The following is a 144179-nucleotide window of genomic DNA, read 5'->3' on the forward strand; positions in this document are numbered from 1 at the left end:
ACAAAATAAATTACAAATGGGTTAAAGTACATGGACAAAACGATACAAACACAATTTGAAAAGAGCAACAGAAGAAACCATAGGGTAAATATTGGTAAACTGGAATATATAAAAGTGAAAATTACTTGAGGTTCAAAAATATTATAAGGAAAAGGAAAATATAAAAGATAAGCTAAAAATTGCAATGCATTCAATAGCTGAAGAATTAATATCCTTAATATACTTAAAAGTTTAACAAATCTATAAGAAGAAAATGAGTACATATATCAAGAGAAAATATATACATCAAGTAATATAAGTAAAAGCAAGTTCCGTTTTTCAGTTAAGAAAAGTGCAAAAAAATCATAATGAAATTTATAATACTCAGTGTTAGCATGCAAGGAAACTGATGCTATTGATGGAAATGTGTATTTGTTTAAATTTTTTGGCAGGCAACTTGAAAATATATACCAAAGTCTTAAAAAGTCCATGAAATGGACCTTAAAAATGTCTCTCTGATCATTCAACATCTAAAAATTTATAAGATATCAGAAATAATTCAACATAGCATTATTTTTAAAAAAGTGTTAAACTGACAACAACCCAGATTCCCAACAAAGAGGGTAATGTTTAAAATATCTAGTTTTTTTATGGGTTATCATCAAAGAATGTTTAATGACCATAAATCTCAGACCCAAAGCTAAGGGGACAAAATGAGAACACAAAGACATTTGTGACAAAACCCCAAATTTGGAAAAAATACGTGTGTAGGTTTATATTAAAAAGTGTGGAAGAAAAGTAAAGTCCATAAGGAAAAAAAATTATGACGTTAATAGTAATGACGGCGGGGGCGGGGATTATGACGTTAATAATAATTATCTCGGGATGGGAATTTGCGTTTTTTTGATTCCCAGTACTTTTCTGTATTTTACAAGTTTCCTGTAATTTGTTCAGGAGGAAAAAACGTTATATTGGAGAGATTAATTGATCGATTGAATGATTAGTTATGGGCAGTGTCGGATGTTCCCGCCACTCTTCAGGTTTGACTCTCCTTTCCGCCGCAGACCTTTCGGTCCTTCTCAGGTCTTCCACCCAGGCGCCAATAGAATGAGGGGTAATATATAATACTAGATTACCTGGGGTCTTCGTACTGCAAAAACACCCATGTGCTAAGGTTTCCCGATTCACTGGGGACCAGGAGCTCTCAAGGGACAGGGCTGCAGACTCCGATCACTTTGCGGACCCCCTCTAACGCGCGCAGCCGCACTGCAGCGTTCGCGTCTCCGGGACAGGTTACAGCCAGAGCTCACCAGATCCTGGTAAACTGGGACTGTGCCGCTTTTTACGTCACCGTAGGGGTTCTGCTCCACGGGAAAAAGGGCCAGAACTGCTGCCTTAAATGCGCTTTTGTGTCATCCGCTAGCTAACCTCGGGCCACAGCACGCCCCCCTACTGCAAACTACCACCATTCTAGGTGTGTTTTCCCACATGTAACCCATTTACAGAGTCTCCTCGTGTGCATCATTAACTAGGACGCTTTGCAGTTTACAAACCACCTCACACAACTCCGGCTTCCAAACACAGCTTAAAAGATGACATTTCGGGCACAGTAGCGTTAAAATTCAAGATATTTAACCTTCACACCAGAGTCCTAAGGACGTCCTGTAACATCAAACCCAGTTGTGGCTAAAAAGTACGCCTCGAGCCAGCCAGGAGTCGAACCTAGAATCTTCTGATCCGTAGTCAGACGCGTTATCCATTGCGCCACTGGCCCCGCACTAACAAAAACACCACTGTAGCATAGATCACGCCTTACGCATCTACGACAGGCTCCCCGACACTAGCGCTGCGCTTCGCCCCTGCGCCGGGCGTCACGGCGCTAGTCCACAGCTCCCAAGGCTCCGCCTTTCCCCCACCATGCGCTCCGCCAATCCGCAGCGGTGACGTCACGGCGCTCTTCGGCGCACTCCCATCCACCGCATCGGACTGCGCCTTTAGCGTTCTATAGCGCGCGCGCTAAGTTTGTCCACGGCCGCCTCCCGTTCGGGAGCAGCCCGGCCGGGCAGGGAGAGGAGGTGGGACGAGGCGGGGCGTTGCGGCCGCCGTGCCAGGGTGACCGGTTTCGCTGTATTCGAGGTGGCGGGGCGGGCGGAAAGAGCAGGGAGGAGGCCGTGGTGCAGGATGGCGGCAACAACCTACGAGCGGCTGAAGCTGTGAGTTCCGCGGGCCGGAAGCCGTTGCCCGAAAGGGTCTGCGGGGCGGCGGGTGGGGCGGCAGGTGTGGGCCGCCGGCAGCGGGGAGGCTTCCTGAGTTCCGGGGCGGCGGGCCGGGTGTGGGAACCCCGCGCGCTCCCCGCCTTACTCGCCGGGCGCGGCCGCTCGCGGCGCCGCGCCCGAGTCGCCACAGGCCCGGGAGCGGCTGTCCCGCCAGCTTTTCTCCACTCAACTCGGCCTCAGAGGCCACGGCGGGGGACCGAAGCTGTGCACCGTCTTCCGGCGAGCCCGGCTCGCCGTTTGGATGCAGCCCTTCGGGGCACGCTCCTCCCCACTTTATTTTATTTTTTATTGTTTGGAGAGGTAGCGGCTAAATTTATCCTTATCGCTTAGGAGAGAAAACGAGAAGTTTTTTTCTTATTTCATGGACCCATAGCAGCACGGATAGCAGCATGTTAGAGGCCACACACAAATGGATAAACCTTTATCTGGGCATTGAAGCCTTCGTGACCGGTCTTGAGGATGCATGAAAAATTTAAAGTACAGTCAATACTCTTAAGGTCCTAAAAGGTGTACTTGGCTTTAAATATTATACCGCCCAAGCATAAAGCAGATTGTTAGGTCCACGTGGACAGCCAGGGGCTACTGTAGAGAATTTTGGCCCTGTAAATTGACTTTTCGGTAAAGCCAAGCTCTTGAGGCTCTGAGAGATAGGCTCTGGTTGTTAGAGTTGTAAATTAGGTATTTGTAGGGTTTGGGGTTCGTCCTGGGTTTAAAACAAAAGCAAAAACATGATTTCCCTTAGCATTACTATCAGCCCCTATGCTTTTCTTGTCTGTGAATAACTTTGTTCTACTCACTTTGTGTTTAATGCTTTACCTCTAGACTGAAAATCCAGTGACCACATCTCAGAAAGTCTTTGGCAACAGAAGCAGATGTGATTATTGAGAAGCTTATCTATTCCTAAATAAGTTAAAACATCTTGGGACTTAGGCACAGGTATCGCATTTCCTATACAAGGATATGAGGACATCAAGATGTGGTTTGGGCACTTCCTATGCTCCCCAGAACCTCAAGCTCACTTAACTTTCTGGAAGGTTCAGTTAAAAGTTAGGGCTGCAGAATTGGAAGTGAGGCCATCTCGACATCAGATGTTTTGCATAAAAGAAGATTACTTTTTCCTCAGTCCACCCCCCCCCCCCTTACCACTTATCTTCACTGTAATTCCCTTGAAAACCCCCAGCTGCACCCTTCCCTCCACATTTTCCTTGTTAGGTTTCCTTATTCTCTCCCGGTTCCCCATCACAAGGTGATCACCTTGTTGGTGAATGAGTCTAGGAAAGTGTCTTTGACTGAGGTACTGGCGGGGCCAGTGTCACGTGTGCTGTGTTGGCTAATTAGGTTATTGTTGTCTACCTGATAGTCACTAAAGGGTTTTAATGTGATCCTACACCAGGTCTCAGTTGTGTTTAAGAAATATGGAGCCTTGGCTTGATTGCCGCTCAGCGTTAGGTTACGAAATGCAATCGAATTTTCCTGTGGCAAAGATTGAATGGGATGGAGAACTTGAGAGTTATGATGATAACTGCCAAGGAGACAATAAATGCACCAGTCCAGACCTTAAAAAAAAAAAAGCTCTGTATCCATAAAAGAGAAAGGAAATTTGGCACTGAAGTGGTGACGCTGATGCTTTTGTATTGATTTTTGTGAGAAGTGGAAACTATAAATTCGTTTGGGGGAAAAAGTAAATCTGGGGTTATATGAAAGTCATTCTCTAATTTTTCAGTGCTTAACTTTTTTCCCTGAAAAAAAATAGTTCTAAATGCTTCTGTAAATGAAGATACAACTTTTTTACAACTTTGTTTTTCTTTGCCAAGGAGTTTGTGAGTTGGAGTCTCTGCTCATTTCTTTTGTTTGGCCCTTGCTGCTCTGAGACGTGGTTTTAAAATGTGGCCTCCGACCTAAGGTGTATTCTTTTTTAGATGCATTGGAGGTGGAAGTGGTTTCTGATCCATATAAGAATTATAGGACATAATGGCCATTTTTAAAAGTGCCTAGAGATATGTTTTAAGGAAGATCCGTACAAGAGATAGTTTGATTATTGTATTATGAAAGTATTGTTATTGGGTTCATTTAAATATCGAAGTGCTTGGGATTTTAAAAATTTGTTCTGTGTTATGCCATACATTTTTTCCCGTCCATCTCTGTCCTGTGGTGTTCACCTTCCTAATGCCCTAAGTTTCATCCTCTACTCACCCGCTTACAATCTCCAGTTCCATTTTATTGACTTACAGGAATAAGCCCACATTTCTTAGCCACCTGTATTCTAGCCTCTTCACAGTCTATCCCCTAACCTTATTTCCCATAACTGCCCAGTGCTTTTTTTTCTTCCTTTTTTTCCCTTTCACCAGACTTGGACACCCTCTTTTTGCTTCAAGCTTGGGCTTATTTTGATCTTTCTATCCAGAATGTTTTCTTCCTCTCTTCCCCTCTTTACATGCTGATCACATCTATGGTAGAGCCGAGACAACTCTGGTTTTTTAAGTCAGAACAGACTTAGGTTTATTTAGACTTAGGTTCACCTGCTATTTGCTTTGTGTCCTGACCATGTTACTTAATCTCTCTGAATGGGGTTTTCATCTGTAAAATGGGAACGTTTCTACTTCACAGTATTATAAGGACTGAAAGAGCGTAGATGAAACCAGCATACTTAACAGATACTCCTCGTCTCTGCGAAGCCTTTTTTCCAATGTCTTTTCCTTCACTGAGCTCCCATAACAGTCTACTGTCACAGGAACTAGACACCAAACGTCTATATGAGTTTTCACATTGTCTCTTACGATTCATTAGCAGTGTACTTACTGTCTGATGGACACGAGGACTGAAAGAATGATCGAGCCATAGCACTGTTTGAACCACTCACTTTGCTGCCTAGAAATGATGAAGTCATTAATAAATACTTTGTTTCTCCAACTAGGTTACAAGTATGTAGAACATATTAGAAACACCTTAACATTGATTTCTTCTCTAGTCCTCAGTTCCTAACGTAAAGCCTGGTGCATTGCAGGTCCTCAGTGGATCACCTAAGTAAATGAAAAGAACTTTCCTCGGACATGGTATAGAAATGAGTTACTTAACAACTGAAAATAATTGACATGTTCATTATGGATTTTTGATGTAGAAAACAATATTGATTTGTTCAGAATTTAAAATTTATACTATTTAAACATCCAGGCAGTTCTTAATATTCCTATTTTGCAACTCCTTTTTTCATTTAAAATCATTTGTGTAAGCCTTTGTAATGTCAAACAGTGATAAGTTTGAAATTGCAAGACAATTAACAGAAATCCATGATTGGAAACCTTTAAAGCTTTTTTTTTCCTTTTAAAGGTCAGGTGAAAAAAGTGTAAGGCAGAAAGTGAATCAGGTTGCAGCTTCTACCTGAAGAAACATTGTTTCCTCAGTTAAGAAGTGGACTTTCTTTTTAAAACATTGTCATAGCTGTGAGGTCAGCCAAGGGAGAGGTGATAGAATCCTGAGGACAGATGTAAACTAAGCAATTCTGTGATGAAGATATATGTAGTTTATACAGTCCAGTGAACATTCAGATTACTCACACATCTCTCTTCTTGACTGCCTTCATCCAATTCCACCTCTCCCGTCCACCCCGCCTCCCGCCCATCTCTGATAACCACAAATCTTATCTCTTTTCTTTGAGTTTGTTTTTGAAGTGTAATTGACCTACAATGCTATGTTAATTCTTGGTACACAAGATAGTGATTTGGTATTTTTGTACATTTAAAAATGGTCACCATGATAAGTCTTGTTATGATATGTCATCATACGAAGATATTACATAGTTATTGACTGTATCTCCACAGTGTACATTTCATACCCTTGACTCATTTACTATGTTTTATAACTGGAAGTTTGTACCTTTTAATCTCCCTCACCTATTCCTTTCCTTTCCCTACCTACCTCCACTCTGGCGACCCTCTGTTCTCTGTAACTCTAACTCTGCTTCTGTTTTGTTTGTTCGCTTGTTTTTTAGATTCCATGTATAGGTAAAATCATACAGTGTTTGTCTTTCTCTTTCTGACTTATTTTACTTAGCATAATACCCTGTCGGTCCATTGGTTGTTGCAAATGGCAAGATTTCATTGTTTTGTTATGGCTGAGTAATATTCTGTTGTGTGTGTGTATATATATATATATATATATATTTCATACATGTTTTTTATCCATTCATCTATTGATGGGCACTTGGGTTGCTTCCATATCTTGGCTTTTGTAAACAGTGTTGCATTGAACATAAGGGTACGTATATCTTTTCTAATTAGTGTTTTGTTTTCTATAGATAATTACTCAGGAATGGAATTGCTGGATCATATGGTAGTTCCATTTTTAATTTTTTGAGGAAGTGCCATACTCTTTTCCATAGTGGCTACCCTAATTTACCAACAGTGCAGTGTTCCCTTTTCTTGACATTGTCGCCAACACTTATTGTATTTGTTGTCTTTTTGATAATAGCCATTCTGACAGGTGAGAGGTGGTTTTGATTTGCATTTCCTTCATGATTAGTGGTGTTGAGCATCTTTTCATGTGCCTATTGGCCATCTGAATATCTTCTTTGGAAAAATGTCTGTTCAGATCCTCTGCCCATGTTTTACCCAGGTTGTTCATTTTTTTTAAAACTTTATTTATTTATTTTTTAATTTATTTTTGGCTGCTTTGGGTCCTCACTGCTGCGCACGGGCTTTCTCTAGTTGCTGCACGTGTACTTCTCATTGCAGTGGCTTCTTTTTGTTGCGGAGCACAGGCTCTAGGCACGCGGGCTTCAGTGGTTGTGGCACGAGAGCTCAGTAGTTGTGGCTCGCAGGCTCTAGAGCTCAGGCTCAATAGTTGTGGTGCACGGGCTTAGTTGCTCTGCAGCATGTGGGACCAGGGCTCGAACCCATGTCCCCTGAATTGGCAGGCGGATTCTTAACCACTGCACCACCAGGGAAGTCCCTGTTCATTTTTTTTTGGATCTTGAGTTGTTTGAGTTCTTTCAATATTTTGGATATTAACCCCTTATCAGATGTATCATTTGAAAATATCTTCTCCCAGTCAGTAGGCTGCCTTTTTGTTTTATTGATAGTTTCCTTCACTGTGCAAAAGCTTTTTAGTTTGATGTAGTTACTTTTGTTTATTTTTGCTTTTGTTTCCCTTGCCTGAGGAGACATATCCAAAAAAAATATTACTAAGACTGATGTCAGAAAGCATCCTGCCTCTGTTTTCTTCTAGAGGTTTTATGGTTTCAGGTCTTATGTTTAAGTCTTTAATCCATTTTGAATTTACTTTTGTGCATAGTGTGAGAGAGTAGTCCATTTTGATTATTTTGCGTGTAGCAATCTCGTTTTCCAAGCACGCTGTCCTGGAGAATGTTCCATGTGCACTTGAAAGAAGTTCTTTCTTTTTGTTTATGTGTGTATCTGTTATAGATTTTTGGTTTGTGGTTACAGTGAGGTTTATATATAGCAGTCTGTCTGTCTGTGATTATTTTAAGCTGCTGATCTCTTACGTCAGACACATTTTAACAACCCTGCATTTTTGCTCCTCTCCTCCTCCTTGCCCCGCATGTTTACTCTTTTGATATCATCTTTTATATCTTTTTGTTTCGTGTATCCCTTAACTACTTATTGTGGATGTAGGTGATTTTACTGGCTATATCCACTGGCTGCAGAGCTCATGGTGTCCCAGAGCTCGTGTTGGCCTGCTGGTGGGCAGAGCCCGGGCCCAGGGGGCTGGGCTCGGTCCTGATATGGCAGGCTGTGGGGCTGCGGTGGTCCTGGGGCTGTTGTCTGTCCACTGGTGTGTGGGGCGGGGACCTTGGGCATCCCAGGGGTGGTGCCTACACATTAGTGGGTGAGGCTGGTCCTAGGGCTAGTGCCAGACCACTGGTGGGCTGAGCTGGGTCCCAGGGTCTCTGGTGGCAGGGTCCTGGGGATCCTGGGGCTAGTACTGGGACCCTGGTGTCTAGGGGTGGTCCTGTGCCCTTTGGTGGACAGGGCTGGGTCTTGGGGCATAAGAGAGCATGTCTGCTGGTGGGTAGGTAGGGCTGTGTCTCTGCCTGGCTAGTTGATTGGCCTGAGGTGTCCCTGGTACTGATGCTGATGGAGCCAGTGTAGGCAGTGGGTGGGGCCAGGTCCTTGTGCTAGTAAGCTAGAAGGAGGACTCCAAAATGGCACGTGCCACCCCCAGTGTCCTTGTGGTAGAGTGAGCTTCTAAAGATGGCTGCCACCATCTTTGTCCCCAGGGGTGAGCCGGTTGTCTCCTGCCTCTCCAGGATCAGCAGGTGAATCTGACCCAGGCTCCTTTCATATTTTTGCTTCTGTCCTGGGTCCTGGAGCATGTGAGATTTTGTGTGTGTCCTTTAAGAGTGGAGTCTCTTATTTCCCACAGCCCTTTGGCTCTTCTGAAAGTAAGTTCCACTGGCCTTCAAAGCCAAACGTTCTAGGGGCTCATCTTTCTGATGTAGGAACCCCGAGCTGGAGAGCCCGATGTGAGGCTGGACCCCTCGCCCCTTGAGGAGAGCCTCTGCAGTTGTAATTATCCTCCCATTTGTGGGTCGCCCCCACTGTGGTATAGGTCTTGGTTACACTGGCTCTCCTCCCCTCCTACCCGTTTTGTTGTTCCTTTCTTATATCTTTAGTTGTAGAAGATCTCTTCTGCTAGTCTTCCAGTTTTTCTCATCAGTAGTTGCTCTGTAAAGAGCTGTAATTTGGTGTGCCTGTGGGAAGAGGTGAGGTCAAGGTCTTCCTGCTCTGCCATCTTGGCCACACATCTCCATGGGCCTTTATTTTCAAAGCTTAATAGGCTTTGAAGTCCATGGTCTCTGGGATCAAGAAGAGAGAGTGCAAGCTCATGCCTATTTTGATATATCTTCCAAAATATGTGTCATCTTAACAGAAACTAGGACTCTGGGTTGGTATCAAATCCCCTGTCTTGAAAGAAACTAGGTAGTATTCCTCTTCTGTTAGTTAATAGTTGATACCTATTGGATTCTGATAACCTCACCAGTTTATTTTAGTATACAGTATTACTTTGAACTTTAGAGATTTGATATCAACAGCATAGTTAATGACCAGATAATCTTCTTGGAGGGAATTTCTTTAACTTCTAAGATCTATTTCATAAATAAGTAATGTGAGAGAGTTTTACTGAAATGAGAAACATCACACCAGTTGAGGGCCATTCTTTTTGCAACAGGGAGAAGATTTTGCCTAGATATTTGTTCATCACTGAGTCTTCTGTCTTGGTTTCCATGTACTTATTACATTGAGAACTTAGCAGAGCCTGTTGACTGGTTAATTTTGGAAAAACTCCAGGCAGAACTTGGTGTTAGTGATACTTTATAGACTTTCTATTTAGAGAACACCCTGCTTCCTCTTTCTCTTCTTATAAGTTACAGTATAACTTCAAATCCAGTTAAAATTTGACCTCTCATGATCTTTCCTTAGCTAAGAGAAACAATTTTTAAAATTCCGTTTATTCTGTCACTGAGCCAAAGAAAACATTAGTTAAGGGCCATATAGAAATAACAACTTAATGTATGTGTTTTCTGACTAATTATGTTCTGTTCTCTAAGAAAATTGAGCTTTTACTATCTTGTGTGAGAATACCAATGGGAATGGATAAGCTTAGAGTCCTTGTCTGCAGAGGCTTGGTAGCCTGTTTGGTGAAGATTTTTTTTTTAATAAATAAATAAATAAATTTATTTATTTATGGCTGCATTGGGTCTTTGTTGTTGGGTCTTCATTGCTGTGTGCAGGCTTTCTCTAGTTAAGGCGAGTGGGGTCTACTCTTTGTTGTGGTGCGCGGGCTTCTCATTGTGGTGGCTTGTTGCAGAGCTCGGGCTGTAGGTGCACAGGCTTCAGTAGTTGTGTCACGCAGGGTCAGTAGTTGTGGTGCATGGGCTTAGTTGCTCTGCGGCATGTGGGATCTTCCCAGACCAGGGTTCGAACCCATGTCCCCTGCATTGGCAGGCGGATTCTTAACCACTGCGCCACCAGGGAAGTCCCTGGTGAAGATTTGAAAACAAAAATAACAATAAAACCATAACCCCAGCAAAAATTATACCCTGAATGTTTACTCAGGTGTTTCTGACTGTAAGTGCTAGAGAGTTAAAGTTAATTTCATGAGCTTTTGAAATGAAACCTGGGAGCATAAAGCTTACAGAATAAAATTTATTACATAAAACACACTTCAGATCAGTATTAAGGCCAATTAAACAGTGGTGGGAAATGGAAGGAGGGAAAGGAGAAGAGGAAGGCAGCAAAGGCATATGTAGATAGCTGAGTTGGGATGACACTTGCTGTTATTAGTTGGATGAATTAGAGCGATTACTTGTAATTAGTCTTCTTAGAAATGTTGATTAGCTGGCAGTCACTGTTCATATCTCCAATTCTTGCTCCAATTCTTAAGCCATTTTCAATAACATTTATCAGAGCAGCCTGGTGGCAGCACCAGCAACTTAGATTCTAGCAACATCTCTCTGAGAGGTAAGATCCAGCAAAGGTCCCAGAGCCCTTAGGCTAGATAGAACTCTTTACCTTGATCCACAATTACTCTTATTTTTGTTCTTTTAACACCTTTTTAAGCTTAATTTTTATTATCTAATACGAGTATATGGTTTAAAGCTAAGTAACACAAAGCTTATATATTAAAAGAGCACTTTTCAGCACTCCCAACTCCCACTGTCCCAGAGGCATCTATCAATACTTTCATTTTTTTACAATGTTTATTTATTTAGGTTGTGCTGGGTCTTAGTTGCGGCATGCAAACTCGTAGTTGTGGCATGTGAACTCTTCGTTGCAGCATGCGGGATATAGTTCCCTGACAAGTGATTGAACCTGGGCCCCCTGCATTGGGAGCGTGGAGTCTTACCCACTGGATCATCAGGGAAGTCCCAGTATTTTCATGTTTTTAAGCAGTTTCTTCTGGTATTTTGCTTTACACTTCTAAACAACATGCTTATACTGCTATTTCCTGATTTGTTTTTCAGTTTCAGTCATATGATGACTTTTTACTTCAGAAGATGAGAATTTAGCTTTTATACCTCTCTTCCTTTCCTCTCCTCTCAGTGTGGTTATATTAAGATATTCAGTGTTCACATTATTATGGTTGTGTAGGTATGACTCAAAGGAAGTCAGTAATGTATTATAGTTACATTTCCTTATAAAAATGCTTTGTTTTTCCTTGAATTAAAAAGTTTGCTTGACTTTTCTTTAATGTACCTGTTGCTAATTAATCTTCAGTCTCTGGGACAGCAGTAAAACTCCTCTGCTGATGGTAACTGTCAATTCATCTTCTTCTGTGAGGCTTACCTCCAGGAGCCCTATCCCCTCTGCTTTAATCTGGACTGGCTGTTCTTTAGGCCTGTTGCATTGTCCTGGAACTTCCCTTTACCATCATCATGAGAATTTCTTTTACCTCTCTCCTGTTTTGGATTCCAAGTCTAACTCTTGATTTACTCCATGTCGATGAAACAGCTTTTCCTTCTTTCCAAGAAAGAGTGAAAGAGAAGTATCTTTTGAGATATTGCACATCTGAAAATGCTTTCATTCTGTCCTCACGTTTATTTGTTAGTGTGACTAAGTAGAGAATTCTCAGAAATTATTATCCTTCAGAATTTTAAAGACCTTGCTGTTGAATAGTCCAATGTGTTGCTGTTGAATAATCCAATAGTGTGGCTGTTGAATATTTCAGCACTTCTTTCTCTTAGTTTTTTTTTTTTCTGGAAACTTTAGGATTGTATCTCTATGGTATTTTGAGTTTTATACTTAATGTGCCTCTGTGTGTGTGTGTGTGTGTGTTTCATATATTTGGTGGGCCTTTTACATCTGGAAATTTGTCCTTTGGCTTGAGGTTTCTTCTTTGTTTTTGCACTATTTGATAAATTGTTTTCTTGTGTACTCTCCTGGAATTCCTGCTAAGTGGATGTTGAACATCCTGGATTGTGCCCCTCTCTTTCTTCCTGTCTTCTCTCCCCCTCCTGTCTCTTTCCATCTCCCCTTTCTTCCTTCCTATGCTTTTCTGTTTTACAGCTCTTATCTTTTTATTCTGTTCTCAAGGAGAGTTCTTCAGTTTTATTTTCCAGTCCTTCTACTGAATATTCAAATTATTATTTCTGCCGTCAGTCCAAAAACATATTCTTGCTTGCTGAATCTCCTTCTCCACCCCCCCCTTCTTTTTGGTATTTTTGTTTCATGAATGCAATGTTTTCTCTCTCAGGCTACCAGTTATAAATGTGTTTTGAAGTTTTATTCTGTTCTCAGCATAGTTTGTTTACCCAAAGTTATTTTTCTCTTTGTTTTGTTCTGTGTCTTCTGTGATGGAAGCTTAGCTCAAATATCTGGTGATCCTTGGTTGTCATTTCATGTTTAAGAATGAGGCACTAAAAAATGGATTGGAAGGGTCTGTTTGTGTGTCAGGATTTGTCAATTGGTGGCCTTCACTAGAGTGATTGTGCAGGAACTCAACTGTTTCTTTGGGGGAGGTGCCCTAAATATCAGCATTTGCAGGTCTTTTCTTTTGGGCCAGTAAGTTTCTTCAGAGACAGTATTCATAGCTCTTTCGGGAGTTGGGGGAGTGGGATGCTTGGCTTTTAGCCTTCTGGGAACCTGCCAGAGGAAGAGGGCGGATGATTTTCCCAATCTGTAAGCAGACCTTCTCTGTGTCTCCAGACTTTACTTGACTCACTGTGGTCCTCAGCTGTGCCTGGTTTCTGGAGTTCAGGTCTTCTCTTGTTGAACTGCTCTAAGCATTAAATCATATGGTTAGGGAGGTACCTGGACTCTAGGTTTGGGTAGGGATCTGATTGTTCCTTACACAGACTTTGAACCACCTTACTCTTACCCCCAACCCTGCAGTTAATCTCACTGCCCCACCTCATCCCCTACCCAAGTTCTTAGTTCTTGAGGCTTTTCAGCACTCTACAGCTGGAGTCTGCTTACTTTGTTGGCTCTCACCCCATAGGCAGTTAGATTCTGTAGTAACTTAATTAGCCCATTTCCAAGCACTTTTCTTCTTCCAGACCTGCATTTGAATGACTAGTATCTGCCCTACAGCCTGCACCCACCTCTTCGTACTACCCAGATTCCATCTTCTGAAAGAATATCAAGGCTTTTTCTCTGGAGGGTTTTCACTCTTGGAAATTCATTTCATTCTACTTCGATTGAGAAGCTAATTTGTTGATCTTCTCATTTCACATGTACCTAGCCAGACTGGAAGTGTTATATATAGTATATTTCACCTTCATATAAAAGAAATTTTCATTTCTGACTTTGTAATTTTAAGGATTTTGAACACATAGTGAGGTTATTAACTTTGACTGCGATTATTAGGAATGTAACAATTAGTAAAGGCCTATTTCTGTGGCTGTATATTTTTTGTATATGATTTAAAGTCTTAATTCAAGATGTATATATATATTAAAAAAAATAAGTTGATTTGCAGCTGCATTGGGTCTTCATTGCAGTGTGTGGGCTTTCTCTAGTTGTGGCGGGCAGGGGCTACTCTTCGTTGTGGTGCATTGGCTTCTCATTGCGGTGGCTTCTTGTCGTGGAGCACGAGCTCTAGGTGTGCGGACTCAGTCATTATGGCTCATGGGCTTAGTTGCTCCGCGGCATGTGGGATCTTCCCAGACCAGGGCTCGAACCTGTGTCCCCTGCATTGGCAGGTGTATGCTTAACCACTGCGCAGCCAGGGAAGTCCCCAAGATGTATGTATTTTTTCAGTGTTCCACACCCTTCCAGATCAGTTTTAAGTTTAAATGTCAAGTTGGGAAAAATTTTTTAATTGCTTATATTAGGGATACTTTTTGTTCCATGTATATTTTGAAATATATTTATTTGTGTATTTATATATATTTTTTACATAATTATACATATTAAAATTTTAATAGGAGATTTTTCTGCTCCTATAAATATTTGATTTTATAATAAATTTCACTGACTAAAAGGTATCTGTTAGGTAACACACCAAAACTTGTATATGGAAACAAGTATGATTTTTTTTTAATTCATTGACTTCATTCAAATAATTTATTTTTATGGTAGAAGTTTTGCAGGTGAGAAGCTTACATACATTGGTTTTAGGGCCCTGTCAGTTACCAAAATTCAAGGATGCTCAAGTTCCGTATATAAGTGGCGTAGTGTTTACATATAACCTATGTACATCCTCCTGTATATTTGAAATCATCTCTATATTATAATACCTAATACAATGTAAATGTTATGTAAATAGTTGCAAATACAATGTAAATACAATGTAAATGTTATGCAAATAGTTGCTGGTGTTCAGCAAATTCTAGTTTTGCTTTTTTGGAACTTTCTGGAATTTTTTTTTCTTGAGTATTTTCAATCCACTGTTGGTTGAATCCACCCTTGTGGAACCCATGGATAAGGAGGGCCTACTGTATATAGATAAAAGAAGTCAAAGTATAAGAGGGTGGAGCTATTGAGGGAACACAGTATGCATTTCTCTACTGGCTGTTCATTTAGATGCAAGCTTTGTGTTTTTGTCCACTGTATTGAAAAAGTGGAAGAATTTGATTTCTGAGATTGTATGTTGATAATCATCTCTTATATTAAGAATAACGTTAGTTATTAAAGAAGTAACACCATTTGTGTGAAGTAAACTGTGGTAGCTTCCCCCCCGCCCCAAATACAGCTGTGAATTTAGAAGAGCTTAGGGCCCTGAGCAATATGAAGAAGATGGATATAATAAAACCCAGGGACTTCACTCGTGGTCAGAACTGTGTAGCATTCATCAGCCTTTGTCTCAAATGTAAAACTAAAGCGGCTGAGTAGGAGCAGTGGTGATGGCTTTGTCAAGAGACTGAGACAGCAGAAGAGAAAACTAAAGCTCAGTGGTCTGAGGTCATTTAGTAAAAAAAAAAAAAAATGATGCCACCATTTCGTGGAGTCTCTTCTTAGTGCCAGGCGTGTCACACATATTCTCTCATTTACCCTCACCGATCACTTACCACTTTTTAATAGAGAGAAAGCTGAGCTGGGAAGTTCAGTGATTTGTTCAGGGACTCATGACAAGTAAGCATGGAGTTGGAATTCAAACCAGGTTTATAAGAGCTTAAAACCTGTAACTTTTTCGCCATACTGTGTTACTAGAATTTGAAGGCATCATCTTTTGGTAGGATGGCCCAGAAATTGATGTGTTCAAGATCCTAGTCAGTCAGGAAAACATTGACTTATACTTAGGTTAAGACATAAGGAAAAAACCTTGGTTTAATAAAATATAAATTAAAGACACTCCATTAAAAATGGTTTTTAAAATGTTTTATCACTTAGAAACTCACACACCAGGTATCAAACTCAATTGAAGGAAACATCTCTTTGTTTTGTTCCAGGAAGATAAAGTGTTTTTGTGTTTTGGCCAGGGGTTAATGTGGAGATTATTTCATTCCAGGAGGGATTTGATCACTATAGTAGTTTTCTATTGCTGCTGTACCAAATTACCATAAGCTTAGAAACTTTAAACAATACAAATGTATTATCTCTTAGTTACTGTCGTTCAGAAGTCCAATATGAATCTCACTGGGCTAAAATCACGTTTCATAGTGGAGGCTCTGAGGAAGCATCCAGCTCATTCAGGGTGTTGACCAAATCCATTTTCTTGTGGTTGTTGGACTAAGGTCCCTGTTTTCTTGCTGGCTGTTAGCCTGAGGCCACTCTCCTGTCCCTGCACGTGACCTCAACATCTCAGGAACTACCAACAACTTGTCACATCCTTCTCATGATTGAAATCTTCATTGTAGGAAAGCATTTCCCATTGTAGGAAAGTATTTCACATGACTCTTTCAGATCCTGAGCCTTTTTAAGACCTGGAAATGCAGTGGGACATCTGATGCACAGGCATTTAAACAGCATTTAAAAGATTGGGGGTTGTTAGGGTGTGGAGGGATTCTAAAGAGTGAGGCTTATAAAATGCCCTCTGATTTAGAGACAGAATTTTTTCCAAAGGCTTTTATAAAGAAGTCTTGTTTATCAGGTCTACTTTTTGTTTAAAATTTTTGTTTCTATTTGGTACTTGTTTTTTTATTTATCACCTACCTCCTTGTCCCTAGTACTTGTGTAATGCTTAGCACATGGTAGCTTTTCAATAAATTTATTGACTTACTCCTGGAGTGCAACTTACCCTTGCACAAAACATCTTCTGCAGGTATGGACTGATGTGTTGGATTTTTTTTTTTTTAATGATTCGAGACTGGAGGTAACTATCCTATGACTAGATTGTCTGGAAGTTTTTTTATACTTCCTTTAGTTTGTTTCAGGACCTCTCACTTTGCTTTCTTTTTATAGGTTTATTGAAGCATAGTTGACATATAATAAACTGCACATATTTAAAGCATGCGCTTTGATACATTTTGATATATTTTACACCTGTGAAACCATCACCAGTATCAAATGAATACAGTCATTACCCTTAAAAGTTTCCTTGTCTGTAATCACTCCCGTTTTCCCTTCTTTGTGCAAGTTATACATACAACTACAATATGGCCCAGCCATTCCACTTCTAAGTAGTCATCCAAGAGAAATGATGCATATGTCTGCCTTAAGACTTGTACTAGAATGTTCATAGCAGCTTTATTCATAATATCCTAAACTGGAAATGGCACAAATGTCCATCAGCAAGTGAATGAATAAACAAATTGTGATATATCCATACAGTGGACTACTATTCAGGAATAAAAAGGAACATATATTTAGTTTGAATTGAAGACTGCCATATTTGAAGCAGATTTGTTTCCTTTGTTGCATTTCTTATTTTGTATTAAAATTGACTTTCATTTCCTTGGCATACCCCATTCCCACCCCATGGAGGAAATATTAAGAAGTTAGTTATAGATGAACCATAAAAGGATGTAAGTTATATTTGGATAATTAAGGGTTGATTATTCCTCAAAAACTTACAAGTCAAAAATGGTCAGTATAGTTTGTTCTGCTACAGGACTTGTTTCTGTAACACCAAATAGCTTATACATGGTCAGTAAGTAAGAAATGATGGGGCTTCCCTGGTGGCGCAGTGGTTGAGAGTCCGCCTGCCGATGCAGGGGATACGGGTTCGTGCCCCGGTCCGGGAAGATCCCACATGCCGCGGAGCGGCTGGGCCCGTGAGCCTTGGCCGCTGAGCCTGCGCATCCGGAGCATGTGCTCCGCAACGGGAGAGGCCACAACAGTGAGAGGCCCACATATCGGGGGAAAAAAAAAAAAAAGAAGTGATGTCAGTGATGGTGTGTGGGTTTATTATGTAAGATTTTTCATTGGCAAGAAGAGTAGAATAGAGGGAGTAGAATTTAAAAGGAAAGGAAAAAGCCCTCAGATTGGCTGCTGCACAGACAGATGTTCTTTCAAGTGTGGTTTAAGAACAGCAGAGATTAGTCCCTGGAAAAACGAACAAGCTAGTTCTCGCCCCAACTCTGGTCAGCTCCTGGAGGCCCTCCATACCTGCCGGTTCCGTACCTGCAGGTTCCAACTTGGTTGAATCCACGGTTGCAGAGGGCTGACTGTACTGCACCATTTAATATGAGGGACTTGAGCATCCACAGATTTTGGTATCTGGAACCAATCCCCGGCAGATACCTGTACTTACTCCTGTGCCCACCTTAACAACAGCCTCAGTCTCCATTTTTTTAGTGCCTGCAAATCTTTATTTTAACTTTATTTAGTTTTTGTTGATTGTCATTTCCTGAGGCAGTCCCCAGCCATGCTGAATTGCTTGCCTGGAGTTATCCGTTGTACCTCCTGAGGAGCCAACTGTTAATTTTTGTTGGACTCAGGTTACAAAGTTGCATAAATTCTGAGTACTCTGCTAATTGTACCCCCTTTATTTTTTACTTTGCAGGATGAGGTTTTTTTTTCAAGAACACATCAGTGGCATTCAAACAAAATACAAAAATGTTAAAGTAGTTTATTTTAAACAATTTCCTGGAAATGTGTTTCTTAGTGTTTTTAGCTAATACTTAAATCTTGGTTACTATGTGTCAAGTGTTCTAAGTGCTTATCAAAGAGTATCTCATTTTATCCTCACAACAATGCAATTTAATGAGTCTGGTATTATCCTTATTTTATGGATAAGGGAACTGAGGAACACAGGGGAGGAGTAACGTGCCCAAGTTCACACAGCACAGTCTGGTTACATAGAATGTGCTCCTGACTACTGAGCTACATTGCCTTCTGCACCATGTTGAGTATAAATTAGATTTTAGTATGATTTTCTTACGTAAGTCAGAGTGGTAGTTTTACAGCGAATTAAAACCTTATCAGCATTAAATTAGGTGAAAAGAGTTGCAGTGAACACATAAGGACAGCATAATAGCTTTATCTATTCACTGTTGTGACCTCTCCCGTTGCGGAGCACAGGCTCCGGACGCGCAGGCTCAGCGGCCATGGCTCACGGGCCCAGCCGCTCCGCGGCATGTAGGGTTCTCCTGGACTGGGGCACGAATCCGTGTCCCCTGCATCGTCAGGCGGACTCTCAACCAGTGCGCCACCAGGGAAGCCCAATGATGTCAAATTTAAACACTGTTCAATTGTTATAACAGGTTTTTTTGGAAGTCTTCATTTCACTTCGTTATTTATGGTTTTAAATTTCTTCTTAGGCATATCACACCTGAAAAATTTTATGTGGAAGCTTGTGATGATGGAACAGATGATGTACTTATCATCGACCGTGTGTCCACAGAAGTTACACTCTCAGGTATTTCATGGCCAGATTTAGAAGTGTCTAGAAAGATTTTACACTTAAGTTGCAATAGTTAAATTAATGAGATCCATGTGAGTGTGTGGATATCTGAGTGTCTTCTTAGAAAATTTTAATTCTTGCTACCTCATTTGATTTTTATGCATTAATTTTATACTTTTTCCTTTTCATGAAAAGGAGAAATGATCTTGAAAATTTTAGGTAGCATTTTACTATTCATAAGGATTTAAAAACTTTCTTTATTTGTTCCCTTATCAGTACCGTAACAGGATTGGTTTTGTTGGTATGTTAGGTTCCTTTCTAGCTGTAAGATTTGAATTATTTGAGTGTGAGAAAGTTGTTTTAGCATTAAGTGTGTGGAATGTTAACAGCTGATTTGGTTTCGAAAATATTCATGACTATGAGGATAATTTAATAAATGAAAAATAATATATACATCACTGGGTAAAACTTGTGTTTTAGGCAGAATGATTTTCCTGAGCTTTATCTATCTATCTTATCTATCAATCCAGTTATAATTTAGCTTTGCTTCTCTGGGGTGTGAAAAGCAACTTGTTTTTCAATTGTGTGGAACACTGATTTCTGACTAGATTAATGTGAAGTAATTTTGGTAACGAATTAATGTATCATGCGATACCACATTTAGAATTTCATGTTTAAAAATTTACCTCTAGATAGTGTTCTGTATTAATTTTTTTCTGAAGGGCAGTATTTGAGTAACCATAGAGTAGGCATTCGGTAAATGGTAAATATCCTTTGAACGGATTAAGTGAAACATGAAAATATTTTGCATAGGATACTAAAGTGTAAGAAAGGTAGGACTATAAATCTCCATTTCCTTGGTTGTCTGCTTTTTCTGGTAAGCTTTTCCTTTGACCAAATAAAGTAAGAGCTGTTTTAGCTTGATAATTTGGCATTTCCTGTGACTGTTGCTTGGTGACTGCGCTCTCAGAATAGCTGACTGATGTTAACCACCCTTAGTGTACTTCTGAAGTTTAGTCCCACTACTTCTTTATAACATATTGATTCAACCCAGTGTCTTTTTTATTTTTTTGGAGGGGAGGCGGGCTGGGGGTGGTGGGCCTTGCCACGAGGATCTTAGTTCCCCGACCAGGGATCCATCCCGTGCCTCCGGCAGTGGAAGCTCGGAGTCCTAACCACTGGACCACCAGAGAATTCCCTACCACCTAGTGTCTCATAAAAGCTTTAGTATGGATGTATTTTCAATTATTTTTTGTCTTTTCAGTGACATTTTATTTGTAAGTAGAGAATGCAGACCCATTTGAGTGGACAAAGCTAAAGGTTTTGAATAGTTTGGATGTAAAAATGATAACCGAACAGTCATTGGTAGACACATGAAGAGATACTTTGACCTGAAGCTAGTGATGATGAGGGGCTGTCGATCACAGTTTCTCTGGTAGTTTCCTTTTACCATTGGGAATACAAACCATTGCCACCGAAAGAGGAATTTTTTTTCTTCCCTGAAAAACCAACATAGTCTTAGGAATTATCATAGTGTTATTGCTATTACGCTCCAGTTAATGTAACTTACAGCTGTATCAGTAGTACATTTATGTTTATCAATGATCTCAGTATATTCAGAATCTTCTCTGAGCTTTAAACTGCACTGGTATTTCCATTTTTCATGGTAATTAATTATGGCATAGTATTGCTAAGTAAATTGAATTATTGAGAGAAACAAGTGAATTTTAGACCTTATTCAGAATTAGTTTATTTAGAAAAACAGGGCTGCCTTTAAGAAACAGGACTGGAGTTTACAGCAGTGTTTCAAAATGGGTCCCAGGCTGATAATTAAACTGTGACTGAAAGAAAAATTTTATAGCCACATAGGTTTGGAAAACTTTGAATTAAACAGTGGAACAGCTTTCGTTTACTGTAGGCCTTCTCAGAGCCTTTAATTTCCTACTGTGCATTGTGACTCTGGGAGAAGGAGTAGAGTTAGTATGGATATAGCAAAATAAGTTTCTTTGACTGGGAGACCCTACCTCCCCCCTTTTTGGGCATTATTCCCTAAACTAGAGTTGTACAAAATATGTTTTGTGAAACACATTGGCTTAAAGTTTAACAACTGTGAAATGAACCTTGTAATGTAAGGTAGTCTTTATTAATAACGGCATTATTGATAAAATCGCAGCTAATGATATTGCCTCCCTGGATACCTGTATCAGTTTCTTTTAGACGTGAACAGGAGGCTTTTCCTTCCTCCTCCCCTCTTGAATCTTGGCCTCCATGTCTCACATTCTTATTAGGGAATTAGGCGAGTCTTTTTTTTGCATTCCATTTGTTGCATGTTGAGATTAAAATCTTGTTTCAACTTCCATTTACTTTCTAATTCTCTTAAAGGGGTAAAGATTTGGTTTCTGACAAGAGATTGAATAAATTTGGTTGAAAATTGGCATTGGAAATAACCCTTAATTTACGTAGTGAGGTTGCTGAAGCATGTTACTTTCGGCACCATATTCTAGACAGGCAGACACCTTTATATGTAACATGGACATCTTTGTTTTATATTCTGCCAAAGTGGAGGTCTGACACTAATGAAGGAATATTGTTTTCTTAGAACAAAGCGTGCATATTGAAGTAACCATTGAAATGAAACTACATTTCTCTTTCAGTTGGTGAGCTTTTTCTAAGTGATTTTTCTTTACTTTCTTCTTTAAAGTCAAGAAAGATATTCCTCCTTCAGCTGTCACAAGACCAATATTTGGTATACTGGGCACAATTCATCTGGTGGCAGGTAAGAAAAATGAGCTAAGATGGACAAGAAGGTAATTAAATCGATGCTATTAGAGTATAAGATGAAGGCACACTTTATATCTTGCTTTAGGCAATAAATCTGTAGGTGTTTGTCATTAATTTATACCCCAAATAGCAAGTGGTTAAATTTGTAAGCCTGAGGTTCTATTTTTTTAATTAATTAATTAATTTATTTATTTTTGGCTGTGTTGGGTCTTGGTTGCTATGCGCGTGCTTTCTCTAGTTGGCGACGAGCGGGGGCTACTCTTCATTGTGGTGCACAGGCTTCTCATTGCGGTGGCTTCTCTTGTTGCAGAGCACGGGCTCTAGGCACACGGGCTTCAGTAGTTGGGGCTCGTGGGCTCCAGAGCACAGATTCAGTAGATGTGGCACACGGGCTTAGTTGCTCCACGGCATGTGGGATCTTCCCGGATCAGGGCTCGAACCCATATCCTCTGCATTGGCAGGCGGATTCTTCACCACTGTGCCACCAGGGAAGTCCTGGACCAGAGTATTCTAAACCTTCAACTCCGTGGCTCTGTGTTATTAGGAAAGTGATGGTTTTTAATCTAAATTTTATTTCATTGAACTTTTGAAAAGTTCCTATCGTATCAGGCACAGTGCTGGATGTTATTTATGAAAGATGCAAGTCCCTTTTGTCCTGTAGCTTACAGTTGAGTGAGAGAGGCATTTAAATAGTAAATTACTGCAGAACAATGTAACAAGTTCTAGGAGAGAGGTGTACATAGGAAAACTTTCAGGGAGGGCACTTGTGGTTAGAGCCTTGAACAGATGTGAATAATTAATCTAGTGGTAAAGGCTTACCCTGGTTTATTTGTGGGAGGAGGAGGTGGCCAGGATCAGGGTTGGTGTATTAATGCATGGTGCTGGGATCGCTTCTTGATTCCTGACCACTCATCTTCGGAATGTTGCAGTAGCCAGTTAGTTATACTGCCCCAGCACATTTCTCTACCATTTAGAATGACATGAAGGACATGGGAGGTGTAGATATCTGCAGTGGCCAGATATTATGACCTATGATGCTTTAAGCTACACATCGGGAAATGCATTAGCAAAGGCCCGTATGCTTTGGGGATGACAGGAGAGTGAGAGAGAAGCGTTTTCTGTCTGTACTTTCCATCTGCTAGGATCACTGTTCTGGTTACCAAAAGCTTTTACTTTTATCTTTCTGAGAAAAAATTTGATCTTTCAGTAAAAATTTGTCTAAATAATATGCTGGTCTTTGTATTCATAAATTATAAGATTGCTTTTCAAAAAGTATGGGTCCTTTATCTATTTAGCACAGCTCTCGCCTTTATTTATTTTGGCTGCGCCTCAAGGCTTGCAGGACCTTAGTTCCCTGACCCAAGATCAAACTTGCACCCTCGGCAGTGAAAGCGCGGAGTCCTAACCACTGGACTGCCAGGGAATTCCCGTAACTCTTGCCTTAAAGAATAAGGACTGCTATTTCTGGCTTTACAGTTGCCTTATTTCTATTTATGTGTACTTGGCTCTGCTTTTTTGCAGGTAATTATCTAATTGTCATTACCAAAAAGAAAAAAATAGGTGAATTTTTCAATCATGTAATCTGGAAAGCAATAGATTTTGATGTCCTTTCTTATAAGAAGACAATGTTGCACTTAACTGATATTCAGGTAAGAACTGGAAGCACTTACTAATTGCAAAATCCAAAGAAGTCCCGTGGGGTGGATGGGGAAGGGAGGTGGAACACAAAGAATGTTTGATGGATTTCTTTTAAACCTAATTATTTAAACAATGCATAGAGCATGGTCACTCTACATACCTAGCCCTAAAGTGTATTTTTTTAAAAAACTGTTCATATATTTTATTGCACTTGGGTTTTTTTTAACTGACTCAATTCTTAGATATGAAATTTCATACGAGAGAAAAGGACGGACTGAAAATGCACATGTAGTCAACACGTAGATTTAACTTCATATCATTTTTGTGAAGAAATAAAATATTAAATATCTTTCCACCATTGAAAGCAGTTATACTCCAATAAAGATGTTGAAAGAGATAAAAATAAAAGGGATGCTCCTATATATTACTAAAAAAAAAAATTATCTTTGAAGTTCCACTCATCCCGTTTCATTCCCTCTTTCCCTAGGGAGAAAGCTTTCTTCAGTTTTGCCACATGGGAATATAAGTGTGTGTGCATGTGTACACGTTCAAACAGTCCTCTTTTTGCACAGTTCCTATATGCATGGATTTCAGTTACCACAGTTTAGTTAACACCAGTTCCCGACAACACAGTTTAAATTTCAGTTACCATGATATATTGACTAAAGAATTAGCTCACCAAAGATGAAAGTGCAATGAAACAAAAAATGACGACTCTAGAAGTGAAATTCAAACTGAACATGAATAGAGTATAGAAGAAATAGCTGATGGTGGGAATCAGAGACTCTGGATATGCAGCCAGAGGTCTCAGTGAAGGTGATGTTATCGACATGAATGGTCAAGTGGTTGTGATGAAAAGGTTGAACATGTCCCAGAGCAAGTGATGCCGGTAACAAACTTCACGTTAAAGGAACTCACAGAAGTGTTTCATGATGTTAATAGTACGAAGGATTAAGTGTTAGAAGCTAGTTCAGGCTTAGATGTACGACAGTTCATCAGGGTGTAGAAAAGATGGTATCATAAGTTACATGATGAGAAGAATGCAAGCACTGTTCAGGCTACTCTTGATAAATTTTGACCAGAAGTAACATATTTTTAATTATCAGTGTTTCAAATGACAGTATACTAAACAACGTTTTACTATTTTTTCATTTCCCTATACATTTATAACTTACAGTAGGAGAGTTTTTAATGTGTTGATTAAAAAAATTTTAAGTCACGAAATGATCCTAACTTTCCTATTGATTATTAAGATAGTTTAAGATTATTAAGATAACATCGTCATTTTTATAGTCCCACCCTATCATGCAAAGTGAAGATTGCCTGTATTCATATTCAAACAATATCTGTTTTTGCTTGCAGTATATTTTAAAACTTACATGAATGGCATTAACCCTGTTCTAGTTTTTGAAAATTACTTTTTTTAAGTCAACATTATGTTTAGAGATTTACATCTGTTGAGTACTTGTTTTCTAAATGTACTTTATTTATAGTATTTGCTTTTTAAAAATTTTAAGCTGTATTTTTATTCCCAGGATTACAGAAAGTTTGTTTTTAAAAGAAAGCTAATTATTCTAAAATATGTATCTTACCTATGATAAACATTAAAAAAAAAATCAGTCCTAGCACTATTGTCTTATTGACTAAGTAAAGCTGTAGAGTATGGTTTTTATACTTTAAACTTAAAATTTCTTTCTTACTGTATATATATCTATCAATATATTAATAAATTAATTCTCTATGAGACATGATAATTTAAGGCAATAAAAATGGTTGTTTTCATTTAATAGCCTAGTAATATTTACTTGAACAGTTTCTTCTTTATTGCTATAGTTTGTTTTCAGGCTATGTAACTAATTTTAGCATTCCTTGCTGTATATGCTTTGCTTACTTATACCTTTTGTTTTTTTACAAAAATGGTGAGGCCAAATTAAAAATTTTGTATGTAGATTCGTAACATGAATTAACATGTTAATCATCTGCTAAACATTAAACAGTAACAAACATTAAAAATTATTTTTTGAAACAAGGATAAAAACAAATGTCAATCTTGGTATTCATTGGGAAAGCCAGCTAAAATGATTATCAGAAAATAAATAGATATACTGCTTTTACTGGATCTTCCTTTATTGCTTATTGAAGTATAATTGACTTACAATATTATATTAGTTTCAGGTGTACAACATGGTAATTCAGTATTTTTATGCATTTTAAAATGATCACCATGAGAAGTCAAGTTACCATCTGTCACCATACAAAGTTACTAAAATATTATTGACTGTATTCTGTATGTTGCATATTATATCCCCATGACTTACTTATTTTATAAATGGAAGTTAGTATCTCTTAATCTCCCTTACCTATTTCATTCATCCTTCCTACCCCTCCCTCCCCACTGGCAACCACCAGTTTGTTCTCTGTCTATGGGTCTGTTTGTATCATTTTTTTCCTCTTTTTAAATTTTTTTTATTGGAGTAAAATTGCTTTACAATGTTGTATTAGTTTCTGCTGTACAATGAAGTGAGTCAGCTATACCTATATCCCCTCCCTCTTGGACCTCACTCCCACCACCCGCCCCTATCCCACCCATCTAGGTCATCACAGAGCACTGAGCTGAGCTCCCTGTGCTATACAGCAGGTTCCCACTAGCTAGCTATTTTACACATGGTAGTGTATTTATGTCATACCTAATCTCCCAGTTCGTCCCACCCTCCTCTCCCCCCTGCTGCCCGTGTCCACATGTCTGTTCTCTATGTTTACATCTCTAATCCTGCCCTACAAATAGGTTTATCTGTACCATTTTTCTGGATTCCACATACATGCGTTAATATACGGTACTTGTTTTTCTCTTTGTGGCTTACTTCACTCTGTATGACAGTCTCTAGGTCCATCCACGTCTCTACAAATGACCCAATTTCATTCCTTTTTATGGCTGACTAATATTCCATTGTATATATGTGCCACATCTTCTTTATCCATTCGTCTACCGTTGGACGTTTAGGTTGTTTCCATGTCCTGGCTATTGTAAATAGTGCTGCAATGAACATTGGGGTGCGTGTATCCTTTTGAATTATGGTTTTCTTGTCAGTGTCTTACAGTTTTCTAATGAGAGGTCTTTTACCGCCTTGGTTAGATTTATTCCTAGGTATTTTATTCTTTTTCATGCAGTTGTAAATGGGATTGTCTTCTCAATTTCTCTTCCTGTTCATTGTTACTGCATAGAAATGCAACAGACTTCTGTATTTTTAAAATTTATTTATTTTATTTTTGGCTGCATTGGGTCTTCGTTGCTGCATGTGGGCTTTCTCTAGTTGCGGCAAGTGTGGGCTACTCTCTGTTGTGGTGCGCAGGCTTCTCATTGGAGTGGCTTCTCTCGTGCGGAACGTGGGCTTTAGACATGCGAGCTTTAGTAGTTGTGGCACGTGGGCTCAGTAGTTGTGGCTTGCAGGCTCTAGAGCGCAGGCTCAGTAGTTGTGGCGTGTGGGCTTAGTTGCTCCACAGCACGTGGGATCTTCCCGGACCAGGGCTTGAACCTGTGTCCCCAGCATTGGCAGGCAGATTCCTAACCACTGCGCCAGCAGGGAAGTCCTATTCTACTAGTTTTTTGGTGGCATCTTTACTTTGGGGTTTTCTATAGTATCATGTCATCTGCAAACAGTGACAATTTTACTTCTTTTCAATTTGGGTTCCTTTGATTTCTTTTTCTTGTCTAATTGCTGTAGCTAGGACATCTAATAATACGTTGAGTAAAAGTAGTGAGAATGGGCATCCTTGTTTTATTCCTGATCTTAGAGGAAATGCTTTCAGCTTTTCACTGTTGAGCTTGATGTTGGCTGTAGGTTTGTCATATATGGTCTTTTTTTTTTTGGCCCCGTCACGTGGTTTGTGGGACTTTAGTTCTCCAACCAGGGATTGAACCTGGGCCCTCAGCAGGGAGAGCACGGAGTCCTAACCACTTGACCGCCAGGGAATTCCCTGGTCTTTATTAATAATGTTAAGGTATGTTCCTTGTATACCCACTTTGTTGAGAGGTTTTATCATAAATGGATATTGGATTTTGTAAAAAGCTTTTTCTGCATCTATTGAGATGATCATATGATTTTTATTCTTCAGTTTGTTAGTGTGGTGTATCATATTGATTGATTGGTGGATATTAAACTGTCCTTCCGTTCTTGGGATCAGTACCACTTGATCATGGTGTGTGATCTTTTAAATGTACTGTTGAATTTGGTTTGCTAATGTTTTGCTGAGGATTTTTGCATTTGTGTTCATCAGTAATGTTGACCTATAATTGTCTTTATCTGCTTTTGGTATCAGTGTAATGCTAGCCTCATGGAATGAGTTTGGAAGCATTCCTTCCTCCTCAATTATTTGGAATAGTTTGAGAAGGATAGGCGTTAACTCTTCTGTCAACGTTTGGTAGATTCACCTGAGAAACCATCTGATCCTGGACTTCGTTGGTAGTTTTTTGATTACTGATTCAATTTCGTTACTGGTAATAAATCTGTTCATATTTTCTGTTTCTCCCCGATTCAGTCTTGGGAGATTGTACGTTTCTAGACATTTATCCATTTCTTTTCGGTTGTCCATTTTATTGGTGTACAATTATTTGTAATAATCTCTTATGATCCTTTGTATTTCTGTGGTGTTGGTTGTAATTTGTCCTCCTTCATTTCTGATTTTAGTTAGGCCCTACGTCCTTTTTTCTTAATGAGTCTGGCTAAAGGTTTATCAATTTCTATTTATCTTTTCAGAAAAACAGGTCTTAGTTTCATTGTTCTTTTCTGTTGTTTGCCCTGGGGTGTCCCGGCACTGGTGCCGGCCTGCCGGTGGGCAGGTAAGCCCCTGCACTAGTAGGCCAGAAGGAGGACTCCAAAAGGGCACTTGCTAGCACCAGTGTCCTCGTGGTAGAACAAACTCCCTGAGACAGCTGCTGCCAACATCTGCATCCCCAGTAGCAGTCCCAGTTGCCTCCTGCCTCTCCAGGAGGCTCGCAAAGATCACTAAGTGGGTCTGACTTAGACTCCTTTTAAATGCCTCCATGCTATAGGACTTGGAGCATGTGAGATTTTGTATGGGCCCTTTAAGAGTGGAGTCTCTGTTTCCTACAGTTGTTCTGCTCTCCTGCACACAAACCCTTCTGGCCTTCAAAGCCAGACATTCTGGGGGCTTGTCTTCTTGGTGCAAGATCGTTGGCCTCAGTAGCTGATGTGGAGCTCAGACCCCGTGCTCACTGGGGAGAACCTCAGCAATTGTGATTATTCTCCCCATTTGTGGGTCACCTACCTGAGAGTGTGGGTCTTGACTATACCAGGTCTCCACCCCTCCTACCCATATCATGGTTTCTTCTTTATATCTTTAGCTGTGAAAAATCTGTTCCACTAGTCTTCAGGTTTCTCTCATAGATAGTTGTTCTGTGAATAGTTGTAGTTTTGGTGCACCTGTGGGAGGAGGTGAGCTCAGGGTCTTCCTACGCTACCATCTTGGCCACTTCTCTCTCTCCTGGACTTTTCTTTTCAGTCTTTGCTTTTTTTTTTTTTGGTAAAGAATTCCATTTTACTTCCCAACTAGCCCAAACCAGTAAAGTTTCTTAGGAATGAGGATGGTATTGTTCTCTCATTATTGACTCTCTGTTACTGGGCCCCTCATGAATTTATGTTTTTCTTCTGTCAAATGAGGATAATTAATGCTAAACTAGCAAGGGGTTGCTGTGAAGATAAAGGAGAATCTCTGTAAAGTGTCTGGGACGCAGTAGGTCATAACCTAAGGTGGTGATGTTGTGTTAAAGTAACTCTTCTGCCCTTTAAAGTAAAAATTGTGAAGGATACCAATGGGAAAGGAGGTCTCCCTAATCAGTTAATATAATACCCTATGGTGTGGAGCATTGTCCATATATCAGGAACTGTCCCAGGTCCTGGGGAAATGGTGAGCATCCTGCCCAGTCTTTGAGCCAGTGGCATTTAACAGGGCTGAACTTTCAGGTTTTTATTTTCACTCTTTTGTCATGTTGATAGATTCCTTTTCAAGTACAAGATAGACTGATTATTTGCTCTCCTTTGTTTACAGTTACAAGATAACAAAACTTTCCTAGCAATGATAAACCATGTCTTGAGTGTGGATGGATTTTATTTTTCAACGACATATGATTTGACCCATACTTTGCAGCGGCTGTCTAACACTAGTCCAGAATTCCAGGAAATGAGTCTCTTGGAAAGGGTAAGCTTAATCTTCAGTTATTATTACTTTTTTTTAATTTTAAGGAGCTTTTCTCTATTTCATCCATAAAATACATATTGATTTTTCTCAGTCCTGGCTCTATCAGGATCATGTATGGGGCTTTGAAAGTATACCATGTTTCAAATAGACATCTCATTTCCAAATTCAGGACCCCAGAATCTGTGTATGTTACACAGACAGGATTGAGAACCACAGGGGTCCATTTTTAGAAATCTAGCTTAAACATGAATGTTGGTAATTTCCTAGCTCTCTGTGTTCTGTGTTGTAACGGTTATTAGCATTAGCAACATAATTGTACTTGTAAAATTAATGTTCTAATGGATGATGTTCTTTCTGCAGTGGTGCTTTTTATGGTTTTTACAAGTAGAAAAGTAAAAACTTAAGAACTTGAAAAATATGCTTTTGTTTAGGGTGGGGTTTTTGGTTATTTTATTGACTTAAGTGTTTCTTTAAAACTGGACCTCAGGTGATTTCAACATAAAATTTCTGCTGTTCAGGAACCTAGATAATTGCTGCCTTGATTTTTTGTTAGCAAAAGTAGATACGTTTAGGGGACAGACAGCATTTAAAAGGCTGCTGTCAAAAAGAAAAAGTCAGTTATCTGTTAGTTTGGACCATACGAAATTGCGACTAATTGACCATATTTGACCAATAAAAATGATCATTTTATATAGCTCAACCTATATCTTTTTTTTTTTTTTGGCTGCATTGGGTCTTTGTTGCTGCGTGTGGGCTTTCTCTAGTTGCGGCGAGCAGGGGCTACTCTTCGTTGCAGTGCACAGGCTTCTTATTGCGGTGGCTTCTCTTGTTGCGGAGCACGGGCTCTAGGCGCGCGGGCTTCAGTAGTTGTGGTTCGTGGGGTCTAGAGCACAGGCTCAGTAATCGCAGCGCACGGGCTTAGTTGCTCCGCGACATGTGGCATCTTCCCGGACCAGGGATCAAACCCGTGTCCCCTGCATTGGCAGGTGGATTCTTAACCACTGTGCCACCTGGGAAGTCCTAAATCGATATTTTAGTTGACTGGCTTTTTAAAGACTTTATAGTCTATAATTTTGTAAGATTATATGTAGGCTTCAATGTAAGTTTAGACGTAAGCTAAGCAATGAAGAAATTTGGCTTTTAACTGCAAAGAGACTCTTGCTTTTTTGCTACAGTCTCCATTCGGTATGAAATGTCTCTCAGATGCCTGCCATGTACCAGGCACTATACTAGCCACCGGCCACACAGGATGAAAAGACATGCCCCTGCCTCTCGGGAGCCTGCAGTCTACTGGGGAAGTGGAAGTCCAGGCAATCACAGAACAAGGGACAATTGCTGTCACAGAGATAGGTACCCAAGTGTGGTAGGATCCTGAAGGAAGGCGGGACTCACTCTGTCTGGGGGAGTCAGGGACGACTGTACAGAGGAAGGTGATTTTTGAGCCGAGACTTAATGATGAATAGGCCTTATTGATGAGGCGGCAGTGGGAGAAGGAGGGTTCCAGTCAGAGGCAGTGGCAATATTAGGCTAAACTGAAGAAGAAGCCATCTCATCTGTTGGGATGGGAGGGAATTTTTTGTCAGCTAATCAGAAGAGTCAAAGTTACCATAACTTGGGGAATCACAAAAGTGATAAGTGAATCATATATACTATAAACATTTTATCTCAACTTAAAACATAAAATTTTACATTGGTCAATTTTTTGATGTAGGATCATAAGCTTTTCTTTGTTTTTGGTTCCTTGATTCCTAATTGTCTTTCCTGTATAAATTATATCCATAATGCTTTCCAGTTTGAGTCTCTTTAAAGATTTTGACACTTACAGAGCAGTCTGTTTGCAGAATACCATATATTTTTACTATGTTTCTCCAGTCTTTTATAGTTGCCATTTTTACTCCTAATTCAACAGAAGTTTTGTTTTTAGCAACTTGCCTTTTATCAAGTTCTGTTGTAAATCATTCAACTTTATAGAAAGATCAGTTTATTTTTAAGTCATATTTCATTGATTTATAAAATAGTTAAATTATGTTATGAATAATAAGAAAAACTGGCACAAACTGATTGGGAACACACAGTCTGAATCTCAGGAAGTGTACCGTTCAACTGGTTATGCCTGAGTGCAAGAGCCACTCCTCGTGACTTTCTGCTGGGGACGGGGGACAGGGGAGTGTCCGTTGCTGTGTTTTATAAAGAGAATGAAGAGAATTGGTTAGTCTACTGAGTTGTTGAGGGAGTTTCTTCTGTATAGTTTGAAAGTCAGAGTGGCCAAAGATGAGAGCAGAGAGTTAAGTAGGGGTTGCCAGATTCCAGGACTGGTTAGGCCATGTGAAGATTTGGTTCTTTAGATGACTGTGAACCAGTGAAGAATTTCCAGCAGACAGGAGACGTGTCATGTTAGACAGCTGTTGGCAGCATGTGGAGGAAGGGTGTGAAGGGCCAGGCTAAGGCTTGAGGCTAGGGAGGCTGTTTTAGTAGTTGGGATGCAATCAGGTGTTAGCCAGGGGTGGTGAGAATAGATATGTAGAAGAGGATCTGGATCTGGATCTGTAGAAGAGGATCTGAAATGGATCTGGAAGGGGATTTAGGACTCGGTGGTTGATTAAATATAAGAGAAAGAGCCTGTGGGGACTGTCAGGTTTCTGTATGGGCCAGCAGCACTGGCTTGAGGCAACGAGACAGGGATACCCGAAGTGTTCTTTTTGCAGCATGTCAAAGAGACCTGCTCCTAGCCACCAGGTGGAGACATTGATTGTTATACTTTTCTTTCTGTAGAAACTCAAATGGCAGGAGATACTGAATACTAATTTTAAAACTTCTCTCTTAGGCAGACCAGCGGTTTGTATGGAATGGTCATCTTCTAAGAGAACTTTCTGCTCAGCCAGAGGTAATGTACACTAAATAAAACCAGCTTATTTGTTACAGTTCAAGTTTTAATTGAATACATGTTATAAAATGGCTACCTAATCGCCAAGGATTTTGGTAAAGAATTCTAATTTAACTCTGTTTATAACTTACGGACTTTGATCCGATCTACCCTCCCACATCATTGTAGGTTGAAGAAGCCTAATTATTTTACTCAGATCTTCTATAGAAGCCTTAAATAAAGAAAAAAATACCTCAGTATAAATACATTGCTTTCTATAAGTGAGAGAGAGAGAATGGGTCTTGGTAGATGAATAATGTTAGAAATCGGGCCAGAGCTAATTCCCCAGGCAGTGGAGAGCTTTGCATTTGTCTTCCTATGGGAACCTGACTCCCTTCAGTCACCCAGGATAGACATGCATAGGTGTCACCTTCCTCTGTTCTTGGTTTATACAAATGAGATGTAAACAAGGAGGCCACCTAGGAAGCATAATGTATTGAATCTAGGTAAACAGATTTGCCTAATGGCATTATCCCTTGGCATTTGCTTTCCTTTTTTGGGAAAAGTAGTTTAAACTGCAAACCATGAATGTGGAGATATCTTTTCCCTGGAGCAGTGAACTTGTTGCGGGCAAAGACTGAAAAGGAGGGAGATAAACATTCTGCAACTTCATGTAGTTTTATTAGTGTTCCAAAATCTGGAAATGTTCAAGCCCAAATGATTGTAGCACATACTTAATTTTTTTTAATTAAAAAGACAATGTTACACTAGAGAAATGTCTTTAAAATTAAAAGTTACCCATAAGCTTACTACTTTGTTTTATTTGTATATTACCTCCCCATCTGTAAATATATTTTATATAGTGCTTCTTTTTGTTTATTATTTTTGAAGTATATTTATTCCTAAACATAACATACATCTTCATTTCAGGTCCATCGGTTTGCTCTTCCGGTATTATATGGCTGTATCCTTACATATTACTCTTTAGTTTTCTAGCAGCCTTTATTTAAATATTATTAGAATTTAGATTTAAAGACAGTCTCAAATATTACATGAGGAGAGTATTTTAGAATTAGTAGAAATCTCTTTTGATAATAATATCAAACCATTAACATAAAATCTTAGAATACTGGTTGTAAATGACCTTTTTTTTTTTAATAGAATAAACTCTTTAGACTGACTAATGCTCTCTGGGGCTGGTGTTTTAAAAGAAGAAATATGTCCACTGTGTTTTGGCTTTATTAGACTTTGTATCAATAAACAAGAATAGTTTTAGCCTATTGAAAATTTTCCTTAGCAATTAAAAAAGTTAGACTTAGGAACTAGGGTAACCAGCAAGTTGGAGAGGAGAATTACAATTAAAAATTATATTTTTCATTTGAAATAGCCACAGAAAAATGAAAATACATGGTGTACAAAGAATGATGCTTGGGGTGAGGTGTAGTACAAATACAAAATGAGTAATGGTTATCTAATTGTAAGTTCATTTTTAAAACTAATCTTTATCATAGACATCATAATAAAAATAGGGAAGCAAAGTGAGCTGGCTGTTAAAGGGTAAGCACAATGTGCTGATGAGTGCCTATAGTCAGGACTCTGCCCTGCAGAAACTGAGGGGATCTTTCTATCACATACCCACAAAGAAGCTTATTAACTAACACACAGTCTGTGATTTATTTGTTCATTATGTTAGTATGATTTCCTTAAATTATTATGCTTGTTATACTTAAAAACAGAAAAGTAATGCAGGAAACATTTTCCACAGTTGCGGGGGAATAAAAAGCAGAAAATGTCAGGATAAAAGCTCCTGTTTATTCTGGTTTTTGTTTTTGTTTTTCCCTGGAGCTCTCTAAGTTCTCCTAAGGATAAAATAATAACAAGTGTACTATTTAGGTAGTGCTTTAAGGGTTTGGGCCAATTGTGTGTATGTGTTTTTTTAATTCCAAAATGAGATTGTGAATGGGCAAATAATAACAAATGAGATTATAGAACACTTTTTCTAGGTGATTTTAGAAAGTTTATCTATTTAGCTTTAAATCTGAAGTTTTACATTGGCTTTTGTTTAGTGTAGCTTTTTGACTAGACCTGTCCTCAGATGTTTCCTGTACTTAGAGATCGGCAAGAAAAAAGGGCCCAAGGCGGGAGTGTGACTGGAGCAGAGAATGGACAGGGAGTAGGAGCTGTGTTCAGAGAGGCTGCTGGACCCACATTATGCAGGGCCTTAGAGGCTTTGTCTTTTACTTTAACTGTTAAGGGAAACTATTGGGATTTGAGTAGAGGCTTGTCATGGTAAGACAGGATCACTCGGACAGTGATGTAGAGAATATGCCAAAGGTGAGCAGGGGAGGATGCAAGGAATAGCTAGGAGCAGTTGTAGTAATCAGGATGGAGGTGATGTTGCCTGGGACCAGGGCGGTAGCTGATGGTGATGAAAAATGGTCAGGTTCTAGATATGTTTTGAAAGTGCAGCTAAAAGGATTTTCTGACAAGTTATACATGGGGAATGAAGGAGGGTTGAGTATGAGTCTTAAGATTTTTGGCCAGAGTAAGTGGAAGGAAGCCATGCATTGTGGTGGGGAAGAGCCGAGGTGGAAGGCAGGCCAGAGTATCTGGACTTCTATTTGGACATGTTGAGCTTGAGATTTCTGTAAATATCCAAGTAGAGATTGTCAAGAAGACATAGATTAATGGAACTGGAGTTTAGGAGAGAAGTCCATGTTGGAGACGTAAATTTTTTTTGGAGACATAAATTTGAAAGTCCTCAGGGTATAGATGGCATTTAAAGCCATGAAGTGGGATGAGATCATCAAAGGAAGAAATGTATATGGAGAAGAAAAAGGTGTAGAGAAAGAAGACAGCCTGAAGGGGGTTCTAGATAGTGAATAAATGCTAGAGCCACGGACTACAGGCCTCAGGACAAAGGACTTCTGAAGTGGGGGAACCAAAGTAAGTGAACTGAAAGGACGAGTCATATAGAGTTACTCTAAGATTTGAAGTTGGAAAAATGAACCAGCAAAGGCAAGTGAGGAAGAGAAGAACCAACCAATTGAGAGTAGTGTCCCAGAAGCAAATGAAAATAAGGTTTCCAAGCAGAGAGTCTCATCAGCTGATATGCTGCTGGTTGTTTAAAAATGACCATTAGATTGAGAGTCCGCCTACCGATGCAGGGGACACGGGTTCGTGCCCCGGTCTGGGAAGATCCCACATGCCGTGGAGCGGCTGGGCCCGTGAGCCATGGCCGCTGGGCCTGCGCGTCCGGAGCCTGTGCTCTGCAACGGGAGGGGCTGCAACAGTGAGAGGCCTGCATACTGCAAAAAAAAAAAAAAGACCATTAGGGAGGTTATGTTCCTGTTTCCCCCACTTCTCCCCAAATGGGGGCTGTTACCAGATGCTGGGAAGAAAGATTTTGGAGAAGGTGGGAGCACAGCCACATGCTGGAGCAATGTCCTTGAGTGTGTGAGGGGGTGGGGTCTAGTACACAGGTCGAAGGCCTGACATAGACAGCTTATCCACCATCCAGCTCATCCGCCCTAGTAGAAAGGAAGCAGCTATGGTGGACGTGGAGGCTAGTAGGTAGATAGATGTGGTGGGAGCATGTGGATGGCTTTTATTTTCACAGTGAAATTGGAAGCAGTGCCATTAGCTGTGAGTAGTAGCTGGAGGTTGAAGAGAAAGTGTGAAATGGGCATCCCCAAGTGGGAGTGCATGGCCCTGAGAGTCACTAATTGATAAAAGATTAGAAGTAAATACATCGACATTTTAAAAGTTGTGTCATGGTGGTGGGATTCTGCATGATTTTTCTTTTTCTTTCGTTCCTTACATGCTTTTGGATGGATATTCATCTTGTAATCAGAAGAAAATGATTCATAAAACAGACATATTCCATGCTATACTCAGTTCTCTTAGAGGCAGATCCATGTCTGATTCATCTTTGTGCCCTGCTCCAAATGAATGAATGAGTAAATAACGGCTTTGGAGTCTTCTCTAGTACTGTGGTTTTAAAGGTTTGTGAATTGGGAGCTCAAGATGACTCATTATTAAGTCTGATGATACCAGGTGATAGAGAGGGATGAATCACAAGAAATTCATATTGCTAGTATCATTTGGTACCACTATTTTGAAAATTATTTGGCATTTCCTTATGGATTTACCAGGCCTTCCCCTCTACATACACAATACATTTATACAGGAGGTTTTTCAAAAATGTTTACGGCACCACTGTTAGAGCAAACTCTGAGCACCACGAGTTCCATCAGCAGAAGAATTAGGGCTGTTGTGACATGGTTCTTATAGATTGCACACAACAATGAAGAGGACCAAACTACTGCTTCATGCAGTGCAAGGATGACTCTTAGGTACTTACTGGGGGCATAAACAAGGACTTGAAGTTTTTTAAGAGTGTTGTGCCATTTTTATAAAACTCAAAAGCAAGCTGTGTGTTTTCACGTCATGGTTGCATATAATGAAACTAAGAAGGCAGGGGGATCGTCTCCACAGGGCTTCTGGGGAAGAAGGCAGTTGGATGGGATGAAGAAGGAACAGATACTAGATTCAGGGCTTTGATACTTTTCGCAAGTCGGAGGTAGGTTTATAGATATTTATTTTATTATGCTCTTAATGCTTTATAATGGATGAATCAAATTACATTAAGCAAAATGTTATGTATAGGAAATAACCATAGGGCAAACCCAAACCTATGAGGAAGAGAGAGATACATTCTGTTTCTGAATAATCTTTAATTTACAGTTTGATCTGTAAATCTTTATATACTTAGCAACTGTTATTGGTAATTATAATTATGCATATAATATAAACTTCAGTAGCTTAGTCTTTTTCCCCCTTTTTTTCCATTTCTTATTGGAAGGTTAATCTATTTTAAATGTATAAGTCTTTCATTCAAAGATTTTTTTGTGATGTGGTTAATATTCTTTACTTTCAGAAAGTGGTTGAGACTATCTGGGAAAGGAAATCATATTATTTAAATAGAAACACTGTAATGAGCCACTTAAACACACTGACTGTATGTCATTATAGGGTTACTGACTTGACAAAACTTCACAATCAGTACTAAAGGGTTGTGAATATTCATGAGGAACCAAAAATTTGCATATTCTCCTTTTTATTTTCTAAAGGCAGAGACATTCTTACTAGGGTAGATTCAAATTTCATTTGAAAATAATACATATGATTTTGCAATATGTTATATTTTTCTTAATGTAGTTAAGTTATTACTATGCACTCATGTTCTATTAATGGAAAATACTTTGATTGGATTCTCATCTCGAGGAGGAGTTGTTTCAGAGCTGGTGTCCGCTATTATGTAAGAGGTGAGATTAATTTTGTCAGCACGATTTGGTACTGGGTTATATCTATCTCTAATTAATGTTTGGCTCATGGTAACATGAATGTAACCTTTTGTATTTTATTTGTTTCATTATCATTTGATAGCCTTGCTAAATATTTATCTCCTGCTTCATTATGATAATTAGGTAGGTCTTCTGTACTTTACTCCAGCTACTGTAGTTACATTGCAGATGTTAATGAGACACTGTAGGCTGCTTCTTACTGCTTTAAGAGGAATTGATCATGTTATTTGCTGGATGTCTGAGAGCATAGCTGAACCCACTATAGTTTTCAATAACCTAAACTCATATGAGAAAGTATTTTCTTATATTGCTGTTGGTTTCTTTGCATGTATAAAGCTAGACATTTGACCTTATGCCTTCAACTTTGAAGATTTACATTTGAGCATTTATTCTTTAGGCTTTGTGCTAGCAACACGCTAATTTGCTTAAACGAAGCTTTTAAAATCTGTATTAGAGGTTACTGTCATTATGAAAATGAGTTTCCCGAACTCTGTTTTTTTTTTTTAAGCCAGAGTATATCAGAATAGAATCCTATGGACCCTTAGGTAAATCATAGAAGTTTTGGGCCAGGAAGTTGTAAAAGTCATTTGGTTAATCTCCTTTAGTATAGGTGATATAGCAGAGGAAGAAAGACATTTAGTTAGTGACCTGGCCAAGATCACACAACCAGGATTAGAGTTAGCAATGCCCTTGTATCTGGATTTTCTTGGATGGAGTCATATTTTTTAATTAAAAGTTTTGAATTGGTAATGCAGTCACATAGATCAGGCATCAAAGGTATAAAAAGATATGCAGTTAAAAAATATTTCTCATTTCTGACTTCATCTGCTGCATCTTAACCTCCCGACCAGCTGATCTGTTGTTAGTTTACTTATCCTTCAGATAATTTTTATGCTATTCCAAGTATGTTCTCCTTCTTTTGCAGACAGTGGTTGTATACTGTGTACATTTTCTTGCACCTTGGGTTTTTTTTAACTTAATATATATTGGAAATCGCTTCATAAAGATGTCTCGTACACTCACTCGCTCTCACACACACACAATCTCACTCTTATTCTCAATCTCACTTTTTAAAATAACTACTTTAAAATAACTAAAATATTTTATTTATTTAAAATAATAAAATATTATTCCTTAATGGGAATTCTGGACAGAACCAAGTATAGCCCATGCTTCTGACAAGTAATTTTAGAACGTACTGAGAAGGCATTTTATTGCTGATTTGACTATAATTTTTTTCCCTTCTGTTAATATGTTAACAGAAACACTGATGTTATATGTTACACCTCAAAATGTTATATGTTTTAGAAGTACGTCAGATAGAAAGAATGTTAAGAAATATTTGAGATCATTAAAAATCTGTTGGGTTTTTTTTTTTTTGTCCTAATTGAGTCAGGGACTCGCTTGAAAGTTGCCTTTGCTTAGCAAGCTTTTCTTATGTAAACAAGATAGTAAGGTAATGCTTCAAACATTTGAAAGAACTAACCAAATCAAGGCTAAATATTTAAGAGCAGTGCTTTTCAAATTAGTTCTTTTGGGTATATTCATGGAGTTGTAGAAATTGTAGGATCATATAGAGTTTTTGTGCTTTCATTTTGGTAATTAAAATTATACGCATCTGCTGGACCATTTGCATCGTTATAACAAAATACTGTTAACGTAATGGCCCACATTTGCATTTAATATTGTGTTTAATGGTTTTAACTTCCAAAATTGGGATCTATGGGTATACTGTCAGAGGTTTTTGAGAACTTCTTTTGAGAAACACTGTTTTAGAGGGATTGTGTATATAAACAATTGATATATTAAACAGCAGCCAACATTACTTGTTTGTTACTAGGTCGTTAATACTACCTTTAAGCCTGTTTAAGTGAGTGAGCTTTGTGAGCTTTCTGATGGTGGACTATGCATTTGTTTGAAATTTAGTTTTATAAGTACTTTTCCACTAATTTGAACTGACTTAATTCTCTTCAAGTTAGAGTGAATTAGTGAGTTTCTGATGTTTTTCTTATGTAATAAATATAGTTAATTTTTTTCCAATTCAGGAATTGATTCTGAAGGCCATGCAGCTAACTTTGTAGAAACAGAACAAATTGTGCACTACAATGGGAGCAGAGCTTCATTTGTACAGGCAAGTTAACGTGTCTGTTAGGCAGCCAGCCAGTTGGTCTCTTCTACTTGGATTGTAATTTCCTGACATATTGTTGAAATTTCTCTCCTTTTTAAAGTAATATCATTGTCTACAATATGGAAAGAGTTCACCCCAAACAAGGATATTCCATTAATACCTGGCACTCAGTTGCCGACGTTTTCTGCCCTTGAATTAAATCCCTAAAGGAGAGGGTAGGGTAGGAGGTGCAAGGGTTATGGAAATGGAGCCACTGGTCTGCTTAACCCCTTAGACTTCTTCAGGGCAGTGATGACAGGACAAGCAGCTGGCTTATGACTGACTTTACCTGCCTTGCATTCATTGTGACATAATATCTGGGTTGTGGATCACTTACTGCTCCGGAGTATTAATGGCTAAAAATATTTTTAAGTTCATAAACATATTCTTTTGAGAATGAATAAAGCAATTTCTAGTTTTATTATAATGCCAAATTATATACCAGATGTAACTTGGTAATTTTTACTTGTAGATAAAAATTGATTTATTTTAGAATTTAGGAGAAACACAACTGTCTACTACACAAGTGCATGTATATAAAATCAGAAAAAGTCCTTTCCAAATGCATGCCCCAAAATACGAATTTTAGGAGCCAGTATGCATGGATTTCTTTCATAGTTAGTAGACTGCATTTTTATTTTTTCTTTTGCGGTCATTGATATTGTATATACCGCTGACAATAAGGTGAGAAAAACAAGTTTGTGCGTATGTTTCTTTTTACATATCTTTTCTTTTCTTTTAGACTCGAGGATCAATACCACTTTACTGGTCTCAAAGACCAAATCTCAAGTACAAACCACTGCCACTGATCAACAAAGTAGCAAATCATGTGTGTATCTTCCATGCTTTTTTCATTGGCTATAAATAGAAGCTTAGTGGCATTATAGTTTGCGTATAGAGCATGTATTTATTTCTTATAAGTCAGACTTCAACATCTTTGAGGCCTTTCTCCTTGGTTCTGGCACTTAGCGAGCTTATAAACCAAAGGGCTGTGTATGTGGCATGTTAGAAATGTGGAAAAACAAACTGACACGGTAAATTTAGATTTTAGAGATCTCAGTAAGATTTTCAGTCTTACACTGTTTAGAATATTTAGTGTATTCTGTTTGACATGCTCAGAAATAAAATAGTAATATTGTAGCTCAGAGTAGAATGGCTTATAGTTACTACTCACTACATGGTATTTAGAATATCTAGAAGACATAGTCCATCTTAATGTCATTCTTTTGAATATAGAGATAGGACATTTAAGGAGACACTTTTTAACATCTTATAAGTATTCTTATAATGTAATCTGGTAAAGTATATAACTCTTTTTTTCCCCCTCTCTAGATGGATGGTTTCCAAAGGCATTTTGATTCACAAATAATTATTTATGGAAAACAAGTCATAATCAATCTGGTATGTTTCTTACATTTTGGGGGGAATAAAACCTTAGCATCCTTTTTTTTTAACAAAATTTATCATTTTAACATTTTTAAGTGTGCAACTCAGTGGCATTAAATATTTTACAGTGTTGTGCAACCGTCACCACTGACCATTTCCAGAACTTTTCGTCATACCAGACAGAAACTCAGTATCCATTAAACAGTAACTTCCTATTATCCCTCTTACCTCAGCCCCTGGTAACTCCATTCTACTTTCTGTCTCTATAAATTTGTCTATTCTGGGTATCCCATATAAATTGTATTGTGTAATATTTGTTCCTTTGCATCTTATTTCCCTTAGCAGAATGTTTTTGTTTATGTGGCTCCAAGTTACTTTGTAGTGTTCTTTCATTTTAACTTGAAGAACTCTCTGTAGCATTTCTGGTAGGGCAGGTCTAGGGATAATGAACTCCCTTAACTTTTGTTTATCCAAGAATGTCTTAATTTCTGTCTCATTTTTGAAGGACAGTTTTGCCAGATATAGAATTACTGGTTGACAGTTCTTTTCTTTCAGTACTTTAAATATATCATCCCATTGCCTTCTAGCCTCCAAGGTTTCTGAAGAGAAATTGGCATATAATTCTATTCAGAATCCCTTGTATGTGATGAGTCCTTTCTCTCTTGCTGCTTTCAAGATCCTCTCTTTGTCATTAAGTAGTTTGATTATAATGTGTTTGGTGTGTTTCCTTGGGTTCGTCATATCTGGGGATTGGGCACTTCTTGGATTTGAAGATCTATATTGTTCATCAAATTTGGGAAGGTTTTTTGACATTTTCTCTTTAAATAATCTCTCTGCCCCTTTCTCTCTCTTGTCTTTCTGGGACTCCCATAATGAATATGTTGTCTGTTAGATGGTATCCCAGAAGTTCCCCAGGCTCCATTCAATTTTCCGATTCTTTTTTCTTTCTGCTGCTTCAACTTGATTATTTCTTTTGTCCTATACAAGTTTGCTGATTCTTCTTTCTTCCTGCTCAAATGTGCTGTTGAACTCCTCTAGTGAATTTTTAATTTCCATTTTGTACTTCTCAGCTCCAGACTTACTGTGTGGTTCCTTTGAATACTTTGTTTCTTTGTTCATATTCTTATTTTTTTCATATATGGTTTTCCTGATTTCCTTTAGTTCTTCGTCCATGCTTTCTTTTAGCTCTGAGCGTATTTAAGACAGTTATTGTGAAAGCTTTTTGTTATTTATTTATTTATTTAAAAATTTTAAAAACATTTATTTATCTATTTATTTTTGGCTGCATTGGGACTTTGTTGCTGGGTGCCGGCTTTCTTTAGTTGCAGCGAGCGGGAGCTGCTCTTCATTGTGGTGCATGGGCTTCTCACTGTAGTGGCTTTTCTTGTTGTAGAGCGTGGGCTCTAGGCACGCAGGCTCAGTAGTTGTGACTCGAGGGCTCTAGAGCACAGGCTCAGTAGTTGTGGCGCATGGGCTTAGTTGCTCCAAGGCATGTGGGATCTTCCTGGACCAGGGCTCGAACCCGTGTCCCCTGCATTGGCAGGCGGATTCTTAACCACTGTGTCACCAGGGAAGTCCTATTTATTATTTTTTTTTAATTTAGCCACGCCATACGGCCTTCAGGATCTTAGTTCCCCAACGAGGGATGGAACCCAGGCTGCGCCAAGTCCTAACCACTGGACCACCAGGGAATTCCCTGAAAGCTTTTTATAAATAAGGCTTCTGCAGGGATGGTTTCTATCAATTTATCCTTTTCCATTGAATAAGCTAAGCCTTGTTTTCCTGTGTTTTTTTGTATGCTTTATGATTTTGTTGTTGTTCTTGAAAACTGGGTATTGGATGTTTATAATGTAGTAACTCTGGAAGTTAGATTCTTCTTTCTCAGGGTTTGCTATTGTTTTATTTTGTTTTTGTTTTGATTATTGAATGCTGTAGTAATCTATTTGTTTTGAGACTTTTCCAAACTATTTTTGCAAAGACTGTTCCTTGTTATGTATGCTCACTGAAGTCTCCGTTCTTTTAGCTTGTTTTCAGCTAATGTTTTGACAGAAATTTCCTTGAATACAAGGAACTGAAATAGACAAAGGAAAAAACAAAAAAGAGAGAACAACCCCATTCTCCTAATCTCTGCAGACTGCTTCTGTGTTGGAGCAGTCCTTCGCTTATTTAGTTAGGCTTGCTCTGAACGTAGGGATTAGCCTGAGGTGAAGGCTTAAGGTCTTTTCAGGACTTTTCTGAGCATGCATCTTGCTTGGGTATGCATACGGCTGTCTAAAACTCTCCGTATACATGGCTGCTTTTGAGTATCCTAATTTCTCAAAGAGTGTCACCCCAGCTGCTTCTGCAGGCTTTAGATGGTCTATTTTATGTCTCCACCTGAAATATCTTGCCCTAGGCGTCTTGGTTTATAGTCCTCTTGTAGCTTATATGAGCAGTGTGCAAATAAGGTCTGGTCTGCTCCGATTTGTGGAGGGGGGCTGAGAACTGTGTTGCTGCTGCTTAAGCTAAGATCGTCATTGCACTGGGGAAAGGATGAGATAAGGGCAAGAAAAGTGCTACAGAATTGTCCTACTATTTTGAGGATGGCTTTATCTTGATTGGACATTTGTCTGGTTGCTATAAACCTTTGACTTTTCTAGAGCTCCTACGAAGTTGGCTTAGACAGCTTCTCTTTTTTCTGATGTTTTTGTGAGGGTATAAGAGCTTAAAGCTTCCTAGTCTGCCATTTTGCTGATGTCACTCTGTCCTTCTAATTAAACTTAAAAGAAAGCTATGGTGGGACTTCCCTGGTGGCACAGTGGTTAAGAATCTGCCTGCCAATGCAGGGGACATGGGTTTGAGCCCTGGTCCGGGAAGATCCCATATGCCGCGGAGCAACTAAGCCCGTGTGCCACAACTACTGAGCCTGTGCTCTAGAGCCCGCGAGCCACAACTACTGAGCCCACGTGCCACAGCTACTGAAGCCCAGGTGCCTAGAGCCCGTGCTCCACAACAAGAGAAGCCACCTCAACGAGAAGCCCGCGCATTGTAATGAAGACTAGCCCCTGCTCGCTGCAGCTAGAGAAAGCCCGCGTGCAGCAATGAAGACCCAACACAGCCATAAATAAATAAATAAATAAACAAACAAATATTTTTTTAAAAAGCAGGCTGTGGTGTTTTTAATTTTTTACAGGTTAATCAGAAGGGCTCAGAGAAGCCACTTGAACAGGCGTTTGCAACAATGGTGTCTTCCTTGGCAAATGGAATGATCAGGTACCTCACTAGAAATCTGTTGTAGGTATTTTCACAGTAGATGTGCCGTGCATATATACGTAAGTACATAGATCTCTCTAGATGTATTTCAGTTTGTTGTTTTCAAAGCATGATTTTGTTAGCTTGAAATTTTCTCTGGCATAATTCATGTTGCAGAATAACTTCTTAACAGTTGAATTTTAATTTGAATTTTGTAAAAGTTTAGCCCTTGATTAAAATCCTCTCCTTGAGGCTTTGTGTCGCTCTGCCCATTGGGTCTTGAATTTCAGTTACTCATGCTTGTTTGGTGTGGTCTGCCTGGTCCTGACCTCCACACGAGCTGGAGCAATTTACTGTTGCATGGCGGCCTTGTCTGGAGCAGCAGCTTGCCCTCCTGTAAGGCAGCAGGCAATAGTTACAAATTCTGTGTGCCCTTGTCAAAAGAGGGGGGATCCTAAAACATAAACAGTTGCCCTGTGGAAATGTGCAGGGTAATGAGTCAGCCCATTTGGAGCTTCTGCATTAGGAAACCGGGGTAGGAGGTGGGGGTATACTGTGGTAGGAAGTGGTCACAGGCATTGGGGGAAGACTTTAAAAGAAATGGTACTCGGTTATTTGGGGAGAATTTTTTTAACCTCTGGAAATTTTTAGACATACAGAAAAATAGAATGATATAATGAACCTTTGAGGAAGAATTTAAGCCTATTGTCCAACTCAAAAACTCTAGCAAATTTATCAGACCCTTACTCCATGCCCATTTCTGCCTTCTCATAGTGGAACCTGCCCAAACACACTTGGATGAGTCAGAGAAGTGATTCCTATCCAGGATGTGCCTCAAAATCCTCAGAGGAATTACTCAGAATATACCTAAGACCTGAAAAATCAGCATCACTGGGTTTAGAGTCCAACATGTCTATTCTGGAAAAAGTCTATCTGCTGCCTCCTTTGTACACCCCTGGTTAAGCCCCTGTCTGTGCTTCAGAGGGTTTCTGTAGGTATACTCATCTCCAGAGTTGCCTCTAGTGCTTGTAGCAGCAGCTAACTTTGAGAACTTGAGGCATAAGTCAGAGTCTAAAGTTATGCCCTTGGTGTTCCAGGGCACTTGGAGGTTACATACTGCTAAGGAATAAACACCCTAAAGCTATTGTTACCAAAATATAGTGATGTAAGACATTCTTAGAAGATACAAATGTAATTTTAGAAGGATACAAGCTTAAGAATCCAAGTGCATTTATGTGCTAGTGAGCCACTTAAATTTTTCAGGCAAGTCTAGAGCTATGGTCAGAGCACTCCAAAAATAACTATCACACCACCACTTCTAATGGAGCTGCCTTTGAAAATGCTTCCCCCCACTCGCAGTCTTCCCAAAGTCTGGCGTCACAGTTGGCTAACTTCTGTTTTTATACTAATTTCTAAGTACCCCATTCTCCCCTGAGATAACCATTGAGGTGATAGAAGCCCCTCTCTTGACCTGCTGGAAGTCCTCCCTACATTGATGTCCCTTCGGCCATTGGAGCCAAGGCTCCATGAGAGCAGACACCTAATCTGAATTTAACTCTGTAGATGAGAGTGTAATGTTCTTCTAGTCCTCCTCCTTTATGACTTGACTTGATCCCTGAATAGGAAGTTGGGTAGAAGTGGAATGTGTGAGAATCTTCATGTACCCTGGTGCCCAGGTTCTCTTCATTCTTTCTTCCTCTCTTGACTTTCGGGAGTTGGTTAATGATGTTTCCCCCTCTCAAGGGGCAGGGGCAACATTTTCCAGCTCATAGTAGGGCACCTTCACTGTTAGATATGTTCTAACTTTGAGATTTATACCTCTTAAATATTAGATAACTGAAAACAGCCCATTACAGATTGATGGACAAGAAAATTCTCTCTACCACATGTATGTGTGATGTATGGATAGTGATAATGAATATTTTGGTAGGATGAACAGTAACTAACCAGAATGGGGACCATCCTGCTTCTATTCTTCTCACAGCCCCTAATACACAACAGGCAGTCCAGTCCTCCTTGGACTGAATCGCATTTGACCATTTTGAACATCTTAATTGATTTGAAAATCAAAAAAAGACCCTATTCTTTGCACATGGGGGTAGAGAATAAATATACAGTAGATATTCAGTTGGACAAGGCTACTTTATATTAACATGCCTGATTGCTGTTCCTGAGCTCGCTTCTGTAGCATTTCGCTGGGCTTCTTTACTCCTATCTCAGGGCCTCTAGAAAAACATGTGAAGATAGAAGAGAGTGTGTGTGTATTTTTTTCCTTCAGTAGATATGAGCATGAGAAGGTGGGTGTGTCTGTGCATGCCTGCATGCATGTGTATATGTATAGTGGTAAACCCAGAGTGAAGGAGGCTCTACTGTTCCCAGGCGATGTGTATGTAGAGAGGAGGATCAGCTTATGAAGGTATTATTAACAGAAAGAAAATGAATAATCTTTAGTCACTTTCTGAATATCTTTTCTTTTGGTAGATATATTGCCTTTGACTTCCATAAGGAATGTAAAAATATGAGATGGGATCGACTAAGTATTTTATTGGATCAAGTAGCAGAAATGCAAGATGAATTAAGGTAAGCTATGTTATTTCCCTACAGAGGTTGAGGGATGAGGTAGGTGCATATGTTAATCATGTATATTATGCATTATCTAACAGACTTACAGATATAGTTCACTAGGTTGATAGCACTTGTCTATACCCTCATTTGTAGTTTTTTTTTTTCCCCTGAAAGATGAGACTTGGTAATTTTTAAATATTTAAAAATTCTTAAAAATGACCCAAGTCCAGGTATTTTCATATTTTTATGTATTATCTTCTACGCATTTACAAATTTTTATATAATTGAAGTTAGATTGCTACTGTTTTATGTTCAGTTATTTTCACTAAACATTTTATCACATTTTGTCATTAGCCTACCAGGTCTTTGTAATGATAGCATTTAATGGCTTTTCTGTGTTCCATTTTGTCATAGTACAGTTTCAGTTAAATGCTTTTCTTTGCATCGCGCATCTGGTTTGTTTCCTTTTCTCTACCATGAAAGATTGTGCTGCAGTGAATCACTCTGGGTATAAATATATTTTTACTTCTGTTAAACTGTTTCCTGAAATAAATTCTTGAGGGTAGGATAATGGATCAAAGGGTCTGAATATCTTCATGGTACTTCTCATATGTGTTTACAGTGTTACTTACTGTGTGGGTTCATATATTCGCTGTACTCTATGCACATGTCAGTCTTTACCTATTTTTAAAGCCAGAAGTAGGAATCTGGAAACCAGTCTCATTTTGTTCTGCCTGTGTAGTTCTAATGCACTGTGTAATTTCAGTTACACAGTAACATAGTAAAACTTCTGTAGACATTTGCTCAGCTTTTTTTTTTTTTTTTTTTTTGCGGTATGCGGGCCTCTCACTGTTGTGGCCTCTCCCGTTGCGGAGCACAGGCTGCGGACGCGCAGGCTCAGCGGCCATGGCTCACGGGCCCAGCCACTCCGTGGCATGTGGGATCTTCCTGGATCGGGGCACGAACCCGTGTCCCCTGCATCAGCAGGCGGACTGTCAACCACTGCGCCACCAGGGAAGCCCTTCAGCTTTTAAAAAAATATTTTTATACATATTGTCATCAGCTATAGTTAATTAAATCTGCTTTTTTTTTTTTCTCTTCTATGAGGTTTTGTTTTGAGCATAGCTAGTGAAGGGGGGTTGACCTATATGATTATTGGGGTAGAGAAACCTTGTCAGAGGGGTTACTTCCTTGGGTTTATCTGTTAATTATTGCCCCACAGAGTGTAAGAAAGAAGGGAGCATTGACACCAGAATCTTTGTCCCTTGCTCTCACTATGTTCCACAGGGACAGTAGACGTTTCACCTGTGACTTTCAGATGACCTCTCTGCACATTTGTTTCCAGGGATTTGGGGGGAAGTGGAAAGAATCTGGGCTTTGGGGTCCTACACAATAAGTTTGAAATCTCAGTTTGCCTCGTATTAGCCATGTGACCAAGGAGCAAGTTAGTTATCTTCAAATCTTGATTTCTCCATCTGTAAAGTGGAGATAATAATACTTATCTCTTAGACTTGTATAGTTTAAGAAATAATATTTATAAAACATGTAGTATTTAGTTTATAAGTACTAATGGGGTGCCAACACTCACATGCATTCTATATATACATACTCTAATCGAACTTCACCAGTTTGGCATGAACCTCATGTAGAGTTTTAGTCTAAACACATTCTTATAAGCCTTCTTTTTTTTTCTCTGCCACACCTCACAGCATGTGGGAACTTAGTTCCCTGACCAGGGATCGAACCCATGCCCCCTGTATTAGAAGCATGGAGTCTTAACCACTGGACTGCCAGGGAAGTCCCTTAAGCCCTTAATTTTAAGGTCATGATTTTTAGCCCTTGGTGAATCTGTTGTGTTTCTCCCTCACTTTTTGATTTTGGGGAGTAATTGCAATAAAATTAATATTATCTAGTATTCATTGTATTCTCTGTCCCATACACTCTGGCTAAGCACTTTATATGCATTTTACATTATCTCATTTAAACCTAAGAGCGGCCTAATGGTGATGCTGTCATCTCCATTTCGTGGGTGAAAAAAATTTAGGCTCTGAGAGATGAGGTTAATTACTTAAAGTTACACAGCTAGTAACTTGCCTGAGGAGCTAAGGGTAGCAAACCAGTTGTTTGCTGCCGAAGTCCATGCTCTTTACTGCCACACTGTGTCAACATTGTCAAATTTTTGAGTTCATAGAATAATCTGAACAGATTGTTAAAAATGACAGAAACACAGGAACTGGTAACCATGGTTGGCTCCAGTGCAGATATCTGGGTGGTTCAGGGGAGAAAGGAAAATGGATTTTTCAAATAATACCCTATTATACCTTATAAATTTAGTACTATTTGCATATATTACCCTTCTTTTTTAAATTAATTCATTTATCTATTTATTTTATTTTTGACTGCGTTGAGTCTTCATTGCTGTACATGGGCTTTTCCAGTTGCAGCAAGCGGGGGCTACTCTTCATTGCAGTGCATGGTCTCATCACGGTGGCTTCTCTTGTGGAGCGCGAGCTGTAGGCACGCGGGCTTCAGTAGTTGTGGCTCGTGGGCTCTAGAGCGCAGGCTCAGTAGTTGTGGCTCCCGGGCTTAGTTGCTCCGCGGCATGTGGGATCTTCCCGGACCAAGGCACGAACCTGTGTCCCCTACATTGGCATTCTTAACCACTGCACCACCAGGGAAGCCCTATTACCCATTTTAAGAAGGGATTTTTAAATATTTTTAATGCACAATATCCAGCCCTTGCTTCAGAGAGTCTTACTCAGTTTATTTCAAGGCCAAGCATCCTCATTTTTAACAAACACATCAGGGAATTCTGATACAGATAGCACAGGGGACTGTGCTTCAAGAAATCCCGATGTAGGGGGCATAGGTGCAATAATTATGTCAAAGGAAGACCTCTTCTGGCCTTAGGGAAACACGGTGATGACCATAGCCGTCTTTACAGTACTCCCAACTGTCCCTTTTCACATCTCTTGGGTGAAGTGACCTTGATGCTACAGTTGTTTTGAGATAGGGGCTGTCTTGCCTCTTCTGTTCAAACTTCCTTTTGGTCTTTGGTAATCAAATATACCTGAGCTGTACATTTCCCATGTGACCTTTTAATTTAGGTTTAATTCAGTTTTAATAACGTCTCTGACATGGACCTGTGTTATAAGAGGTCTGTCCTTAGTAGGCTTGGCTGACTTTGGTATGAGAGTGTTTATATAAATATGTTTTAGTTATTTTCTAGTGGACTCTGACGGCAAGGTGGTGACTAACCAGGAAGGCGTGTTCCGCAGCAATTGCATGGATTGTCTGGACAGAACTAATGTGATCCAGAGTCTGTTAGCTCGTCGTTCGCTTCAGGCCCAGCTTCAGGTACAAATGCTTTTTTTCTTTTATCAGATAAACAATATAGCAAAAAGAAACTTCATCTCTAAAAACCAATAACAAGAAACATTCACATGCCCCCATCCTAACCCAATTCTTTTTGGTTTTGTGTCTTGCCATCCATGGATGTACACTTTGTCCATAACCATGGTCAGTGTGTGTACAGTTTTAAATTTTGCCTTTTTGCTCTAGCATTATATGTGATCATAGTTTTTTTTTTTTTTTTGCGGTACGCGGGCCTGTCACTGCTGTGGCCTCTCCCGCCGCGGAGCACAGGCTCCGGACGCGCAGGCCCAGCGGCCACGGCTCACGGGCCCAGCCGCTCCGCGGCACGTGGGTTCCTCCCGGACCGGGCCACGAACCCGTGTCCCCTGCATCGGCAGGCGGACCCTCAACCACTGCGCCACCAGGGAAGCCCATGATCATAGTTTTTAAGAGGTGCATTGTTGTGCTATAATTTACTAAGCCATTTAGGTTTCTATATTTTTGGCTTATAAATAAGGCTATAGAGAATATACCTATGTATATTATTATTAGCTTGAATTATTTCCTTTGGGTTAACTCCTGGGTTAAAGAGAATATATACTTTCCAAGAGGGTTATACCAGTTACCCCTAAGACTAGCCAGCAGTGAAAAGTGAATCTTGCCAGCATTAAATATTTTTATTTAGAAAGGTTTTATTTCTTCTTTAGTAGTACAGAATAGTACCTCAAAAGTTGTTTTCGTTTGCACCTCTTTTATTGTTTGGCAAGGGATATTAACTCCCAGGTATAAAGTTTCTGACACAGCTTTGCTTTACCAGTAAGACTGTGTTGTTGAGAAAGAATAGGTATAAATATTTTCTTCTCTTTATATTTGGAATTAAAAATATGTATATCCCAGATTTCCAGATCACATTGGCATTTGATGTAGGGAGCAAACAAAATGCATCCCAAGTGGTTTCCTGCCTAAATAATTCGTAAACATTCAACTTCGTTTATGACAATTTTATGGGACTCAGGGCAGAATTATGGAGGGAAAATACCTCCCCAAATCCTCAAGTAGGACACACCAAAGGAGTGGTTGCCCTCTTTGAGCATTCTCTAGCTTGTATGGTACTGTGTCCTTGTCAGTCTGTTGGATTTATTGTACTTCAGAATATATTTTTCAATAGAAACAATATTAGGAATGGTTGTTTCCGAGGCTGATTAACAGAACTCTATTTAACTAGGTTTTGTAATCTGTATTTAACTAATTTACATGCTGAAAATAGTATTATAAAACCTAACCAACCTTCAGAGAGTCTTTGGGCAGGAACCTCTCTAGCCTCAATGCCAGCTAATGTGGGGACTCCAGTTGTGCCTTTCCCCTTCCAGTGAGGGCAGGTCATTGAGCATGGGTAGGCCCCATTCTGAGGGAGAGAGAGCGAGATGTCATTTGAGCTGAGCAGTGAAGATGGTGGTTCTAAGAGGGTAGCGGGTCTGAGACAAAGACCAAGGCAGGAGTTCCTAATCTGTGGTCAGTGAACTCCAGTGGGGAGTCCATAGAGAGCTTCAGGATGCCCAGGAGTCCTCTGAGATGATATGCAAAGGGCTGTTTGTGGGGAGGTAGGTAGGTAGTATTCATCCCAGTTCTCAAAGGGTCCCAGGGTTAGGGGATAAGTTTGGAGGTCAGAAGTCTGGAGATGGTGAATTGTGAGGAGGTAGAGGGGTAAAGTCAGTGGAAGGTTGGGGGTGGCAGGAAAGGAGGTAGTAATGGCTGGAATCCTGCAGCAGCCTTCCCTCTCCCCCGTCCTTTCCCTTCTGCCCCTGTCTCTGAGTTTACAGTCTTGCCACTGTTCCTGCGATGCTGGGGCTCAAGGGAGAGTGGGGGCTATGTGCAGAAGGAAGCCCAAAGAGAGGCTTTTGCAGCCTGGCCTGAGCGGGAGAGTGCTGTGGTCCCCATGTACAGGGAAAGCATCTCCCACCTACAGCCAGGTGACAGATGATCTGGGGACTCTGCTTTTTCTTCCTAAGTCATATGTGCTGAAATCTGTTATACATAAACATAGGTATGATTCTTATTCCAGAGACTAGGAGTTTTGCATGTGGGACAAAAGCTTGAAGAACAAGATGAATTTGAGAAGATTTACAAAAACGGTAGGTAATTTCTTTAACAGAGGCAAGGTTACTCAAAGTTTGAAATAAATAATTTGGATTTAGAGCATTGGTTGTTATTTTAATCATTATCAGCTGATTTTTACTTTTTCTCGCAGCCTGGGCTGACAATGCAAATGCTTGTGCCAAACAGTATGCGGGAACTGGTGCCTTGAAGACTGACTTTACCAGGCAAGCCATGCTTTAAAATCCCATTCCAGACCAGTGGTTCACAGTTCTGGTGCATAGTAGATCACTCGGGCAACTTTTAGACAATAGCAACAGCAAACCACCAGTGCCTGGGCCTCATTTCAGACCGGTCAAGTCAGGACTGCAGGGAGATGGGGCCCAGGCACTGGTGTCTTCTTAGCATCTCTGGGTGATTCTGATGCACAGTGGGGGTTGAGAACCATGGCTCCTTAGCTTTTCTCAAAGCTTACTGTGCACCTGACTCACCCCAGTCCCACTTAGCAGGTCTGGGGCAGGGCCTGAGATTCTGTACCCAGGTGGTGCTGGTGCTGTTTTCAAGGACCACACTGGGTAGTGAGAGGTTAGAATGTTTTGAATTTGTTACACATGTGGTTGGGTCTTTTTCTGCTATATGGATTCCCTGGGAGCAAGATAAGCTTTCCAGTCTCTTTGCTGTTTCATGCCACTTAACCTGGGCTGTGTGTTTCTCTTCTTATTTCTTGTCTTTGCAAGTGGAACTGAGCATTTTTCCTCTGTGTGCCTACTTCGGTAATATTTTAGAAATAGGATACACATTTCTTGGACCCGATATTGGTTTCTTTTGTGAGGTGTCTCCTTCATATATTCAGGGATGTTTTTAAAAAAAATCTTTATAATTCACCTATCTCCATACCACATACTTATTGGCTGTAAAACAGTGTGAGAATTTTATATTTTTGCATACTAATGCATAATTGCATTAATGCATAATTGCATATTAATGCAAATCTGTAACTCAAAACTTAACCTCATATTTAACCAGAACTGGGAAGAGAACTCAGTTGGGACTTATAATGGATGGCTGGAACTCACTGATACGGTATTACAAGAACAACTTTTCTGATGGATTTAGACAAGTAAGTTTGTTATTTGATGCTAATTTTTGGTCATTAGGTGGCTGTATCTTTGTACTGTTCTTCTGTAATATAATCATATCTAATTTGGGAGTTACTAATTTCCTTTTTTTCTCTTCTAGGATTCCATAGACTTATTTCTTGGGAACTATTCAGTGGATGAATTAGAATCTCATAGTCCTTTAAGTGTTCCAAGGGATTTGAAATTCCTGGCTGTAAGAAACGTTTATGTTTTTCAAGTTGTTAAAAGCATTGTGTCTGAAGTTAGAGATGGTGCCAACTCCCCTTGATATAAAACATTGTATGTTGTTCTAAATGGAACATAAATATTTAAGTGTCCCCAAGGAGCAGATCAGGGAGAGGAGTAAAATAACTTTGGAATGTTTGTCTTCTTTCAAACGTGACTGTCTTTGGCAGATCCTTTTTAAGTGAGAACACAGACGCATGGGGAGTGTGAGGGCTTCTCATTTCTGGAGACTACTCCCCTGAGGTTCAGGGATTGCCAGAGGCAAACTTGTGACCTTGAAGTTGACTCCTCTGTTCACAAGACTTTTCAAGAGCCTCTCTGGGGTCTCATTCCAGTGGGCAGGGTGTCCTGGCGTGGAGGGGCCTGGTGTCTGGGTTCTCATCTGGGCGACCTCCCTCTGCTTAGCACTCCCTGGTTTGGAGCAAAGCCATGTTTTTTCAGATCTTTTAACCTGTTCGAAGATTTGGGCAGTTATGATCGAAACTCTAAATAATGGTGTTTTGCTGAAAGAAAGATACTTTGTATATTAGATTGCAGAAGGGTTTTATTCTCTTTAAAGCAAAGCATGCATAACTGATTGTACAACCATTGATTAGCATCTTATGTGATGGTTTCTCTTTACGTTTTCTTTTCCAGTTGCCTATTATCATGGTTGTCGCCTTTTCCATGTGCATTATCTGTTTGCTTATGGCTGGTAAGTCTGCCCTTGTTTCACATTCTTACAGTCATTTCTTAGAATGTTGAACTTTCCTGTACAGCGTCTTAAGTTTGCGCCTATTCAGTACTTGATGTTTCCCTATTGAATTGAATGAGTTAAGTGGGCAGGTGGGAGGATTAGTCCTTAGATGTGACAGAAGGAAAAATGTATACTCAGTAGCTTGATACTTTTTTTTTCCACTTAAGCTTTTTTTTTTTTTTCCACTTAAGCTTTTTAAAATATTTTTTTCTTGCTATCAAAGTAATACATAGTAATTACAGAAAATACAGTTGGGCAAAAAAGAAGATAATGTTATTTATCCTCTTGCCTTTCAGAGATAAGCTAATTACTCTTAACATTTTGATGTTTTAATCTCTATAAGTGTGTATTCTTTTTTTCAAAAGTGAGATACAAATTTTTTTGTAATCTGTTTTTTCACTGAGCAATATAAATATTTCCCCGCGTTCTTTATTTTTAATGGCTGCACAGTATTCCATTAATGGATGTATAATTTATTTAACCAACCACCTATGTTGGACGAATAAATGTTATTATAGATGAATACATTACTTCTTAAATTTTAATAGCGAAATTGCCTAAGAACCTGAGCTAACAAAGTCTTTATTGGTTTTCTTTTCTCTCTCAATGTTTTTCTGTGTTACTAAGTTAATGGAGACATTTTCATCTTAAATGCATGTTAAGCAGTGTTCAGTGCTCTGGGAGTTTGAGTCTGTAACACGTTGCATTGTGCCTCGAGGTGCAGCCTTAGGCACCTCCAGTCACATCCTCTATCCTGAATTCGCTGGGCTGACATTTCTCTGCCTGGCTGACTTCTGCCATCCTCAGGCTCTCCTCTCATGAAGTGTCTCTCTGTTCTCCCACACAGACCTCATCTCCCCCTTTCTGATTTCCACAGCATTTTGTGTACCTCTCTTATAGCACTTTCTTCTTTTAACCTTGTAAGCACCTAGGGATTTCTTCTTCAGAGGCGCTGTACTCTTTGGGGTCCTGAATGCACCCAAGGTGTATTTCTGTTTGTGTGGTAGTGATTTGCATACTCATTCGTCTTTCTCACTGAATCAGCAACTTTTTGAAGGCAGAGATGGTGTCTTACTCATTGTTTTACCTCCCGTGTCTGGGATACAGTTTTGCCCTCCGTAAAACTTTGCTGAATTAAGGACTCCTCGCCCCCCACACCCCACACTAATTCTGCCAGCTTCTTGGAGGAGGCTCAGAACCTGTTCATCTCTGTAATCCCCTCAGTGTTCAGCAGTGTAGGTAGTCATGACACAGGGAGGAGCTGTCTTCTTGTTACTCTAGGGCAGGGGTTAGCAGACGTTTTCTGAAGAGTCAGATAATAAATATTTTAGATTTTGTAAACTATATACGGTCTCTGTTTGCACAGTTTGTTTTTACAGTTCTTTAAAAATGTAAAAACCATCACAGTGCAAAAACAAGCCGAGGACTCTCGAGTACAGCATCACTGTGCGGCATGACTAGGGGGTCTGTGTCACATTTGGGGCAGGAAGGAAGAGGACAGGACCAGCTGGCATGTGCTGCTCACGGTTCAGTTCACACCCTAGATCCTTTGACTTCTCTCTTTAAAACATTGCCCATTGGATGCCATTTTCTGGGAACCACTGCACTGCTGAATTAGTTTTGTTATTTTGGTCTTTTTATATACTTACGTTTCCCTGTGGAACCTCTGGAAAGGCAGGGAGATCAAGACCAAGACTCAGCCTGAACAAATGGACCATTCCTTTGGGGAGTGTCCCAGAGTGGGCTTGTGAGGAACTGCTTTTTTCTTTATCCAAAAAGAGTTTTAAAACCCAGAGCTGTCAAAATTAGCAATTGTGGAAATTTGAATGTTTTCAAGTGAAAAGATACTGGATGCTGTGGTTAGTAACATCTCATGTCAGTTAATTGTTGTAAAGTAATGATCTTTGTGGTGTTTAGATATGACAGTGTCTGATTTCTAGCCCCTACTTTGGTATTTAAGAGAATAGCAAATAAATGCAAGCATGTTCTCTGACAGCTTATTAGGAAAGTGTCTACACCCTGATTTCCTTTCTGGCGTGCCCTCTTAACTGGCTGTTGACCTCTGCATGTGTCCCTGTCAGCAGGTGAGGCCAGTACTATTGCAGGAGAGAAGCAACACTGGGTTCACCTGTTCAAGGAGTTGAACAAAATAGACCTTTTCCCATTGGCCTGCTGCTTCCTTCATGTACTCTAGACTTTGAAAAAAAAGTGCATCTCAGGAGAGTTGTGTTAAATATGTTGTATTTATTGAGTTTTGTTTTATACACTTTATTTTTTTTTTGTTTTTTTGTGCGGTACGCTGGCCTCTCACTGTTGTGGCCTCTCCCGTTGCGGAGCACAGGCTCCGGACGCGCAGGCTCAGCGGCCATGGCTCACGGGCCCAGCCGCTCTGCGGCATGTGGGATCTTCCCGGACTGGGGCACGAACCTGTGTCCCCTGCATCGGCAGGCGGACTCTGAACCACTGCACCACGAGGGAAGCCCCTATACACTTTAATACATTACTTTTCTGAAGCATGTATATTTGTAAAGTTATTTTCCATAACAGAAAAACCCGAATGAACTTTTTGGCCAACCCAGTATTTTTTGTGTTAGCATTTTGGTAGTAGCTGATACCTGTCATAGATAGGACTATGAACTAAACTATTAGTAATAATTTCTTATAATATTAAAGTATATAATCTAAAACTAATAATTACTATTTGCTTGATACAACCTGAAATTAGTTTAGTCAAGCGGTTCTCAAAATGTGGTCTCTCGACCCATAGCATCAGCATAATCTGGAAACTGGTTAGAAATGCAGATTCTTGGATGCCACCCTAGGCCTGCTAAATGAGACAGACACTGGGGTTCAGCCCAGCAGCTGATTCTTTATCAAGCCCTGAAGCGGATTCTGTTGCCAGCCAGAGTTTGAGAACCACTGTTTTAAACCTTAATTGAGAGGTTCTTATATTTTTCCTTTGGATGTGTTTGTAAACTTTAATGTTGTCAAGATGTGCTAAACGGCTGAAAGCTGGATCTAGTATCAATAAAATGACTTGTTATTTATCAGCTCTTTGTTTTTAAAATCAACAGGTGACACCTGGACAGAAACACTGGCATATGTGCTCTTCTGGGGAGTTGCAAGCATTGGAACATTTTTTATTATTCTTTACAATGGCAAAGATTTTGTTGATGCTCCCAGATTGGTCCAGAAAGAAAAGATAGACTGAATTTGTGTCTGTGGAAAGCGGCTTGGCTTGGAAGATTCCATTATGCAGAACTGGAGTCTTTACTGACCCGCTTTCCACGTCAGCCCAAGGTCTTTTTAAATCCTTTATCCAAAAGCACATCTTGCGCTTTGTGTGGGGGTGATGACTTAGAATTGATCTGATGTTACTGCCTTGATGATCTCTTTACTATTGGGATGGTTATCATTTGAAGCTATTCTATAATTAAAATGTAACCTCAATTCAGCTCACGGAGTGGAAGGAATCTATTCATTGTCAGTTTAATCAGCTGTTGCAGAATAAGTAATATATTTTAAAAAAATCTAGCTTCTTTCCTTATTTAAAACAGTGAAATTATTTTTCTAGCTCAGTTTATTGTCACTGTAGAAGCAGTTTCTGTTAGCAAGCATACTTTTCCATACATCTTTGGACTTTTCTTTAGTTTCATAATAAGCTAAGTCTACTCTGTTTATAAAATGTCTTTTACATACATCAAGTAGTTGGACGAAATAGTCTGTGACTACATGGTAGGAAAGAGGAGACCAGGGTCTGGTGTTCCTTTGGAGCTTCAGTTGGGCTGCCTTATGAGTTCAGTCAGCTTGAGCTGTGCAGTTTAAGTGTGATGAAAAAGGTTCAGGTGTATTTTATCTTTTTTAAAAGGTGTAAATGAAATCAAAGAATGTGAAGTCTCTCTCTTATGCTAGAGGTCCAAAGCCTCCTCTGTTTTCAGGATTGCCCCAGTGTGGAAAATGCCCTTGGTTGGTCAGCTCCTTCATTCTGGACCTTTTGGTTTCTTGGGGGTCTTTCATGGAGACATGCAGGCCTCTGAGCGGGTCTTGTGCTGAATCCGATGTTGCACTTGGAGGCAGCAGCTGCTTTTCCACGCACGGTAGTGTCGATGCTTTTCCCTATTTAAGGGTTTTTGTTAGCTGTCAGTAAGTCTAAAATTTAGTGCTTCCAGGTAGTTACAGCTCTCCAAATCAAGGACCAACTTAAACTTTAATTTATGTGAAGAAATAAATCTGAAAAAATACACTCTAGAAGCTGTGCATAGTTCTAATTATAAGTCAGACTGTATATTCAAATTGTAATTATGAGGTTTAAAAATTAGAAAAGTATGTAAGGAAGTATAATTGCCACTATTTTAAAATAGTTCAATTAAATACTGCTACAATATTTGTGTTGTGCTTGAAAATATGTACAGTTTTTTCAATGGTAATACCTTTTCCTGTCCTTAAATATCTCTAAAGAGCGCCTTGATTTTAACATTACCTTTTTTCCAACATTATCTTTTATAAACATTAATAAGAGTTGTTGCTTTTAGAAACTTTAAAGGAAATAATAGCTGGAAAACCCTCTGTAGCTTAAAGTCAGTCATTAAAACTCACAATAGGGTAAGTAATTAGAACTACCTACTCTTAACTTGTAAATAAGCATAATTCGTTCCAAAGAGGAAATATCGAAACTTAGTTCATGTCTACTGTAATGTATTACTCAGATGCTACTGGGCATTTCACATTAAGAACTTACTTCAGCGACCACAACAAAGACCAAATCTGAACTGCTGATGTGGCTGTTTTGCAGTGAATGGGCTAATGTTGGTGTGTTAGATCTTAAGGTATCAATATTTCAGAACCCTGCAATGATTATATTTCTAAATTCATGTACTGTCCATCCGTAAGTGAAAATAAAATGTCATACTCTTTTCTAACTAATGTTGGTGTCATTCCTATACCTTGTTTTACAAAGGGATGTTCTTTTTTATAAAAAACATGCAAAGCAATGTGTGGTCATTATAGAAGAATTAGACAATGTAAGTAAGCAAGAAAATGAGTAGCTTCTGAAATTCTACTTTCCAATTATGGCCACTTCAAAAATTGTGTTTATCCTTATAATTATTTTTCAGTTACAGGTATTCCAGGGGAATATTTAGTATATTGTTCATTAAAAGATGTCCCCTGTATTCCCACCTCCAAATTGTAATTTCTTTTTCAAAATGATAGAGGCTCTCAACCAAGAAGTGGGACAATATGCTTATTAGAAAACGTCCTCTCAGGCCACAGGAAGATGTCAGGGAGCCCGAGGGAAATGCTGATGTAGACACCTCGGTGCCTAGGAGACCCTTGCACGTGTGTGTGTGGTGTGTGAAGGGTGTTTTGGGGGGAAGTGGCTTAAACAAGCATTTGGGGGTTTTTCCTCCTGCTTGCCTATGAGTCCTGATGTTAGAAGTTTTCCTACTACAGATAAATTACAGTTAAGTCTTTAAAATATTATGTTCTTTGGCACGTGGACCTCTCCACCTTGGCAGCTTGGTTCACCAAAGCCAGCAAGATGGAAGTCACAGTCTTTTTTAACCTAATCTCAGAAGTGTCATCCCATCACTTGTGCCATATTCTATGCATTAGAAACAAGCCACTAGATCAGCTCACTCGGGGAGGGGATTACACAGGGCATGAATACCGGGAGGTGGGGCTCTCTGGAAGTCTGTTCCCATAGCCTGTAAGGAGAGAAAAATCCAAAGTTATGATTCAGAGCTGGTGCTGGAGGGAATCGGGTGTTCCTGTGCTGTGCCTTTGAGGTCTTTTGCCTGTTTCTGTTAGATTGCTTGTCCTTAAAGATTTCTGAAATTCTTTATATATTCTGGAGAGTAATTCTTTGTTGCTTATATGTACTACATATATCTTCTTCTAGTTTGTGGCTTGTCTTTTCATTTTCTTGTGGTTACTTTTGGTGAAAGAAGTGTATAATTTCAATGGTGTTGAATTTACCAGAAATTTCCTACCATCCCTTGTGCTTGGGTAAGACAACATTGCTCAACCCCAAGGGACTTCTTTTCACATAATTTTGCTTTTTCACGTCAGGTCTTTTCTCCATTCTATAAAGTAAGGAGATGGTCTGTGTCAATCCAGGTAGATCAGATTATGCTGCGGTAACAAATGATCCCCAAATCTCAGTGGCTTTAAAAAAATGAAGACTTATTTCTCACTCATTCTGTGTATCCTTGAAGGGTCTGCTGCAGCTCTGCCACATGACATCTGCATCCTGGGACCCAGAGTGATGGAACAGCTTCACACAGGAACATTACCAGTTATCCTGGCAGAAAGAAAAGGGAGAAGTTTCTGCTTGAAGGTCAAGGTGACAATCTCTTCTGTTCACATTTCATTGGTCAAAGCAAGTCGCATGGCCATACTTGAAGTGATGGAGGGAGGAGAGTGTAGCCCCTGGGGAGGGACTGTGTGCTGGCATCCGACACAGGCTCCAGGTTTCTTTTCCCACTGGGTTAACGGGAAGAGTCAGCAGAGAGCCTTCCCGACTCCCTCCGTCCTGCTGTGCGGTGCTGCCACCGTCACACATCAGGCTCCCCTCCACTTGCGGGGTTTCGGCTTTCTGTTCTGTCCCGTTGGCCTGGGTGTTTTCACTGCTGAGAACTCTTCCTCACGCAGCCGTGTCTTGCAGGATGGCCTGGCTCTTCCCTGAGCTCTGGGTCCCCAGCTTCTCAGTCTGTTCGGCAAAGCATTGTCTTGAGTGTTTGGAATAACACGAGTCCTGTGTGCTCAGAGCTGTTTTTTGACAGTAGGGATCTGTGGTGAGAACCATTTGGAAACATTGGGTTAAACATAGTCAAAGACTTGTCTCAATTCTCAGACTTGTCAGAGGTTTGACTCCCCTAGAGGGTGTGTGCAACGCAGCAGCACCCAGACTTTTTGGTCTGTGGAATTTTTTATTTACAGAGCATCTCAATAGGACGATTCTGTGAAACTGATTTTGAATAAGGCTCGCATGAGGGCGAGCACTCTGGCCGTGGAGTTAAAGAAAACATGGGCTCTAATTTATATTTGGGCCTCACTTGTGTGTTGAACTTGGTCTCTTAACTATAAATTCTTGGATTCTCATCCATATGGCAGTTCCCTAGGATAACACATGCACACGGACACACCCCTGCTGAGAAACCCAGGTAAATCTACAGGCGGGAGCTCTTCCTTGATGTCCAGCTCTCATCCTCTGTGTTGGACATCACGCAGAGGCTCCATAAATGGGATTTCACTGCGGGGGTGGAGGGGGAGAGACAATTAAAAGGAGTTGTGACATGTTTAATTATTACCACGAATGCCCTGGTCCTGCGTGAACTGGTCAGATGGCCTGTTTGTTCTTAGCACTTCCCTTTACAGATTATTCTGAGCATAACTTTGTCTTTGCTTTTTGTTTGTTTTAGCCAAAGGCCCAGATATTCGTCTTTCTTCACCATTTTCAGTGATGCGTGCCTGTTGCCTGTTTATTTTTCTAGCTGTAGGAAGCTAAAGTTTCATCTATTAAAATATCATGTTACATTTTATGTCCTAAATTGAGCTCCTATTAGATTTCGGTTTAAACATAGACTCTGAGGTTAGGAGAAGTAGAAAGTACAGGTTGTAAGTCATGTTTGGAGAATTTAAGATGTCCTTCTCCTGACCTTTTGGGAGCACACATTCTCCTGGGTTCTGTCCAGCTTTACTCACAACTCCATTGCCTACTGATGTCTCCTCTCTGCTTTATCCCTGTTCTAGTTATCTATTTCTGGAAAGTAATCTCACAGTGTTGCGAGTTAGGAATGGAGCCTGGCACAGCTGGGTGATCTCTTCTGTTCCAGATGGCACTGACAGAGGTCACTCAGTGATACTCAGCTGACAGAGGGGCTGGTCTCTGGTCTGCGCTGGTTTGGTGCTGCACAAGGGTGGGTGGAAGGTGGACCAGCTGGTCCTGTGAGCTGGAGCACCTCCATGTGGCTTTGCAGCATGGCAGCCTCAAGGTCGTAGGACTTCATACCTGGTTGGTTCACGGCGGCCGGAGTGAAAACCAGGTGGAAGCTTGCATGGTATGATCTAGCCTCTAATGTCCAATGGTGTCCCTTCCGCCATAGTCTATTGGTTGGAGCACTCACAAACCCACTCAGATTCAGGGGGAGGGACACAGACCCCCTCTCTCAATGAGAAAGATGGAAAAGAACCTGTGGCCCTGTCTGGACACATGTTGGATTTTTTTGTAGGCTTTGGTCCTAAGCCCTCCTCTCCATGTACCCACTTACCCCAGGTGATGTCATTTAGACCCATGGTTTTAAAATAGCATCTTGATGCTGTGACTCCCAAATATATATACATCTAGATCGGACCTTTCCAAAAGGTTCAGATTCTAATGTTCTGCTGCCTACCTGATATTCCCACCTGATTCACAGGCATCTCAAACTCAGTATGGTCAAGCAGAGCTCTTTTTTTTTCCCCCCAGAGCTCTTGATTTATACTCTGCAGACTGGTTCCATGCCGAGTTTTCTCCATCTCAGGAAATGCCACCAGCATCCACCCAGTAAGTCAAACATTTCATCCCTCTCCTCTCAACTATGCATCCAGTCCATAAGCAAGTCTTGGCAACTCTCCCCTGCCAAAATATAACTCAGACCCACCTATTCCTCTCCATATTCATTTCCAAGTCTCTGCCACCATCATCTTTCCCATGGACTTCCTAAAGTAGCTCCTGGAATAATTTTCCAAGGTCCCCATCTACAACCCTCTCCAGTCTGTTCTCCACAGCTACAAGTGATCTTTCAAGTGTAAACTAGATGACGCAGGGCCCCACGTTAAACCCTCAGGTGAGATTCTTGCTCTTTGAAGGAAACCGGAGCTCTGTTGTGGCCTATAAGGCCTTATATGACCTGGTTTCTGCCCACTTCTCCAAGCTCATCTCCCATCGCTCCCATCCCCAGTCCAACCACAGGCCTCCTTTCTGCTCTTTCTCTCCTGAGGGCCTTTGCACTGTCATTGCCTCTGCCTGGACAGACCTTCCAGCAATTCCAATAACTAGTTCATTCTTCTTCAAAATTCAGTCCACGTATCTCCTCCTCGACCACCTGATTGAAGCACTGTCCCTCTCACACCATCACTTGGCCCATTTATTTCCTTCTTAGAAAAGATCACAGTCTGTAATTAGTATCATTTGTTATCTATCATTGTCTTTTTCCCTTCCAGAATCTAAAAGCCATGAAGTCCAGGGACCAGAACTTTCCCCAGAGCCTACACAGACACTGGATTGTAATATACTCCATAAAGGCTGATCCTATGCAGGTGGGCAATACGAAAGGACACATGATTCACATGTAAGAGACTGGTCAGAAAATTCTGGTTGAGAATTTCGTATTTGTAGACGTACTTTTTGCCTTGCAAAGGATTGTTTAAATCGCTCGTTTTTTTTCTTCCTGACTGGATGCTGAGTAGAAAATGGTTGGGTGAATTAATTCTCTTCCCCAGCTTTTCTATCTATAAAGTGGAACAGCCATAAATTAATTTTTCTATGTAAAATAACTTTTACAGAAATCTAACACAATAGTTTACACGCTCTTTCCGCCCCAGGACAGTTCTGAGGTCACACCCAAACCTATTGTGTGGCTTCTCATGGCCTCAGCCAACAAGGGATTCTGAGGTGGGCAGACTGCCCAGGGCACCTCTCAAAAGGGTTGGAAAGATTCTGCAGCAATTCGGAAGAGCTCACATTCTGTTTAAATCCACCAAATTAGAATTTTTTCTCCTAATTTCTCTTTTGGATGCTACCCTTCCTGTTATCATGTGATCCTCTTTCACGTGATGGCCTTCATGCACTGCATTGGTGCGGTTTCACTGCATGTGAGGAAGCAAACAGAGAAGGCAGTAGAAAAGAGACCAGATGGATTCTCCTTTATTTTCCTTTTTTTTTTTCAAAATTAGCTAGTATGTTTACATAAGGAGGGAAAATCTTGTGTTGAGAGGTCTCAAAACAAAACTACATCTCATAAGTGACCAAAAAGACCTAGAGATATATTTGTTTAGGGTTTTATTTATGACAGTTGCTAAAAAACCCCCCAATATTTCCCTACCTGATTCTTTAGAACTAAGAGTAGGTGTGTTTTTAGTATAATCAGAAAGCTTTCTGGAGTCCGTGTCTGGCTCTAATGTCATTGTACTGCTAAGGGCACAGGGATGAAACGTGCCTTTTTCTCTCCAGCTTATTGGAAGAGGGTGGACAAATGTTAAGATGACTGCTTTTGTGCAGTCCCTAGAAAATAGTCAAAGAATTCAAAGAATTTTTTGAAACAGAACTGAGGATTACTATGAAATGTTCTGCTCTTCATGCAGTTCTCAGAAAGCAGAATAAAACTGAACCCAAGCTGGAGACATTTTCATCTGGAGCACATTAGTCTATAATAATGGGACTTCATCTGTTTGACTTCTGTGAGCAAATATTATTCTGGAGAAGTAACTTTTCCATACAATTAGAAATGCTCAAAAGTGCTTTCAAACTTTTAAAGGTCACTTTCGATGTAAGTGTGCCTAAATGTATGACACATTTTCCTTCTCTCTCAAGCAGGGCCCTGGTTCTCAGATTTGGCAGGTTCCAGGGCGTGGCCTGGACACCAGGAGTTTTAAATGCTCCCGGGTGGTTTGAATGGACACTGAGGTGGAGGACCACTGAAGTACAGCAACTGTGAATGAAGAGCTGCTCTAGAACAACATTTGTGTCTACACTCCTGAGGATACCTAGCATTCAGGGCTGAAATACCCAGGTGATAACCAACCCCCGAGGGGCGGCCCCTGTTGTAAGACAGTGACCTGGGCTGGGGGCTCGTAGACTGTGACCCGTAAGGATTCAGGAACAGACTCTGTGCTGTGTATTTGTTGTTGAGTGTGCTCACTCTCCAAGCCTTGATAGCCGAGGTTTTGTGACACCGAAGAACCCTCTGATGAGAAATCAGAGGACTGACTAGTTGTGGTAAGTAAATGCTGGTTCATGCATTTTAAAGCCAAGTGATTTTTTTTTCTTTTCCATTATGGTTTATCACAGAATACTGGATATAGTTCCCCGTGCTAGAGTAGGACCTTGTTGTTTACCCATTCTATATATAATAGTTGGCATCTGCCGATCCCAGCCTCCCAATCCATCCTTCCCCCACGCCCCCTCCTCCTTGGCAAACCACACGTCTGTTCTGTGTGAGTCTGTTTCATAGATAAGTTCATTTGTATCATATTTTAGATTCCACATATAAGTGATATCATATGGTATTTGTCTTTCTGACGTACTTAGTATGATCATCTCTAGGTCCATCCATGTTGCCGCAAATGGCATGATTTCGTTCTTTTTTATGGCTCAGTAATATTCCATTGTATATATGTACCACATCTTTATCCATTCATCTGTTGATGGACATTTAGGTTGTTTCCATGTCTTGGCTATTGTAAATAGTGCTGCTGTAAACACAGGGGTGCCTGTATCTTTCTGAATTATAGTTTTGTCTGGATATATGCCAAGGATTGGGATTGCTGGATCATATGGCAACTCTATTTTTAGTTTTTTGAGGAACCTCCATACTGTTTTCCATAGTAGCTGCACCAGTTTACATTCCCACCAACAGTGTAGGATGGTTCTGCTTTCTCCACACCTTCTCCAGCATTTGTTATTTGTAGACTTATTTTTTTTAATTTTTATTTGTTTATTTGGCAGGGGCTACTCTTTGTTGCGGTGTGCGGACTTCTCATTGCAGTGGCTTCTCTCGTTGCGGAGCACAGGCTCTAGGCACGCGGGCTTCAGTAGTTGTGGCTCACGGGCTCTAGAGCGCAGGCTCAGTAGTTGTGACACACAGGCTTAGTTGCTCCGCAGCATGTGGGATCTTCCCGGACCAGGGCTCGAACCCATGTCCCCTGCATTGGCAGGTGGATTCTTAACCACTGCGCCACCGGGGAAGCCCTATTTGTAGACTTTTTAATGATGGTCATTCTGACTGGTGTGTGACATTTTGATTTGTAGTTTTGATTTGCATTTCTCTATTAGTGATGTTGAGCATCTTTTCATGTGCATGTTGGCCATCTGTATGTTGTCTTTGCAGAAATGTCTATTTAGGCCTTCTGCCCATTTTTGGATTGGGTTATTTTTTGTTGTTGACCTGTTTGTATATTTTGGAAATTAAGCCCTTGTTGGTAACATCATTTGCAAGTATTTTCTTACAGTCCATAGGTTGTCTTTTTGTTGTGTTTATGGGGTTTTTTTGCTGTGTAACAGCTTAAGTTTGTTTAGGTCCCATTTGTTTGTTTTTATCTCTGTTCTCTCGGGAGAGTGAGCTAAGAAAACATTGGCACGATTTATGTATGTCAGAGAATGCTTTACCTATGTTCTCTTCTAGGAGTCTTACGGTGTCGTGTCTTATATTTAAGTCTTTAAGCCATTTTGAGTTTATTTTTGTATATGGGGTGGGGGTGTGTTCTAACTTCATTGACTTACATGCGGCTCTCCAGCTTGCCTACCACCACCAAGTGGTCTTTTTATGGGCATCAGGTGAAGCTGGAAGTTCAAGACTGCCTAAGACCTTTCTAATGCCTATTTCTTGTTATAGGGAAGTTTATGGCATGAAAAAGAAAAGCCATCTCTAGAACATCTGATGTTCCAGGTGAATGTGTAAGTGTCTTTAAAGATGTCTGTACAAATCTACTCAAAGAAACTGTGTGCTTCACTGAGAGCATGGAATTGAGGAGTGTTAGAGCAGTAAGGGACCTCACTTCCGGGATAACCCTGACCTACTTATTGCAGTTAAACGACAGGAGACGTTCACAAGGTGGACTAATGCTGTATCATAAATATGGTGTCTTCACTTACTGGGTGTTCTGTTTGTTTGAGAGCCGTCTTTCTATACATTTTAGAAAACTTATGTACAGATAATTTAAAACTAGGTTATGGTCTTTCCTATAAAGAGTTGGTCATCATGTCCAAATATAACCTTAGGTCTATGGGAAAGTTAGCTTCACTTTCATCCTCATAGAGGCTCTGGCAGCTTTTCAGTGTCGTGAGACACCAGGGCCGAAGGTGGTTTGGGGTTGTTCGTAGAGAGGACTGGTCTTGGACCCACTGAGAGGCCTCAGATTAGGCAAAAGTGACTCCTTTTGTGAGCTCCAAACAAAGGCCTTCTTTCTTTATGGCCAGTCAATCCTATTAGCGAAGGAGAACACAGTGATTACAGGTTCACCGTGACTGAAAAAAGAACTAATTAATTTTGCATTGATGACATTCAGATTAGTCATCTTAGTTAAAAAACTCCTTTTCAAAATTCTCTAAAAATGAATGCCCGCTAGTATGTTGGGATCTCACCAGAAAACATTCCTTAAATTTTATCCCATAAAAACAGTAGTCAAATTTCAGCTCCCGGTGTGCCCTACTTCTAGGACTTTGCTAGAGTCGAGCAGTTGTCTTCAAGACTGGCTGTGAGAATTCTGCCTCCGTGGTGACAGGGAGGAAGCACCGTGTGTGACTCTGGGGATGGCGGGTGGGGTGTGTGTCCTGCTGAGGGAGTAGTCTTTCTTTTCACCTTCCTAATCCTTTCTAGACTCGAGAAGACGATGGGCTGAGTGCTTCCGGAGTCAATATTTCCAAAAGCAGCCGAGGCGGCTCCATCTGTACGTAAGTGGCTGTAAGATAGCGGCTGACGGCAGTCTCGGGGAAGCCCAGCTCTCAGGCCACGGAGGCTGTGTCTCTCCGCTTGAGGTGGCGCACGATGAAAGTCCCCAGGGCCCCCAGGGGGATGCACATGGTAGAGGAGGCCACGAGCAGCCCAATGATGGCCAGTGCATACGAGGGGTAGTCCTTCGTCACAAGCTGGCCCTGAAGAAGGAACCTGAGTGTCAGAAGAAAGAACCTCCCATGCGGAGCCTTCCGAGGGCACCACCCCTCCGGGCCTCAGGCCCTCCAGCGGGAGGAAGAGAGCATCTGCGGCCGGGCATCCTTACACCCGGGGCCGCCCCAGCTCTCCGTGCAGGTCACTAGTGGCTCTGCTGGGCAGACTAACTCCCCCTGTGCATACTGTTTGGAGCTATCTGGATAATCCAAGGCTTACGTTCAAGGCAGCAGCAGGGCACCTAAATGTAGGGGCTACCTGTCCAGTACAGCAGCCACCAGGCATAGGTGGCCATTGAGCACTGGGAATGTGGCCGGGGATGCGCAAGAAGTGAATTTTAAATATTGTTTAAATTTCAGTAGCCACATGTGGTTATTAGCTTCTGTGTCCAGCAGCAAAGCTCTCATCTCAGGAGAAGTGTTGATGGACCTCAGGACTTACTTGGAAGAATGATGGATGGTTCCGTAAATGCAAAACCGATGAGAAACCAGTTGAGGCCCAAAAGCCACTAAATGCTACACTACCTTTCCACAAAGGAACCAGAGGACAGCTAAATCCAGGGAGCAGGTACTTGCTGTCAACCAAAGCACGTATGGTTTGTAAACCAAAATGCCAGCCGGAGTGTGGCCGCGGGAACCACCCACAGACTTCTGTTGCTCGTCTGTTACTCATTGTGTTCTGTGTGACGAGTACAGGAATTGGGAGGAAACATAAATGATTTTAGCAGTTTGACAGCCTATAATCCTGTGTCTGCTGAATCTGATACATATTTGGTGCTTGTATTTGCTCTACCTTTTTTTTTAAGGAATTCACTGTTAATTGCATTTTCCAAAAGTATCAGGCTGCAGGGACTGGAGGAAACACCCTGCTCCTCCACTGCAGGGTGGGAAGCCCTGCTCGGCACCACCGCCAGAACCAGACGCAGTGGCGCCTTCCCAGCCATGGTGCAGCGTGGAGTGTGTGGACTGGAGCACGGGGTGCACACTGCACACACACCATATGCTAAGGGGCAGCATCTTCTACCCACAGGGAAAGAAATCCAAATTGGTCAGTTGTATTACTTTCCTTAAAAAGTAAATCTTTTTTATGAGAGTGTGTCTGTGCAAGGACAGCCAAGGCTGACCCTCAGGCCCGGTGCCGTGATACGGCTGTCCAGGTTGTTAAAACACTGATGTGCTGCCCTCTGCTGGGTGAGCAGATGCAGCCCAGCCTCCTGAGTGCCCCTCTCAGTCCCCGGTTCTGTCCTAGCAACTCCAGTGTAAACGCCAGTCCCTGCCCCACCCAGCTCCTCAGGGGCCATGCCCTCCAGCCTTGCTTGGCCTTGCCTGAGTGGCCTCAGTGGACAGAGGCCACCAGGAAGTTCTGGACGGAATCTCACTCTCTTCACTGCAGCCCATGTTGAAAAACTCAGCCCAGCTGCTGGGCTGAGTATTTTTACATACCTGGGAGGCGTCCCAGGCTTGGTACTGCAGGGTCCCTGTGATGATGTAGTCACTCAGGTAGAAGACAAAGAGGCTGATGATGAGCAGCGGGCTCACACCGCCCCACATGGCCTTCCAGTACCAGTTCAGAGCGTGTCCAGTCATAGCCTTAAGGTCGCTTTCGAATCTGTTTGGAGGTGGGGAGAGAAAGCTTGGATTATCCATGCTGTTGGCGCCAGGCAGTCCAGGCCACACCTCCTCGTCTGCTCAGGAAGATTCTGTGCTGGGCACCACTGATGTCTGAACACGACCACTGGGCGGTCTCTGATTCCTTGTGGGGGTCTTGGGGGCAGGGAGGGAAGAAGGGCTGAGGCCGCCACAGAGGGGGCAAAGCAACCACCCATAGGCGAGTGGACATCAGAGGCCATCCTCCTGGTGCCGGCCTTCAGCTGGAGGCTGCTGCTGTACACCAGAGGGCCTGGCGGGATGCCTGTGAAGCCAGTCCTCAACACCAGGGGACCGCGAGGGCAGCCCTGCTCCACCTCTCCCACCCTGCTGTCTGTCAGCAACTCTCCTTCCCCCTAGAAACGCCCCCACAGGGGAATCGCTTTTGTCCCCTGAAACCAGAGCAGGTTTTCTGGGGCAGAGGGAAAACCTGAACGAAGCAGAAGCACCTTGGCCCTGACCCGTTGGAGCTGGCATGGAGTGGTGCTTCCCAAGTGTAGCTGCCTGCAGCCCACCATTGTGATTCCCATCGTCTGTGGGCTTTTTATAATTGACTCATTTACCTGAATTTAGCAATAGCATGACAATATATCCGTTTTACCATGGATTGGATAGGCTAATCATATTTTTCTGCCCCCCCCCCACACAAATGAGGATGGAAAGTATCTCAGCACTTTGAGAAATGCTGACCCAGCCACCTCCCCGTTTCCCAGGGGAGGGGACCGAGGTCCAGGGCTGTGATGTGACTTGCCTGAGGGCACCCAGGTAGTGGCCGATCCAGGCCCAGCATCCGGATTGGTGTCTTACCTCCAGTCCAGGGCCTTTGAAACTGCTCCCCACGGCAGAAAAGGCAGCCATGGGGGATGGGAGGGGGCCGGGTGAGACTGTCACAGGGGGAACCACAGCCCCTGCCTCTCCTGGACCCTGCAGCGTGTCCATCACCACCTGCCCCCCCCCGCTGCAGACCACAAAGACCCACGTGCATAATGTGAACACTTGGGACTCTCGAAACTACATGTGGCAGAAAGTGTTGTGAGGCATGGCCTTCACGGGTGGGTTTCCTGGGCGGCTGGCGGGGCAGGCCTCCTACCTCCTCAGTCCGTACAGGTAGCACACGGCAGCCGCCTCCACCAGGACAATGAGCAGCAGGGGCAGCGTGGCGGCGTAGTCATTGAAGATGTCGAACCAGTAGTTGCCAGCCTCCATGGTGAACACCAAGCCGATGGCACAGCTGACGAGGCACACCAGACCTAGGAGCACAAGACCGCCTGCTCACCCGCCTGAGACCCCGGCCTGCGCACCCAGCTTTCTATGGGGCCCAAGAGCCATGGACCCTGAGGAGGCGCTGGCCGTTCAGTTCATCCTCATGGGCTGGGGGAGCTGTCGTGGACTGGCCTCTCTGCACGTGTGTGCCACGTGTGTGTGTTGGGCAGCGTGGGGCAAAGGTGTTGCAAGGAGTGTCAGCAGGACTTCCTGCTGTTAATTCATGGGGCCGTCCAGTAGTGGGGAATCAAACTTGGTGGAAAAGAGAAACTTGTAGGCGTTGCTGTCTAGGGGAATCTCACCCAATCTATGGGTCTGGTGACTCTGTTTATCCCAGCAACTCAGCCACTAAGCTCATGGGAAGTGAATCAGGGGAGGAGATTTGAGCTGCAGGGCACCAGAAGAGAGGAGTAGGGAGGGGAGGAGAAGAAACAAATGCTTACCCAGCTGCTACTGCGCCCCAGGCACTTGCCATGCAGTGGAGGCTTTAGCTTCTGGGGCAGGTTATCAGGAGCCCCCTTCTACAGAGGGGGAAGCCAAGGCTCAGAGATGTCGGGTAACTTTCCCAACATTCCACAGCACAGAAAGAAAGTTGGAATTCAGACACAGGCCCTTCTGTCTCCAGAACCGAAGCTCTGGCTCCAGTCTCTGCTGCCTCCCTTGGGCACCCCACAAAGTATTAGACTCTAAAGCTCCCACCTGCCCTTTCCATGGCCACAGCCTACACCACCAGCCAGTGAGCCCCACTGCTGTCCTGAGGCGGACACAAGAACAGGCTCTGTGCGGGAGGGGAGGCTCACATAATGCTGGCTCCTGAGGGCAGGGAGGCTAAGCGCTAGAGGGCTCTGGTGGGAGCTGGGTTTGATGTGGGCTGGGACGAGGGGTTCTGGATGTGGGGGTGAGGAGTCACGGTTCTCTGGACGCTGCCAGGTTGCACTGGAGCAGATGGGTGGTGGAGTGAAGTGGAGAGGCAGGCCTGGATAAACAGGCTCTTGCCCTCACAAGGCAAAGGTCTGCCAGCTGCAGAATGGGTAGATGAATTGTGGTGTATGGTCGTAGGCTGGATTATTACACGGACGGGAAAGAGGACGGGGATGGGGGCGTACTGATGGGGCAGGAGCAGGGAGGGGCTCTCCGGTGTGAGAAATGTACGTGTTGTTGTTATGCTTCAGTCAACACAAAGACAAAAGCAGGTTCTCTGCTGGCCTGGAGAGCTTTGAGGGCCGTGCTGGGGGGTTTGGCCTTTGCGAAGGTTGGGGTGACCACTTCACTCCCCTGTGATGTGGAGAACCAGATGCATGGGGTGAATCATGTGTACCAGGTCCCAGATTGCCCGAGAGGAGAGAGCCATGGCAGGACCCCAGTGAGGCTGCTGCGGCCTCTCGCTGAGCCCGCGGCCCCTGAGGAGACTCCTCCCTCTGCTCACCTCCCCGAGCCCCGCCGCCTTCGCTGGCCCACTCACCTGAGATTGCCTCCTTGGGCAGGTAGCTGGAGATGACCTTGCTGTCGGTCAGAGGGGTGAGGATGGCGGCCGTGTTCCCCAGCATGCTTCCAATGCCCAGCATCAGCAGCATGAAGAAGTAGAGCACCGACCACAGCTGGGACACCTCCATGTTTTTAATGGCCTCTGTGTAGACGATGAAGGCCAGGCCGGTGCCCTGGACGGCCTGCCCACAGGATGAAGACACCAGTTACACACCCGGGCGACTTAGGACTTCTTCCCCAGGTGCTAAGCTACTTGGGGAACCTGAGAATCAGCCACGAGAAGCCACATTCTGAGGTTGGATCTTCCACCTGCACACCAGCCCACTGAGGGTAAGCTGGGCTGGACAGAAATGCGAGCTGTCAGGAGCCCTTATTTGCAAAGTGTGAGGAGACACCTCAGTCAACTTGGAACACGAGTTCCTCTCTCCTGCCCCAACTCACATCATTATGGATAAAATATAGTAAAATAATGGTTGCATAATTTCTGCTTCCTGTATCATGACTGACTGGGTGTTCCGGGAGCTGAGATGGTGGAGCCACAGCTACAGGAGCCAGAATGGTGGGGAGCTGGCCTGGCCGGCAGGCAACCAAGTGGGCAGGCTGCTCAGAGGCCAGATGCCTGCGGCGGTAACGCTGCTGTAGGGATACTGAACTGTGGAAATAGAGCCTCAGCTCCTGGTTGAAAGGGCTTATGGGTGGGGGTGGGGAAGCACCCCCTGGCTGCCAGTAGCAGAAGCAGCAGAAGCAAACACTGGGGAAGGCTTCCATTGCAGGTCTGAATTGGGTTACCTGTAAGACCACCAGAGATGATCAAGCAGTGAGCTTGCAACCCGAGATTTATAAACTGACCAGAAAACATGCCACTGTGAGTGAAGAGTCAGCAGGAATAAGAACTAAGATTTCAGCACCCTTCCCCTGGAATGGCAGATGTTGGATTGTCAGATTCAAAATACAGGACAGCTCAACAGCATACCAATGGGGACAATGGTATTCATCCGCCCTGGGTGCAGACCATAAGGGAGTGATCACTTGCAGAGAATTTAAAAACAACAGAACCTACTAAAGGTGGCCTGCTTTTTATTACCATGAGCCGACAGTGCTAAGCAGAGTCACTGATAATACATGCCCCCAGAAGACAGCTGGGATGCAATAAAGGTGAACAAATAAACTAGCAAGCATGCCGGTCAATACAGACACTGTTGTATAAAATAACAATAGCATCCAATTTATCAGTTTAAAAAGAATTGGGAACTTCCCTGGTGGCTCAGTGGTTAAGAATCCACCCGCCAATTCAGGGGACACGGGTTCGAACCCTGGTCCGGGAAGATTCCACAAGCCACAGAGCAACTATGCCTGTGCGCCACAACTATTGAGCCCACGCGCCTAGAGCCTGTGCTCTGCAACAATAAAAGCCACCACAATGAAAAGCCCGGCCCTCATACCGCAGAGAAGAGTAGCCCCCCACTCACCACAACCCCACGTACAGCATCAAAGACCCAATGCAGCCAAAAAAAAAACAACAATCTGTTAACCTTTAAAAAATAAATAAATAAGAATTGGACATAAAAGGTATTTAAAACAAGAGGGGTGAGTGAAAGTGTCTGAAAGTCCTTGTACTGTTTGGGAAGGAACTCAAGGTATAGTTTAACTTTAAACTTTGTTAAAGATTCATGGAAAAATTCAAGTGGAAAAAAGTCTAAATAAATCAATAACCACACAATTCTTGGGCACTGAGCCAAACTCAAAAAGTAAGTGAGGAAAATTCCCAGGTGCCAGAAACAAAAAGGAAATTTGAACTGAGCAGGAACACAAGTAGGCCTCAGAAGTCATCTGAACAGGATCCAGGCCTTAAAGGCAGGGGCTGAGGTCTGGGGATCTGCTGACACCCTGGTAGGGAGGGTCGTGCCACAGGTCAGTGTAAGCAGGGAGGAAGGAATAACAAAGTGTTGCCTCATCCACGAAATGACCTGGAATGGCTCCACCTATGAAATCAAAGGGCCAAAAAAACTCCAAGGTACCTTATTGGCAAGCAGAGCTATGGACCTTTACTGTTCCCTCTTCTTGAAAGGCATTCTCTAGAGACACTTTCTAGAAGCAGTCTCTAGAAGTATTTACATTAAATATAAGAATTAGACAAACATGCCCACTCTCATTTGCACTTCCACTGTGCTAGAAAAAAATTCCTAGGATCCGCAGGTGCCATAAGAATTACATAGAAAAGTAAAGCAAATATATAGACAAATATGAGAATAAGAGAATTCATCAAGGTTGCTAGATAAAGGACCAACACAAAAACTGTTAGCTTTTTTTTGCAACGAAAACCAGCAATGGTAGAAATTGGGAAATGAACACTATTTACAATAGGAACAAAACAATAAGGTTCATAGACATAAAGGTAAATCAAAGATCTGCCAGGATTTTGTGGAGAAAAATTAGTTGCAGAATATAAAAGAAGACTTCAGTGAATGATGAGAAAAAGCCTGCTCCTAAATCAGAAGTCACAGTTGAAAAAAATATTGATTGTTCCCAAATTATATTACAGAGTCAGTGCAATTCTAATAAAAGTTAAAGGGATTTCCCACCCCCCAGTGGAACTTGTCAAATTGACCTGAAAATTAATGTGAAAAAAAAGGTCCCAGGGACTTCCCTGGTGGCATAGTGGATAAGACTCCACACTCACAACGCACGGGGCCTGGGTTCTATCCCTGGTCAGGGAACTAGATCCCACATGCATGCCGCAACCAAGGAGCACGTGAGCCTTAACTAAGGAGCCCACGTGCCGCAACTAAGGAGCCTGCCTGCCTCAACTAAGAGCTGGCGCAACCAATATTAAAAAAAAAAAAAGTCCTAGAATAATGTTGCTAAAATGGCCACACTACGCAAAGCAATCTACAGATTTAATGAGATCCTTATCAAATTATACATGGCATTTTTCACAGACCAGAATAATCCTTTATATGGAACCAAAAAAAGACCCAGAATTGCCAAAGCAATCCTGAGGAAAAAGAACAAAGCAGGAGACACAACCCTCCCAGACTTCAGAAAATACTACTAAGCTACAGTAAAGAAAACAGTGTCATGGTCTGGTCACAAAAACAGACATATGGATCAATGGAACAGAATACAGAGGCCCAAAATAAACCTACACACCTACAGTCAATTAATCTTCAACAAAGAAAGCAAGAATATACAATGGAGAAAAGACAGTCTTTTCAGCAAGTAGTGTTGGAAGCTGAACAGCCGCAAATAAAGTTAGAACACACCCTCACACCATACACAAAAATAAGCTCAAAAGGGATTAAAGTCTTAAATACAAGATATGACACGATAAAACCCCAGAAGAGAACATAGGCAAAACATTCTGTGACATAAATCATACCATTTTCTTAGGTCAGACTCAAGGCAACAGAAATAAAAGCACACCTACCAATGGACCCAATCAAACATAAAGCTTTTGCACATCAAAGGAAACCATGAACAAAAAGACAACTACAGACTAGGAGAAAATATTTCAAAATGATGCAACCTACAAGGGCTAAATTTCAAAGATATACAAACAGCATGTACGACTCAACAACAAGACAACCCAATCAAAAAAAAAAAGGAAAAAAGACCTAAAACAACATTTCTCCAGAAAAAAAAAAAAAAAAAATATATATATATATATATATATATGGCCAAAAGGCACAAGGAAAGAGTTCAACATATATAATTATGACACAAATACAAATCAAAACTACAAGTTATCACCTCAGCAGTATGAAGGACAATCAGCCTGGTCAAAAAACCCCAAAAAGTCTACATACAATAAATAAGGGACAGTGTCTGGAGAACAAGGAACCCCTGGTTAGTGGGAAGGTAAATTGGTAACAGCACAATGGACAGCAGTAGGGAAAGTCCTTAAATAATGAAAAATAGAGCTCCCATAAGGTCCAGCAATAACACTCCTGGGCAAATATCTGTAGAAAACCATCCTTCAAATACACACATGGACCCCAACAGTCGTTGAGGTAAGATTTACAATAGCCGAGGCATCGAAACTACTGAAATGTCCATCGAGTTGAATGAACGGATAAAGAAAACGCCATACGTGTGCACAGTGGACTATTAGCCAGAAAACAGAAATCATGCCATTTGCAGCAACATGGATGGATCAGGAGATGATCTAACTAAGTCCAGTAAGTCAGAGTAAGACAAATATATGATATCACTTACAGGTGGAATCTAAAAAAGGATACAGATGAACTAACTGACAAAACAAAAACAGACTCACAGCCTTAGATAAGTAATTTAGAGTTACCAAAGGGGGAAGTTGCAGAGGGGGGCAACAGAAATTAGGAGGTTGGGATTAATACATACACACTAATATGTATGTATATATATAATTATAAAATAGATAATCAATGAGCATCTACTGGAGAGCACAGGGACTTCTACTCAACACTCAGTAATTACCTATGTGGGAAAAGAATCCGAAAGAGAATAGGTTCTTGTATATGTATAACTGAATCGAGCTGCTGTAAAACTCAAACACAGCATTGTAAATCAACCATACTCTAATAGAAAATAAAAGATAAATTATAAAAGAGGGAACAAACGCAGACTATATTGCCCTGAGGCCTCAGTGGCCAGGACTGGTGTCACATTCTTGGAGCCTGAGCAGGCTTGGGATCCACGGCTGGGCTGTCACGGGGCTGAGGGAGCTGGGGAGGATGTGCCGGCAAACGAGCCCCACCCTTGTATCTGTGGTGCCTAGTCCCCTCTGCGTGGGACCACAGTCTCCGGATCCACACAGGTCCTCCTACTGCTGAAGCAAGCCTAGTGCACCCAAAGGATGGTGGACCTGCTGGGAGGAAAGAGCTGTGAAAAGACACCGGATCTCCATGGCTCCTGCTGGTGGGGTTCCCACCTCCAGCCTCCTTCCTTAGAGACGCCCCACCTACGAACCATGGCACCATCAGCATAGCACTACTGTAGGGGTTGGGAATCAGTCTGCACGGTGAGGGGGGTGGGAAGTATCCAGCCACAGGCCCTTGGGGTTTTCTTCCGGCATTTTCCATGTAATTTAGAACCCAGGAACACAGCTTTCTCTAAGCCTGTGGTTGCCCGAGTTACCAGAGTGGGGCATGAAGAAGTGCTGCCGCCTTGTGGCCGCTTCTCATAACAACATCCTTAAAACACTGCTCATGGTCACTTAATATTCACAAGGCCTGCGGGGCACTAAATGATCCCTGCTCTCAAGAAATGTCCTGTTGTAGGTAACGGAAAAAGAACTCACAACAGGGCCGACTTTCAAAACAATTTCAAGAGATTAACTTTACTCACCCTGTTGTGTTTTTTTGTTTGTTTTAAAGCACGTGAAAAGATGTTCAGCGTCGCCAACGAGTAGAAAAATGGAAATCAAAATGACAACGAGTTATCCCCTGGCACCAATCATCAAAAATTCTCCAAAGAATAAATGCAGCAGAGGACGTGAAGAAAGGGGAACCCAACAATGCTGTTGGGAGGAAGGAAAATTGGTAATAGCCACAATGAAGAGCAGTAGGGAAGGTCCTTAAAAACTGAAAAATAGAGCTCCCATAATCTCCAGCAATCCCACTCCTGGGCAAATATCCGGAGAAAACCATCTTTCAAATACACACATGCACCCCAATGGTCATTGCAGTAAGATTTACGATAGCCGAGGCATCAAAACTACCGAAAATCCACCGAGATTAATGAATGGATAAACAAGATACACTACATATACACAGTGGACTATTTCCCAGCCAGAAAACACAATGAAATCATGCCATGTGCACCAACATGGATGGATCAGGAGATGATCTCACTAGGTCCAGTAACTCAGACACGGTAAGACAAATATGATATCACTTACACATGGAATCTAAAAACAGATACAAATGAAATAACTGACAAAACAAAAACAGACTCACAGCCTTAGAAAAGAAATTCAGAGTTGCCAAAGGGGGAAGTTGCAGAGGTGGGAGAGAGAAATTAGAAGGTTGGGATTAACACATACACACTAATATATGTATATATATACATATGTATATATATGTATATATATATACACACACACATACACACACACATATATATATATGTATAAAAATAGATAACCAGTGAGGACCTACTAGAGAGCACAGGGACCTCTACTCAACACTCAGTAATAACCTATGTGGGAATAGAATCTGAAAGAGAACAGGTACATGTATAACTAAATCAAGCTGCTGTAAAACTCAAACACAGCACTGTAAATCAACCATACTCCAACAGAAAGAAAGTAAAAATTAAATTTAAAGAAAAAAGAGGGAAAAAACGCCTACTATATTGCCCTGAGGCCTCGGTGACCTGGGCTGGTGTCACATCCCTGGAGCCTAAGCAGGATTGGGTCCCAAGGCTGGAGTGTGCTGGGGCTGAGGGAGCTGGGGGGGCAGGATGTGCCGGCAAACGAGCCCCACCCCTTGGACCTGTAGTGCCTGGTCCCCTCTGCATGGGACTACAATCTCCAGATCCAGGCAGGTCCTCCTACAGCTGAAGCAAGCCTAGTGCACCCAAAGGACGGTGGACCCTCTGGGTAGGAAGAGCTTTGAAAAGTCACCTGGTCTTCATGGGTTTGGTGGTGGGGTTCCCACCTCTAGCCTCGTTCCTTAGAGGCGCCCCCTGTATGTACCACAGCACTATCTGCATAGCACTTTTGCAGGGGTTGGGGATCAGTCTGTGCGGTGAGGGGACGAAGTAACGAGACGAGATGTAAACCCTCGGGGTTTTCTTCGGGCATTTTCCATGTAATTTACAACCCAAGAATACGACTTTCTCTAAGCCTCTGGTTGCTGGAGTTACCAGAGTGGGGCATGAAGAAATGCTGCCGCCTTGTGGCCGTTTCTCATAACAACATCTTTAAAAGGGGGCTTATGGGCACTTAACATTCCCAAAGCCTGCGGGGCAGTAAATGACCCCTGGTCTAAAGAAATGTCCTGTTGTAGGTAACGGAAAAAGAATTCAAAACAGGGCCGACTTTCAAGAAGCCAGTTTCAAGAGTTTAGCTTTACTCACACTGTTAAAAAAAAAAGCACAGGGATAGATATTCAACATCGCTAATTATTAGAGAAATGCAAATCAAAACTTGGACAAGGTATTATCTCGCACCAGTCAGAATGGCCATCAACAAACGTCCACAAAGCATAAATGCAGAATAGGGTGTGGAGAAAACGGAAGCTGCCTACACGCTGCTGGTGGGAATGGAAATTTGTGACAGCCACTATGGCGAACAATCTGCAGCTTCTTTAAAAAACTAAAAATAGAGCTACCATACGATCCTGCAATCCCAGTCATGGGCATAATCCCAGAGAACACCATCATTCGGAAAGACACATGCACCCCAACCTTTATTGCCACACTGTTTACAATAGCCAAGACATGGAAGCAACCAAAATGTCCATTGACAGAGGAATTGATAGAAAAGATGTGAATATATACGATGGAATATTACTCAGCCATAAAAATTGAAATAATGCCATTTGCAGCAACAAGGATGGACCCAGAGATGATCATACTAAATGAAGTAAGTCAGACAGATAACGACAAATATCATATGACATCATTTACAGGTGGAATCTGAAAACTGATACAAATGTACCAATTTACAAAACAGAAACAGACTCTCAGATTTAGAAAAGAAACTTAACAGTTACCGAATGGGAAAAGTGGGGTGGAGGAGGTATAACTTGGGAGGTTGTGATTAACATATACACACTAATATATATAAAAGAGATACCAACAAAGACCTACTCTGTAGCACAGGAAATTCTACTCAACACCCTTTAATAACCTATAGGGGAACAGAATCTGAAAAAGAATAGATCTGTGTCTACGTATAACTGAATCAGGTTGCTGGATGTCTAAAACAAACACAAGAGTGTAAATCAACTATACCCCAATATAAAATAAAATTAAATTCAACAAAGTTTGAAAAACTAAATATGACAAATGAACTTACTATGAAAGAACAAAAGACTCACATACATAGAGAATAGACTTGCGGTTGCCTAGCGGGGTTGGGGGAGGGTTTGATTGGGGGTTTCGGACCTGCAGATGGAAACTATACATATAGAATGGATAAACCAGAAGGTAGTATTCTACAGCACAGGGAACTATATTCAATATCCTGTAATATCCCATAACGGAAAAGAATATGAAAAAGAATATATATGTATAACTGACTCACTTTGATGTATGTAAGAAAGTAACACAATACTTCAATTGTTAAAAAAAAAAAAAAGTTGCCAGAATAGCAAATATAATTCTGTAAAATATAAATAAAGGTGATTTCAGTAGCAAAAGTTTTTTGGAAAAACCCAAATGTCTATCAGTAACGGAATCCATAGGGAACTCCCTGGTTGTCCAGTGGTTAGGACTTTGGGCTTCTACTGCCGCTGGCCTGGGTCCAGTAAATTGTAGGATATTTGAATGATGGAATAAAATGTAGCTCTTACAGGGCTTCCCTGGTGGCGCAGTGATTGAGAGTCCGCCTGCAGATGCAGGGGACGCGGGTTCGTGCCCCGGTCCGGGAGGATCCCACATGCCGCGGAGCGGCTGGGCCTGTGAGCCGTGGCCGCTGGGCCTGCGCGTCCGGAGCCTGTGCTCCGCGGCGGGAGAGGCCACAGCAGTGAGAGGCCCGTGTACCGCAAAAAAAAAAAAAAAAAAAAGGTTCTGGCCTCTGGGGAGTAGTGAAAGCTTTGGGGACAGTAACAAAAGGGATTTTACCTTTATCCTTGAAATGTTTTCTTTTACATAAAAAAAATCTGAGCCCAAAATAACAAAATATTTACAATTTTTCATTCTGAGAGGTGGATAGATGTGTGTTTGTTATATTATTCTTTATACTTTCCTCTATTTTTCAATTTTAAAAAGAAAAAATTTAAAGGAAGAAAGGACACAGGGAACCCAAAGGAACTGTGTAGAGACTGGGATTCCCGTGCAGCACTCGGGGAGACTAGTGGGCAGAGTTCTCGTCCCCTAAGAGGCACAAGGAAGGAGATACATATATATATATATTGTTGTTGTTGTTTTGGTTTGTTTGTTTGTTTTCACACCACGCACTGCATGTGGGATCTTAGTTCCCCAACCAGGGATCAAACCCGTGCCCCCTGCAGTGAAAGCGTGGAGTCTTAACCACTGGACTGCCAGGGAAGTCCCGAGTTTTCCCTGATTTTCACAGGGTGTGCATACCCCTCAAGTTGCACTTTCTCTAGAACAGCTCCCAAAGGGCCCGAGACCTTGCCAGCACCTTACCGTTTCCAGCTCCGATTCCAAGCTGCAGTTTTTAATCTGTGGGAACACCTCGCTGTACTTGCTGGGGTAGGCAGACGCCAGGTAACTTTTCACCTCCTCCAGGTTGCTGACTGTCAAAAAGCCATCTTCAAGGTCGAAAGAATTGGTCAGCAGCAGAATCACCCTGCAGAGCAGAGCAGCTGATTAACCTTCACTGATTACAAAACCCTCTGCCTCTTCTGATTAGGTGAGGTCGCTCCAACAAAGGGAATCTGTTGACTGGTGAGCTTTTAAAGGGCAGAGTGATTGTGAACGGCTTTGAAGAAGCCTCAGATAGGAACAGTGATGATCAAAGGAACCAAACCCCCGCAGCTGGGCTATTTTAACCTCTGGACCAACATTGTCTGACAGAACTTCCTGTGATGATTGGAACGTTCTCCATCAGTGCTGTCCAATATGGTACCCACTAGCCACATGTGGCAACTGAGTACTCTAATGAGGCTAGTGCAACTGAGGAACTGATTTAAAAGAATTTACATTGAAATAGAAACCAATTTAAATCAAAATTTAAATCAATTTAAAATTTTAGTTAATTTTTTTAAACTTATTTATTTTATTTTTGGCTGCACTGGGTCTTCACTGCTCCACGCGGGCTTTTTCTAGTTGCGGTGAGCGGGGGCTCCTCTTCGTTGCAGTGCACGGGCTTCTCATTGCAGTGGCTTCTCTTGTTGCAGTGCATGGGCTCTAGGCGTGCGGGCTCAGTAGTTGTGGCTCGCGGGCTCTAGATTGCAGGCTCAGTAGTTGTGGCGCACAGGCTTAGCTGCTCCGTGGCATTTGGGATCTTCCCGGACCAGGGCTCGGACCCGTGTCCCCTGCATTGGCAGGCGGATTCTCAACCACTGCACCACCAGGGAAGTCCACCAAATTTTAGTTAATTTTAAATCAATTTACATTTAAATGTTTACACTAGCCCCTTGTGGCTAGTGACCACTGTATTGGACAGCATACCTTCTGGATGATGTGTCTTGTATTTTGGGTAAGGGGCAGCAGAAAGTAGATCCTGCAATCTCCATGGCAAAGCTGGAGAGCTCTTGGTTACTTCTGATGGGGGGAGATGGGGTAGGAGAAGCTAAGGTTCATCTGTTGAATGCCCTATTGGCGCTAAGTGCTTTGAATACACAAAACTGCCCTCATTCCTTCAGGCAGACGCCGGCTTGCCTTATGCTCATCAGCTGCTGGTGGTTCTGATTTGAACCCTGGACTGAGGACAGCAAAGCCTGTGCCCTTTGCCCCACACCCCTTGACTTCTGGTGTCTGCCTCCTCCCAGAGACCCTTTCAGCTCGGGCCTTTAGAGGCTCACTGCCCCCCCCTTGAGGCCTGGGGCCCACCGGATGACCCAGGCTTACTTGTTCAAGCAGCTTTCGTAGTTGAAGGTGGCCTTGAAGCCATAGATGGAGAAGGTGACGACGCTGGCAAAGATGGAGGTGGAACTGTTGATGATGGACACGATGACGGCGTGCTTCTGGCAGTTGTTGGAGGGCTCGTTGTAGCTGGCGAAGGCGATGAGGCTGCCGAACCCCAAGCCAAGCGAGAAGAAGATCTGGGTGGCTGCGTTGATCCAGGCCTTCGGGTTGGCCAGCTGCTCCATCTGGAAAGCCAGCAGGGACAAGGTTGGAGAACCCCGGGTGGGAATCCCAGACTCCCAGATCAGCAGGGGGCAGGAGGCCCAGAGAGGGGAAGGAAATTGCCCACGGCACACAGCCAGCCAGATGCAGGCCTGGGGCCCGAACCCAGCTCTCCTGGCCCCATGCGTGCCCAGCCCGGTCCTCAGCAGATAAAACGCATCCTCTTGTCCTACCCTCCACTGCCTCTCACCCGCAGGAGGTGTGCAATTGAAAAGTGTAGGATAAAATAAGTTGTAAAGGTATTGAGCCCCTGATCCATGACCCAGGCACTGCACGGGTCTGGGCCTCCAGAAATGGCGGTGCTGGTGTCTAGGTCTGGGTTGTACCGCAGCACTAATGTTAGGCGGCATTTGGAATGTGATGGGGGCACTAATGGCGGGGTGCTGCCAAAGTCATTTTGTTTCCAGGGACCAGATTTGCTAAATGAATAACTTGTCCTGCCCCAAAGGCAATGGTGGCCTCCCTTGATTAGCATCAGCTATGGGGTGACTGGGGAGCGGGGTGCCTGGGACTGGATCACGGAGAGCCCTGCGGAGTATGGATGCACCCGTTGGGAGCGGGGTGCATAGAGGTGCGAGCAGGAGGGGGAGCTGACTGGTGTGACGCTCCTGGTAAACAGCTTGGTCCACAGGCTGGAGGGAGGGTTTGGGGTGAGACTGGCGTAGCAAGAGGAGAGTGGACGGAAGATGTAATGCCCCAGAATTAGCAGGGCATAGGGACTGCCTGTCTGAGGACGGAATCCACGCCCCTCCACTGCCTGGCGGGCTCACACCCACCTTCCCCGGGTCCACTACTGTTCCCCCAACCCTTGGTCTTCCCCCTTCCACCCATCCTGGAAGGTGGCAGGATGAATGGGGGTGCCCTCGGGACCCCTCCCCTCCAGCCCATACCTTGGGAGTGAACATGTATGCCAGGCCGTTGGTGGCTCCGTGGAGCGTGAGGCCCCTGACCAGGTAGACGATGAGCACGCAGTAGGGCAGCAACGCAGTGAAGTACACCACCTGTGGGCAGCAGAGGGCAGGGTCAGCCTCCTGGAGATGCAGTGACTACAGGGCCCTTTTGCCCAGGGCAGACCCGCCATCCCCACAGAACACCATGGCACTGTCTTGGCTGTTCGGGCTACTGATAGCTGGAAAGGTATCGAGAGTCTTGGTCAGGCACAGGTTCCGAGTTTGGGAAACTGGGTGGTGGGATGTGGATGCCCACGTGTGTGACCACCAGGAAATCTCTTATTTAGTGGAGAAGAGGGAACAGGTCCTAGAGACCTCTGTCCTCCACCCTCCCTTCAACCCGAACTTCTTCCAGAAAGGATTTGAGGCAGCCCACAAAAATACATCATCACATTAACATGTTAAAACTGCTAGATAAAGATATCTGTGTAAAAAGAAAATGTGGGCAATCCAGTAAGCTAAGCCCAAAGAAAAAGGCAGCCCACAGAATAGGTGTGTGAGGTGCTGCCCAGTTTCTGAGCCAGATCGATCTCTGAGCTTCCTCGTGGCCCAAGCAAAGCAGGAAGCACAATCACAAGATTTATATTGTCTCTGCAAGGAAAAAAAAGAAGTCCAAGAGCTTGGAGGAAGGTCAGGTATCCCCAGGACTGGAGCCTGAGCGAAGCTTAGCCATGGGTGCCATAAAGGCAAAGTCTTGGCCACGGGTGTTCCTGTAATAAAGACAATAGAAAGGCAGTGCTTTTTTACGAAAGGCCTCACTTCCAGAGGCTTTGACATTGATGGAATATTCTGTGACCCAAAACCTTTCCCCGCTGACATACGTCATGGGTTCAGTGATGTTTTATCTTCGCTTTCCATGGTGGATTTAGAAGTAGCCTCTCGTATTCTGGGTAATTTTAACTTTTACAAAGCCTTACAATAGGGACCTTCAAGTGCATGGATGCCCATCCAGGACTGGAATTTTTTTTCTCTATATCAACTTGTATGTGCACAAGAGCCCCATATATAAAGCAGTGAAATACTTTGCAAGTTTGTTTGTTTTTGGTGAGAGCAGTTCCCTTAATGTTTACATCCTCCCATGAGAAATATAGCTGGTGACCCAAGTCCAGATGAGCCTGAGTTGCACCTGTCCCGACATTCCCACTGACGTGTGGCACCCATCTTCCCATGAATTTCCAAGGTCACCAGAGTGGTGCTCTGTCCCCTCTCACCCTGGGATGGCAGGCAGAAGTGGGGTGTATTTTATGACTGCTTCTTAACTGAAAACACTGAACTTGAGATGAGTAATAAATCCACCTGAGATTACAAGAAAAACCAGGTCTGAGGTGGAAATGGATCGGTGGGAAGAGAAGGCATCCGGCCAGTGAGCTGAAGGAAAGCAAGAGACGACAGGGGAGGGGTGACCAATGTCGGTAACCCCTGGACACTTAGAGGACACTCAGAGCAAGCCCTTGGAATCTCCCCCCTTCCCCTCAGGTGAACAAGTTTCCCGGAAGGCTCTCTGGAGTCGAGACCAGGCTGGCTCACTTCTCCCCCATCAGGGAAGCTGGCAGGTTTGCTGGACACATGATCCAGCCTGAACTATTGGGAAAAACCATTTCTAAATAATCTGAAAAAAAAAAAAACCATTTCTAAATAATCTGGAGGGGTAAAAAGCAGATTCCAACAGAGAAGGCCAGGATATGGCACACAGTCTTTAACAAAATTAATTCCCATAAATAGAGCTGTTGGAGCTCATACAACTCAACGACAACAACAAAACACAACCCAATCCAAAAATGGGCAGAAGACCTAAATAGACATTTCTCCAAAGAAGACATACAGATGGCCAATAGGCACATGAAAAGATGCTCAACATTGCTAATCATTAGAGAAATGCAAATCAAAACTACAATAAGGTACCACCTCACACTGGTCAGAATGGCCGTCATTAAAAAGTCTACAAATAACAAATGCTAGAGAGGGTGTGGAGAAAAGGGAACCCTCCTACACTGTTGGTGGGAATGTAAGTTGGTGCAGCCACTATAGAAAACTAGTGCGGAAGTTCCTCAGAAAACTAAAAATAGAGTTGCCATGTGATCCAGCAATCCCACTCCTGGGCATATATCCAGACAAAATTATAATTCAAAAAGCTACATGCACCCCAATGTTCACAGCAGCACTGTTTGCAATACCCAAGACATGGAAACAACCTAAATGTCCATCGACAGATGAATGGGCAAAGAAGATGTGGTATATGTAAACAATGGACTATTACTCAGCCATAAAAAGAATGAAATAATGCCATCTGCAGCAACATGGATGGACCTAGAGATGATCATACTAAGTACGTCAGAAAGAGAAGGACAAATACCATATGATCTCATTTACATGTGGAATCCAAAATATGACACAAATGAACTTATCTACAAAACAGAAAGAGACTCACGGACATAGAGAACAGGGGAGGGTTGGATTGGGGGTTTGGGATTAGCAGTTGCAAACTATTATATATAGGATCAATAAACAACAAGGTCCTATTGGATAGTACAGGGAACTATATTAAATATCCTGTAATAAACCATAATGGAAGAGAATATGAAAAAGAATGTATATAAATGAATCACTTTGCTATACCCCAGAAACTAACAACACTGTAAATCAGCTATACTTCAATTTAAAAGAATAACTAAAGAGAGCTGTTGGGACACTTCTGTCATGGAGAGAGGTGTGGCTTAAGCAGAGGAAACAGACACTAAGAATGAGTAAGTTTTCATGGCACGACATGTCCTCATCTAACAAGTTTCTAAATGATCTGGTAAAGGGATAGCCTCATTAAATCTCCGAGTTTGCAGACACTGCCCTCGGATCTTTTGGATCATGGTCATGATAATCTGGCATAGACCAACTGAAGAAATTTTATGAGCATAAACTATCGGGCAAGCTTCAAGACGGGACAGAGTGAGTTGCCTCAGACTCTAAGCTTTCCCCAGGAAGATTCACTAGTCCCTCAGTTCGGTGGTGAGATGGGGTGTTGTTAGAGCTAAGATGCTGGCCACCACGAGGTCTCGGAAACCAAAAGAAGATGTCCTACTAGGCATGGTACTGGGGCATCACAGGACACCTAAAATACCGTGGGTAGTTCTGGTCTTGATGCCTCAAGAAACACATGGTGGGGCTGGAGAAGGCAACTCAGATGGCCAAGAGGATGAGGACAGGTGGACTCTTAGGACCTTCAGAAGGGAAAAGCTGGGGGATTAAGTCATGAAAAGTGTCAGCAAACAGGAGGTGGCTCACCAAACTGAGATGATGGGGAGTTTCTGGGGCAAAGCTGGGTCTGCCTGGCTCCATCCTCACTACTTGGTGCCCTTGGGCAGGACTTTACCTCTCTAAGCCTCAGGGGAGTGGGATAGTGAAATCTACCATGAAGGACTGAAGACTGATACAATGTGCATGTCTAACCCAGGGTGAGAGGAGGGACTGAGTATGAGCAGGGCACACTGGGGGGTTAAGAGCGCCTGCTGCAGCTTGAGAGAGACGGAAGATGAGGGAAACTCTCCAGGAAAACTTTCTACGTGGAGCAGATTAAAGAAGTGTCTCAGCCCCAGCAGGAGTATAAACCTGGGGACACACCAAAGAGAAAAGGTTTCTATATCAGGCCCGACAGCTCTGGAGGGTCACTGAAAGCAGCTTAGACCAAAGCTGAGTTCTGAAACTCGGCTGCACCCCAGAATCACCTGGAGAGCTTTTAAAATCCCAGTGCTCAGGGGGGACCTCACAATGATCATTCTGGAACCTCTGACAGTAGGACTGAGACAGCAGAGTTTTAAAAGCTCTCCAGGTGGTACCACTATGCAGCTAGGGTTGAGAGCCGAGGGTGTCTTGGGGACATCTGCCAACGTGAAAAGTTTTCAAAGCAAGGAAAACTCTGTTTAGTTGCTTGGCACCCCTTGGGTGGTGCGGGTTTGGGGCTGGGACAGAAATGCTCATCGTTTTAGGAAATGGGAAGGTCCTCATTTCGAGATTTAGGGTTGTGACTTCGAGCACCGCTGGCCATCTCTAGAGTCACTAGCAGGTGACTCGTGCCAGCATCCCTGTCCTTGCCCTCCCCCCCACCCCCCCGCCCAGCGCAGCTTCTGCCCTTCGACTGCAGAGGCAGCCTTCCACACACACACACACACACACACACACACACACACACACACACACACACACACACACACACACACACACACACACACACACCGTGCCGCCGTCCCACCTTGCCGGTGGACTCCGTGCCCCGCAGGATACACAAGTACACCAGGAGCCAGGCCAGGATGAGGCACAGCGCCGGCTCCCACTGCACCGCCCCGCTCTCCTGGATGGACGGCGAGATGTTGAGGGTTTTCCGGTACCAGAAGTACTGCGTTGAGGAAGCCTTCTCACACTCCTCATCATAGCCCGTACGGTTGCCATTCAGTGGGCACACGGACCACGGCAGGGGATCCTTTGGGATCAAGACAAACGTTACACACAGAGGTGAGGGCTGAGGCCAAAGGTCAGGGTGGGGAGGACGGGAGGTGGCCCTGAGAGGAGGCTCTTGGAAGAGGACGCTGGTCCCCAAAGGGCAGGCAGCTGAAGCCCCTGAAGGCAGACAGGGAATCGAGGGGTTTGTCACGGGCACGGATGGGGCTTGGGCAGAGGGGTCAGGCAGGGAGGGGCTCCACACTCCCAATCTGCCGAACTCTACGGTGGGTCTGAGAGACCAAATCAAAGGGACGATGGCCAGACCATCTTTGACAAACGAACCGTGCAGCCACCAGCCCAGGAACCCAAACCACAATTCCGGCAGTAATCAGCCCAGAGTGGACATGACTCGGTCACCGGCTGCAGCTTTCCAAACCTGTGTTCCCTCCAACTCAGGAACAAGTGGAAAAAGCCAAATACGCTCCCCTCACCAATCACACAGCTACAGTTTCCACGCCAGCACGCTCCAATCAGGGCACACCTGCAGCCCTCCGTTTCCCACTAGCACCATTTCCCGCTCCTCTGCCTGTCCTGCCTGGAGTTTCTGCCAAATACAAGTGAAGGTGCTGACCTCCTGCTAACGAGCTCCGGATAGACAGCCTCTGCTTGCTCTCATTTGGGTGGTCTGTTTATTTCCACAAGACCCTAGCGAGTCCTAGCATGAATAAGACTTGGGTCCTGCCCTCACTAAATGGTGATGGAGACAGGCGTTTCCTACAACGGGCACTGGGTTTGGAAGTTAGAGGGGGACGCAGTTCAGCCCCACCACAGCCGTCTTCTGCATCTACGACAGAGACAACCCAGCACTGATGACTTCCTTTGAGCCTGAGTCAAGCTACGCCTGTAGCAGTTCCACTCCTGGACTTCGTAGATAGAGCCGGTAAGAGCCTCTTCTGCTTCCAGTAGTTTGAACAGGGCTCTCTGTCACTTAGAAACAAAAGAGCCTAAATGGTGCATGTACAATGAACACGACCCAAGGCCAAGAGCTAAAGAAAAGCTCTGAGCTGAGTGGGGGCGGGTGGTAGATTCTGGCTTGGAGCGGGAAGGGGGTTAGGGGGTCCCACCTCTGCTCTGCCAAGACCAGCCCCTCGCTGATCAGATTTCATTAGACAAAAACTCTCCACGGCCAGAAGCAAGTCTAACCCCATTGGGTATAATCCCTGTATTTCACAGGAAACAGAAATGAGCTCCAACGGCATCACTCCCTGATGGGCCAGGGCCACTCTGCCCATGAGTGGCTGGAGCCCAGGTCTGTCATCTGGAAAGTGCTTGGGGCCCATGCTGGTAGGACCCCTGGCAGCAACAGGGGGCCCCTCACCTGCTAGAATGTAAGAGCTGGTTTCTAGCTGCCACCTAAAATATTTCCAAAGGCGACCACCAGCAATTCCTCCTCTTGAAAGGTGGCATCCACTACCCCTCCCTGTGAACCTGGGTTGACCTGTGTCTTGCTTTGATCAACAGAAAGCAGTGGAGTGAAGCTGTGTGACTTCCTGGCCTTGGCATCCCAAGGCCTTGCAACTGTTACTTTCACCCTCTTGGAAACCAGCTGCCCTGTACAGACACTCAGGCTTGACAGCTGAGCGAGGAGGACTCGTGGAAGGAATGGCCATGTGGAGTGAACTGAGGTGTCTGGCGACAGCCAGCACCGAGCCCCTGTCAGGTGGGAGGGTCCCTGTGGACCTGAAGCCCAGACCACAGTCCCTTGGGTTTGCCTGGCCCGTATGGGACTGACTGGGTCCATTCACTGGACGACTGCTGTTGCCAGCCCAGCCTGACTGCCAACCTTGGCTACACGTACATGACTTAATCACTCGCGGGGAGGGGGGGCTTTAAAAACTCGGATGCCTGGGTGCAACGCCAGTGACTCGGATTTCACTGGTCTGGGGTAGGGCCCAGGCCTCAGAATTTTAAAAGCTCCCCCAGGTGATTCCAGCAAGCAGCCGACATGGAGAAGCTTTAAAGTACAGAAGGACTTAAACTGACCAATTCTCAGCACCCAGACTCTCCCCCTCTGAATCAGTGGGTCAGGCAGGGATCCCTGCATCTGTGTTAGCCCGGTGCTCCCGCAGGGAAAAGCTGGAAAGCCCAGCCTGGTGGGAGGTGGACAAGAGCACAGACCCTGTGGCTAGGCTGCCGCATCCAGCCTCCCAGCTACTCAACTCCCCTCTGCCTCTGGTACGCGCTGTGTCAGCACCATAGAGTGCGGTGATGATCACACAAGCGAATAGTTCTGAAGTGCTTGTGACTCCACCTGGTCCACAGCAAGTGAGTATCTGTTGCTGCAGGTATTATCATTATGATGTGACCATGAAGGAGGCTCCAGGTCAGAGGGGATAAGGGAGAGGCCCATGGATCTCTGAAGGCTGGAATGAATAATCAAGTGATTTTCAGGAATCACTGATTTTCACACTTCTGAGGGTTAGGAAAAAGTACTCCCTTACTTGAGACACTTTATTTTTGCCTTTAGAAAATGGTCAGATTATCCTGATTTGTTACAAGACACATTGCTTCCACCTTTGGAAAACTGTCTTAAGTATGCAGACATATAGTGCCTGAGACATGTATGGCAACCCCTTAATTGGAATGGCATTGTGCAGTGCACAACCTGCCCAACCATACATGACAGCCCAGCACAGAGGAGGGAAATGGTTACCAGGCTGGAGAGTAGAGGAGCTGCCCTCCACCCAGAAGGCCGAGGACAGGCAAGGTTGTGGCTAGTCTTCATGGAACTCTAGGTTGAGCCAGGGAAAGGATGAGGGGCTACAGCTATGCTCAGGGCAGAGTCCTTCCTGTCAGGGACATGCACAGGGCATTTTCCAGTGAGATGACCTGGGTGGGGTGGACTGGGAAGCCAGAGTTGGATGTGGATGTGGCACCTTCTGAGCGTAGATGCTGACTCCTGATTATTGAGGTCATTAACCCAAGCATTCCTTGGGGCCCCAACGATTCAAGGCTGTGCCCAAGTGCTCCAGATACTGGCCTCACAAATTGGGGTCAGTTCACAGTCCATGACCGGCCCCATCTAGCTTTTGGGCCTTGGAGGTAGGGTCTGTCCCATGAAGGCTTGGCTCAGTGGCAAAGGGTAAGGCATCCAGCCCGTGAGCTCCTGTCTCCTCCCTCTCTTTTCCTATCTGGGAGGAGGCCGCAGGAGTGGGGTCCCTGATAGTGAAAGGCAGACTCTGAGGAAAAGACGTGAACATGGGCAGTTGCCATTTTGGATATGAAGACCACCTCTCGGTGTGGAATTAGGGTCCTCTCTTCTCTACATGTTCCATTTCCTTCCACATTTTCTACAATGAGCATCAGCTATGGTTATAATCAGACATGCATTTTTTAAATGTCTAATCTTGGGAATAGCTACTATTGTGTTACAGGGGTGACAATGGTCCTTCTAGGAGAACTTTTGTAGAGAAAAGGAGGGGCCCAGCCTGGAGTCAGAAACCTAGAAGGACAAGTGATGAGAGGCAGGAAGGGGGAAGAGGAGGGAGGCCGGTACTGTTATGCTCAGTGGGTGGAGCCCTTCCCCATCAGTTCTCTCCACATGTTACCCCCTGGGCCCCCTCTGCAGTGGTTCTTAATATTTTTGGGGGGGTCACATCCTTCAGAGAGAGCCCGATGAAAGCCATGGGCCTGTTCCCCCAAAATGTGCACATACATCACACACAACAGCAGGGGTCCATGGATCCCTGGCTCAGAAGTCCTCCGCTTGGTTGGGGGCGCCCAGCCAGCCCCAGCCCTTCGCACCACTTCCTGACAGCTCCTGACTCCCTCGAGGCTGCTGCCCCCACGCTCCACCCATGTGCCGGCGGTGTGCACTCTGTTGCCCTCCCCCTTTCCCTCTCTGACCCCTGCTCGGGTGCGCTCACCTGGAAGGAGTGGAAGAGGTACCAGAAGGCCCAGGCGTTGATGACATTGTAGTACATGGAGAGGAAGAAGGACACCACCACACTGGCCACGCCTGCAGGGACAGGACGCAGAGGGTGCTGAGCACGGCCCCTACCCTGCCTGCCTGGACGCGGCAGCAGGGGTCCCGCCCAGAGCCCCCAGGACATGCCTGCAGGGCCCGCCCTGGGACGGCAAAACCAGGTTTGTGACCTGGCACCTGCGAGCACTTCCTAAGGGTTAGTCTCTTCCACAACCTCTCTCCCCATCTTCTGGGGCATGAGGCCTGTGATGTTCTTTTGATGTGCTTAGGTCCTCACAACGATGTTGTGAAATGCCATGTTATGCCTACTTCGCAGAGAGGGAAACTGAGACACAGCGCTCGCCCAAGACCACACAGCTATTAAGTGGCACAACTAGGATTCGCACCTAGTGTGAGAAGCACTTTGTCACTGATGCCAGACATAACAGTTGCTCTCTCCCTGGCTCACCTGAAGCTGGGTCACTTTGTGCCAAACCCTGCCCAGCAGTGGTGGGGAACATGGCGTGAGGAGGTGTGTCAGGAGTGGGGGGGATGGGGGCTACCCCTGACCTGGTCAGCCCTGTGGGGAACCAGTAGTGTCCTGGAGCTGGCCCTCACCAGCCCCGAGAGCCGCTGTGCACAGCTCTGCCCAACCCCAGGCTCCGGGACATCTCCTTAGAAGTCGACGGTGGCCGTGGTGGCAGTAGTTACACCACCAGTATCAGTAAATGCTACAACCAGGCCTTCCCCTCCCCCACCCCACCCCACCGAGCTGGTTGTTAAACATTCACGAGCATCCCCGATTGGCACCAACATCTGGTATTTTTCCTATTCAGCAAATGCTGCCTCAGAGAAGGCCTCTGTGATTGATAACTCGGGCCAGTTGTAAAACCACACACCTCTGTGTTAAATATTAACAGCCGTTCAAGATGAGGAGGCAGTTTGATCTGGAGGTGATTCGTGAGGCCACCGGACACATTTCTTCTGCATCTGAGACTAAGTCACATCCAAGTTCACATCCTCCTTGCTCCCGAAACTTTCCTGTCCCCCTTTCTGCCTGGGGGGTGGGAGAGGTGAGCAGAACAGACCGTGGCCACTGCTGGTCAAAGTTCAGCAGAGGAGCCCCGGCCCAAGAGGGCCGCACAGGTCGGGCAAAGATCTCCCGCGGGCACCCCGGACACTGGCTCAGAGTAACTCAGGGGAGGCAGGATGGAAAGCAGTGCCCCTCTTGCCATCCACTGTGCCTCGGCCTCCACGTACTGGAGATGTTAACGGCACCCACAGCCGCTCTGGTGTGATGAAGATTAAATGAGCTCACACACATACACAGACAGGCCAGCACCTTGCACAGAGCAGGTGCTCAGTGACAGAGGGAGCTGTTATACGGGTTCCCAGAATGGCTGCTGGCCAGGATACTGAGCCACAGCTCCTTTCTTGGGCAGCTGTTTCCCTGTTACAAATGAGCAAACTGAGCCCCAGAGAAGCAATGTGGCATCAGTTCCCCAGGGGGTGTGCGTCCTCCCTCTGTCACCGTCCCATGGGTAAGAAATCCGGCCCCTCTCAGCGCACATTCTATGGCACCCCTCCTGGGCCTTCTGCCCGCCCCACTCAAGGGCTCTCTCTGGGGCCTCATGCTTGCCCCTTGCTCCAGCAGCTTTGCCAAGGGACTCCCCCCACCGTCACCTTCTCCTGCCCAAAACACAGTCTGGGGGTCCACAGGTGGGAGAGGACTGGAAAGCACCCACTTACCAACGCCACTGAGGTAGGGGTTGATGGTCCTCCAGGCGCCGATGCTGCCCTGGCGCATGCGCTGCCCCACTGCCAGTTCCAGGTACAGGAGCGGCATGCCCTCCACGGTGAGCATGATGATGTAGGGCACCAGGAAACTACCTGTGGGTGTCCAGAGCCGAAACCAGGCCATCACCCAGGGCTTTACTCTGGAACCCACCTAACCTCTGTGCAAAAGGCCTTCCATCCACCCTCCCGTCTTTCCACTAGTCTATTCATCCTTCTACCTTTCCATCCATCCTCCATTCCTTCCTGTATTTTATCTTTCCCTCGGAATCCATCTTCCTCTTTCTACTCATCCTCCATCCATCCACCCATCCACTCTTCTGTCTTTCCATCCATCCAGCTGTCCCTCTATCCTTTTGTCTTTCTATTCATCATTCCATCCATGGACGACATGCAGCCACATCAGTTGTTAAGATCGTTAAATACGCCCAGCCTGGGTGGTAAATTGCCACCAATGCCAAGAGCCTTGAGTGCCTTCCTCAAGGCCTCAGCTGCCCCAGCCCCTCTGCCAGAAACCCCCATTCCACTTCTATCGTAGCAACTAATAGCTGATCAGAGTCTGGACCACTGAGTGGTTAAACGTTTTGAACATCACCTCTGAATCCAGTCAGCCAGCCACCCACCTCCACACACTTCCTTTGGGCTTCTGACATGGCCCAGATGGTGCCCCACCACCTGGGTGGAGGTATTACACCAAACAGCTGTTTTACTAAACGCTTCCTCTGGGCCGGGCCCTGAGCTGAGTGTAGGATGGACGCGAGAGGAGCAGCCCTGCTCCCTGCCCACGAGGGATCACCTGGGCAGAGGAGTTTCAGCTGCTTCATGATTGGAGCCACAGAATACTCCTCTGGGCCTTTGTCTTCAGAGATGAGGCAAGGGATGCCTATGTATGTGTGGAGACAAGGAGGTCCCCGATAGACCGAGCCCAGGCCACCAGCTCCCTTTACAGAGCACCTCTGTTGGATGTATATCCGTTTTATACGGTGGCCTTCAGCCTAAGTTTTCATTTTAATAAAGGGTATTATGACTAGTTCAAATTTTAAACCCACTGGTTCCCAAGGAACCACCTGCAGACAATGGCCCTCGGTGAGAGTGGGGAGCCAGGACGTGTGAACGGAGCTACAAAAGGCCCCCCACTGCCAGACACATGGACAGAGACGGCAGCCTGCGGGGGCGTCCCCCACCCCGGCTGCCCCACTGCTTCTCCTGCTGGTCCCGCCCCCTCCTCTGCAGCCCCTCGGACATCCCTCCCCCAGCTCCTAGCTCCTTGGCAGTGGACCTGAAAAACGGTTCACTGGGAGAGGAGGGCAGGACTTCTGATTAAAAGAAAACCCTGACTCTACAGCTGCAGGGATTAAAGGCTGGTTACAGAAGGAACTGCCTCTGGAAGTATTAAGGTAAACAACACGATACGTATGTTCACAGGAACATCTAATATTTACAAAAATGCCTCCATTGTACATATGTACTGTCCTATAACCCACTTTTCTCTCCCAACAGGATCTCACCGTCGTTCTCTCGACCACACCGTATACCTTCCCATCACCCCTTAAGAAGCTGCACAACATTCCACTGGGAGAATGAGCCTAGAACGTCTTTCATCACATCAGTCCTCAGGCACTTAGGCTGTTGCCAGTTTTCTGCCGTCCTAAACAAAGCCTGGTCCACGTGTTTGATTATTTCCTCGGGACAGAAATCCCAGAAGGAGAATGGCTGGCACCAAGGCCAAGCAGAGCCCCCGCAAGGCCCTCTCACGACGGAGAGAAAGGTGCCAGCGTGTGCTCGGGAGAGCGGGCCCCACATCACCAGACCTCCGCGCTCCCAGCTTCGTCCTTCCTGCTTACATCAAGGACTACAACGAATCCTGCCCCCTCATTTCTGGACCCTGCTTTGAAGACTCTGCCAGACCCTGCTCCCTTCCTGCCCAGCAGGGAGGTGTTGCAGCATCTTACCCGGCTCCTCTCAACAGCAAGGGGTCCACGAAGCTGTCAGGGGCTCCCACCCACCATATACCCATCAATATAGGTTGCGTTGGCACAACCTGCCTGGAGCAGCATTCGAACCCTCAGTGGTTATAAGAAAAGATTATTTTCACCCAAGATGTTAAACAGTAGCCACAGGAGGCCTGGCAAGGTCCACGGAAGGGTTTTCTCTTTCACAGAGCCTGCTTGATGGTCCACTGCCTGTGGGAAGGTTGGACATTCAAGGCCTGGTGCCCAGATGGGTTCCTTAGCGCTGCCCTTCAGTAACTTCTATCACCCCTCCCACTGCCCAACCATCCAAACACACACACAACCCCAGTGGATCTGCTCTGTGATCACTTTCTCAACAAATTATGCTGGAACACTGAACATCCATATGCAGAAACAATGAACCTCAACCCATCACATTTTATACCAAAAAAAAGCCCTCAAAAGCCCTCAAAATTTATACCTCAAAAAAGCCCTACCACACAACATTTCAAAGGGACTTATTTAAGCCTGCTTCTGGGAGCCACTGATTCACAGCAGGGCAACTGGTAAGGCCTTATCCCAAGTCAAATTAGTATTCACTTTCTCAGTTTTCCCTGTTGATTGTGGTCTCCAGAATGAATGTAGTTCCAATGCCTTAATCCAAATCAGGGGATAATTTCCTCAAGGAGGGCTTTAACCAATTAAAGAGTACTGAGTTTAAAAACTAAGAACCTTACACTGCCACACACAAAAACAAATGGTCCACAAAAACATTCTCCTTTCCTTCTGAAGGTTTTATGATGCACTGTTATCATTAACCAGTCTTTTACTATTAAACTTAAATGGTCAATTGGGACAAGCGGTTCTGAGACCATCCTTCCACCACTGATTAAGACTCGGGTGGCAGGTATCGGGGAATAATATTCACTTAGCCTTCTGAGCTTTCTGGGCAGACTTGGTGACCCCGCCAGCTCCAGCTGACTTTCTGCCCACTGCTTTGATGACACCCAAAGTAACTGTCTCTCATGTCACAAACAGCAAAATGGCCCAGAGGAGGAGAGTCAGAGAAGCTCTCAACACTCATGGGCTTTCCAGGAACCATATCAATGATGGCAGCATCCCCAGATTAAGAAGGGGGCCATCTTCCAGCTTGTCCCCCAAACGATCAATCTTCTTCAGCCCAGCAAACTTGCAAGCAATGTGAGCTCTGTGACAATTCGGTACAGGTGCACATGCAGCACTGATTTGGCCTTGATGATTCAAGATAATCCCCTTGAGCTGTGAAGCCAGCTGCTTCCATCGGTGGGTCATTCTTGCTGTCATCAGCCACATTGCCACAACAAACACCTTTGACAGACACGTTCTTGACACACTGAGGCCCACACTGTCCCCAGGAAGGGCTTTACTCAAAGCTTCCTTTGTGCATTTCAGCTGACTTGACTTCCTGCAGCTCAAGGCATTTGAGTCCAGTCCTCAGTGGCGCAGGTTCCTGTGTTGGGTCCCCATCTGGGGAGGTCCAATAGCCACCTTTGGGTTATTTTTAGCACAAATCATGCAATTCTGAGTGACCTGCTGGATGGTCTTTTGTAGGTTAGGCCCCATTATATGCTTTCTTTTTTTTATGGCTGTGCTGAGTGGCTTGCAGGATCTTAGTTCCTCGACCAGGGACTGAACTAGTGCCCTTGGCAGTGAAAGCACCAAGTCCTAACCACTGGACCGCCTGGGAACTCCCCTGACTTTTGAATCCATTGTAAGGTGGCATCTCTCCCTAACGGACGCTATTATGAATGTACCGCAGCACAGTGTCCAAGATGCCTCAGGGATCAAAACAATTCCTTGTGCACTACATTCCCAGCCAGCCGAGGTGTGGTCCAAGTGAAACCCCACTCTTCAGCCCTCACCTTGCCCTTTTCTGAATACACTGGCTGGTATTTTGACAAGTCTATCAATGGAAGAAGTGATTCTCTTGCCTCAGAGGAGATTGTCCCAGCGTCCCTTTTTTTTTTTTAATCTCTCAAAATATTTATTTCAAGTAGAAGCGGGGAAGACAACAACATGTAAAATAGTTAAGTAAAAAGCCTTGACAAATACACTCATTTGGTCATCAAAGTATAAAAAGCTGAAAATAATATTACATTAGGTACTTTGATTGAAAACAGTTACTCTAGTCAAGTAGGAAGCCCCAAGCGGTCCCCGACTAAGAGTTAAAGCTCGTCTCCCTATTCGTACACACAGCCCTTAGACAAGCGTCATATGTGTTTTTATCCAGAATGGTCCCCCCCCAGATCCTTATCTTTTTATTTGTGTTACTTATACGGAAATTATTCAGTGTGTTTGTGCGCTTTTTATAAATAAGTTTTTATTTTTCTGAATGTCACTAAGCAACCACATCAGCCTTGGACAATATCTGAATCATTTTTACAAAAGTGGAAAAAGCCAAATAAAGGGTCTCAGGTTAAGTGAGAGGCGAGGGTGGGTTATTAATCGATATGGAATAACTTGTTGTTTGATCAGCACAGTGACATTGCTGAACGTACTTTGAAAGCTGGCCCCGCCTGATAGCAATCCATGTGGATGCAAACCTCTTGGTCCTAGAATCCTTTCTCAAAGGTATAAATGAGGCACAAAGAATCACTAGGAGGAGGATTAGTAAAAGCTGAGTCCTTGCCACGAGTGGGGCGCTGGCCAGAGAAAGTCAAGTCCTTGTACACCCAGTTGAAATGCAAAGTGTCCTGGCGCGTCTGTCCCCAAGGGTTGTCCCATACGGCACATGTGAGTTGGTCTGGTGCAGGAGAGACAGACTTATTTGGATGAGGGGTACCCAGCATCCTCCGGAGAGTCAGGGGGGTAGAGCAAACCCTTACCACTGAGGCCACTGCAGCCTCCAGGTTGCCATCCTGGGTTTGTCAGCCGGTCTCTGCCCTTTCCTCCTGGGCCATCGTGCGCCTCCTGACACTGAAGGCGGAAGGGCTGGGCTCCTTCCTCCTTCTCATCTGAATTGGACTCATTGTGATAGAAGTGAATGGTGGCTTGCACGGGGAAACTGGCCAGCACCTTCTCCCCGGAACTCTGCAGATACTCTTGATGCTTAGAAATGGGTAAATGGGGATCCAAAGGTTTGTTGGTCATACCCAGCCTCAAGCTGGCTTCCAGTTCTGGTGGGGTCAGCAACCTGGGGGGTCAGGATCCAAGGCCTCCATGGTGTTTGGCTCTCGGTCGTGGCAGTGGTGGTCCTGGGGGACCGTCCCCAGGGCAGTGACAGATGTGCCCCTGTGCCTCTCGGGCTCCGGCCGCTGCCTCGGGTCTCATGGTGCCCTCGGAGCCTGCGCCCCTCCAGCGGTGCCCACGACCGGCCGTGCCTTTAACCACTCGGGCAAGGGTGCTCACCTCCCAGCATCCCTTTTTAATGGGATTCGTGTTGGTCATGTGTTTCTGGCCCTCCCTGGGGTGCCGTTAGCACACACTTCTGGTCTTACCTTTTCATTGACCTGGGGAGGGTGGGGAGCATGGGGGAAGAGCTGCTCCCTTCCTGGGGTTTTCATGAGCACCATCTGTAGGCTTAAAGCCTGCTCTGGTGGGACTCTGATGTCAAGCTGTTCTGGTGAAAAACTTCAGGGTGAGGTCGATCAGAAAGTTAATCAGCTCATTCCCCACTGTCAATTTCACCCGGGGTTCCTGTAGGGAATTAGGCACCTCAAGTCCAAGGGAGACCCTGGCCTCTTCATTCACCAGTGTTCCTTTCTATAGTATGAGAGGCTCTCATCTCTGTTTTTCTTCTTATGTTTTAGCCTAGGGCAACCTGTTTTCCAATGTTCCTCCTCCTTACAGCAGGTGCACTGTTGCCACCCCAACGGTGACTTACCTCTCTCCCAACTACTCACCTTCAGGGAATTCAATGCCACTGCCACAAAAGTGGCGTTTCATTTTGCATCTTCTTTCTTCTGTTGTTGTTCCCTGTTGAACACTTTTATTTTTTTCTTAATTTTATTTTATTTTATTTATTTTTGGCTGTGTTGGGTCTTTGTTGCTGTATGCAGGCTTTCTCTAGTTGCAGCAAGCGGGGGCTACTCTTCATTGCAGTGCACGGGCTTCTCATTGCGGTGGCTTCTCTTGTTGCGAAGCACGGGCTCTAGGCATGCAGGCTTCAGTAGTCGTGGCTCCCAAGCTCAGTAGTTGTGGCTAGCGGGCTGCAGAGCGCAGGCTCAGTAGTTGTGGCGCATGGGCTTAGGTGCTCTGCGGCACGTGGGATCTTCCCGGACCAGGGCTCGAACCGTGTCCCCTTCGTTGGCAGGTGGAGTCTTAACCACTGCGCCACCAGGGAAGCCCTGTTGAACACTTTAAAAAGCAACATCTACCAATTGAGAAGGGTTCATTTCAAATGAATCCTCTGATTTTTTCAACTTTCTCCTGATATAAGGCACTTTGCCCTCCGGAAAAAAGGTCAAATTTACAATTCTAATATTTTCAGGGGCCACACGATCTGCATTAGTATAACGTCTGTAGGCCTGATAAATCTTCTCCAAGAATTCGGAGGGGTCTTCATTTGTTTTTTTGCTGAATTTTGTTCAACCTCTTTTTGCTTTGGCTCCCCTTTTCAAAGCCCTGCCAAGATGCACTGATAAGTAATGCTCTAATAAGTGCAGTCCTCCCTCATTGGGTTCCAATTTGGTTCAGCTGTTGGTACTGCCAAGTGGGTTCAGGTGTAGGAGCGCTCCCTATAAAGGAGGGTTGCAATTTTTTCAAATAAACAAGGCTGAGAAACCCAGCTGGCTGGCTGTTGGCATTTAGGCCCCCTATGAGATAACGGGGTAAGGGAAACTCCTGCCCCGGGAGCAGCTCCTCACCCCAACTGGGTGCCCTGTCGGGTCTTAGATGGCAATACCATACCAGGCCCCTGTGCCCCAGGAACTAACACAGGATTTTCTAGTTGATCCCTAGAAGGAGGGGCAGTCCCGAGCTCAGCTGGAGGAGTTAAGGTCTGAAGCAACCTATCCTCACTCTCATTCCTTTCTTTCTCTTATTTTCCCTGATGTAACAGCACAAATACTTGCACGTAAAGAATGTCATCATTCTTCCCCACTTCTTCACAGAAAAGCCACCATAAAACCATAAATAGCAATTAATCATCTCTAACAATTAAAAGGATGCCTTTTTGGCTTGGCATCAGCCAACCGGGAGGAATTCTGGGCTGGGGTTTTTGGTGATTTTAGGAACCAAGTGAAACCTTTCTCTTCTCCCTGGGAATGTCCTACAGACAGGTCTTCCCCCCCGCTTTTCTATTCCTTTCCTCCATCTGACAGCACTAAGAGTTTTAAATATCACAAAATTGATTTGGCTGTAAATAGAGAAAGAGTACCAAACAAAATGAAACAAAAAACCCAAAGAACAAACAGAAAATCTAAATAAACGCTCAAGTTTGGTCTTGGGGTTTTACATATACCAGCGACACAGGAGACCACAAACGACGTAATTAACACAGCAAGGGTAGCAGTATACGGTGCACGGGGTCCCAAGATAACTCTGCCTAAACCCCTTGTGGAGTTTCTAACAAGTACTGTGGCCACACAATGTTACAATAAAATATCATCATCTTCTACTCATGGGTCATGGCTGTAATCAGATCACTTATCCAAAACACACCTCAGAGGACGTTTTTTTTTTTTTTTTTTTTTTTGCGGTACGCGGGCCTCTCACTGCTGCGGCCTATCCCGTTGCGGAGCACAGGCTCCGGACGCGCAGGCTCAGCGGCCATGGCTCACGGGCCCAGCCGCTCCGCGGCATGTGGGATCTTCCCGGACCGGGGCACAAACCCGCGTCCCCTGCATCAGCAGGCGGACTCTCAACCACTGCACCACCAGGGAAGCCCCAGAGGACTTTCTTTAGGGATAGTTGAAACATTCTCCATTTTTAAAGACAGAAATTCAAAACAAACAAAACACAAATGGCACATACCAACGCTAGCATCCAAAGAAGCAAACGAACCGGGTAAAAGCCCAACAACTCTTTCCTCTCTCCAACAGGGTACCCCACTCAAATACAAAACAAACTGGCTTATTTTGGAGAAAAAGCCCCAAATGGAGAGGAAATAAAGTTTCCGGCTGTACGCACCGGAGTGACTTACCCTACCGTATGGAACCCGTCGGCTCCCAAATATCAATTCCTTGTTCCAATTGCCTAGCACTGGGGCAGCCAGTGCCACTTTGGGGAATTTTGAAGGGCAGATTCTCTGGACAAGTGGTCCCCAGCAGCTGCTAGGGCCTTACCGGAAAATTCCCCAACCCCGAATTTGTTACCGAGTCCAAGCTTGTACTGCACGACAGGCCAATAAATCTAGAGATGAGCTGCTGGGGGAAGGAATAGTGACTTTACTCAGAAAGCCAGAAAACTGAGAAGATGGTGGATTCGTCTCCCAGAGAACCATCTTGCCCAATGAATGCCTTAGCATTCAGGGTCTTTTATACTAAAGGGGAGGGAGTAAAGCCAAGCATTTCCTGGTTCCGGTCAGCCTGGGGTGGGGGGGTGCGGGGATGCAGCCATTCACAGGTGAGCCTCGTCAGGATGTTTGCTGTGAGCTAAACAAAGGTATTTTAGCTTAATGCTCCTTACCTGGGAGCCAGGGTTCCCAGAGATGGGCCATTATGTATAATTTAAGCTTATAGGCAACATCCCTTTACTGATTAACTTGTGATAGAATATAAAGGTTCTTCCTTATTACAGGCCCAGCCTAACCCCAACCTAACCCTCATCACATCTCTGCCTCAGTCCCGTGTCCACCCTACATGCGCCTGGCACATGTCAGGAGCCCAGGAGTGTGGCTGTCACCAGGAATGAATTTGGAAATCCCAGGATGAGCAGCAGATATGGCACTCCCGGGGACATTTTCTGACGGCTGGGACCCAGCCTCTTGAGCTTACTTTACAAATTGTGTTTGATACTTTACAACCTCTGAAACTCAGGTTTCTGTTCCATCCAGGAGCACTGTAGAAACACCAAGGGCCAGAGACTGAGCACAACACACACATGCACACACTACACAAGGGAGCAGCCGTCGTGCTGCCCACCCGTCCATCTGTGGACTGGCCTGGTGTGGCTCAATCCCAGGCTGGGTGCTGCCCCGAAGGGCTGTGGCTCCAGGCATGCCGGGGCTGGCTCACACCAGCTCTCAGGAGCTGCACATCTCCTCCCAACCCCACATTCCCAGACATTCCACTGGTTAGTCTGAACTTGGCCACAGTGGGAGTATTTACACCATGGTCATCAGCAAATGCTATAAATTAGGTCCTGCTCCTCCCTCCAAAAGCCAGTTGTTCTACATTATTGGCACCCCACCGCCTGCCTCCCAGCAGCTGGTGGTCTGGGGTGGGGGATTCCTCTAAAGTGTGGTCCATGGACCAGCAGCATCCATTGGCATCACTTAGGAGCTTGTCAGAAATGCAGAATCCTGCCCTCCCCCACAGTTCTCCAAATCAGAATCTCTAGGGGCGGGGCCACCAGTCTGTAGTTTATCAAGAAGCTTCGGTGGGCAAAGTCTGAGATGCAATGACCTAAGCACCAGAGAGGAGCAGAAGGGGCTTTGAGGAAAAGTGTCATTGTCCCACTGCCTAGTCAGGTGTCTTCTGACTGCCCCTCTTTATGGGTTAAATATCATACAGAGAGAATTTAGGGGAAAAAAAATCCACATTTCCATGAGCCACATCAGTGTTCTCATTCTTCCATGTTTCTCCCATGATTTGAGCACATTTATGTAAAAGTCAACAGCAGGTGCACTCATTCTCCACATGTTGGTATACAACACATTTGCATCCCAGTTTCTTCCTGAACGACCACGGCCTTAGACTTTGACTTGGTCTCCAAGGCCTGCTGACTATCAAGCACAGATTTTGTGCAGTTCCTTCAGCTGCCTTTCCTTTGTTCTAGCGTCGGGTGCTGGCACCTGGAATGTAATCTTCAGAATTAACATTCCTGGTGCCGCCTGGCCCACAGAGCAGGAAGGAAGCCTCATGGGAAGGAGCACGGACCCCTAATCCTTTTTATTCTGGGAAGTATTTTGGCGCAGCCTGGCTCTGCGGTTTATAAACAAGCTCTTTGCTGGCTGGCGGGGGGCTGGGTGGTGGAAGCCAGGGCTCTGTGTAGAGGGAAGTTAGACGCCCCTCTGGGGCCTTTCATGATGCGGTTGGTTACCTGTCAGGTACAGAACGGGAGTGTAAACAGAAATCACTTAATGTAGGTGACACTGTTGGGCAGTGAAAGGCTTGGGAAAACCACCAGCACCCCTGCCTCACGAACTCTGCGGCTTTTCATAACAGACATGGCTTCTTCATGCAACAAATATTCATTGGGTGCCTCCTCTGACCGCACCACTTCACAGAGACGGGGCTAGTGGGCGACAGAAACTCTAGAACAAAGTGCAGGCCTTCTGCCCAGGTGCTGGAGGTGCCCCAGGCTAACAGTGGCATCCCAGGTGGAGGAATAGCTTGGGCAAAGTGTGGAGGTAGAGGGTGGTCATTCACTAATGGACAATTGTTCAGAACAGCTGGCAGGGAGGGGGGCTGCGGGAAGATCAGTGACAGGAAATGAGGTGGAAACAGGGGCAGGTGTTAGGTGGTCAAGTCCTTACCAAGCCAGGATAAGCCGTTTGGTCTTTGTTCTGTAGACACTTATGACCGAGAGGACGCCACCCACCTAACCTACATCTGTCCATCCTGCACCCACCCATCCCATCCATCTGTCCATCCATGGACCCATGGAGTCCGTCCCTCCACCCACCCACCAATCCATCCTCTCCCCAGTGTCCATTTGCTGGTCAACCATCATCCATCCATCTACCTTTCCACCTATCAGCTTAAGTATACTCTGTACCAGGCACAAGATTTCTTCTTTCTTTTCCTGGGTCTTGAAGGTCTTGCCGTTTCCCTAGCAATTTATATATACAGTTGACCCTTGAACAACACTGGGTTTGAACTGCATGGGTCCACTTATACGCAGACTTTTTTCAGTAGTAAGTACTACAATACTATATAATCCCCAGTGGGCTGAACCGCAGATATGGAGGAACTGTGGATACGGAGCGCCAACTGTTAGTCATTTGCGGATTTTCAGGGATTTTCAACAGCGTGCAGGATGGACGCCCTTCACCTCCATGTTGTTCGAGCGTCAATTATATTCCACCTCAGAACTACCCCACCTTAACAGTGTCCACCTGCAGACTACTCAGGTAATGCTGTTGTTAGAAATAAGGAATTAAACAGTCACGTGACAGCAAGGCTCACCTGGCCTCGTGTTTGGGAAACGTGTAGCAGGATAACGGTATCGTGGGTAGGTGTGCTGAATGCCGAATGATGTGGAAATCTCATCCTGACAGATAATTCTTACAAAAGTCAGTTATGAAGCTGTTGGAGCATATGGGAATACATGTACTTCACATACTTATGAGATATATATATATATATATATATGCCTTTCAAATTAAAAAAAGGAGTTAGAGGATTAAGAATGCACTGTTTTTTTAAAAAACTGTACATTAATCTTCTGTCAAGTTTTTTTTTTGAGCTGGGAGGGGTGGGTGAGAGTGAGGGAGTAGTGTTTTATGTTGGTCTTCTTGAACAGGTTAAACCTAGTAAATACTTTGGTCTAACATCTTTCATTGTCCTCTATGGTGAAAAAAACCACTCACGCTGAGTACAGAAGACACCACAACACACACACACACACACACACACACACACAGCCAAAGATAACTATTGTTTTATTCTCTTTGGTATGTTTTTGTTCATTCTCTTTTCTCTGCATACTTTAAAACATAATTGAGATCATCCATTTTATACAGCTTTGAATCTGACTTCCCTCCCTCCATTTAATGTATAACATGAAAAAATGCTCAAATACATTTTTTGAAAAACCTTCTTAATGGCTTCCAAGAGCACCACCGCGTGCATGTTCCATAATTGATGGAACCAATCCCCTTTAGGTGAGGGCTTAGGAGGTTTCCCACGCCTGGCTCTTATTAAAAGATGGAGGCTATCCTTCTACTGTCTACCTTCTGTCAGAACTATTTTCTTTATGTAGAGTGCTAGAAATAGAATAACTCAGAAAAAAATTTTTTTAATGCTGAGACTTCAATCTCTATTGCCACCTTGCCTTCCAAAAAGGCACTTGACCCTCACTGAGGTTCTCTGGCATGTCACAGAAGGCGTCTCCAGCTCCCTGGAAGGTATGCGAATGCTGTGTGGGTGCGTTGCTGTCTAGTGAGCGCACTGTGACGCTTCAGAGGAAAAATTTGTAAAAAAACAAACGAACAACACTGCAATAGAGTGATTAGCCTTCCTGCCTACTGTGGTCCCAAAACCAAATCAATCTTGTGATAAAAAATTTAAAGAAATAGCTCAAAATCCTTTTATCCTGAGTTTCAAATCATGCTGCCAGGAATGTTTCTGATCTGAAAGTTGTATAATGAGTTTCTGTTGAACAAGACAATTTCCTGCTGTCAGACCCCTGCCATCTCTTCTCCCGAGGGAGGAAAATAGTGTACCCCCCACCCCGTGCCTCCTACTGCTCACAGAGCCGCAGCTTGACCAACAAGGGTGACAAGGGCGTGCTGGGGGGCTTGGCCGCCCCGGGGATGGGGTCGGGGCTGCAGAGGGCTCGAGAAGGCGCTCTGGATAAGAGCTTCAGCTGTGGACTGAGATGTCCTAGGTCCGATTCCCGCCTCTGTGACTCTGGGCAAATCACTTCGTTCTCTGAGCCTCAGTTTACTGGCACGCAATATGGGGCTAACCCCAGCGTGCACCCCCAGGCCACTAGGCACAGAAGGCGACACCGCGGGGTCTTGAGGGGACTGTGCAGCCCGGGCGCCGGCACTCACCTCCGCCGTACATCTGGCACAGGTAGGGGAAGCGCCACACGTTGCCCAGGCCCACGGCGTACGAGATGCAGGCGAACACGAACTGCAGCGGGGTGGCCCACAGCGGCCGCGCTTCGTCCATGGCCCCGGAGCTCGGCGCGCGGTGCGCTCGGTGCGCGGCCGCCAGGAGCGCCGTCCCGCCCGGCTCGGCCTGGGGATGGCCCCGCGCCTCTACAGCGGCGGCTCGCCCGCTTTTTAATTGCTAATCTCATTAACGGCGCTCGCGTCGGAGGGGCGAGGCTGGTAAATGGATGACGGCGAGCCCCACCCCGCCGCCGGGCCGCCGCGGCCGGGAAGGCACCCGAGATTGCGCCGTACAGGATGGCGCCCGGGCCCCTCCAGCTCGGCGTGGGGTCTGGTGCGTCGGCTGTGGAGCTCCTGGGAGTGGTCAGGTTCCCTCGAGCACCTACCCAGCATTTACAGAGTGCCTACTGTGTGCCAGGCTTTGTCTGAGACAGGGCTGTGAACACCACAAACATCCCCAGCCCTCCCGGAGCTAACATTCTGGTAAAGGGAACTGCTTAAATGAACTGGATGAAATAGCCCATTTTCAACTAGTTTTGACCTACAGAAAGGATAATTCCATATGGTTTACCCTAGTCCATATTTAAGACAGAGAGAGGCAAGGAAGGCAACTAAGGCAAAGGGGTTAGCAGTTCTGGGGGCGGGGGGGTAGGCTGGGGTGGTCAAGGAGGGCTTCCCAGAGGAGGGGACTTACACTTACCCAGAGACCAGAAGGAAGCAAGGGACTCCCCCCACCTCTCCAGCGGAAGAGAAGTGATCCAGGCAGCCATCTCCTTCCATTCACAGACAGGTTGTGTGTGCCTACTGTGTGCAGGGCCGGGAGTCTGGCTCTGTAGTGCAGGATGGGGCCAGGAATCAGGTTTCGAACAACAACTGTGGGAGATTCTACTCCTGGGGCCAGAGATTCTGGTTCACTAGGCTCGAGCAGGTGGGGGCTAAGAAACCTCATAGTTCTACCAGCCTCTCAGGTGATTTGGTTTAAGGAGGTCGCTAGAAACGACTAAGTCAGGTGATTTGGGAGTGAAGCAGGATCTGGCTTTGAATCTCAGTTCTGCCACCAACTTGGCTGTGTGACCTTGTACAAGTCATTTAACCTCTCTGAGCCTCTGTTTCCTTATCTATAATGGGAACAAATATTTTCCCCTTCCATGAGTTCATGTGAGAATTAATTGAGAATTTAGCTTACTATCGGGCACATACTAAGTGCTCAACAAAGAAGTCATTACTACAGGCTGAATGAATAACACACTAATGACATACTTTGAACAGTGCACCTGGTACAGAGTAAGAGCTAAGAAAATACTTGATAAATAAGTAAAATTAAAAGGAGATGAAAAGCAGAGGTGCCAGTGGGAATCTTAGTTGATGCCAAAATGAAATCACCACTGTGGCTCAACCCCTGGTTGGACTGTCCCAGGAGTTCCTGCCTGGCTAGCGGCACAGGAGAAAGCGGGGTGTGCTGAGGAAGATAGGGGCTCCTCAGACATACCACCTGTCCTCGACCTTCCTACCTCCAACAAGCAAAGGAGAAAAAGTTCTCAATGCAGCAGGGGAGACGATTTTGATTTTGAGACTTCGAATTCTAGGCAGTGTTTTTGTTTACCCCTCACCTCCTCCCCAGAGGAACCCACTATCCTGGTTTCTATCCCAGAGGTCAGTTTCAGCTGCTCTGACCTCTACAAAACTGAACTCATGCAGTATGTGCTCTTTGCTGCCTGGCTTCCTCGGTGGGATTTACTCACATTCTGGTGTGCAGTGTATGATGTCCTTTATCCCTGCCCCCTAGGGTTCTGAGGTGTGAACATACTCGAGTTCATGGCTGAGGGACGTTTGTGTTGTCTCCAGTTTGGGACTGTGATGAATAAAGCGTTACTGAACATCCTAGTACGTGTCCTTAGGTGCATGAATCCACTCATTGCTGGGAACTCCGGGCCATCAGGTAGGTATGTGTGCACCTTTAGTAGCCATTGCCAAACTGTTTCCAGAGAGGTAGTACCAGGTTACGCTCCCGAGGGTTTCAGTCGCTGTGCGTCCTCACCAACGCTTGTCATTGTTTTCAAAGTTCCACCCGGTGTTGTGGGTGTGTAGTGATAGTTAGCTGTGGCTATTAATCTTAATTTCCCTAATGCTAATAAGGCTGCATACCTTTCCATAGGCGGATTGGGTCATTTGCATATCCTCTTTCATGGAGTGCCTGTTCAAGTCTTTTGCCAGCTTTTAAATGGCTTGTCTGTATAGTTCTTTATATATTCTGAATATGGGTCCTTTGTCAGTTTTATGTATTACAGATTTCTTCTCTCAGTCTGTGAGTTGCCTTTTTATTTTATCAGTGGTGTCTTTTGATGAACAGACGTTCTTAATTTTAATAAAGTCCCAATTTACCAATCTTTCACCTTAGTCTTCTCCTTTAGTTTTTTTTTTTATTGTCATTTTACGAGATCCCTCCCTTACCAACTCCAAGGTCATGATGATATTCCTGATAATTAAAATTTGTGGCAAAATAAGTCTCAGAGACCCACAGAGAGGGCTGCCTTTTAATGCTGTCAAATAGTAAAGAAGGCATGTTGCTGCCTCTAGCCATCCGCCTGGCATGTTCTTGTTCTCATAAATGACTTTTTCCTAGACAGTACCTGGCTATGTGGCCGCATTTCAGACACTGGGCACCTTGGAGAGATGCCCAGCCTGTTACCTGGAAGAGGAGGTGGCTTGGTGTTTGTTGGTTTGACATAAGCAAGGCCCCTCTTCGATTCCCTCCCCCAGGGATCAGGCCAGCACCTCTGTCCAGTCACACTGGCAGACTCCCTGGGAGCCTGTTCATGCTGTGAGGCCCTGGGTAGGGCTGTGGGTAGCACAAGGAGGCATCCCTGTAACAGGACTAAGTAACACCTCAGGCCTCCTGATAACATCCCCACACTTTCCTGAACCCCATCTGACAAGACTCTAACCTGACAAGACCCATTGTGCTGCTGTGGCTGCTAGCAGAGGACAGAACAGGCCTGGGTGGGTGTGCTTGCCCAGGGAGCCAGCAAAGCAGGGGGGTGGACGTTAGTGGTGGTGGGCTGGCAGATGGCTAACAACTGGCTCTCTGCGGCAAGAGCTCTGATATGTAGGTTTACCAATTTCTATGGTGTAAATATTCCCACCACAGCCGATTCCAAGCTACCAACATGGTGTCACTGAACATGGAGTTGGGAGAGAACTGCAGTAGCTCACCGTTAAACAGAACCTCCACCACACATATGCAATGATACAGATAACCTCAAGAACAGAGCTAATAGTGTAGAAAATAATTAGGAAGTGGTGGGCTTTGAGTATTGACTACCTCTGTTTTAAATAATTTGTTAGTTCATATAACTTAATTTTTAATAATGGCTGTGTTTACGGGACTTCCCTGGTGGCACAGTGGTTAAGAATCTGCCTGCCAATGCAGGGGATGCGGGTTCGGGCCCTGGTCTGGGAAGATCCCACATGCCGCGGAGCAACTAAGACCGTGCGCCATAACTACTGAGCCTGTGCTCTAAAGCCCACGAGCCACAACTACTGAGCTCTCGTGCTGCAACTACTGAAGCCCATGCGCCTGGAGCTCACGCTCCGCAACGAGAAGCCACTGCAGTGAGATGCCCGCACACCCCAACGAAGAGTAGGCCCCCGCTTGCCGCAACTAGAGAAAGCCTGTGCACAGCAACGAAAACACAATGCAGCCAAAAATAAAATAAATTAAAAAAAAAAACACGAAAAAGAAAAGAATTCTTAAAAAAAAAAAAAAAAGGCTGTGTTTAGCAATCAAGTCACAAAATTCCTGAAAATGTACCAGGTGGCACTCACCAGCCTGTAGGTGCTGGCCCAGCACTCTACAGGGACCCAGGGCTGGGGAAGTAACTTCTGTGTGTCAGGGGCGAGGGGAGCGAGTTCAGCTCTCAGTGGTCAGGGGCCCAAGGGCAGCAGGGTTTTCGGCTTAGCTAAGCCCCACCCCAAGTGCTCCCCGGGGGCCTCCACTAGCAGTGAGGAAGAAATCTTCCCGTGGACTGGCCTGTCTAGTCTCACTGTGCCACGTCACGCAGGACACGCTCCCTGAAGGATAGGCCAGCCTGCCCGAGTCATCTAATTTAGGGAAGAGGGTGGAGAAAGTGGGGATGGCCCCGACTCAGCTGTGTGGGTGTGGGTCATGGCCCCGCGCCAGCGTTCCAGTTTCTCACCCACCAGCTATCGCCACACAGCTTTCAGTACGTGCTCACCCTAGTGATCCTGCTGTTACTTAATCCCCTTTCAGTGGCTCCCAGTTCCCCACAAGATAAAGTCCAAACTCCTCAGCCTGGTCTGGAAGGCTCTAGGAATTTTAAAAAGTTGGGCCCTGAGGAATTTGCCCCTTGCTTGCCTAGGTTCCAGGAGAAGCTAGACTTTTCACCTCCCGGAAAACGCTGTGCATTTTTATACTTCTGGGCAGTTCCCTCAGCCAGGAACACCTTCTCCCTTCTTCACCCAGGAAAAGCCTGTCCATTCTTCTCGACCCAGATGGAATATTACCCTATTTAAGAAGCCCCAGCACCTCTATCCCCAGCCAGAATATATCACTCCCTCTCCCCTGCCCTCAAGCCTGGGTGTACATCTGGCTTCTAACACTTTCAGTGCTGCCTTGTCAGGAAAAGTGTAAGATACATGTCCCCTCTGGGCTGTGGCTGGTATCACGTCTAAGTCATCCTTTTTTCCCTAGCGCCAGGAGCACGGTTGAGTCTCACTGAAGTTAGCTGATAGAGGAGAAGCCTGCTGCAGAATCTGAGCACTTCAGTATAAATTCCATAGCATCCAAGACCCCGAGACGTCCATGTTGCAGAAGGTTTCTTCAGGCATTTCAAGTCTTTATTGCCCACCTACTACTGTGTGCCAGGAGCCAGCTTGGGGACTTGAGGTAAAACCTCTGAACATGGCCCTCCCTTCCCTGCTCTCCAAGGCACCTGCTCACTCTCCCATGGGGAGCACAGAGACACACACAGTGCAAATAGGCGTGTGGAAGCCGCCAGGAGGAGGTTCTGCAGAAGAACACTGAAGCTGCTGTGGGGACTGGTCTAGCTCAGGTGGTGAAGATGAGGGCCCTCCCAAGAGCCTGGGGGAGCCCCTGCTCCGGGGCTGAGTGTGTGCACATATGTATGTGCATGTATTTGTGTGTGCCTGCATGTGTACATATGTGGGTGCATACATGCCTGTGTGTGTGTGTGTGTGTGTGTGTTGTGTGTGGTGCTGAGGAGACAGTGAAACTGAGCAGGACCCTCTGAAGCCTTCCTGGGTACATAAGTTCCTCTGTGTCCCCGTTTCTTGTTTGTAGAAAAAGGCTTTAGTCTCCTAGGCCTTCCCTGAGTTTCAAAGAGCAGACTTAAGCAGTTACTAATTAGGGAAGTGAGGGCATGCAGAAACAAAGAGAAAGCAAATGGTTCCGTAGGAAAACCAATTAGTTCAGTGATAAAACAGTCTTAGTTTCCCCTCAAGAGACACACATAACAGTCTGACGCATATCTTTGAGTTTTTATGCAGAAACTAAGACACCCGCCCAGGTGGAGGACTACATGCTGACTCCAAGACCCCAGACTGGGACCAGAGGGAGGGTTGATAATTAAGATTCCTGAAACACCAACCTGTTACCTCAACACCAACCAATCAGAAGAAAGTCTTGCACCCTGCAGCCCTCACCCCAAACACTGCCTTTAGAAACCCTTCCCTGAAAGCCATCGGAGAGTTAGGGTCTTTTGAGCATGAGCTGCCTGTTCTCCTTGCTTGGTGCTCTGCAAATAAATGCTGTACTTTCCTTCACCACAACCTGGTGTCAGTAGATTGGGTTTGTTGTGCAGCAGGTGAGCAGACCCAAGTTCAGTTCAGTTAAAGTTTTGGCAACCATGAAATGACAGCTGTCCCAAGTGGGCATCTTGCCCATGGCACATTGTCCCCTGGCTGGTGGTGACACTCAGATTCTGTCCAGCAGCTGCCTGAGCACCTTCGTCTCAGGGGCAAACCCTAGAACTTGCTGCTGACCAGGCATTGCTGACCCATGGTGCTTTTGGTTCTACGGTGAAGGAAACAAGGCTCTGGTCCTGGTCTCTTAGACACCTCTGGCAAGTGCCAGAACCTTGTGTGGGACATCAGGATATTCTTCCCTACTGGGTTGCCTTGATTGGAATTTCCCTTTTTTGGGAGGGAAAGGCATAGGACTTGATCGTCTGGTTTTGGGTGGAGTACTGCTTTAATTGGATTTTCCATTCTGGGTTGAGGAGTTCCTTGGCCATCAGGCACCACCTGAGTGGTAATTGGGAAACTCCCTGTTAGACCAAGGCTTGCCTGCGCCCCCATCTGGAATGGCAAGTAGGAAACCTTCCATTCTTGTGCTAGGGAACTGCAACCCTGAGAGGCCATCAGATACTGATCTGCCTGTTTCTAGTAATACCAGCCATGTGAAAGAATAATGGGAAACCATAACTCTATTCCACCTTGTAGTCCCATATGTGGTGCTCCAAGGACAATGGTGCTTCAAGGACAAAGGACAACCCTGCCTGAAAAAGTGTCAGCATCACACCCCCTACCAGACTCTTAATCACCCTCCCCACCATGTTGCGATGGTTATGAAATTCCTGAGCCCACCTGGGTGACACCCACCCGGGTAACGGGACCTGACCCAAATAAGGAAAGGCATCTGCCCTGTCCTACTCCCACCCTATAGAAGGAAGGTATATGTGCCTCGACCAATCAGCAAACGAAATTTTTACTTGGACCATTCCTTTGTTTTCTGGCTATAAAAACTGATCAATAGCACATGTTCAGTCTTGACTCTCCTAGACTACTAGGAAGTCTGCCCGCTGTTCTGGCAGCAACCCTTCCCTCTAATAAATTCTATCTTCTTTACATTCTGCCTTATGTCTGGAAATTCTTTTCCAACCTGCATTCAGACCACAACACCCTAGGGTGTATTTTGCAAAACTGGGAGATCTTCAGCTATGCTCCCATGAAGGAAAAAATGATATTTTATTGTAATACTGCTTGGCCTCAGTACTCCCTGGGATCTGGAGAACAATGGCCCCTCAATGGTGCTTTAGATTATAACACCATCTTTCAATTAGAACTGTTTTGTAAAAGGGAAGGAAAATGGGATGAAATTGTTTATGTATAGGCTTTTATGATATTCTATCAATGTAAGCCTTTTGGAATTGGTTTGGCTTTTATCTTGGGTGTGTGCATGAGTGTCTTGGTACATTATGTCCAAATCCTGTTTTCTCTCCCTGGTTTTGACCCTCATTAAGGGGTCCTGGTTTTGGAGGAAACTCTACCTGTAGGAGAGGAAGAAAGTGAAAGGATTAATCATTCTCAGAGACATTCCTGGTATTGACCCTTGTTAGAGGGCCCTGGTTTTGACCATTTAGAGGGTCCTGGTAACTTGAATGTGGTCTAGACAGTCCTAGAAACTGATAGTTTAAATTTGGTCTTGAGTCTGATTCAGAGCAGGTAAGTTCACCTGGAAGTGTGAAGGTGAGTGAACGATATGTATTATTGTCTATTACTGTGGTTTGTTTAGACTGAACTGGCTATTTGAGAACTGAAGGAAACCACCATGAAAATGGCCAAAATGGGCTCTTTTGACATTCCAAAACTGGTTTTTGCATATGCAGTTAGAAGATGCTGGTTTTCTACGAGGAACTTATTTTTTTCTCTGGGTGCCTTTGAGATGTAAATGTTCTACCAGGGCTCTCAAGAACTCATCTTATCTGACCCTCTCCTATTCCTAAGACTGAAAAAAAAAAGGGGGTGGGGGAAGAGGCCTTTTAATCCAAGCAGGAAAACTATGAGATATCTGTGTCCACGTGGATGTATGTATGTCTGTGTATATTATAGATATGATGTCTTTACCTCCAGGTGGTATTATCAAAATTAATTTGTAAATTAGCTCTATTTAACTGGTTTAAAGGAAATTTAAGTGCTTATATAAATTCTTGGAAATATAAAGGAAACTGATCAGAATGAATTTCAGGTTCACATGATCTGGGAAATATTCAATATTGAATTAATATCTGGTATTAAAGTTAGTGTAGGCTTGTTGGTTTAATTGGTGAGGATGTCTTTAACATCATCAATATTGAGTATGGTAGTTTTATTGTACCTAGTCTAAATGTATCATTAATTACAATAAATATAAATGGATTAAGTGGACCAGGTGAAAGAGACTATAAGACCAGAATAAAAAAATTCACACATACACTTACATGCCATTTACAAGAGAAAAATCAAACAAGATCACAGAAATATTTACAGTAAAATGATGAAAAGGATATAGCAGGATAACGTTATCCAAAAGAAAGCTAAGAGGAGCTGTATTACATCAGACAAAATAGACTTTAAACCAAAGAGTGTTATTAGTGATAGAAAGAACATCTATCACTAGAAAGATGTAACATTCTGAAAGTTGAATACAATTAGTAAAATAGCTTCAAAAACCAGGAAGCAAAGAGTGATAGACTACAAGGAGAAACTGACGTATCTGCTCTCATGATGGAGATTTCTGCACTCCTCTCTCCATTGTCGGTAAAGCAGAAAATAAAAAGTAGAGAACAAGGAATGGAAAATGATAGATTATTAGAATAAGAGCCAAATGGAACTTTTAGAAATGAAAAATAACTGAAATTAGAAACCCTATGAATGGGTTTAAAAGTGGATTAGACACAGTTGAGGAGAGATTTGATGAACTCAAAGATATGTCATAAGAAATTTTCTGGAACACTGCACAGAGAGATAAATAGGTAAAAAATATGAAAAGAAGTTAAGATATATAGACAAGCTATGCAGGGCAATAAACGCTTACCTAGAATTCTAGAATGAAAAGAGAAAGAAACTGAGACAGAGCCATACTTAAAGTACTAGGAGCTGAGCATTTTCCGCTATGGATTCATGCAGTCCAGTCAATCTTATGCAGGATTTAAAAAAAAAAATCTCTCTATCAATCTCAAGATGCATCAGGATGAGGCTCCAGAACATCACGGTGAGCGCTTAATCCATGACACAGGTCTCACTGCAGAGGACTGTTTCATTTTGGGGATTTTGAAAAAAATAGAAAGGTAGAACTTAGGTCCTGGACAAGTAGAATAGCATATAATTTAGAAGAGTGATAAGAATTCAAATGTTCTACAGAGGTGAATAACTTTAGACTCTGTGATGGTATGCAAAGTGAACATTTCAGGGAGCTGATGCCAAATGCTTTTTATAGCTCTCCAGGATCTAATCAGTGTTCATATATTGCATTTGGTTGTTATGAATAGAGTTGCTTTTAGGACAGTTTTCCTACCTTTTAAATTTCATGATAATTGACTTTCTGAAGAGACCAGGCTAATTGTTTAAATTGCAGAATGTCCTACATTCAGGATTTGCCTGATTGTTTCATTGGGGGCCATTTAACACCGTTTTTTCCTCCTTATAACTTGCAGAGAACATGTTCAATTTAGTCTTTATATGGCATGTGTGATACATACTATAGCACTGTAAATGCACTTAGGCAATTAATTGTATTTGTTACTGACAGACTTTGGGAAAAAAATGAGTATGTAACCTGAGCTTGCGATTTACGTTCACAAAATGAGAGACAATACTGACCTTCTCCACTAAATTTAGAGTATCTGGCACATCTAAGTGAGGCAGAATGCCCCTAGGACGGCGAAGAATCACTGGCTAGGACTGAAGTCCGGTGACCGCACAGAGCTGGGACTGGAGTGGCAGCTCCAGGCTGTGGCTCTGTTTCTAGGGCTGCTTCTGCTGTGAGATATGAAAAAACTAATGGGACACAGATTACTTTGATGGCAGATTTAAAAATGAGAGAAAAGAAAATGAGAAGTCTAAGGCTTGAAAGCAAAGAAGACTTAACCTAAAATGATAGGGAAATCATAGCATAAATGGTTTTTTTTTTTTTGCGGTACGCGGGCCTCTCACTGTTGTGGCCTCTCCCGTTGCGGAGCACAGGTTCCGGACGCGCAGGCTCAGTGGCCATGGCTCACGGGCCCAGCCGCTCCGTGGCATGTGGGATCCTCCCGGACCGGGACACGAACCCGTGTCCCCTGCATCGACAGGCGGACTCTCAACCACTGCGCCACCAGGGAAGCGATAGCATAACTGTTTGAATTTGTATACTTTACTATTACTTACTGGTAAAAACTCAGGGCTTTGTGAGACTCAGAGTAAGGTTAAAGAAAATAATAAATTTAATATGCTGTGTCCTTTTGTCCACATGCCCACTTCCAAAGGACAGCTGTTTCAAGAAAGCAACCTGAAAGGCTTTTCTGTAAACGGATCCTTCTGTTGTCTGAAGGAACTCATTCGGGTAAAGAGCACCAAGTAGGCATTGTTTAGAAAGGCCCAAATGGAACAAACAGGCATTTTTCAGGTCAGAGGGAACAGATGCAGAAACAAGCTTATTTGGAAAACATTGTGGCTTCTCACCACGACCACTCAGCTGATCACCTGCGTTAGTAAGATCCAGCCACATACTATGAAAACACCGGCCTGAGAGCAGCGATGAACCATTCCGTACTTTGTGTTGGTGTTGGCTAAATTTATTTCTTCACCTCAAATATTTTTGCTGGGAACAAGCAATCAAGACCAACTAGAAGGCATAATCTGGTGGAGAAAAACAGAGCCCTGTGAAAATATTTTCAAGGGTCAGAGTACGCCTGGGGCCACGCTGTCTCAATTAGTGACCCCCAAAGGAGTTTCACTGTGTCCTGCTGTGCTGTTTTGTGCCTGTTCTCTCATTTCATAACAGGAGAAGCCCTATGAATCTCACTCTGCCAGAAAACGCACATGCTTCGTTTCACAAGCTCAATAGCTCAAATTACACTGGATTTCTTTCACCTGTCGATATGCAAAATGTGGTCTCTGGCCCAGAATGGGCACCACTGGGGAGCCTGTGAGAAATGCAGACTCTTGGGCCCCTCTCCAGGCCTCCTAAGTCAGAACCTACGTTTTAGCAAGACCCCCAGAGGATCTGTAGGAAGGTTAAAGTTTCAGGAGCATGCTGGTTCTTCAACCTGGTTTCACGGCAGGATGCTCTATGTAGATTTAAAGCACAGACGCAGGATGCCAAGTGAGTGTTCGTTTAGAAGTCGCGTGGCATTTTCCACCTTTCAAATTTCTTCTCTAAAATACACTGAGTCAACAGAAAAAAGATCTTAAAGATAATTTTGTTGTATATGCAAACAAAAATTTCTCCTCCTGAACTTGAGGAGCTTGAAATCTTTTCCCTGCTTACCAAGGTGCCACATTGCCTGGATATAGTTCACGGCCCTTGGGGAGGGATTTTGCTACATGGATTCCCTGCTGTATCACAGGGAGTGACATACTTCCCAAATTTCTGACTTTCTGTTTTCCATTTCCCAACATACATCCTACCAGAATTACATTTTATCACGGTCTCTCATGTTTTGTTTTCATTTATTCACTAATTTAAAATTCCGACTATATAGGATACCTATAGGAAAGTACATTCACATGTGTGTAATGTAGCAAATAATTGTTAGTGCCCATGTAGCCACCACATAAATGAAGAAATGTCTACTGCTCAAGAGCACTTTCCACCCTTCCTCTGTGCAGTTCTCCAACGCCCCACCTGCCCAGAGATTACCACTATTCTGTTTCTTAGCTTTTCTTTATGATTTTACTATCTATCCACATACCCTACAAAATGTAGCTTGGTTTTGCCTGGTTTTGAACTTTATGGAAATGGAATCCTAATGTATTTTTCTGTTTTACTTCTGTTGTTTAACATCCTGTCTGTGGGACACATCCATGTTGTATGTAGCTGTCACTTGTGTATTTTCATTGCTGTAGACAGTCAATTTTATGATTATAGCACATGGGAATTTTCAGTAGAACACTGTGTAATTCAGTCTACTTTTTTTTTTTTTTTTGGCTGTGTTGGGTCTTCATTGCTGCGCGCAGGCTTTCTCTAGTTGCGGCGAGTGGGGGCTACTCCTCATTGCGGTGCATGGGCTTCTCATTGCAGTGGCTTCTCTTGTTGCGGAGCATGGGCTCTAGGTGCGCAGGCTTCAGTAGTTGTGACTCACGGGCTTAGTTGCTCCGCGGCATGGGGGATCTTCCCGGACCAGGGATCAAACCCGTGTCCCCTGCATTTGCAGGTGGATTCTTAATCACTGTGCCACCAGGAAAGTCCCGATTCAGTCTACTGAACTTTGTTGAGACTTGCCTCACAAGGTATAGTGTTGCCAATCTTTACAAATATTCTCTATGTGGTTAGAGAGTGGATGCAGCAGTTTGAGGGCCGTGCTTTATTTGTCTGTTAGGCCAAATTTGCTTTGGTATGGTTCCTATCTTCATATTCTGATTTTTTTTTTCTCTGCTTGCTCTGTCAATCACTGAGAGAAGGGTGTTAGTATCTTCCACTATGATTGTGGATTTGTCTAGTTCTCCTTTTAATTGCATCCATTTTTACTTTATAGATTTTGAAGCTGTTAGGCAATCAAACTTTAAATTGTTATATCTTCCTGGAGAAATAAAACTTTTATCTTATAGAGTGACTCTTTTTATCTCTAGCAGTGTTAGATTCTCTTTTTATTTGAATAATTTACCTGCAGATTGTTGTGTATTTTTTATGTTCACAATCCTGCCATCTATAGATAATGACTTTTTTTTCCCTGGACTCATGCTCTGGTTTGAAGCTCCAGCACAACGTTGAATAGAAGTGGGAAGAGCAGGGGACTTTACTGTGTTTCTAAGATCAAAGGGTAAGCATTCCACACATCACTACTCAGTATGGATGTTGAGTTTTATCAAATATAAATCAAATCAGGTCACTCCTCCGCTCAAACCCACAGGTGGCCTCCCCATCTCACTCATCACGAAAGACAAAGTCCCTGCAGTAACCTACAAAGCTCTGTATGGCCTGACCCCCTCACTGTTTCTATGCCCTCCTCTCCTACCACTTTGCCTTGTTCAAACTACCCCAGGCACAGTACCAGATTGGTCCTGCCTTGGGGCCTTTGCACTGGCTCTTTTCTCTGCCTGAATGTTATTCTCCCAGATACGACATGACCAATTTCCTTACTTCCTCATATTTTTGCTCAGAAGTCTCCTTCTCATGAGGCCTTAGTGATAAGCTCAGCTAAAATAGCAACTGCCACCCCCAGGCTGTTATACCCTCTTTCCTGCTTCATTCTATCTCCTTGGCCCTTATCACTATTTAGCATATAATGTGAGTTTCTCATTTATCAGGTCTGATTCATTAGTTTATTTAGAGGTAATTATTGATTGTCCCTACGTGCAGGGCCCTGTTCTAGGTACTGGGGATGCAGCAGTAAACAAGACAACCCAGACCCCAGGCATACATTCTAGTAGGAAGGAATACAAGAAAACACACTGCTGCTTCTCCATCTCAAGAAAAAAATCCCTTTGCTTGACCCCACTTTCCCTTCTGGCTTCTGTCCTGTTTCTTTCTACTCTATCTTATAGCAAAACTCGTCAAGAGATGTCTATACCTACTTTGTCTCAGTCTCTCTCCTCCCATTGCTTCTTACAGTTAACTGTCTTGTCAAGGTCACCAACGATCCCAGACGTGGCTAAATCGAGCGGTCCATTCTCAGGACTCCTTCCCTTGCCCGCTCAGCTGTTTCCGACCCAGGTGCTCACTCCTTTCTCCTGGGGCACCTTTCCTAGCTTGCTTCCAGGACAGCACTGTCTCCTGGATTCACTGCTCAGTCTCCTCTGCTGATTCTTCCTCTCTCCATGATCTGTGATATTGGGCTTCTCACCTACACTCACCTCTGTTTTTTTTTTGTTTTTTTTTTTTCGGTACGTGGGCCTCTCACTGCTGTGGCCTCTCCCGTTGCGGAGCACAGGCTCCGGACGCACAGGCTCAGCGGCCATGGCTCACGGGCCCAGCCGCTCTGCGGCATGTGGGATCTTCCCGGACCGGGGCACGAACCCGTGTCCCCTGCATCGGCAGGCGGACTCTCAACCACTGCGCCACCAGGGAAGCCCTGTATCTTTCTTTATTGTGGTTTAAAAGCCACTTATTCATTTATAACTCCCAACGTTGTATCTTCAGCCCAGACCACACCTCAGATGTTTAGACTTGTATGTCTACCACCTCCCCAAATCCCCATTTGGAGGTCTGGGGAGGGAGGCATCTCAAACTTGTCTAAAAGTGAATTTCCAATCTTCGATTCCCAAGACCTGCTCCTCATCCCTGATACCAAGTCTAACCTTTCAGCTGCTCAGACCGAGACCTTTGGAGTCATTCTTGATTCCTCTCTAATCCTCACTTCCAATCTGAGCTGCTGTCCTTTTCGTTTACCTTCAAACTATACATCTGGAATCAAACTCTCCTACACTGCTAGTAGGAGTATAAGCTGTCAAACTGGAAAACTCTGGGGCAGTACCTGAATATTTGTACATGCTGCTATCGGGCAACGGCACTCCTAGATGTATGTATCTCCACGAGAAGATCCACCCCAGATGTTATGGCAGCATCCTCTGTATTCTCTGTACTAGCCCAGAAGTGGAACAACCCCCAGTGTCCAGCAACAGTAGAACGGATATGTAAATTACGGACTATTCACTGAGGGAACACTATACAGCAATGAGGATGAACAAACAATTGCAACATACAATAACATAGATGAATCTCACAAACAGAATTGAAAGAAGTTGGACACAATATATACTGTATGATTCCACGTATATAAAGTTGGAAACCAGCCAAGACGAATCTCAAGTGCTAGAACTCAGGAAAATGGTTACCCCTGCAGGGAGATGGTACCAGAAGGGGGAGCACAGGAAACCTCTGGGGGCAGAGAGAAGTACTATTTTTTTTTTTAAACTTCTGGCTGTGTTGGATCTTCACTGCTACGTGCAGGCTTTCTCTAGTTGCGGCGAGTGGGGGCTACTCTTTGTTGCGGTGTGCGGGCTTCTAATTGCAGTGGCTTCTCTTGTTGCGGAGCAGGGGCTCTAGGCATGCGGGCTTCAGTAGTTGCGGCATGGGGGCTCAGTAGTTGTGGTGCGTGGGCTCTAGAGCACAGGCTCAGTAGTTGTGGCGCATGGGCTGAGTTGCTCCGCGGCATGTGGGATCTTCCCAGACCAGGAATCAAACCCACGTCCCCTGCATTGACAGGCAGATTCTTAACCACTGTGCCACCAGGGAAGTCCTGGGGGGCAGATAATAAGCGATTCTTCACCCTGCTCCTAAACGAAGTGTTTACATTGTAAAATTTCTATGCACTATGCACTTATGATTTGTGCTTTTTGAATTTATTTTTTAATACAGCAGGTTCTTATTAGTTATCCATTTTATACATATTAGTGTATACATGTCAATCCCAATCTCCCAATTCATCTCAACACGCCCCACTCGCCTCGCCCCTGCTTTCCCATCTTGGTGTCCATACGTGTGTTCTCTACATCTGTGTCTCTATTTCTGCCCTGCAAACTGGTTCATCTGTACCATTTTTTCCACATAGATGTGTTAATATACGGTATTTGTTTTGCTCTTTTTGACTTATTTCACTCTGTATGACAGTCTCTAGGTCCATCCACGTCTCTACAAATGACCCAATTTCGTTCCTTTTCATGCCTGAGTAATATTCCATTGTATATATGTACCACATCTTCTTTATCCATTTGTCTCTTGATGGGCATTTAGGTTGCTTCCATGACCTGTCTATTGTAAACAGTACTACAATGAACATTGGCGTGCATGTGACTTTCTGAATTATGGTTTTCTCTGGGTATATGCCCAGTAGTGGGATTGCTGAGTCATATGGTAATTCTATTTTTAGTTTTTTAAGGAATCTCCATACTGTTCTCCATAGTGGCTGTATCAATTTACATTCCCACCAACAGTGCAAGAGGGTTCCCATTTCTCCACACCCTCTCCAGCATCTGCTGTTTGGAGATTTTCTAATGATGCCCATTCTAACTGGTGTGAGGTGATGCCTCATTGTAGTTTTGATTTGCATTTCTCTAATAATTAGTGATGTTGAGCAGTTCTTCATGGGCTTCTCGGCCATCTGTCTTCTTTGGAGAAATGTCTATTTAGGTCTTCTGCCCATTTTTTGATTGGGTTCTTTGTTTTTTCAATATTGAGCTGCATGAGCTGTTTATATATTTTGGAGATTAATATTTTGTCCGTTGATTCATTTGCCAATATTTTCTCCCATTTTGAGGGTTGTTTTTTTGTCTTGTTTGTAGTTTCCTTTTCTTTGCAAAAGGTTTTAAGTTTCATTAGGTCCCATTTCTTTATTTTTGTTTTTATTTCCATTACTCTAGGAGGTGGATCAAAAAAGATCTTGCTGTAATTTATGGCAAAGAGTGTTCTTCCTATGTTTTCCTCTAAGAGTTTTATAGTGTCCAGTCTTACATTTAGGTCTCTAATCCATTTTGAGTTTATTTTGGTGTATGGTGTTAGGGAATGTTCTAGTTTCATTCTTTTATCTGTAGCTGTCCAGTTTTCCCAGCACCACTTATTGAAGAGACTGTCTTTCCTCCATTGTATATCCTTGCCTCCTTTGTTATAGGTTAGTTGACCATATGTGCGTGGGTTTATCTCTGGGCTTTCTATCCTGTTCCATTGATCTATATTTCTGTTTTTGTGACAGTACCATATTGTCTTGATTACTGTAGCTTTGTAGTATAGTCTGAAGTCAGGGAGTCTGATTCCTCCAGCTCTGTTGTTTTCCCTCAAGACTGCTCTGGCTATTTGGGGTCTTTTGTGTCTCCACACAAATTTTAAGATTTTTTGTTCTACTTCTGTAAAAAATGCCATTGGTAATTTGATAGGGATTGCATTGAATCTGTAGATTGCTTTGGGTAGTACAGTCATTTTCACAATGTTGATTCTTCCAATCCAAGAACATGGTATATCTCTCCATCTGTTTATATCATCTTTAATTTCTTTCATCAGTGTCTTATCGTTTTCTGCATACCGGTCTTTTGTCTCCCTTGGTAGGTTTATTCCTAGGTATATTATTCTTTTTGTTGCAATGGTAAATGGAGTGTTTCCTTAATTTCTCTTTCACATTTTTCATCATTAGTGTATAGGAATGCAAGAGATTTCTGTGCATTAATTGTGTATCCTGCAACTTTACCAAATTCATTGATTTGCTCCAGTAGTTTTCTGGTGGCAACTTTAGGATTCGCTACGTATAGCATCATGTCATCTGCAAACAGTGACAGTTTTACTTCTTCTTTTTCTATTCGGATTCCTTTTATTTCTTTTTCTTCTCTGATTGCCATGACCAGGACTTCCAAAACTATGTTAAATAACAGTGGTGAGAGTGGACATCCTTGTCTTTTTCCTGATCTTAGAGGAAATGCTTTCAGTTTTTCACCACTAAGAATGTTTGCTGTGGGTGTGTCATATATGGCCCTTATTATGTTGAGATAGGTTCCCTCTATGCCCATTTTCTGGAGAGTTTTTATCCTAAATGGGTGTTGAATTTTTCAAAAGCTTTTTCTGCATCTATTGAGATGATCATATGGTTTTTATTCTTCAGTTTGTTAATATGGTGTATCACACTGATTGATTTGCATATACTGAACAATCCTTGCATCCCTGGGATAAATCCCACTTGATCATGGTGCATGATCCTTTTAATGCGTTGTTGGATTCTGCTTGCTAGTATTTTGTTGAGGAGTTTTTGCATCTATATTCATCAGTGATTTTGGTCTGTAATTTTCTTTTTTGTAGTACCTTTGTCTGGTTTTGGTATCAGGGTGATGGTGGCCTCATAAAATGAGTTTGGGAGTGTTCCTTCTTTGGCAATTTTTGCTAAGAGTTTGATAAGGACGGGTGTTAGCTCTTCTCTAAATGTTTGATGGAATTCACCTGTGAAGCCATCTGGTCCTGGACTTTTGTTTGTTGGAAGACTTTTAATCACAGTTTCAATTTCATTACTTGTGATTGGTGTGTTCATATTTTCTATCTCTTCCTGGTTCAGACCTGGAGGGACAAATTCTTTCTAAGAATTTGTCCATTTCTTCCAGGTTGTCCATTTTTTGGCATAGAGTTGCTTGTAGTAGTCTCTTAGGATGCTTTGTACTTCTGCAGCGTCTGTTGTAACTTCTCCTTTTTCATTTCTAATTTTATTGATTTGAGTCCTGTCCCTCTTCTTCTTGATGAGTCTGGCTAATAGTTTATCAATTTTGTTTATCTTCGCAAAGAACCAGCTTTTAGTTTTATTGATCTTCGCTATTGTTTTCTTTGTTTCTATTTCATTTATTTCTGCTCTGATCTTTATGATTTCTTTCCTTCTACTAACTTTGGGTTTTGTTTGTTCTTCTTTCTCTAGTTCCTTTAGGTGTAAGGTTAAATTGTGTATTTGAGATTTTTCTTGTTTCTTGAGGTAGGCTTGTATAGCTATAAACTTCCCTCTTAGGACTGCTTTTGCTGCATCCCACAGGTTTTGGGTCATTGTGTTTTTGTTGTAATTTGTCTCTAGGTATTTTTTGATTTCCTCTTTGATTTCTTCAGTGATCTCTTGGTTATTTAGTAATGTATTATTTAGCCTCCATGTGTTTCTGTTTTTTGTTTTTTTTCCTGCAATTGATTTCTAATCTCATGGCGTTGTGGTCAGAAAAGATGCTTGATATGATTTCAATTTCCTTAAATTTACTGAGGCTTTATTTGTGACCCAAGATGTGATCTATCCTGGAGAACGTTCCGTGTGCACTTGAGAAGAAAGTGTAATCTGCTGTTTTCGGATGGAATATCCTATAAATATCAATTAAATCTATCTGGTCTATTGTGTCATTTAAAGCTTGTGTTTCCTTATTAATTTTCTGTTTGGATGATCTGTCCATTGGTGTAAGTGAGGTGTTAAAGTCCCCCATTATTTTTGTGTTACTGTCGATTTCCTCTTTTATAGCTCTTAGCATTTGCCTTATGTACTGAGGTGCTCCTATGTTGGGTGCATGTATATTTATAATTGTTATATCTTCTTCTTGGATTGATCCCTTGATCATTATGTAGTGTCCTTCCTTGTCTCCTGTAACATTCTTTATTTGAAAGTCTATTTTATCTGATCGGAGTATAGCTATTCCAGCTTTCTTTTGATTTCCATTTGCATGGAATATCTTTTTCCAACCCCTCACTTTCCGTCTGTATGTGTCCCTAGGTCTGAAGTGGGTCTCTTGTAGACAGCATATATATGGGTCTTGTTTTTGTATCCATTCAGCAAGCCTGTGTCTTTTGGTTGGAGCATTTAATCATTCACGTTTAAGGTAAATATCGATATGTATGTTCCTCTTACCATTTTCTTCATTGTTATGGGTTTGTTTTTGTAGGTCCTTTTCTTCTCTTGTGTTTCCCACTTAGAAGTTCCTTTAGCATTTGTTGTAGAGCTGGTTTTGTTGTGCTGAATTGTCTTACCTTTTGCTTGTCTGTAAAGCTTTTGATTTCTCCGTTGAATCTGAATGAGATTCTTGCCACATAGAGTAATCTTCGTTGCAGGTGCTTCTCATTCATCACTTTAAATATATCGTGCCACTCCCTTCTGGCTTGTAGAGTTTCTGCTGAGAAATCAGCTGTTAACCTTATAGGAGTTCCCTTGTATGTTATTTGTCATTTTTCCCTTGCTGCTTTCAATAATTTTTCTTTGTCTTTAGTTTTTGTCAATTTGATTACTATGTGTCTCAATGTGTTTCTCCTTGGGTTTCTCCTGTATGGGACTCTGCACTTCCTGGACTTGGGTGGCTATTTCCTTTCCCATGTTAGGGAAGTGCTCGACTATAATCTCTTCAAATATTTTCTCGGGTCCTTTCTCTCTCTCTTCTCCTTCTGGGACACCTATAAAGCAAATGTTGTTGCAGTTAATGTTGTCCCAGAGGTCTCTTAGGCTGTCTTCATTTCTTCTCATTCTTTTTTATTTATTCTGTTCCGCAGCAGTGAATTCCACCATTCTGTCTCCCAGGTCACTTATCCGTTCTTCTGCTTCAATTATTCTGCTATCGATTCCTTCTGGCATATTTTTCATTACAGTTATTGTGTTGTTCATCTCTGTTTGTTTGTTCTTTAATTCTTCTAGGTGTTTGTTCTTTAATTATTTTATGTGTTTGTTAAACATTTCTTGTATCTTTTCGATCTTTGCATCCATTCTTTTCCTAAGTCCTGGATCATCTTCACTATCATTATTCTGCATTCTTTTTCTGGACGGTTTCCTATCTCTACTTCATTTAGTTGTTTTTCTGGGGTTTTATCTTGTTCCTTCATCTGGTACATAGCCCTCTGCCTTTTCATCTTGTCTATCTTTTTACGAACATGGTTTTTGTTCCACCTGCTGCAGGATTATAGTTATTCTTGCTTCTGCTGTCTGCCCTCTGGTGGCTGGAGGCTTGTGCAAGTTTCTGATGGGAGGGACTGTTGGTGGGTAAAGCTGGCTGTTGCTCTGGTGGGTAGAGCTCAGTAAAATTTTAATCCACTTGTCTGCTGATGTGTGGAGATGGGTTCCCTCCTTGTTGGTTGTTTGGCCTGAGGTGAACCAACAATGGAGCCTACCCAGCTCTTTGGTGGGGCTAATGGAAGACTCTGGGAGGGCTCACACCAAGGAGTATTTCCCAGAACTTCTGCTGCCAGTGTCCTTGTCCTCACAGTGAGCCACAGCCACCCCCCTCCTCTGCAGGAGACCCTCCAACACTAGCAGGTAGGTCTGGTTCGGTCTCCTATGGGAACTGCTCCTTCCCTTGGGCCCCGATGTGCACACTACTTTGTGTGTGCCTTCTAAGAGTGGAGTCTCTGTTTCCCCCAGTCCTGTCGAAGTCCTGCAATCAAATCCCGCTAACCTTCAAAGTCTGATTCTCTAGGAATTCCTCCTCCTGTTGTCGGACCCCCAGGATGGGAAGCCTGATTGGGGGCTCAGAACCTTCACTCCAGTGGGTGGACTTCTGTGGTATAAGTGTTCTCCAGTTTGTGAGTCACCCACCAGCAGTTATGGGATTTGATTTTATTGTTATTGCGCCCCTCCTACCATCTCATTGTGGATTCTCCTTTGTCTTTCGATATGGGGTGTCTATTTTGGTAAGTTCCAGTGTCTTTCTGTCGATGACTGTTAAGCAGTTAGTTGTGATTCTGGTGCTCTCGCAAGAAGGAGTCTATGCACTTTTATGTAAGTTTTACTTCAATTTATTTAAAAAAATTTTTAATTTAATTAATTAACTTGTTTATTTATTTTTGGCTGCGTTGTGACTTCGTTGCTACGAGTGGTATTTCTCTGGTTGCAGCGAGCGGGGGCTACGCTTCATTGTGGTGTGCAGGCTTCTCACTGCAGTGGCTTCTCTTGTTGCAGAGCACGGGCTCTAGGTGCACGGGCTTTAGGAGTTGCGGTGCATGGGCTCAATAATTGCGATGTGCAGGCTCTAGGGCGCATGGGTTTCAGTAGTTGTGGTGTGTGGGCTCAGTATTTGTGGTGCATGGGCTTAGCTGCTCCGCTGCATGTGGGATCTTCCCAGACCAGGGATCGAACCCATGTCCCCTGCATTGGCAGGTGGATTCTTTTTTTTTTTTTTAATTAAAAAAAATATTTTATTTATTTTATTTTTGGCTCTGTTGGGTCTTTGTTGCTGCACGTAGGCTTTTCTCTAGTTGCAGCAAGCAGGGGCTACTCTTCGTTGCAGTGCATGAGCTTCTTATTTCGGTGGCTTCTCCTGTTCTGGAGCACAGGCTCTAGGCACGCAGGCTTCAGTACTTGTGGCACGTGGGCTCAGTAGTTGTGGTGCACGGGCTTAGTTGCTAAGCGGCATGTGCGATCTTCCTGGACCAGGGCTGAAACCTGTACCCCTGCACTGGCAGGTGGTGCAGGCGGATTCTTAACCACTGCGCCACCAGGGAAGTCCCAGGGGGCAGATAATAAGCGATTCTTCATCCTGGTCCTACATGAAGTGTTTACTTTGTGAAAATTCTTTGCACTGTGCACTTTTATGTAAGTTTTAGTTCAATTTAAAAGAAAGTCCAGACTCAATCACACCCTTACCACCTCTGCTGCTCCTACCTTGGTCTAAGTCATTGGTTCTCACCCGGATGAATCCTAAAGTGCTCCTGCTCCTGCTCCCAATCTTGCCCAAGGACAGTCTATTCTTTTTTTTTTTTTTTTTTGCGGTACGCGGGCCTCTCACTGTTGTGGCCTCCCCTGTTGCGGAGCACAGGCTCTGGACGCGCAGGCTCAGCGGCCATGGCTCACGGGCCCAGCCACTCTGTGGAATGTGGGATCTTCCCGGACCGGGGCACGAACCCATGTCCCCTGCATCGGCAGGCGGACTCTCAACCACTGCGCCACCAGGGAAGCCCAGTCTATTCTTAATATACCCAGACTGGTCCTTTTAAATGTCATCAGATTTTATCATTCCAAGGCTCACAACCACAATGTTTCTTTCAGAGTAAAACCTTGAATCTCTCCAGCAGTCCCCCAGGCCAGCATGATCCTGCCCTGCTGCTCTTGCTGACATGATTCAGGCATGTAGCTCCTCGCTGCCTTTCAACACGCCAGGGCCGCTCCCACCCAAGGCCTTTCCCCTGGTGTTCCCTCGGTTTGGGGTGCTCATCCCCCAGGGCTGACCCCTCACAGCCTTGGCTCAGTGTCTCCTCAGTGAGGCCTACTCTGACCCGCCCACTGATCTTGCATCCAGCATCCCTCTGGCACTCTTTGTTTTTTTTGGCTGCACCACGTGGCATGCAGGATCTTAGCTTCCCGACCAGGGTTCAAACCCATGCCCCCTGCAGTGGAAGCACAGATTCTTAACCACTGGACCACCTGGGAAGTCCCCCTCCGACACTCTTAATCCTCCTAATTCTACTCCATTATTATTACGTTACCACAGCGCATTCTTCTTCTAACATACTGCCAAAACTCATCAAACTGTACCTTAAAATAGGTGTATGTTATTGTAAACTTTATCTCAAAAAGGTGGTTAAAAATAAGGTGGTTTATTTGTTTAGAATAATGTAATAATTATCTAAGGGCAATACCCACCGTGGACCCAGGAGCAGGTCTAAAGATGTTACATTAGAGTCCAAAAACATTTGGCAAGAATGCATAGTGGTAGGAATGTAAATTGGCACAGCCACTGTGGAAAACAGTATAGAGGTTCCTCAAAAAGCTACAAATAGGGACTTCCCTGCTGGCGCAGTGGTTGAGAATCCACATGTAGGTGACATGGGTTTGATCCCTGGTCCGGGGAGAGCCCACATGCCACGGAGCAACTAAGCCCGTGTGCCAGAACTACTGAGCCTGTGCTCTAGAGCTTGCGAGCCACAACTACTGAAGCCCGCATGCCTAGAGCCTGTGCTCTGCAACAAGGGAAGCCATTGCAATGAGAAGCCTGCGCACTGCAACAAAGAGTAGCCCCTGCTTGCTGCAACTAGAGAAAGCCTGCGTGCAGCAATGAAGACCCAAAGCAGCCAAAAAATAAATAAAATAAAATAAATAAATAAAAAATAAATAAAAATCTTTAAAAAACCCCACAAAAGCTAAAAATAGAACTACCATATGGTCCAGTAATTCCACTCCTGGGTATATATCTGGAAAAAACGAAACACTAATTCAAAAAGATACGTGCAGCCCAATGTTCACAGCAGCACTATTTACAATAGCTAAGACATGGAAGCAACCCAAGTTCCCATCACAGATGAATGGAGGAAACCATAAACAAAAAGAAAAGACAACCCACAGAATGGGAGAAAATATCTGCTAACGATGTGACTGAAAAGGAATTAATCTCCAAAATTTACAAACAGCTCATGTGGCTCAATATTAAAAAAACAAACAACCCAATCAAAAAATGGGCAGAAGACCTAAATAGACATTTCTCCAAAGAAGACATACAGATGGCCAAGAGGCACAGGAAAAGATGCTCGACATCACTAATTATGAGAGAAATGCAAATCAAAACTGCAATGAGATATTACCTCATACCAGTCAGAATGGCCATCAACAAAAAGTATACAAACAATAAATGCTGGAGAGGGCATGGAGAAAAGGGAACCCTCCTACACTGTTGATGGGAATGTAAACTGGTACAGCCACTATGGAGAACAGTATGGAGGTTCCTTAAAAAAACTAAAAAAACCCAAAAAGCTACCATATGATCTGGCAATCCCACTCCTGGGGATATATCCAGAGAAAACCATGGTTCGAAAGGATACATGCACCCCAATGTTCATTGCAGCACTGTTTACAATAGCCAAGACATGGAAGCAACCTAAATGTACATCGACAGATGAATGGATAAAGAAGATGTCGTACATATATACAATGGAATACTACTCAGGCATAAAAAAGAATGAAATAATGCCATTTGCAGCAACATGGATGGACGTGGAGATTATCATACTAAGTGAAGTAAGTCAGATAGAGAAAGACAAGTATCATATGATACCACTTATATGCAGAATCTAAAATAAATGATACAAATGACTTATTTATAATACAGAAACAGACTCACAGACTTAAAGAACGAACTTATGGTTACCAAGGTGGGGGAAGGATGGGGGGGGTGGGTAGATTGGGAGGTTGGGATTGACGTATACACACTGCTATATTTAAAATAGATAACCAGGGACTTCCCTGGTGGTCCAGTGGGTAAGACTCCACGCTCCCAATGCAGGGCCTGGGTTTGATTCGTGGTCATGGAACTAGATCCCCCATGCATGCCACAACTAAGAGTTCACATGCCGCAACTAAGAGTCCACATGCTGCAACTAAGTCCGCATGCCACAACTAAGAAGTCTGCATGCTGCAACTAAAGATCCTGTGTGCTGCAACGAAGACCCGGCACAGCCAAAATAAATAAATATTTAAAAAAAAAAAAATAGATAACCAACAAGGACCTACTGTATAGCACAGGGAACTCTGCTCAATATTCTGTAATAACCTAAATGGGAAAAGGATTTGAAAAAGAAGAGATACATGTATATATATAACTGAATCACTTTGCTGTACACCTGAAACTAACACAACATTGTTAATCAACTATACTCCAGTATTTAATAAAAATTAAAGAAAACCAGACAAATGGATAAAGAAGATGCAGTGTGTATATGTGTGTGTGTATATATATATACACACACACACAATGAAATATTAGCCATAAAAAAGAATGAAATCCTGCCATTTGCAGCAACATGGATGGACCTAGAGAATATTACGTTTACTAAAATAAGACAGAGAAAGACAAATACTGTACGATATCACTTATATGTGGAATCTAAAAAATAATACAAATGAATGTGTACTCAAAACAGTAACAGACTCACAGATAAAGAAAACAAACTTGTGGTTACCAAAGGGAAGAGGAAAGGGGGAGGAACAAATTAGGGGTATGGGATTAACAAACTACTATGTATAAAATAGATAAGCAACAAGGATATACGGTATAGCACAGGGAATTATAGCCATTATCTTGTAATAACTTATAACTGAGTATAATCTGCAAAAATACTGAATCACTATGCTGTATACCTGAAACCAACATAATATTGTAAATCGACTATACTTCGATTAATAAAAAAGAAAGCAGAGTAGAAGGAAGCAGAAAATATAAAATTAAAGTGACAGAAGGCAGGTGGTTCCGACTACTGGGAGCCTGACCAAGGAGGCACTTGCAGAATGGCACTGTTAACAGAATCCACATTTGGGCCACACAGCAAGTTCCTCACCTTCTGTGTGAAGCCCTGGGACACAGATCGGTGGCCTTAGTAATTTAAGAAGACCTTTCACGGTTAACAGGGCAGCTGTCCTGGGGGTAGTGGTCGTTGTTCATTACCCATCCCCTGCCATCTAACTCACTCATGTTCCTCACTAAGTGCCTGCTCTTTGTTTTAAGATGGGCTTGTTTCTGATGACAGATAATTGACTCTACATACAAAGTGGAGTAAACACTGGTTAAAGTATTCAAAGGTTTAGTTGAATGTTAATCAGCTATTGATTCAGAAAGACTACTGGTGGCTTTCAATTAACAGCTGCTTTACAAGGAAGGAAAATTCCAGACCGATCTCTAAAATAAATATTGACGCAAAAACCCTAAATAATATATCAACTAATAGGAATCAGCAAGGTGTAAAAGGACAGTACAACATGACCACTGCAGGTCAGGTCCCTTGGGAAGCAGACTCCGAGGTGTGCTGGTGAGTTGGACATCTATTAGGGAGTGCCCTTGGGAAGGGAAGGAAGCAGGACTGGCAGGCCCAGTGGAAGGGCGCGCGATCCTGAGGGGCGTTCTGAGGATGAGGCACACTTCAGCACAGTCCCATGCTGGGGATTTATACTTCTCCATGAACAGTTGGATGCAGTCACCCTGAAGGGGAGTGTAAACCTGGGCGAAGTAGTTCTCTTTAGCTGGGCAATCCACAAAGGGCTGACTGCCTTGGACGTTTCCAGTAGCTGGGGCCACAGTCCTTCGTTCCAAACACACAGCAGCAGCCAAGGTGAGGCGGTGGCTGGACTGAGTCACATGGTAGAGATACAATAAGCCACTTTTACATTCAGGCGGTTTATTACTTACTTAGACAATGGAAGAGAGGAAGGCAAAATGGGCGAGCTCTGAGGGGCCCTTCACGCACATACCAGAAAGGATAGCACCAAAACAAAAACAGCAGGGTAGCTACAACAGAAGCTGTGGGATGCCACGATGCTGAGGAGCCAAGTGTAGACTGCAGCTAAGCAGGTCTACCCCCGAGTTTATGAGAGCTTCATCAGAGTCCTCCTCCCAGGGTATTTAGGTGGGGGAAGGGGAGATGGCCTTGGAGCAGCTCCTCACCAGCCTCCCACCCTTGTGCTACTGGGAAAATCACAAGGTGTTCTGCCAAGACTCAAATTAGCTGCAGTTCAACCCTTGCCCGCATGGTCTACATGCCCACAGCACCCACCATGATGACCAAGTGGAGTATGCTTCAGGAATCTAAGATTAGTTAACATTAGAAAATTAAGTGTTGTAATTCATGACATTAACAGGAGAAAAAAGAGAAGAATTAAATCATCCCAACAAAAGCAGTAAAGGCACTTGGCAAAATTCAACACCCATTTATAATTCTTATGAAAGCTCTTATCAAACTAGGAATAGAAAAGAGCATCCTTATTCTACTACAGAATATTGTGAATATTATCCTTATTGGTAAAATACTTTAAGTTTCCCCCAGAAACTGGCAACAAGGCAAGGATACTCCTTATTAACACTTCTATTCAACATCATACTAGAGGTCCTAGCCAGTGCAATAAAGTAAGAGAAATAAATAAAGGGCATACTATCTCACTTATCCAGAATTCATTACATGGAAACATCTATTTGAAACAAAGCTGATGACCTGGAAGGTTAACTTTCCCCTATAAAGCAACCTGAAAAGGTCTTGGAGCAGCCAAGATGCCACAAAGTCTATGCACTTCACTCACAGGGGAGTCCCTTAAGCCCTCACTCTGAGGATATGTAACTCTAATTAGCTTCTCTATTTATTTTCCAAACCCATACCACATTAGAAATGGCAACAGAGAAGCAAGAAGAACTACAATCTTGCAGCCTGTGCAATGAAAACCACATTCACAGAAAGATAGACAAAATGAAAAGGCAGAAGACTATTTACCAGATGAAGGGACAAGATAAAACCCCAGAAAAACAAATAAATGAAGTGGAGATAGGAAACCTTCCAGAAAAAGAATTCAGAATAATGATAGGGAAGATGATGCAGGACCTCAGAAAAAGAATGGAGACAAAGATCGAGAAGGTGCAAGAAATGTTTAACAAAGACCTGGAAGAATTAAAGAACAAACACCTAGAAGAATTAAAGAACAAACAAACAGAGATGAACAACACAACTGAAATGAAAAATACGCCAGAAGGAATCGATAGCAGAATAATTGAGGCAGAAGAACGGATAAGTGACCTGGAAGACAGAATGCTAGAATCCACTGCCATGGAACAGAATAAAGAAAAAAGAATGAAAAGAAATGAAAACAGCCTAAGAGACCTCTGGGACAACATTAAATGCAATAACACTCGCATTATAGGGGTCCCAGAAGGAGAAGAGAGAGAGAAAGGACCCGAGAAAATATTTGAAGAGATTATAGTTGAAAACTTCCCTAACATGGGAAAGGAAATAGCCACCCAAGTCCAGGAAGCACAGAAAACCCAAGGAGAAACGTGCCAAGACACATAGTAATCTAACTGACAAAAATTAAAGAAAAGGAAAAATTATTAAAAGTAGCAAGGGAAAAACGACAAATAACATACAAGGGAACTCCCATAAGGTTAACAGCTGATTTCTCAGCAGAAACTCTACAAGCCAGAAGGAAGTGGCATGATATATTTAAAGTGATGAAAGAGAAGCACCTACAATGAAGATTACTCTATGCGGCAAGAATCTCATTCAGATTCGACAGAGAAATCAAAAGCTTTACAGACAAGCAAAAGGTAAGACAATTCAGCACCATCAAACCAGCTCTACAACAAATGCTAAAGGAACTTCTTCTAAGTGGGAAACACAAGAGAAGAAAAGGACCTACGAAAACAAACCCATAACAATGATGAAAATGGTAATAGGAAATTACATACTGATAATTACCTTAAATGTGAATGGATTAAATGCTCCAACCAAGAGAAACAGGCTCGCTGAATGGATACAAAAACAAGACCCATATATATGCTGTCTACAAGAGATCCACTTCAGACCTAGGGACACATACAGACGGAAAGTGAGGGGTTGGAAAAAGATATTCCATGCAAATGGAAATCAAAAGGAAGCTGGAATAGCTCTATACTCAGATCAGATAAAACAGACTTTCAAATAAAGAATGTTACAAGATACAAGGAAGGACACTACATAATGATCAAGGGATCAATCCAAAAAGAAGATATAACAATTATACATATATATGCACCCAACATAGGAGCACCTCAATACATAAGGCAAATGCTAAGAGCTATAAAAGAGGAAATCGACAGTAACACAAAAATAATGGGGGACTTTAACACCTCACGTACACCAATGGACAGATCATCCAGACAGAAAATTAATAAGGAAACACATGCTTTAAATGACATAATAGACCATATGGATTTAATTGATATTTATAGGACATTCCACCCGAAAACAGCAGATTACACTTTCTTCTCAAGTGCACTTGGAACATTTTCCAGGATAGATCACATCTTGGGTAACAAATCAAGCCTCGGTAAATTTAAGAAAATTGAAATCGTATCAAGCATCTTTCCATACCACAATGCTATGAGATGAGAAATAAATTACAAGGAAAAAAATGTAAAAATCACAACCACATGGAGGCTAAACAATACGTTACTGAATAAACAAGAGATCACTGAAGAAATCAAAGAGGAAATCAAAAAATACCTAGGGCAAATTACAATGAAAACAAAATGATCCAAAACCTGTGGGATGCAGCAAAAGCAGTTCTAAGAGGGAAGTTTTTAGCAATACAAGCCTACCTCAAGAAACAAGAAAAATATCAAATAAACAATCTAACCTTACACCTAAAGGAACTAGAGAAAGAAGAGCAAACAAAACCCAAAGTTAGTAGAAGGAAAGAAATCATAAAGATCAGAGCAGAAATAAATGAAATAGAAACAAAGAAAATAGCGAAGATCAATAAAACTAAAAGCTGGTTCTTTGAGAAGATAAAACAAAATTGATAAACCATTAGTCAGACTCACCAAGAAAAACAGGCAGAAGACTCAAATCAACAGAATTAAAAATGAAAAAGGAGAAGTAACAACTGACACTGCAGAAATACAAAGGATCATGAGAGATTACTACAAGCAACTATATGCCAATAAAATGGACAAATTGGAAGAAATGAACAAATTCTTAGAGGGGCAGAACCTTCCGAGACAGAACCAGGAAGAAATAGAAAATATAAACAGACCAATCACAAGAACTGAAATTGAAACTGTGATTAAAATTTTTCTAACAAACAAAAGCCCAGGACCAGTGGCTTCACACATGAATTCTATCAAACATTTAGAGAAGAGCTAACATCTATCCTTCTCACACTCTTCCAAAATATAGCAGAGGGAAGAACACTTCCAAACTCATTCTATGAGGACACCATCACCCTGATACCAAAACCAAAGATGTCAAAAAAAAAACTACAGGCCAATATCTCTGATGAACACAGATGCAAAAATCCTGAACAAAATACCAGCAAACAGAATCCAACAGCACATTAAAAGGATCATATACCATGATCAAGTTGGGTTTATCCCAGGAATGCAAGGATTCTTCAACATACGCAAATCAATCAATGCGTTACACCATATTAACAAATTGAAGGATAAAAACCATATGATAGGGCTTCCATGGTGGCACAGTGGTTGGGAGTCCGCCTGCCGGTGTGGGAGGCGCAGGTTCGTGCCCCGGTCCAGGAGAATCCCACATGCTGTGGAGCGGCTGGGCCCGTGAGCCATGGCCGCTGAGCCTGCGTTTGCGGAGCCTGTGCTCCGCTGGCAGGGGAGGCCGCAGTGGTGGGAGGCCCGTGTATCACAAAAACAAAAACAAAACCAAATCCATATGATAATCCCAATAGATGCAGAAAAAGCTTTTGACAAAATTCAACACCCATATATGATAAAAACTCTCCAGAAAGTAGGCATAGAGGGAACCTACCTCAACATAATAAAGGCCATATATGACAAACCCACAGCCAACATCATTCTCAATGGTGAAAAACTGAAACCATTTCCTCTAAGATCAGGAACAAGACAAGGCTGCCCACTCTCACCACTATTATTTAACATAGTTTTGGAAGTTTTAGCCACAGCAATCAGAGAAGAAAAAGAAATAAAAAGAATCCAAATTGGAAAAGAAGAAGTAAAACTGTCCCTATTTGCAGATGACATGATACTATATATAAGAGAATCCTAAGAGTAGCTACCAGAAAACTACTAGAGCTTATCAGTAAATCTGGTAGAGTAGCAGGATACCAAATTAATGCACAGAAATCCCTTGCATTCCTATACACTAATGATGAAAAATCTGAAAGAGAAATTAAGGAAACACTCCCATTTACCACTGCAACAAAAAGAATAAAATACCTAGGAATAAACTTACCTAAGGAAACAAAAGACCTGTACGCAGAAAACTATAAGACACTGATGAAAGAAATTAAAGATGATACAAACGGAAAGAAATACTATGTTCTTGGATTGGAAGAATCAACATTGTGAAAATGACTATTCTACCCAAAGCAATCTACAGATTCAATGCCATCCCTATCAAACTTCCAATGGCATTTTTTACAGAACTAGAATAAAAAATTGCACAATTTGTATGGAAACACAAAAGATCCTGAATAGCCAAAGCAATCTTGAGAAAGAAAAATGGAACTGGAGGAATCAGGCTTCCAGACTTCAGACTATACTACAAAGCTACAGTAATCAAGACAGTATGGTACTGGCACAAAAACAGAAATATAGGGCTTCCCTGGTGGCGCAGTGGTTGAGCGTCTGCCTGCCGATGCAGGGGACACGGGATCATGCCCGGGTCTGGGAGGATCCCACATGCCGCGGAGCGGCCGGGCCCGTGAGCCATGGCCGCTGAGCCTGCGCGTCCGGAGCCTGTGCTCCGCAACGGGAGGGGCCACAGCAGTGAGAGGCCCGCGTACCGCAAAAAAAAAAAGAAAAAAAAAAAAAAACAGAAATATAGATCAATGGAACAGTATAGAAAGCCCAGAGATAAACCCACACACATACGGTCACCTTATCTTCGATAAAGGAGGCAAGAGTATACAATGAAGAAAAGACAGCCTCTTCAATAACTGGTGCTGGGAAAACTGGACAGCTACATGTAAAAGAACGAAATTAGAACACTCCCTAACACCATACACAAAAATAAACTCAAAATGGATTAAAGACCTAAATATACGGCCAGACACTATAAAACCCTTAGAGGAAAACACAGGCAGAACACTCTATGACATAAATCACAGCAAGGTCCTTTTTGACCCACCACCTAGAGAAATGGAAATAAAAACAAAAATAAACAAATGGGACCTAATGAAACTTAAAATCTTTTGCACAGCAAAGGAAACGATAAAAAAGACAAAAAGACAACCCTCAGAATGGGAGTAAATATTTGCAAATGAAGTAAGTGACAAAGGATTAATCTCCAAAATATACAAGCAGCTCATGCAGCTCAATAGCAAAAAAACAAACAACCCAGTCCAAAAATGGGCAGAAGACCTAAATAGACATTTCTCCAGAGAATATATACAGATTGCCAACAAACACATGAAAAGATGCTCAACATCACTAATCATTAGAGAAATGCAAATCAAAACAACAATGAGGTATCACCTCACACTGGTCAGAGTGGCCATCATCAAAAAATCTACAAACGATAAATTCTGTAGAGGGTGTGGAGAAAAGGGAACCCTCTTGCACTGTTGGTGGGAATGTAAATTGATACAACCACTATGGAGACCAGTATGGAGGTTCCTTAAAAAATTAAAAATAGAACTACCATATGCCCTAGCAATCCCACTGCTGGGCATATACCCTGAGAAAACCATAATTCAAGAAGACACATGCACCCCAATGTTCACTGCAGCACTATTTACAATAGCCAGGTCATGGAAGCAACCTAATTGTCCATCGACAGACAAATGGATAATGAAGATGTGGTACATATATACAATGGGATATTACTCAGCCATAAAAAGGAACGAAATTGGGTCATTTGTAGAGACGTGGATGGACCTAGAGACTGTCATACAGAGTAAGTCAGAAAGAGGAAAGCAAATATCGTATAATAACGCATATATGTGGAATCTAGAAAAACGGTACAGATGAACCGGTTTGCAAGGCAGAAATAGAGACACAGATGTAGAGAACAAATGTATGGACACCAAGGGGGGAAAGTGGTGGGGGAGGGGGAGTGGGGGGTGTTGGGATGAATTGGGAGATTGGCATTGACATATATACACTAATGTATATAAAATAGATAACTAGGGCTTCCCTGGTGGCACAGTGGTTGAGAGTCTGCCTGCCGATGCAGGGGACACGGGTTCGTGCCCCGGTCTGGGAAGATCCCACATGCCACGGAGCGGCTGGGCCCGTGAACCATGGCCGGTGAGCCGCAAAAAAAAAAAAAAAAAAAAGATAACTAATAAGAAACTGCTGTGTAAAAAAAACACTAAAATTCAGAAAAAAGGACAATCATTGATACTTGCAATAGTGACTTTGAATCATCAGGAAAAGATAAGATTATGCTTATGACTCACTGCTTAAGAGGGCATAAAATTGTATTCTGCATTAAAGATGTTTCAAATGGCTGATTTTAAAGAAGCTTTGTTCATTTATATGGAGAAATTTTAGTTATCAGAAAATTACAGACAACACAGCATACTTTTTTTGTTGTTGTTGGTTTTTGGTTTTTGGTTTTTTTTGGTACGCGGGCCTCTCACTGCTGTGGCCTCTCCCGCTGCAGAGCACAGGCCCTGGACGCACAGGCCCAGTGGCCATGGCTGACAGGCCCAGCCGCTCCGCAGCACGTGGGATCCTCCCGGACCGGGGCACGTACCCGTGTCCCCTGCATCGGCAGGCAGACTCTCAACCACTGCGCCACCAGGGAAGCCCAAGACAGCACACTTTTTGACAACCAACCCGAAGTTTTCCATGACTTAAGCAGTGCCTGTGCAGGAATCAGAAGTTCAGTTTCACAAACATTTGGATTGAGCTCCTATAATGGGCCCGATTCTTGAGTCACAAAGATGGGGTCTGGTTTGGGTACTCAGTCCAGGTACGTTTTTTCAGATCTGTTACTACTTTAAGGCAGCAATGGCCAGGCCATGTGAGCACACTGAGCTAAAAAGGCCAAGCACGTTTGTCATTTCCTCTAATTTGCGTTTACCATTTTTTTAAAACTTATTTATTTCATTTAATTTATTTTTGGCTGCAGTGGGTCTTCGTTGCTGCATGTGGGCTTTTCTCTAGTTGTGGCAAGCGGGGGCTACTCTTTGTTGCAGTGCACAGGCTTCTCATTGCAGTGGCTTCTCTGGTTGTGGAGCATGGCTCTAGGTGCACGGGCTTCAGTAGTTGTGACACACAGGCTCAGTGGCTGTGGCTTGTGGGCTCTAGAGCACAGGCTCTGTAGTTGTGGTGCAGAGGCTTAGGTGCTCCGTGGCATGTGGGATCTTCCTGGACCAGGGATCGAATTCATGTCCCCTGCATTGGCAGGTGGATTCTTAACCACTGTACCACCAGGGAAGTCCCTTGAGTTTACCATTTGATGAGTGAGTACTGACAGCATGTATGGAATGTCCATTGCATTTTCTCTTCTGGTCATTGTGCGTCCACATGTCCACATGCTACTGATGCCCCACAAATATCCACTTATCCTAACCTGGAGGTGGCCTGCAGAAGATTGTGTCTCTTCATCTGGGGGCCTTTCTTGGCTACTGGCACATGCAGAACCCAGGCACAAGAAGTGCTGAGGTTTATCATCCCAGGAGCTACCCCTGACCTGATAAATAAGGAGCTGGTGGGTCATGCCCTAGCCTCCTCACTCCAAGGTAGGACTGAGCGTGGTGGTCCACACTAGCTACCTGCTCATCAACATATATCCTCTATTGGCTTTCTTCCCTTTTCTGTGTCATGCCCCCAAGCCCTCACCATGCTTCCTGGGATCAACTCCCAAGTAAGCTCCTTAAAACAAAATCCTTGTCTCAAGGTCTGATCTTAGGGGAGCCCAGATAAAACAGAAGTGGCCCTAGAAAACAGTCCCTGGTTGAGATAGTGGACTTGGATGCCAGTCATTTGACAAAAGGATCCCACTGCTGATGGTAAGTGTGGTGGTGATAATCTCTGGTGCTCTGCTGGGTCACAGTTACCAAAACTCCCACCTGGGATGGACTGGGATAAAGGAAGAGGATGATAGGCCATGATTAGCCAAGTGTCACCTCAGGAAATGCAGTGACAACTAGAATGCCCCATGGCAGCATTTAAGGAGACCCATCCATGTCTCCTACATGCAGCAGAGAGAAGGTGCTGAGAATCAGGCCGAAGATTGCATTATAAGAGTGGTGCATCCCCAATGTTCATTGCAGCACTATTTACAATAACCAAGACATGCAAGAAGCCTAAATGTCCATCAAGAGAGGAATGGATAAAGATGTGGTACATATATACAATGGAATATTATTCAGCCATAAAAAAGAACAAAATAATGCTATTTGCAGCAACATGGAGGGACCTAGAGATAAGCATATGATGTAAGTCAGACAGAGAAAGACAAATATCATATGATATCATTCATATGTGGATTCTAATTTTAAAAAATGATACAAATGGGGCTTCCCTGGTGGCACAGTGGTTGAGAGTCCGCCTGCCAATGCAGGGGACATGGGTTCGTGCCCTGGTCCAGGAGGATCCCAGATGCCATGGAGCGGCTGAGCCTGTGAGCCATGACCGCTGAGCCTGCGTGTCCGGAGCCTGTGCTCCGCAACGGGAGAGGCCACAACAGTGAGAGGTCCGCGTACCGCAAAAAAAAAAAAAAAAAAAAAAAAAAAAAAACAAATGAAACTTATTTACAAAACAGAAACAGCCTTACACAGATATCGAAAACAAGCTTATGGTTAGCAAATGGGAAACGTTGGGGGGAGGGATAAATCAGGACCTTGGGATTAAAATACACACACTACTATATATAAGAAAGGACCTACTGTATAGCACAGGGAACTCTACTCAATATTCTGTGATAACCTATATGAGAAAAGAATCTGAAAAAGAATGAATATATGTATAACTGAACCACTTTGCTGTACACCTAAAACTAACACAACATTGTAAATCAACTATAATCCAATAAAATTTTTTTAAAAATATGAATTAAAAAAAAAAGTGGTGCAGTTACAAAGGGAACCAAATTCTCATGCTTGGAAAGACTCTTGCTCAGGTCAGAGCTCTGACTGGGAAGGCATGGGTCTCTGAGACATGAGTTGGGCCCATTTGGGTAGATGCCCTCAAGAACCTGGACACTCCAGACCCCCCTGAACCCTTGGGTGGGTCTAGCAAGTGGCTCACTCCTCCTTGCTAGAGGAGAACATTCTCTCCTTATCTGGAAATCATTCAAAGGCCTCTCTTCAGAAAGAAGACTGGCAAGATAACCTTTGTCCTCCCCAAGATCTGCCCCCACTTACTCCTAAACCAATAAATAGGGGTGAGAATCAGTATGGCCTGTGTACAGAAATATTGTCCTGCTTGGAGAGGGAACAAATTATTCCCCAAAAGA

At 43.5% G+C, this 144179-nt stretch overlaps 2 protein-coding genes, 1 long non-coding RNA gene and 1 pseudogene across 7 annotated transcripts; 2 read left to right on the top strand and 2 right to left on the bottom strand.

Annotated features, from left to right (window-relative positions):
- The first annotated feature begins 2085 nt into the window (after positions 1-2085).
- SACM1L (SAC1 like phosphatidylinositide phosphatase) lies at positions 2086-59600 on the top strand. Its single transcript, XM_082664524.1, has 20 exons — positions 2086-2192; positions 18856-18953; positions 21640-21714; positions 23241-23368; positions 29424-29573; positions 32398-32457; positions 33367-33400; positions 37662-37763; positions 39848-39933; positions 40712-40798; positions 41302-41370; positions 44528-44607; positions 47068-47166; positions 50370-50508; positions 52568-52637; positions 52754-52826; positions 53626-53719; positions 53839-53931; positions 54600-54657; positions 57774-59600. The coding sequence occupies exons 1-20, from the start codon at positions 2161-2163 to the stop codon at positions 57908-57910; spliced, it is 1764 nt and encodes a 587-aa protein (XP_082520650.1). The 5' UTR covers positions 2086-2160; the 3' UTR covers positions 57911-59600.
- Positions 59601-65404: 5804 nt separating this feature from the next.
- Positions 65405-69261, top strand: LOC309828893. Its single transcript, XR_014297360.1, has 4 exons — positions 65405-65471; positions 67293-67354; positions 68277-68350; positions 68960-69261. It is a non-coding gene; the product is annotated as an uncharacterized lncRNA (long non-coding RNA).
- On the bottom strand, positions 68302-108005 carry SLC6A20 (solute carrier family 6 member 20; the record flags this gene model as incomplete). 4 transcript variants are annotated; one of them, XM_082664520.1, is made up of 11 exons in its annotated part: positions 68302-68551; positions 70007-70172; positions 71301-71460; positions 72936-73140; positions 82256-82418; positions 83642-83883; positions 84811-84921; positions 89111-89338; positions 93225-93316; positions 95012-95148; positions 107866-108005. In XM_082664520.1, the coding sequence occupies 11 exons, from the start codon at positions 107988-107990 to the stop codon at positions 68402-68404; spliced, it is 1779 nt and encodes a 592-aa protein (XP_082520646.1). In that variant the 3' UTR covers positions 68302-68401. The 4 variants fall into 4 exon arrangements, with proteins under 4 accessions (XP_082520646.1, XP_082520647.1, XP_082520649.1 ...); XM_082664521.1 differs by having other exon boundaries at positions 83642-83916; positions 107866-107990; XM_082664523.1 differs by lacking the exon at positions 95012-95148 and having other exon boundaries at positions 107870-107990.
- LOC309828892 (protein ripply3-like) lies at positions 99811-100317 on the bottom strand (annotated as a pseudogene). The gene has a single exon. The product of its transcript is annotated as a protein ripply3-like (transcript).
- Positions 108006-144179: the final 36174 nt, after the last annotated feature.

The sequence above is a fragment of the Grampus griseus genome (assembly GCF_964374135.1).
Source record: "Grampus griseus genome assembly, chromosome: 10".
Classification (NCBI taxonomy): Eukaryota; Metazoa; Chordata; class Mammalia; order Artiodactyla; family Delphinidae; genus Grampus; species Grampus griseus.

Coding starts and splice junctions, on each gene's coding strand:
- SACM1L (XM_082664524.1), top strand. CDS start 2,161: ATGGCGGCAACAACCTACGAGCGGCTGAAGCT. Junction 21,715..23,240: donor CACAATTCATCTGGTGGCAG/GTAAGAAAAATG, acceptor GCTTTTTTGCAG/GTAATTATCTAATTGTCATT. Junction 52,638..52,753: donor TGAGAAGATTTACAAAAACG/GTAGGTAATTTC, acceptor TTTTTCTCGCAG/CCTGGGCTGACAATGCAAAT.